General features: G+C 43.2%; 17 protein-coding genes and 2 long non-coding RNA genes across 46 annotated transcripts in view; 14 read left to right on the top strand and 5 right to left on the bottom strand.

Moving 5' to 3' along the window:
• The first annotated feature begins 9907 nt into the window (after positions 1 to 9907).
• LOC107279116 (uncharacterized) lies at positions 9908 to 10849 on the top strand. The gene is made up of 3 exons (XR_003239086.2): positions 9908 to 10070; positions 10144 to 10206; positions 10315 to 10849. It is a non-coding gene; the product is annotated as an uncharacterized lncRNA (long non-coding RNA).
• A 15159-nt stretch (positions 10850 to 26008) lies between these two features.
• LOC4349306 (vesicle-associated protein 2-1) lies at positions 26009 to 28962 on the top strand. Its single transcript, XM_015758470.3, has 9 exons — positions 26009 to 26175; positions 26249 to 26311; positions 26399 to 26469; positions 26544 to 26625; positions 26745 to 26860; positions 26976 to 27113; positions 27200 to 27226; positions 27782 to 27856; positions 28437 to 28962. The coding sequence occupies exons 2-9, from the start codon at positions 26257 to 26259 to the stop codon at positions 28572 to 28574; spliced, it is 702 nt and encodes a 233-aa protein (XP_015613956.1). The 5' UTR covers positions 26009 to 26175; positions 26249 to 26256; the 3' UTR covers positions 28575 to 28962.
• A 496-nt stretch (positions 28963 to 29458) lies between these two features.
• LOC4349304 (UDP-N-acetylmuramoyl-L-alanyl-D-glutamate--2,6-diaminopimelate ligase MurE homolog, chloroplastic-like) lies at positions 29459 to 33062 on the top strand. The gene is made up of 5 exons (XM_015758561.3): positions 29459 to 31338; positions 31448 to 31564; positions 31663 to 31838; positions 32369 to 32514; positions 32833 to 33062. The coding sequence occupies exons 1-5, from the start codon at positions 29523 to 29525 to the stop codon at positions 32849 to 32851; spliced, it is 2274 nt and encodes a 757-aa protein (XP_015614047.1). The 5' UTR covers positions 29459 to 29522; the 3' UTR covers positions 32852 to 33062.
• Positions 33063 to 33696: 634 nt separating this feature from the next.
• Positions 33697 to 36558, top strand: LOC9269569 (U-box domain-containing protein 36). Its single transcript, XM_015758570.2, has 8 exons — positions 33697 to 33954; positions 34213 to 34334; positions 34762 to 34883; positions 34987 to 35091; positions 35181 to 35301; positions 35393 to 35533; positions 35638 to 36042; positions 36179 to 36558. The coding sequence occupies exons 1-8, from the start codon at positions 33786 to 33788 to the stop codon at positions 36374 to 36376; spliced, it is 1383 nt and encodes a 460-aa protein (XP_015614056.2). The 5' UTR covers positions 33697 to 33785; the 3' UTR covers positions 36377 to 36558.
• Positions 36559 to 38557: 1999 nt separating this feature from the next.
• LOC4349303 (translocase of chloroplast 132, chloroplastic) lies at positions 38558 to 42198 on the top strand. The gene is made up of 2 exons (XM_015758559.3): positions 38558 to 38679; positions 38864 to 42198. The coding sequence occupies exon 2, from the start codon at positions 38887 to 38889 to the stop codon at positions 41911 to 41913; it is 3027 nt and encodes a 1008-aa protein (XP_015614045.1). The 5' UTR covers positions 38558 to 38679; positions 38864 to 38886; the 3' UTR covers positions 41914 to 42198.
• An 834-nt stretch (positions 42199 to 43032) lies between these two features.
• Positions 43033 to 48193, top strand: LOC4349302 (U-box domain-containing protein 33). Of its 2 annotated transcripts, NM_001404321.1 has the most exons (9): positions 43033 to 43391; positions 44213 to 44334; positions 44417 to 44538; positions 44622 to 44726; positions 44901 to 45312; positions 45388 to 45528; positions 45602 to 46150; positions 46237 to 47001; positions 47706 to 48193. In NM_001404321.1, exons 1-9 carry the CDS (start codon positions 43109 to 43111, stop codon positions 47904 to 47906), a joined length of 2700 nt encoding a protein of 899 aa, NP_001391250.1. In that variant the 5' UTR covers positions 43033 to 43108; the 3' UTR covers positions 47907 to 48193. The 2 variants fall into 2 exon arrangements, with proteins under 2 accessions (NP_001391250.1, NP_001391251.1); NM_001404322.1 differs by lacking the exon at positions 43033 to 43391 and having other exon boundaries at positions 43641 to 44334.
• Positions 48194 to 48953: 760 nt separating this feature from the next.
• LOC4349301 (expansin-B9-like) lies at positions 48954 to 50792 on the bottom strand. Its single transcript, NM_001404323.1, has 3 exons — positions 50540 to 50792; positions 50147 to 50256; positions 48954 to 49768 (listed from the first exon to the last, which is right to left on the bottom strand). The coding sequence occupies exons 1-3, from the start codon at positions 50724 to 50726 to the stop codon at positions 49256 to 49258; spliced, it is 810 nt and encodes a 269-aa protein (NP_001391252.1). The 5' UTR covers positions 50727 to 50792; the 3' UTR covers positions 48954 to 49255.
• Positions 50793 to 55142: 4350 nt separating this feature from the next.
• Positions 55143 to 55868, bottom strand: LOC4349300 (mediator of RNA polymerase II transcription subunit 32). Its single transcript, XM_015758573.3, has one exon. The coding sequence runs from the start codon at positions 55776 to 55778 to the stop codon at positions 55296 to 55298; it is 483 nt and encodes a 160-aa protein (XP_015614059.1). The 5' UTR covers positions 55779 to 55868; the 3' UTR covers positions 55143 to 55295.
• A 188-nt stretch (positions 55869 to 56056) lies between these two features.
• LOC4349299 (U-box domain-containing protein 70-like) lies at positions 56057 to 61785 on the top strand. 8 transcript variants are annotated; one of them, XM_015758566.2, is made up of 8 exons: positions 56057 to 56236; positions 57252 to 57304; positions 58193 to 58314; positions 58419 to 58523; positions 59198 to 59303; positions 59613 to 60182; positions 60305 to 61072; positions 61285 to 61785. In XM_015758566.2, exons 2-8 carry the CDS (start codon positions 57260 to 57262, stop codon positions 61504 to 61506), a joined length of 1938 nt encoding a protein of 645 aa, XP_015614052.1. In that variant the 5' UTR covers positions 56057 to 56236; positions 57252 to 57259; the 3' UTR covers positions 61507 to 61785. The 8 variants fall into 8 exon arrangements, with proteins under 8 accessions (XP_015614052.1, XP_015614055.1, XP_015614050.1 ...); XM_015758569.3 differs by having other exon boundaries at positions 57231 to 57304; XM_015758564.3 differs by having other exon boundaries at positions 57212 to 57304.
• Positions 61786 to 62212: 427 nt separating this feature from the next.
• Positions 62213 to 69747, top strand: LOC4349298 (tetratricopeptide repeat protein SKI3). Of its 2 annotated transcripts, XM_015759053.3 has the most exons (22): positions 62213 to 62328; positions 62414 to 62494; positions 62590 to 62832; positions 62932 to 63054; positions 63967 to 64050; positions 64154 to 64204; positions 64295 to 64387; positions 64552 to 64692; positions 64764 to 64844; positions 64922 to 65169; positions 65263 to 65434; positions 65754 to 65875; positions 65969 to 66026; positions 66138 to 66203; positions 66583 to 66801; positions 66970 to 67021; positions 67165 to 67538; positions 67647 to 67741; positions 67837 to 68076; positions 68328 to 68971; positions 69134 to 69337; positions 69418 to 69747. In XM_015759053.3, the coding sequence occupies exons 1-22, from the start codon at positions 62317 to 62319 to the stop codon at positions 69603 to 69605; spliced, it is 3591 nt and encodes a 1196-aa protein (XP_015614539.2). In that variant the 5' UTR covers positions 62213 to 62316; the 3' UTR covers positions 69606 to 69747. The 2 variants fall into 2 exon arrangements, with proteins under 2 accessions (XP_015614539.2, XP_066160834.1); XM_066304737.1 differs by lacking the exons at positions 62213 to 62328; positions 62414 to 62494; positions 62590 to 62832; positions 62932 to 63054 and having other exon boundaries at positions 64282 to 64387.
• Positions 69748 to 70313: 566 nt separating this feature from the next.
• Positions 70314 to 71470, top strand: LOC136353650 (uncharacterized). The gene has a single exon (XM_066304747.1). The coding sequence runs from the start codon at positions 70447 to 70449 to the stop codon at positions 71278 to 71280; it is 834 nt and encodes a 277-aa protein (XP_066160844.1). The 5' UTR covers positions 70314 to 70446; the 3' UTR covers positions 71281 to 71470.
• A 588-nt stretch (positions 71471 to 72058) lies between these two features.
• On the top strand, positions 72059 to 75577 carry LOC4349296 (short-chain dehydrogenase TIC 32, chloroplastic). Of its 10 annotated transcripts, none has more exons than XM_066304741.1 (11): positions 72059 to 72285; positions 72542 to 72601; positions 73004 to 73084; positions 73285 to 73432; positions 73529 to 73760; positions 73839 to 73918; positions 74003 to 74156; positions 74584 to 74662; positions 74779 to 74863; positions 75092 to 75138; positions 75244 to 75577. In XM_066304741.1, exons 4-11 carry the CDS (start codon positions 73321 to 73323, stop codon positions 75412 to 75414), a joined length of 960 nt encoding a protein of 319 aa, XP_066160838.1. In that variant the 5' UTR covers positions 72059 to 72285; positions 72542 to 72601; positions 73004 to 73084; positions 73285 to 73320; the 3' UTR covers positions 75415 to 75577. The 10 variants fall into 10 exon arrangements, with proteins under 10 accessions (XP_066160838.1, XP_066160836.1, XP_066160840.1 ...); XM_066304739.1 differs by having other exon boundaries at positions 72765 to 73084; XM_066304743.1 differs by having other exon boundaries at positions 72524 to 72601.
• Positions 75578 to 76422: 845 nt separating this feature from the next.
• LOC9269206 (short-chain dehydrogenase TIC 32, chloroplastic) lies at positions 76423 to 80649 on the top strand. 7 transcript variants are annotated; one of them, XM_066304736.1, is made up of 12 exons: positions 76423 to 76609; positions 76685 to 76870; positions 76974 to 77080; positions 77451 to 77569; positions 77651 to 77870; positions 78224 to 78455; positions 78886 to 78965; positions 79107 to 79260; positions 79614 to 79692; positions 79791 to 79875; positions 80076 to 80122; positions 80210 to 80649. In XM_066304736.1, exons 5-12 carry the CDS (start codon positions 77765 to 77767, stop codon positions 80369 to 80371), a joined length of 945 nt encoding a protein of 314 aa, XP_066160833.1. In that variant the 5' UTR covers positions 76423 to 76609; positions 76685 to 76870; positions 76974 to 77080; positions 77451 to 77569; positions 77651 to 77764; the 3' UTR covers positions 80372 to 80649. The 7 variants fall into 7 exon arrangements, with proteins under 7 accessions (XP_066160833.1, XP_015614699.1, XP_066160831.1 ...); XM_015759213.3 differs by having other exon boundaries at positions 77275 to 77569; positions 77672 to 77870; positions 78127 to 78455; XM_066304734.1 differs by having other exon boundaries at positions 76423 to 76870; positions 77672 to 77870.
• A 3202-nt stretch (positions 80650 to 83851) lies between these two features.
• On the top strand, positions 83852 to 91590 carry LOC107279115 (short-chain dehydrogenase TIC 32, chloroplastic-like). Of its 2 annotated transcripts, none has more exons than XM_066304733.1 (8): positions 83852 to 84085; positions 87392 to 87623; positions 88202 to 88281; positions 88427 to 88580; positions 90748 to 90832; positions 90959 to 91043; positions 91127 to 91173; positions 91278 to 91590. In XM_066304733.1, exons 1-8 carry the CDS (start codon positions 83980 to 83982, stop codon positions 91434 to 91436), a joined length of 948 nt encoding a protein of 315 aa, XP_066160830.1. In that variant the 5' UTR covers positions 83852 to 83979; the 3' UTR covers positions 91437 to 91590. The 2 variants fall into 2 exon arrangements, with proteins under 2 accessions (XP_066160830.1, XP_025876506.1); XM_026020721.2 differs by having other exon boundaries at positions 90953 to 91043.
• LOC136353649 (uncharacterized) lies at positions 87207 to 90281 on the bottom strand. The gene is made up of 2 exons (XR_010737010.1): positions 89811 to 90281; positions 87207 to 87603 (listed from the first exon to the last, which is right to left on the bottom strand). It is a non-coding gene; the product is annotated as an uncharacterized lncRNA (long non-coding RNA).
• A 4376-nt stretch (positions 91591 to 95966) lies between the features above and the next one.
• On the bottom strand, positions 95967 to 98508 carry LOC4349293 (silicon efflux transporter LSI3-like). Its single transcript, XM_015759498.3, has 3 exons — positions 97447 to 98508; positions 97129 to 97318; positions 95967 to 96772 (listed from the first exon to the last, which is right to left on the bottom strand). The coding sequence occupies exons 1-3, from the start codon at positions 98437 to 98439 to the stop codon at positions 96498 to 96500; spliced, it is 1458 nt and encodes a 485-aa protein (XP_015614984.1). The 5' UTR covers positions 98440 to 98508; the 3' UTR covers positions 95967 to 96497.
• Positions 98509 to 107760: 9252 nt separating this feature from the next.
• On the top strand, positions 107761 to 108905 carry LOC4349292 (uncharacterized protein At1g08160). Its single transcript, XM_015757964.3, has one exon. It carries the CDS (start codon positions 107847 to 107849, stop codon positions 108573 to 108575), a length of 729 nt encoding a protein of 242 aa, XP_015613450.1. The 5' UTR covers positions 107761 to 107846; the 3' UTR covers positions 108576 to 108905.
• A 7104-nt stretch (positions 108906 to 116009) lies between these two features.
• Positions 116010 to 125981, top strand: LOC4349291 (uncharacterized). 3 transcript variants are annotated; one of them, XR_010737087.1, is made up of 10 exons: positions 116010 to 116356; positions 117121 to 117318; positions 117408 to 117530; positions 118175 to 118212; positions 118449 to 118569; positions 119313 to 121244; positions 121329 to 123146; positions 123267 to 123400; positions 124615 to 124866; positions 125507 to 125981. XR_010737087.1 is itself a non-coding variant. In XM_026020848.2 (8 exons), exons 1-8 carry the CDS (start codon positions 116270 to 116272, stop codon positions 124814 to 124816), a joined length of 4737 nt encoding a protein of 1578 aa, XP_025876633.1. In that variant the 5' UTR covers positions 116010 to 116269; the 3' UTR covers positions 124817 to 124867. The 3 variants fall into 3 exon arrangements, 1 of the variants encoding a protein (XP_025876633.1); XR_003238982.2 differs by having other exon boundaries at positions 119313 to 123146; XM_026020848.2 differs by lacking the exon at positions 125507 to 125981 and having other exon boundaries at positions 119313 to 123146; positions 124615 to 124867.
• Positions 125982 to 128112: 2131 nt separating this feature from the next.
• LOC107277090 (probable E3 ubiquitin-protein ligase ATL45) overlaps positions 128113 to 128137 on the bottom strand; it is a 1075-nt gene continuing 1050 nt past the window's right edge. Inside the window, exon 1 of the mRNA XM_015757693.3 lies at positions 128113 to 128137. This exon is cut by the window's right edge and continues 1050 nt beyond it. The gene's annotated coding sequence lies outside the window, so the exon portion shown is untranslated.

The following is a 128137-nucleotide window of genomic DNA, read 5'->3' as shown; positions in this document are numbered from 1 at the left end:
ATGCGGCCACCACTAGCGGTGGCAAAGTCCCGACCAAGGCGAGGAAATTCTCGTCTGTACTCGGACATTGCCGCAAGGCAGCGACCCCCCTCGGTATCATCTTGTCGTCAGATCGTGCAGCAAGGAGGGTTTCTTCTTACTCTGTATTGATTGTCTTTCAGGCTTCAGACGCATCCCCTCCACCTCCACGACGACAGCGCATTGTAACGATCGGCGAGAAGTAAGTAAATAGATTCTTGGATTCTCGTGCTTTTCGTTCAAATGGTGTTTGATTCGTGGTTGTCCGTAGGGAGGCGCGGGCGAAGGCTGCACGGGCCAAGTCCGGGGGAGCTTCTAGCGCATCACCTGCCACGGCCTCGACAGATGTCGTGCCCATGACCGGGAGCCGGGAGGCGACGCCTAGTGGCCCCATCAACAATCCCGCTGCGGGTCGTGGTCTGCCAGCGGCCGTTCTCACCTGGGAGGAGCTCCAAGTCGAGATGGGGCGTCTTCTCGAAGCTGGTGCTCGCGGCATCGGCAGCGAGATCTCGGAGGCGAGGTCGGAAGCGGCGACGGCGAATGCGCGTGCTGAGAGATTGGTGCGCGAGCTAGCTGAAGCCCGTGAGGACCTCACGAAGATGAGGGAGTTGGTGGCCGGCAACGAGCATCAACGGAAGGGGCTCGAGGACTGAATGTCGGAACTCGGGAACAATCTCTCCGAGATCCATGGCTCGTTGCGGGTCACCTACACTGGCCTCCATCAGCTCGCCGAGGAGTGCGGCGTCAAGTCCACGATCCCGGCGAATCCCGACGAGTTTTTGCTGACTTCCTCTCTTGCGGAACTGGCGACGGCGATGGGGAAAATCCCCTCCAAGCATGCGGCCAGGATCGCGGAGGAGACGTCGAACGGCATCTACACCGGAGCGTGTCACGTCCTCGCGTGTGTAAGATTGTCGCGTCCTGAACTCGATCTGCGCGAGATCTTGGATCAGGGGGCGGCAAGCGACACGCGTAAGGAGGTGATGGAAGAAGTCAGTGATCTGGGGGAGTCTGTTCTGCCCCTTTTTGAAGAGTAGGACTTCTTGTATTTGTTATATATTGTGTAAATCTTGAACTCTGGCCGCCTTCGTTCGTGCGATTACCACCCTTGTCCAATTTTGTATGTTGATCTCGGGAGTTTTTGTCCATTATAGAGATGTTGATGATGAGGATGTCCAGCAGCGCGGGCAGCCTGAGTCACTGGCGATGATTCCGGTACTCGATTTTGAACCACATGTTTCGTCTGACAATGTGGATCAAACTCTTGATGCGAAGGCCGGGATGGCAACGGCCACCTCAAGTGAGTAGCCTTTTCACCTCTTAGTGACCTCTTGATTAGGTTATTTATGTTGTAAAGGAGGTATCCAACTTGTCTTAGTGGTCATCACATTTAGCAGATCTCGAGGGTGCCCTTGCAAATCAAGATCGTCGTATCCAATACTGGAAGACGAAATTTGAAGTGGCGGAACTTGAGAGAACCATGCTGGCCGTGAAGAAAGAGCAGGTTGTGGAGACGCTCCGAGGTCGCGAGGTGTGGTTCAACTCTTACTTGAGGAGTTGCTGTGCCTCCATGGCCAGAGTATGCAGGGAACTTCGAGTAGTCCGCGATGATCCCGAGGAGTCGGCGGCTGGGTACATCTCTTGGCTAAACGGGGCCTGTGCCCAACTTGATGGCATCGGCAAGCATATCGACGAGGCCTTGAAGCAAGAGTGTCGTCGAGTGAGCCGATACGCCGGAGTGCACATGCTGGCTTGCCTACGAGATCACCGCCCGCGCTTGGACCTCGAGTTTCTCCGCCATGGTTTTGCTCGTTCTCGGAGAACTCCGGCGGAGATAGACCATCTGGCGAGGTCGATGTCGCCGCTGGCCGAGAAGATCTTCCAGTCTATGGACTAGCGTTGGCCTTCTTGGTAGTACTCATGCCCTGTCACAGATATCTTAGGGAAAGATGTAATGTAGTGGAAAATTTATGTAAAAACTGTAAGAATTATTTTGTGAATAAAGAAATATTCCTTAAACAAATGTATCTTACTCTAGATGTCGTGTGTAAGAGTGTGTTCTCAGTTAATGACTTTGGTCAGCCGTTTGAGTCGTACACTCTCCCTAGCCCCCAGCCTTGTCGTCGGAGGAATTTTCTCGGAGGATAAGGCTCTTGGACCATTGACCTGCCTTGGTTGAATAAGCTCTGATCCTAGCCCCCAGCCGTGAGTTTGGAAAATTGATTTCCGATTTCACGGCTTGGTTAATACGCACGGTGAGAACTCTTACACGACCAGATCTTACATGGTCTTTTGTCTCTACAGGATCTGACAAGGCCTTATCGGCTCTGGGCATCCCCAGCCGAAGATCCCTTAGGTTCCTCGGAGGCCTTGTCGAGACGGCGTAAAGGGACATAAGGACAGGTTTCAACGCTAGGTGTCATCAGAGTAAGGGATCATCGGGTGAAAACACTTTGATTGTGATATGGGACCTAGAAATAGGCTTTATTGATACTATAAGGGTACTTACAGGTACAGTGGTATTGACTCATACATAGAATTTACGTAGTTGGTCAATGTTCCAAGAATTTGCTAATTCGCGACCATCACCGTCTGCGATTTTGAATGCGCCTGGCCGCAAGACTTGTGTGATTGTGTAAGGTCCTTCCCATTTTGGTGAGAGTTTGTTTTGCCCTGCTTGGGTTTGAACTCGTCGGAGGACATAGTCGCCGATCGAAAGTATGCGTGCTCGGATGCGCTTCTCGTGATAACGGCGGAGGGACTGTTGATAGCTGGCTGCTCGGACGGCAACTCGCTCATGATGCTCCTCGAGAAGATTTACATCGATGTCTCACTGTTCCTCCTGGTTCTCGTTGGAATACTTCTGTACTCGTGTACTCTGATGTCGTAGCTCGCCGGGGAGCATGGCCTCGGAGCCGTACACGAGGAAGAAGGGTGTTTCCTTATTGGACGTTGTCGGTGTGGTGCGTACGGCCCATAGTACTGATGGGAGTTCTTCAACCCACTTTTTGTCTTGTGACATGAGCCTGTCGTAGACGCGGGTTTTCATCCCTTGTAGTACTATGTCGTTTGCCCTTTCGACTTATTCGTTGCTTTGAGGGTGAGAGACCGAGGCGAAACATATTTTGACTCCCAACCCGATGCAGTAATCTTGGAAGTCGGTGCTGATGAATTGGGAGCCGTTGTCGGTTATGATGCGGTGCAGTAGTCCGTATCTGCAGAATATCCCTCTGATGAATTTGATGGCGTTGTCGGCCTTGATTTCCCCCGTGGGCACTGCTTCTATCCATTTGGTGAATTTGTCGATCGCCACGAATAGGAATCTGTAGCCGCCCTGTCCTCGTGGGAATGGCCCAAGTATATCTAGCCCCCAGCACGAGAACGGCCAAGTCAGAGGGATAGTCTGGAGCGCTTGCGCGGGTAGCTTTGTGTGTTTACTGTGGAATTGACAGGCTTCACATCGCTGGACCATGTCGAATGCATCTTTAAGGGCGGTTGGCCAGAAAAAGACTTGTCGAAAAGCTTTGCCGACCAATGTCCGACCGGCGGCGTGTGACCCACATATGCCTTCATGTATGTCGAGGAGGAGGTGTCTGTCGTCGTCAGTAGAGACGCATTTGAGAAGTACCCCGTTTAGCGCTTTTTTGTATAAATCGTTACCGACCATACAGTAGATCTTTGCTTTACGGGTTATTTTCTCGGCCTCTGTATCGTCCTCGGGCAACTCCTCGCTGCTGATGAATTTGATTAATGGGATGCGCCAGTCGTCTGTGGTTTCGATGTCAGCAACGGCGCGTTCTGCCTCGGTGACCTCCGAGCTGATGTCGGGGGTGTTCGGGCTAACTTCGCCGCTAACTTCTTTCACCGATGGCTTCGTCAGGATATCGAGAAAGGTGCCGGGTTCGAGTGGTTCTCGTCTGGCTCGACGTTGTCCTTGCGATAGACGTGTCGGACCTCGATCCCATCGAACCTCTTCTCTAGCTTCCTGACTTCTACGAGATACTTGGATAACTCGGGGTTAGAGCATTTATAGTCTTTGTGCACCTGGTTCGCGACTAGCTCGGAGTCCCCTTTGACGATTAGTCGCTTGGCGCCAAGTGCGGCTGCAGCTCGTATCCTGGCGAGTAGTCCTTCGTATTCTGCAGTGTTATTGGTCGCCCTGAAGTTGAGGTGGATTGCGTGCTTGAATTGATCTCCGGAAGGAGACGTCAAGATAAATCCTGCCCCTGCTCCTTGGCTGTTGAGTGCGCCATCGAACGCCATTGTCCATGTTTCGTTGTCGCCTTGGTTGTCTGATTTGTTGTCCGGCATAGTCCAATCGGCAACGAAGTCGGCGAGTACCTGGGATTTGATGGCTATTCGCGGCAGAAAGTGGACATCAAATTGGCTTAGCTCGACTACCCATTTCGCAATGCGGCCGACAACGTCTTTGTTTCTCACAACTTCTCCAAGGGGGAAGGAGGATACAACTGTGACTCTGTGAGCTTGAAAGTAGTGGCGCAGCTTCCTTGATGTCATGATGACTGCGTAAAGCATTTTTTGGATATGTGGGTATCTTGTCTTTGCGTCATGGAGAGCTTCGCTGATGTAATAAACTGGTCGCTGTACTTTCTCTCTCTCGACAACAATGACAGTGCTAACGGAATATGGCGTGGCGGCAATATAGAGGAATAATTCTTCATTAGGTTGGGGAGCAACAAGTACAGGGGGGTTTGATAGGTAGCGCTTGAGTGCAATAAATGCCTCTTTGGCTTTCTGTGTCCATATAAATTTGTCTTGTTTCTTCAATAGAGCGAAGGTTGTGCTCGTTCTCCCATCCTAGCGACGAATCTGCTTAGTGCTTCCATGCATCCAGTTAGCTTTTGTACCTCCTTGAGTCTCGTGGGCGACTTCATGTTCTCGATTGCTTTGATCTTCTCGGGATTTGCCTCTATTCCTCTGCCAGAGACAAGGAATCCGAGTAGCTTGCCCGACGGTACTCCGAACGTGCACTTCTCAGGATTGAGCATGAGGCGATATCGTCGGAGGTTGTCGAACATTTCCCGCAGATCGTCAATCAATGAGTCGCTTGTCTTGGTTTTGACAACGATGTTGTCAACGTAAGCCTCAACATTGTTGCCAAGCTGGTTGCTAAGTGCGCCCTGGACCGTGCGCTGGAAAGTATTCCCGACGGTTATCAGTCCGAACGGCATCTTAACATAGCAAAATACCCCGAACGGCATGATGAATGCTGTCTTCTCTTCGTCCTCTATTGCCATGCTGATTTGGTGGTAGCCAAAGTAAGCGTCGAGGAAGCTCAATAGCTTGCAACCGGCTGTTGAATCCACCAATTGATCTATTCGAGGGAGAGGAAAGTGATCCTTGGGACACGCCTTGTTGAGGTCGGTGAAGTCGACACACATTCTCCATTTTCCATTGGCCTTCCGCACCATGACTGGATTGGCTAGCCACTCTGGATGAAGTACTTCTCTGATGAAGCCAGCTTTGAGAAGTTTGTCGAGCTCTTCTCGTATGGCTTGTTTCCGGTCTGGTGCAAATCTCCGCAGTCTTTGCTTTACTGACTTGGCATCGGGTCGCACCATTAGTTTGTGCTCAATCACCTCCCTAGGGACCCCCGGCATGTCGGACGGTTGCCAAACGAACATGCAGGCATTATCGCGGAGGAAGGTGATGAGCGCGAGTTCCTATTTCTCGTTTAGTGTCGCCCCGATCTTGACAGTCTTGTCGGGATTGGCACTGGAGAGTGGAACGATCTTGATGGCGCCGTCCGGCTTCGGCGTCTTATTTGTCTTGCTCACTTTCTTGGGTGGCTCAGTTGTGGCGGGTGGGCTGGGCGTTTGCTCGACTATGTCGAGGCTCCGCTTGTCGCACTGCACTGCCAGCTTTGTGTTCCCCTGAATAGTGATTGTTCCCTTCGGTCCCGGCATCTTGAGCACTTGATACGCGTAGTGAGATATGGCCATGAACTTCGCAAGTGCAGTTCTCCCGATGATGGCGTTGTAAGCTGTATCAAATTCAACGACATCGAAGGTGATCTGCTCTGTTCGGAAGTTGTTGGCTTGGCCGAAAGTCACAGGCAACGTAATCTTGCCAAAAGGTCTGGATGATGATTGGGGAGTAATTCCATGGAAGGGTTGATCAGTTGGTGTCAACTCACTTTGCGGAATTCCCATTGCGTCTAGAGTACTAGCGAAAAGAAGATTGATCGAGCTGCCACCGTCGATGAGAACTCGCGCTACTTTGATGTTCCGAATAATGGGTTCGACCACGATCGGATATCGTCCTGGGATAACGGCGGTCTTGGGGTGGTCTTCTTTCGAGAACTCTATTTTCTGCTTAGACCACTTCATCTTGGGTGCAGCCCCCCGCCATGTCGAACAGACTTCACGTTCCACTTTCTTGTATTCTCACTTGGAGGAGTACGTTGTGGAGCCGCCGAAAATGTGTGAGATGTGGAGGTCGGAGTCTGGATACGCATAATCCGATTCGTGAGGAGCCGTCTCTTCGTTCTTCTCGACAATGCGTACTCGCTTGCCTTTTTCAAACGCCATGTGCTTCTCGAGCGACTTTTTGAAAACAAGGCAATCTTCCAGAGAATGTCTGTCCGTCTTGTGTATGGGGCACCAAGATTTCTTTGTGTCGCTGCCTTGTGGGTCTGGGCGCTTGGGAGGGTTCGCGTATTCTGCTGCGAGGACTTCCGCTTGAGCTTTCCTTTTCCCATTTTTGCGATTTTTCTTCTTGCTTGACTCAGATGCGTCTGTGGCTGATTTCTTCTCTCCCCCGGTCTTCGGCTTGTCGTTCTTGCGTCTTAGCGCATCGTCCACATGGGCACATCGCTCAACGATCTCGAATAACCTCCGAGTGGTTGTGATGCGTCTTGTCGCCAATTCCTGGGTAGTGTAGCGATCTCTGACACCGGATTTGAAGGCGCGGATTACAGAAGCGTCGGTGATTTCAGGAATTGTGTTTCTGCATTCGTTGAAGCGTCGAACATATTCCCTCAATGATTCACCTGAGTTCTGTGTCAACGCGTGTAGGTTGTCTTCGATCGCGTGGCGCTTGTACGTTCCTTGGAAATTGGCAACGAATTGTTGCCACAGGTCTGCCCACGAAGAGATTGAGTAGGGAGGAAGATGCATCAGCCATGAACGTGCAGAACCCTTCAACGCGGTTGATAAATAGTTCGCTAGCGCGTTGTCGTCTGCTCCGGCAGCATAGAGTACTGTGGAGTAGACTTGAAGGAATTCTTCTGGGTTGGTGCTCCCATCATACTTTTCAATTGCTCCGGGTCGGAATCTCTCAGGCCATCGGACATCACGTAGGGAACGACCGAAAGCCCTGCACCCAGCGTTGGGGGCGGTGGGTTGTCAGCGGTCGTGTGTCCTTCGTGGATGTCTGTCTGACGATGAGGAGGACGCAGATGATGATGATGACGATGGGTCACTTGGTTCCGGCGTACGATTACGAGTATGACGGCCTGGATCTCGGGAATCCTATCGTTGTCTCTCGCTGTTGTCTCGGCGCCGATCTCCATTATTGTCGTCGTTACGGCGGCGGCCATGACCAGTATTGTCTGGCCCCCGTCATTCGCGATCGTTGCGATTGCGGTGGTTGTCGTGATCCCGGTCCTCGTTTGAGCGGTCTCCTCGATTTCCGTTATCATGGCGCCGTGAAGAGACATGACGCCGAGAGCGATTTACATTGTCTCGTGTGCGTCGTGCTTCTCGGCGGCCGTTGATTTGATCTCGGAGATCGCCAGCGCCGCGAGGTGGAGGAGTGGCTCGTTGAGGTGATTCCCTCCGTTCCGGATCTTCACCATTGGCGTCGCTAGTTGGCGGCTGATCTTGGTGCGCTGCGGTAGCGACTTCTTCAAACGCGTTGCTAAGGTTGGTCACCGATTCCCGTAGTCGTTCTGTCAACGCTCGAGGTCATCATTCAGAACGGGATCGTAAGGAGTTTCCCTTAGTAAGGCTTGAACGGCCCTGATGTGTTGGGCTGGAGTAGTCGATTGATTCGCCGCTTCTGCGTTGGCTTGCGTTGACGTGCCAACGTCATCGATAGCCAATACCTCCTGCGGCACGCTCATTGTCGATGACCCATAGTCTTCGAGAAGATGTAAGACCGGTGGTTCATGAGGATCGATATCGATTACCTCAACGAATCGATCTGAGGCTGGAGTCGCTCCTTGTTCCTTGCCGTTATCCCTGACGGGGACGTATGACTCAGGAGACGGAGCTTTCATGGCGCCGAGGAAGACTTTGTAGCTCGAGAGGTTGTGATTCTTTGTCTTGTGAATAGGACAATAGACATCCCGAGTTGGAGAAGTACGCTGAATTCCACGTTCTTTGCATGCGCGAATTTCAGCATGGACGTTGAGGAAAACCCAGCAATCTTGCAGGGTGTGTTTCTTGGTTTTGTGGATAGGACACCAAGACCTTGTGGCTTCGGAAGTCATCTTTGCCGGCTCGTGGTTCATGTCAGAAGGGCAAGGTTTGGCCGTATCAGAATCCTTCCCGAGCTTGGATGTCGTCGATGATCCGTTCTCCGTTTCGACAGGTGGATTTTTCGACATGAAGTCGCCTTGGTTTGTAGCCACTGCGTTCTCGTTTCCGGTCATTGGAGGACCGGTTGAGATCAGCGTCGTGGTGTAAAACGGGAAGACGATTTCGCCGACTTGAGTCCATACCAGCATTGTTGAAGCAGGGAGCGCTTGGCTGAGGCTGGTGTTGACGTTGTTGTCGACGAAGCTGGATGACATAGTAGTAGAACCTTGAGTACCAAATCCCCCTACCTGGCGCGCCACTGTCGACGGGTGATACCCGTAGACCGGATATAAAGGGTATTGGGGTACGTTGGTACAAGGATCTACGTAGTACGACATCGAACAATCAAAATACAAGAATTATACTGGTTCAGGCCCCTTGGTAGGTAATAGCCCTAATCCAGTTGATATGGGATTATATGGTGGAAAACACAGGTTACAAAGGGAACGATGGAACTTGTCGGATCCGGCGAGATCGTAGTCGAGTGGATTCGACTAGCTCTCGATGACTTGGCTCCTCGCAGACTTCGGCTTTGTAGGCTGTGTGCGTTGTGTTGGCTCTGAGATTCGATGATCTATGCCCTCCCCGGGGGGGTCCCTTTTATATCACAGATCTGGAGGTCTCCAAGTAGGACTCGGAGATATCAGACCCAATACGATACGTCGACGACCTAGTTCTGTCCGAGAAGGACTCTTCCCATCAGTAGATTTCGTGAAAGGTTTCCTTAGGATATGTAGAAAACATCCGCGTGCGCGTGGGTATGCCATGTCGATATGTAACGTATATCGAAGGGTAGAGGGTATGCCTGACCCATAACCCTGACAACATGTCCTTTGTTTTAGACTAGGGCAGTGTTTTGCCACTTAGGACAAGTGACTTTGAGTCCTAGTTAATTAGTGTCTACTAGGTGTCATTGTCAATCTGTGTTTGCACAACTTCTGCTAAATATGTTGGTTTTTATGATGTGTAGAACTTGAGATATCTTATATCTTGTTGTATGCATTGCATGTCACTAGTTAAACTCAGTTTTACCAAGAAGAAGCTTCATTCTCTAGTGCATATTGCTGGCTTGATTTAGTTGTGTCGACGTTGTTCAGGTGGTCTCAACTCTCAACCTTTTTCTTGGTTTATGCTTTCCATGCCCTGAACAGTAAGTAGTAACATAAATCATCAGCCACCAATTAACTGAAAAAAGCTTTGTTGTTCACTCGAAAAAAATATGGCAAAAAGGGATCAGCCACGTGCCCAGGAAGTGAGTGTTGCCCCGTCATTGTCGCCAGAAAGCGAAGAAAAGCAAAGCAAATCTAATCGTTTCTCTTCACTCCAAAAATAGCAAAGCAAACACATCCGTCTCTCTCTCTCTCTCTCTCTCCCCTACTACTATCTCCTCCTGCCCTTCCAATTTATGTTACAAACAAATCGTTGGTTCCTCTTTTTTCTTCAGTTTGTTTCAGTGCAACTCAGTTCTTGGAAAGAAAGGTTGGATTTTTACTCTGAACAAAGCGAAAGGTAAAACCATCTCTTTTGTAATGCAGCAATTTATGTATATTTTGGCGTCCTTTCAGTTATTTTGTTTGATCAGGTGTGGCAATGGGCGGCAGCGGAACGCTGATCTCCATTTACCCTGAGGATCTCACTTTCCTATGTAAGTTCAGAGGACTTCTTGAGATTATCTAATGTTGTTAACATTTACGGATGGTTAGCCTTAACCCACTTGTGTGGGTTCTTCACTCCATTAAATTCTCGTGTGTAGTTGAGCTGGATAAGCGGTGCTATTGCAATCTCAAGGTGGTGAACAACAGCGAGCATCATGCTGCATTCAAGGTCCATGGCCTTCCATTTCATGACCAATATTTTCTAAAACTTGGCGAGAAGGCTTGATGAAAGTTTGTTTCATGTCAAGACGACATTACCGAGGAAGTATTTTGTCCGGCCGAACACGAGCATTGTCCAGCCATGGGATTCTTGCACAATAACAAGTAAATAGTACCTTCGCCGCATAATAAGTTAATCTAATACGAGATGTGACATATCCCAGTACTTGTCCAAATTCATAGTACTAGTATATATCACATCTTGTATTAGATTAATTTATTCTGGGACGGAGGGAATACATGTTCCTAATTTGGCCATTTTATGGTATGCCAAGCCATGGCTCTCTTCAGGCTCCTTGTTTGGTCTTGATATTTGGATATCTGCATTGTTCTTGGGTGATGTAGTTACGCTCCAGGCACATAAATAGTGCCCACCAAATATGCAATGCAAGGATAAATTCTTGATCCAGAGCACCAAGCTAGTAGCTACCAGTACTGACATGGATGAGATTCCCCCCAATACTGTGAGCATAAAATGCAAATAGATGATTTGCAAGCTTTATTAGTGATGCATTATTGTTACAATGACATGACTACTGACCCACCAACTATATGCCATTTTTGTATCGGTCCAGTTCAACAAGGAAGTCGATAAGGTGATTGAGGAAATGAAGCTTAAGGTTGTTTATACAGTTCCCAGTGGAAGTTTTGATGATTCTAGTATTACATCTTGTCGAAACTAGATTTCGGCAATAATAAAAGGGGGTGGCTATCAAGCTGGAAAAGTGTATGGGTTTGGAGACAAAGGATTTATACAGGTTCAGGCCTTCTTATTGAAGAAGTAATACCCTACTCCTGTCCGGGGATGAATCCGCCGAATGTCTTATTGATTATATGATTTGGAGAAAATCAACATCTGCCGCTAGAGGCACCCGGACCCCCCTTATATATGGGAAGAAGTCCGTGTTACAAAAGATAATCTATATCCCTAACGGAATATGCAGATACAGATAAAATACAGTCGTAGCCGACTAAGTCTCAAGGTATTTCCTTGATGTACAAGTTGAGAAACAAACCCGAGACACAAATAAGATATTCTATCTATATTTGGTATCCTGTATTCAGTCCAAATACCATCGCCGTGTAGATATGGGATATCCATAATCTCCACAGTAGCCCCCACGACCTTTGCAGTCAACCATCATAGCCTTCTCAAAGATAATGATCCGAGTGCTTCAAACATTTCATGCCAAGATCTGCCGAGTAGCGAAGACAAAGACTGTAAAGGGCGAAAAGATAAAGAATATGGTGCATCGAATAGATGCACCTAATTAGGTGTAGCCCCCAACTATGTGATTAGTTAACAAACTAAACATATAGTTGAGAACAAAATAATAGCACAATCATGCATCATATGACAAAAGCATACGCGACGCCCAAAGAGGCATTCTAGCCGACTGCTTTTTAGCCATAATAAAAAGAATCCGAGTGGTTAACACTCTAAAAGGTTCACGAATGAACACACTTGACGGGCATCCGAATAGAAAATTCTAAGATTACCCACCAAAAATTATAAAAATTATGGTAATGAATAAGTCTAATAGCCTAGGCTATGACTATTTACCATAATGAGAACAGGCATATAACATACCAAAGAAACGACTATGGTAAAAAACAAGTCATTCCAAGTTAACCCAGACAGCTTTTGTAGCCTAAAAAAGCTTACAAAAACAGCATAACACCTTTCTGTCGGGCACCTTTTAATTTGCATTGCAATAATTCCAAAGAATTATATGACCACGTAAAAAGGATTTTATCAGCATTGGGCAACACTATTATGCGCATAGATTGCCAAAGCAAAAAATGCCTAAGTCCCTAAGGAGCACAATGGGCCACGCTGTCAAAAATACTGGGCTGAGGTACTGTTCAGGCCTAAGCCCATTTGCACCTCCGATACCCTTAACAAGAAATCCCGAGATCCAAGCGTCACTTCGTCTTCCCCGCCGGAACTCTCGCCATTTTCCCCACTCCCTGCTACAGTACAGAGCTGCGCCGGCAAACTAGGGTTCACCATTCCACTCGAATCCACCTTCAAAAAGTTCATCAAAATCCTTCCCGTGATCCGCCGCCTCAATCCCTCACCTCTCCCTAGCCATCCCTCGAATCAAATCAGCGCATTCGGGTAAAATCGATGGCGGAAGAGAAAGAAAGCTTTGAAGGCCAATGGGCGCCATCCGACGTGACGGAGGAGAACCTGAAGGAGATGGTGGCGCACGGCGTTCTTCCTGCCAAGGAGATCATCGGGTGGCGGCCAGCGTGCGGTGAGGCTTTTCCGTCCCCCGATACACACGAGGTTGTGGTCTTCTCTCATTTCTTCTATGGCGGCTTCGCTCTTCCGACCTCGAAATTTTTCCGCGGGATATTAAGCTTCTATGGAATCAGCTTGCATCACCTAAACCCGAATTCCATAGTCCACATCGCCAATTTCGTCCATGTTTGTGAAGCCTTCTTGGGAATTAAACCCCACTTCGCTCTGTTTCGCCGAATCTTCTTTCTCAAACCCCAACCGAACAAGAGTAAGCCATGTGTAGTCGGAGGGGCCGGATTTCAGCTGAGAGGAACTCTGAGCCAGAAGTACTTCTCAATGCCCATCAAGACTTCAAACAAAGGGTGGCATGCGAACTGGTTTTATATTCAGAATCCTGAGCCCGCTCTTCCTGAGTACTCTTGTCTTCCTCCGGTGTACCAAGATACCTGGAACTCTCTTCCTATTGGGGATGAAGCAGCCCAAGCCTTGGAATTGATGGATCGCATGCTAAAACTCAAAGAACAAGGCTTACAAGGAGAGCAGATTACTCGGCACTTCATCAAATGCCGATTGGCACCAATTAAAGAAAGATCCCGTACGGCATTCGAGTTTGACGGCAAGCATGATCCTAATCGTGAAGAACCAGACTCTCTGGATTTTAAAATCATGAAGGAGAGAATGTATAAAATCTTCTCAAATGCTATTGTCGTCAGCTACTCACATCAGCTGCCAGTTGTGCCATATAATGCATTCAATTCGCCTCCGCAGGTATGTATCTGAAACCTTCAACCCATGACCAAAACATAATCTTGTCTTCATGTTGAGTTAACTAACCATGGAGGCATCTCATTCAGGAATATGTATTGATGAAATCTGACCCCCCAATTACTCAGCGCCGGTCTCCTCGCCAGCACACCGTTAAGGGAGGTGGAGGGCCGACAATCAGATCGGACTCGCAACCTCAAACCTCCAATCCGACTGGGCAAACAGGTTCTCGCAAGAGAAAGCTGATGCTTAACGATGACGAAGGCGACGACGGCAACAAATCTGGGAACAAAAGCCTACCCAATAAACTCCCAAAGCATACCACTCCCAGGAAAAAACTGGCTGGCCGTCCAACGCCAAAGATCAGAACATCTTCCAGGCATAAACCTCTTGGTACCATTTCGCTCCGGTATGCTTCTCTCATGAAAATAATACTGAATATTGAAAGGACACTTTGCAGGAAACCATCCGACATAGATCCAACTGGAAAAGATCCTGATCCGGTTGTGACAGAGCCAAGTTCATCCAAGGATTCTGAGCCGACTGCCGAGAACCAGCCGACTGGCGCTCATACTTCAGGTGATACAGCCGATCCGAGTGACCAGCCTCCGACTGGAGACCAGTCGGCAGCAACTGAAACTACAACAACCCAAGAGCCCCCGACTGGAAACCAGTCGGACGTAGGTCCAGACCAAGAAATTCCCGAAGTTGAAGCGCAGACGACGACTTCTCAAGGACCAGAGGCTGGTAACGACGCTATGATTGGGTCTTCAAATAAAGAACAAGAATCGCCTCACGCTCAGCTAGGAACATCCTCGGGTAACTCATCTTCTCAAGTGATGCCGATTTGAATAACTCCAGCTTATTCGTCTAATATCTTGGAAATACATCAGGACCACCAGGCGATGACGAAGAAGAAATCCCTCGCATAAAGGCGGCTGACGACTCTCGTCCTCCTATCTTGCTCAAATGGTGGGACGAGAACTCACAAGCTGCCGGCATCGTCATAAATCGTCAAAAAGAAGATGAGGAAGTGTGCCAGCTGAAGAAGGCACTTGGAGAAGCCACTCGCATTGTGAATGTAAATCCTCTGGGTGACTGCCTTTGATGACTTTGTTTTCTCTTTAGCAGAACTAAACCATGAACCATCATGCAGAGAATCCATCTTCGCAATGAGGCCAAGACAGCAACTTTAGAAAAGCTGGTTCCTCATTTGGGAACTCTTGAAGCAGTCAGGGACCAGCTACACGAGGCCAAGGAGCTTGCCAAAAAGACAGAGAAGGAATTAAGGGACCGAATTGCCCAGCTCCAGGATTCAAACTTCGAGCTGAGTGGTTCATCAAAAGGTAATCTTCTAGATCTGTCCCATTAATTTATGTTGTCATAACTGTATCCTCAAACATTTGGATTTCAAACAGCGCAAGCCACCAGGATGGCTCAGATGGAGAAACAAATTGAAGTCTTGAAAAGAGACAAAGTAGAATTGGCTGCGCAAAGGGACTCGGCCTTGAAGGAGGTTGAAGGTACCGCCAGCTGACAATCTGAACTTCTCTCTTTTTAAGGCAGTAGATTTTGATCATAAACGTGTTTTGTAGACCGCAAAATCAAATCTCAAGCTCAATTTGACGTCCTGGTTGGTAAGATCAAAAAGCTTGAAGGAGCAAGAGATGAAGTCGCTAATGTCGCTACACCACTTGTCCAAGCTATGTTCCTCAATAACAGTGGTCCGAGTGCACTCGACGCAACCGAAATCTTCGACAAGCTGAGAGTTGCTCCAGATGTATATTTCAAGAATATCAAGAAAGCTGGAAGTATGGGAGCTAGCATGGCATTGGCGATGACCAAATCCTTGTACCCAAGGATTGAAATTGACGCCATTGATGGCTTTGCAGACGGGACAAGCGAAGAAGCTGCTCTTGATCTTATCAGCAATGCTCAAAACGCGGCTGACAAGATTGCAAGTGACGTTGTAGAGCAATTCCGCAATACCGACCTTCAGCCGAGTAGTAATAACTCTGATGATGAAAAAACTGATTCTGACTGAGTATGAATGTAACAAATGGAGGTTCAACTTGTACAATACTGGTGTATTTATGCTGTGTTTGATAATTCTAGCCAAGTCTTTGATTTCTTAAAAGCTTTTATCAAGCTTTGTTGAGCCTAGAACCCAAAGAAGCTATTAAAAACTTTCAGTCCTCGCAGACGAAGTAGAAAAACCAAACAAGGCAATGATAGACCAAGTAAGCAAATTAAATTGATAAAAAATCACACTCCATTATTATGATGATAGCCCCCGACTGACAACGTCAAGAAGAAAACTTGATGTTGACAGTCAAGATAGGGAAGTACAATGATAAGTTTAAGCGTAGAAACGACGAAGATGTTCAATGTTCCAAGAGTTGTCAACGAGTGTACCGTCTTCGCGCTTGAGTCGATAGGAACCTGGTCGGGTGACGTCAGAGATGATAAATGGCCCTTCCCATAGAGGAGATAACTTGTGCCGATCTCGTGTAGTTTGAATTTTCCTCAAAACCAGGTCGCCGACTAGAAAGGCACGGGATCGAACATTGCGATTATGATAACGTCGCAGCCCTTGTAAGTATCGAGCCGACTGAATCAAAGCTGCTTCGCGGACTTCTTCTAATCGGTGCAAGTCATCCACTCGGTCCTCTTCGTAGCGTTCTTCACGGTAATTTCGAAAGCGCAAAGACTCGAATTCAACTTCACTCGGCAACATTGCTTCTGCCCCATAGACAAGGAAAAAAGGTGACTGGCCTGTGGCCCGACTGGGTGTAGTTCGCAAAGACCAAAGTACTGATGGCAGCTGTTTCACCCATTTGCCGGCATAGGGTTTTAGCCGGTCAAAAACACGCGCTTTAATCCCTTGAAGTATCATGCCATTGGCTCGCTCCACCTGTCCATTGCTCATGGGATGTGCCACTGAGGCATAGCAAATCTTGATTCCAAAGTCTTCACAAAAGTCTTTAAAAACTCCGCCGGTGAATTGTCTGCCATTGTCAGTGATGATCCGATTGGGCACTCCAAATCTATGCACAATGTTGATGAAGAAGTCTCGAGCGTTATCTGCTGTGATTGTGACAACCGGTTTAGCTTCAATCCACTTGGAGAATTTGTCAATGGCCACAAAAAGGTGCGTGTAACCGCCGACTGCCTTTTTAAACGGGCCAACCATGTCGAGCCCCCAAACCGCAAACGGCCAAGACAGTGGGATGGTCTGCAACTCTTGAGCTGGTAGATGAATTTGTCTGGCGAAAAATTGGCAACCTTCGCACGTGCGCACAATTTTGTCGGCGTCGGACACTGCGGTGGGCCAGAAAAAACCCTGCCGGTAAGCTTTGCCGACAATGGTGCGTGCGGCAGCATGGTTTCCGCATATCCCAGAATGTATGTCTTTCAGCAATTGCCTCCCTTCCTCTAAAGATACGCAGCGTTGCAGAATCCCTGAAGGGCTTTTCTTGTACAACTCAGCTTCATGCATAACGTAAAGTTTGCTCCGCCTTGAAATCCGCTCGGCTTCATCTTTGTCTTGTGGGAGTTCTTGAGAAGTCAAAAATCGTATGAGGGGCTCTCGCCAATCGGCTTCAACCAGAGCTACGTCATGAGTGCCCGCAATTTGAGTAGTATCCTTGTGAGGTACGGTCGGCGTATAAAGGTGTTCGACGAAAACATCAGAGGGCGCCACCTCGCGCTTGGATCCAAAGTTGGCAAGTCTGTCGGCGGCTTCATTGTTGTGTCGAAGAACGTGACTAAGCTCGAGTCCATCGAACTTGTCTTCCAATTTGCGTACCTCTTGTCGATATGCCATCATATTGTCGTCAAGGCAGGACCACTCTTTCATAACCTGGTTGACAACCAGCTGTGAATCGCCTCGAACTATTAGACGCTTTATTCCTAGGGAAATTGCAATCCGCAGTCCATGAAGGAGCGCCTCATACTCGGCGACGTTGTGGGATGCCGAAAAATGTATCCAAAGCACATAGCTTAATCTTTCTCCAGTTGGGGAAATCAAGACCACTCCTGCTCCAGTGCCCGAAAGTCGTTTTGATCCGTCAAAATGCATGGTCCAGTGCTCCATCTTCTCCGCGGGGGTATCCTCCTGGCACTCGGTCCATTCGGCGACAAAATCAGCTAACGCTTGGGACTTAATTGAAATTCGGGGCTTGAATGATATGTCCAAAGACATCAACTCCAAAGCCCACTTAGCAATCCGCCCGTTTGCTTCGCGGTTATGCAGTATATCACCGAGTGAAAATGATGTGACCACCGTTACCGAGTGACTTTGAAAGTAGTGAGATAGCTTCCTGGTAGTAATTAGAATACCATATAACAGCTTCTGAACCTGAGGGTACCTCGTTTTGGAGTCGGCTAGGACTTCGCTGACAAAGTAAATCGGTCGTTGGACTTTCTGGACATGGCCTTCTTCCTCGCGCTCAACGACCAAGACTGTGCTCACAACCTGGGAGGCGGCTGCTATATACAACAACAACGGCTCCTGCGGGTGTGGTGAGGCTAAGACCGGTGGCTCGGTGAGGAGTTTCTTGAAATCTTCGAAGGCCTTCTGTGCATCGGGTCCCCACTGGAAGTCGTCTGTTTTCTTTAGTAGCTTAAAGAAGGGCATCCCCCGCTCGCCAAGTCTTGAAACAAATCGGCTGAGCGCCGCCATGCATCCAGTCAGCTTCTGAACATCTTTCTGGGTACTTGGCGGTTTCATGTTGAGGATAGCAGTAATTTTCTCCGGGTTGGCTTGGATGCCCCTATGAGACACCATAAAACCAAGCAGCTTCCCTGACGGTACTCCGAAGGTGCACTTTTCAGGGTTTAATTTCATCCTGAAAGCGCGGATGCTCGCGAAGGTTTCTTCTAGATCCGAGATCAAATCATCCTTTTGCTTGGTCTTGACAACTACATCATCCACATAGGCTTCAACGTTGCGGCCGATCTGCGTTGAGAAGCATCTCTGGATCATACGTTGATAAGTTGCTCCTGCGTTTTTTAGTCCAAACGGCATGGTGACATAGCAGTATGCTCCAAAGGGCGTGATGAATGAAGTCTTCAAGCAGTCGGATTCCTTCAGTCGGATCTGATGATACCCCAAGTAGCAGTCCAAAAAACTGAGAAGCTCACAGCCGGCGGTCGAGTCGACTACCTGGTCAATGCGAGGCAACCCAAAAGGATCTTTAGGGCAAGATATGTTGAGGTCAGTATAATCAACACACATGCGCCATTGCCCCGTTTTCTTCCGAACTAGAACCGGGTTTGCCAGCCAGTCGGGATGAAGGACTTCTTTAATGAAGCCTGCTGCTAACAGCTTGGTTAATTCCTCCTTGATCGCGTCTTTTCTGTCTTGTGCGAATCGGCGGAGTCGTTGTTTGATAGGCTTGGCATCTTCTTTGACATATAAGGAGTGCTCAATCACCTCTCTAGGAATACCGGGCATATCAGATGGTTTCCACGCAAAGATATCTTTATTGTTCTGAAGAAAGGTGATGAGCGCGCTTTCCTATTTACAATCTAACTCGGCGCCTATTACAGCAGTTTTAGTAGAATCAGAAGGATCTAAGGGAATCTTTTTAGTCTTGGCTTCGCTTTCTCCACTTTTTGAAATCTTGGTAGCGGGCACTTCTCCTTCGCTCGCCGTGGCTGCAGCCAGTCGGATATCCTCTCGGGCTGACGCCATCTCGCGGGTTTGGGCCATGTCGCAACTCTCCTTGTCGCATGTGACGGCTTGCTTGATGTCGCTCCGTAGGGATAGGACTCCTCGGGGACCAGGCATCTTCATCATCATGTAAGTGTAGTGCGGGACGGCCATAAACTTGGCTAACGCCGGGCGTCCGAGTATGGCATGGTATGCTGTCTCGAAATCGTCGACTTCAAAGCTGATATTCTCTGTGCGGAAGTTTTCCCGAGTGCCAAAAGTGACCGGGAGGGTGATCTGGCCGAGTGGAGTTGCGGATAATCCTGGAATTACTCCGTGAAAAGGCGCATTGCTTGGTTTTAGCTCGGAGCGAGGAATCTGCATATCATCCAAGGTCTTGGCGAAGAGGATATTGAGTGCACTGCCGCCGTCGATGAGGGTTCTGCGAAGCTTGACATTACGGACCACTGGGTCTAGTACCAGGGGGTACCGCCCCGGGTGGACCACTCGGTCAGGATGATCCGAGCGGTCAAACTTGATTGCAATTTCTGACCATCGAAGATACTGGGGCGTGTCGGGCTGAACAGCATTGATCTCCCGTTCAGTCAACTTTTGCTTCCTTTTAGACTCATAAGCCAGGGGGCCGCCGAAGATATGGTTGAGCTCCTTGCGGTGGTCTTGAAATCCTGCCGGGGTGTCGCCGTCGTCCTTCTTCCTCGACGTACTTTGTTCTTCGTCGGAGTTCTTCCGTGTAGTCTTGGTGTATTGCTCCGCAAACTGCCTGTAGACGAAACAATCTTTGGCCACGTGGTTGGAGTTAGGATGGTGCGGGCATTGGGAGTTCATGATCTTGTCGAACGTGTTGACGCGCGAATGCTGTCGAGAAGAGTGAGTGGCGGTTGCAACAAGTTCCTCAGGCTTACGCTTGCGGTCCTTATGATTGTTACTTCCACCTCCTCCCTTAGCCGGCGTACCCTTGTTTGGCTTCCAACTGGGACCTGACTGCTTTGATGCGGTGACGGCGTCTTCGGCCTTGGCGTACTCGTTGGCTTTTTCGAACATAAGCTTGACTGTCTTGGGAGGCTTACGCCCGAACTTGCCGACCAATTCTTCGTGGCGAATCCCTTTGGTGAATGCGGCGATGATAACGTCGTCGGTGATGTCGGAGATCTTGTTACGTTGTTCGGAAAATCGTCGGATGTAATCTCGAAGGGATTCTCCAGATTTCTGAATAACGTTGTAGAGGTCGTATTGTGTGCCGGGATGCTCGAAGGTGCCTTGAAAGTTGGCGATGAAGTGGTCGCGTAATTCAGCCCAAGATCCAATTGTACCACGGGGCAATCCATGGAGCCAAGATCGGGCGGAATCCGCTAAAGCCACTGGTAAATAGTTCGCCATGGCCTTGCTGTCTCCTCCTGCTGCGCGGATTGCGAGACCGTAGATGGTAAGCCACGATTCTGGGTTAGTGGTACCGTCATACTTCTCTATTCCAGTCGGCTTGAAGCCGGCTGGCCAATCCACTCGACGCAGGTCGTCGGTGAAGGCTGCTACTCCGTCAAGGTCGTCGTCGTGGCGGTCCGGCGAATGATGATGGCCTCGAGCTGCTCGGCGCTGTATGATTGTGTCGCGAAGATCGACGGGGCGGCGACGAGGTGGTGAGCGAGGCCGTTCCACTCGGCGCTCCCTATGATGGTCGGGAGGTGAGTGAACGGACCGCTCGTCGTGACCCCTGCTCCTGCGATTGGATCCTGCGCCGGTGATGCTGAGGCTTGGATGACGGTAGTCATGAGATCGGAAGTGGGGGACTCGGCTGCCAGTCGGCGTGTGGACGCTTTCGGAGTTAACTGGGACCGAAGCCGCAATCATGGTCTTCGTCTGGTTCAAGATGTTGACGACGTGATCAGATTGATTGAGCTCGTTTTCCTTGAGGAGGGTGTCGAGGAGGGTGATCGCGGCAACCGCATTCTGTTGAGGGGTGCGGAAAACCGGTGTCCCTTCAACATCTTGTTGGCCGATGAGATCACGCGCTCGGCGCCCTACTTCCAAAGCTCGCTGCCGTCGATCCTCAGCCTCCTTCGCGGTCCGCTCACACTCCTGCTGCTCACGCCGTAGCCGTTCTTGTTCTTGTGCTTGATGCTCCTCCTCCAGTCGGCGACGTTCAGTCTCGCGACGTGCTTCGGTCTCCCGGGCTTGGCGTTGCTCCTCCGTCTCGTTATCAGCCATGAAGACGCCGAAGTAGAGAGGGGTGTAGTTGTCATCTAGGCTTCCGTCGAAGTCGTCGAGATCCGGGTCGTTGTAGCGAGAGCTAAACTCGTCGTACTCCACGATGTCGGTGGGGCGCGAGTCGACGGTGGGAGAACTGTAGTAGCCATCCAGCTGATCCGTCGAAACCGTGCCGAGTGGTAAGAGGATGACGCCGACTTCCCTGAAGCTAGGCGAAGTCGGTGTTGAAGCCGACTTCCGCCTAGGCCTACGGGATGGAGACGCTGTCGTGATGGAGACGGCCGCCAAATCGTCGGGGAGCTTCATCAGGATCGGTGGGTAAGCCCCATCATCTTGATCTGGTGACGTTGGAGAAGGTGCGATCTCACCCGAGTGGTTTGAAGCCAACTCGATTGAGATGGTCTTGAAGTAACTTTCAGCCGCGTTTGGGAGTCCAAACGGGGCTGAAATCCGGTTCTCTCCCGACTGGTCTGACACCGAGTCAAGGAGAGAGATCTTGCCGTTGTTGTTGGTGACGAAGTCGAGGCTGCCGAACCGAAACGTCTGCCCGGGTGGGAAGACGAGGTCGTCGATGCCGAAGACGGAACCCATTGCACTGATCGGCGAAAAGCTTGACGCAGCCCCTACCTGGCGTGCCAACTGTCGAAACTAGATTTCGGCAATAATAAAAGGGGGTGGCTATCAAGCTGGAAAAGTGTATGGGTTTGGAGACAAAGGATTTATACAGGTTCAGGCCTTCTTATTGAAGAAGTAATACCCTACTCCTGTCCGGGGATGAATCCGCCGAATGTCTTATTGATTATATGATTTGGAGAAAATCAACATCTGCCGCTAGAGGCACCCGGACCCCCCTTATATATGGGAAGAAGTCCGTGTTACAAAAGATAATCTATATCCCTAACAGAATATGCAGATACAGATAAAATACAGTCGTAGCCGACTAAGTCTCAAGGTATTTCCTTGATGTACAAGTTGAGAAACAAACCCGAGACACAAATAAGATATTCTATCTATATTTGGTATCCTGTATTCAGTCCAAATACCATCGCCGTGTAGATATGGGATATCCATAATCTCCACACATCTTTAGGAAGCATGAGCTTCAAATTGGGGTCTGACGATCTCACGGTGAGAATACTATGCTGGAATCTTGTGTAATGTTGAGCAAACTTCTGTGCAAGGGGACTCACGTTTTGCACTACAACTATATGCAGATGTTGAGGAATGCAAGCATTGAAGAGGTAATGCGATTGATCCTAAAGGCATTTATCATTTTATTGGGAAACTACACCTAGATAATAGTATGACAATAAATCTCTCATGAATTCTGACAAGAAATTATCATGCCATTTCGGGCATTACCATGATAATGCTTTTCTAGTGAGAGGAGTAATGATTCATCTAAAATTACTCCATAAGAGTTCTTTTATTTTATTCACACCGTTTTCTGGCAGGTGGGGCCCGCGCACCTTCGCACTCTCTGTTGTTCGTGGTTGCCGCCGTGCCGCTGGTATCGAAAGGGGAAAAAAGAAGTGGTGGCTTGAAGAATAGGCTAACTTAGCTTTGGCTTTGGCTAGCTCGCTTTCGCCACGTCGGATGGCAATTCTTTTTTGTTTTTTTCTTGGATATGATTTATTTCTCTCTCTGTTTTTTTTTTGTTTTAGGATTTCTAAGTACTGCTTCCTCTATTCCAAAATGTAGCTATTTATAGCACAGTAGCTTGTCCTAAAATGAAACTATTTTTTTTCATCTACCTCCTTCAACCAATCACAACCATTTTTCATTTATTTATTTCATCAACTTTCTATTCTTAACCAATCACAACCTTCCTTTAATCATTTCTATCAACTTTCTTGATACACATGCCCATCTTAAAAATGCCTACAATTTAGGATAGAGATGTGCTAGTGGTTCTTTTGTTATTGACACGTCACCTCACTCTTGGCGTTGTCATATGGTCAATTTCAGCGACATATCTGTTGAAGTCACAAAAATATATACTCCCTCTATTCCAAAATATAAAGGATTTTGGATAGATGTGATGCATTTTAGTACTATGAATCTGGTCAAGAAGGAATATAAGAACTTTTAGTGTTGGACACGATTATTAAAAAAGTAGGTAGAAGTGAGTGGTAGAGGGTTGTGATTGGATGAGTAGTGGAGGTAGGTGTGAAAAGTGAATGGTTAAGGGTTGTGATTAGTTGGGAAGAGAATGTTGGTGGAGAAGTTGTTATATTTTGGGACAAATCCCGAGGGCTAAAAGTTGTTATATTTTGGGACGAAGGGATTATATTTTAGGACGGTGAGGTATATAAGAAGATGATGTGATACATAGGACAATCAAACAAATATTATAAATTGATATTAAAACATAATGCATTGGGGGTGTTCAGTCTTTCCTGCAAGCTGCAATTGCCACCGTGAACTACTAGCGAATACCCCCATTGACTAACGTTGTGGCTGATTGTCTGTCCTCATTTGTCTAACGTGTGATATCAGTCTATGTGTAATGCTCTTGACACAAACATCACAACGTTTGCAATGCTCTATCAGTAGACACAAATAGTCAAATAGGTATAAGAGAAGCGTATGCTAATTATGGGAAGAATGCTTGATGTGTCTATAGACATAAGTTGAAGTATCCTGGAGCACGATTGCTTGATTTCTAAAACAATATTTTCAACAACCACAGGTGCTAGCTTGCAACATATGGATTTTCCCACAACGGCGTTTGGATTGAATTGTTTTTAGCTATAGGATTGAATTGTTTTCAGCTAGGGTGCCCATTATGTTTTCAGCTATTTGATGATCTCCTTTTCATGAACGTGCAAAAGGATTACACGTCAATACATTAGAAGAAGCATATTTTTTTAAAAAAAAAGAAAATACACGTCACAATGGCTGAAGGCCATTGTCAAGGAACAAAAGGAAAAAAAAGGCTTTTCTTGGCTCTTCTTGCATTATGCTCTATCAATATACTTGCAACATATGTTCTTTTCCACGACAACGTTTGGATTGAATGCTTTTAGGTATTGGTTTGAATTGTTTTCAGCTATTTGATGCTCTTCTTTTCACGAACGTACAAAAGGATTGTACGTCAATATATTAGAAGCAGAGTTTTTCAAAAATATGCATGACGCAACAACTGGATGCCATTGTCAAGAGGAACGGGAGAAAAAAAAGGCTTTTCTCCAGGGACATTGCGCAAAAGAATAAATTTGATGCTCTCATGTTCTATCAATATATAAGGCAATCTTCTTGTTTTCTTTTCAAATTTTTTTTCCAAACTCAAACTCGTGTCTCCACTGCTATCCAATAGAGGTCTTTCTCTAGTGCTAGCCAAGTGTTGTCCATTAAAATTTCAACTACTTAATCAGCACGCACAGACCTATATCAGTCCCTAGTATTGGTTCCAACCGATCGAGTGATGTGCTCTCATCCATTCATTGCCAGATTGTCCGTGCAATTGTTTATTTTCATTGTCAAATATATGAAACTTAAGTGATAAAAATGTTTTTTTTGTTTGTGTCAATCGCATTGTTTCTTGGTTAATTCTCTAAAAGTGATAAAAGTTTTTTTTTTTTGAAAGTGCAACCTAATGAAATACTAGATTTTGACATGCATCTTGTGTTTCTCGTGACTGCAAGAATATCAACCTGTCACTAGAGAAGGAGAATAGAGAAGATTAAAAAGATATGCAAAATGAGGTGTACCATTAGCGTATGATAAATTGAGTATTAATCATTTTAAACCTGAAAAATGGATTAATATGATTTTTAAAACAACTTTCCTATAGATTTTTTCTTAAAAAACACACCGTTTAGCAGTTTGGAAAGCGTACACATGATAAACGAGGATATTTTCTTTTCAATGTGCTTGAAACGACCAAGGATTGTTGACATGTCCTTTGTTTTAGACTGGGCAGTGTTTTGCCACTAAGGACAAGTGGCTTTGAGTACTAAAGTTAACTAGATGATGTTAGATATTGTGAAATGGTTAAATGATTTGGGTTGAAATATTATGAAAATGATTTGAGAATGATGATTTAGTATGTGTATGTTTAGTTTTAGAATGAAATAAATTGTAGATATAATTAGTATATGCTTACATGTTGAGCCTTGTGTGTTTAGTGTGTTGATGTGATATGCTTGCATGTTAGATTTTAGGAGTGCTAATAAATACTATGCTTGTATGTTGAGCTTTAGGTATTTAATGGGTATTAGCTTTATAGAAAGAATAAGGGATTAGTGTCTACTAGGTGTCATTGTCAATCTGTCATTGCACAACTTCTGCTAAATATGCTAGTTTTTATAATGTGTAGAACTTGAGATATCTTGTTCTATGCATTGCATATCACTAGTTAAACTCAGTTTTACCAAGAAGAAGCATCGTTCTCTAGTGCATATTGCTGGCTTGATTTAGTTGTCTCGACGTTGTTCAGGTGGTCTCAACCTTTTTCTTGGTTTATTAGTCATGCCCTAAACAATAAACAGTAACATAGATCATCAGCCACCAATTAATTAAAAACAGCTTTGTTGTTCACTCGAAAAAATATAGGGGAAAGGAAACTGCCACGTGCCCAAGAAGTGAGTGTTGCCCCGTCATTGTCGCCAGAAAGCCAAGAAAAGAAAAGCAAACACATTTGTTTCTCTCTCTTTCTCTTCACTCCAAAAATAGCAAAGCAAACACATTCGTTTCTCTCTTTCTCTTCCCTGCTACTCGCTCCTCCTGTCCTACCAATTTATCCTCGAAAGAAATCGTTGATTCCTCTTTTTTCTTCAATTTGTTTACGTGCAATTCAGTTCTTGGAAATAAAAGGTTGGATTTTTACTCTGAACAAAGCGAAAGGTAAAACCATCTCTTTTGTAATGCAGCAATTTATGTATATTTTGGCATCCTTTCAGTTAATTTGTTTGATTAGGTGTGGCAATGGGTGCCAGCGGAAGGCTGATCTCCATTTACCCAGAGGATCTCACTTTCCTATGTAAGTTCATAGGACTTTTTAAAAATATCTAAAGTTATTAACATTTACAAATGGTTAGCCTTAACTCCGTTAAATTTTCCTGTGTAGTTGAGCTAGATAAGCCATGCTATTGCAATCTCAAGGTGGTGAACAACAGCGAGCATCATGTTGCATTTAAGGTCCATGGCCTTCCATTTCATGACCAATATTTTCTGAAACTTGGCAAGAAGGTTTGATGAAATTTTTTTTTCAGGTCAAGACGACATCACCGAGGAAGTATTTTGTCCGGCCGAACGCGAGCATCATCCAGCCATGGGATTCTTGCACAATAACAAGTAAATACATGTTTCCAGTTTGGCTATTTTATGGCGTGCCAAGCCATGGCTCTCTTTAGGCTCATTATTTGGTCTTGATGTTTGGATATATATATCTGCATTGTTGTTCGGTGATGTAGTTACGCTCCAGGCGCAGAAAGAGTACCCACCAGATATGCAATGCAAGGATAAATTCTTGATCCAGAGCACCAAGGTAGCTGCCAGTACTGACATGGACGAGATCCCCCCTAACACGGTGAGCATACAATGCAAATATAGATGATTTGCAAGCTTTATTAGTAATGTATTATTGTTACAATGACATTGACTACTGATGCACCAACTATATTCCATGCATTTTTGTGGTTCAGTTCAACAAGGAAGTCGATAAGGTGATTGAGGAAATGAAGCTTAAGGTTGTTTATACAGTTCCCAGTGGAAGTTCTGACGACTCTGGTATTACATCTTTAGGCAGCAGGAGCTTCAAATTGGGGTCTGACGATCTCACGGTGAGAATACTATGCTGAAAACTTGTGTCACGCTGATCAAACTTCTGTGCAAGGGGACTCATGTTTTGCACTGCAACTATATGCAGATGCTGAAGAATGCAAGCATTGAAAAGGTAATGCAATTGATCCTAAAGGCAGTACCATTTTATTGGGAAACTACACCAAAATAATATGACAGTAAATATCTCTCTAATGAATTCTGACAAGAAATTATCATGATTCATGGCTTCCTAATATCATCTTATGCATGGATACTCTGCTGCCTCTACATGTGTATAATGCTTTTCTAGTGAGAAAAGTAATGATCATCTGAAATTTCTCCATAAGAGTTCAAATGCAAGACACGCTTGTGAAGTGATATTGAGATGCTGGCATTGATTAGAAAGTTCATGTCTGAGAATTAGGAAGATAATGAAGCAACGATATAGATGGTTGAAATGATCATAAAGTAGTTTCCTTTATCTTGACTGACATATTCCAAATAAGCAATTTGGATAAATTTTTTGTTTCCTAAATCTGGATAAAGAGTTTGCCTTATTAAATGTGCCTTGTCTTATGGCAATTCTCTACAATTTTAACCAAGCTTGTCTGAGCAAAGAAACATCTTTTGTGATATGTTCTGTTATCCTTTTTGTTTCTTACTTAGTTCCTTGTTTTCTTCTATCCAGATACAGACAATACAACGCCTAAAAGACGAACGAGACACCACCCTGCAGCAAAATCAGCAAATGCAACGTGAATTGGTCAGCCTTTTTTTTTTCTTTTTTGCACTTCATTTTGTTTTGTGATCATCACTTTATTTCATTGTAGCTTTTATGTTTCTCAATATTGACACCTGAACTGTGAACCTTATACTGCTCTTGCTCATTTGTTATCATTTGAATTCGCGATGAAAAATGTTTAGCATGGAGAAAAAACAATTGGTTTTGATTAAATATATATGTCTGACTTTGAGAAAAATGCAAAAGAAATTATTGGTCCTTGGTGGATAACAATTTTTATATTTCTACAATTGTGATCGATCAACTTTTCATTCATAATGCAACTTTAGTTTGCTCAACATTTATTTCTTTAATGGGTCGCTGAAACAAATGTGTCAAGGGAAACAAAAGCAAATCAATAAACGTTTCCTACTATTTTACAGTTGAAACTGAATAATTGTAGGAATGCAGATGTGAAAAAAATCCCATTGCTCCAAGCATTTCATGGATGTAAAATATCCTTGTTAGCAGTAAAGAATTCAAGATGAATCGTTTGTGTACCCCCTTTCTCCCTTATATTGTATTTTCTATTTATTATTTGCATTATATATATTTTTTTCAGGATGTGATCAGGAGGCGTAGAAGCCGCAAAAGCGATGCGGGTTTCTCCTTAACGTTTGCTGCTTTTGCTGGGCTCATAGGTGTCCTGATTGGGCTCTTGATGAGCCTCATCTTCCCTCGCCCACAGGCTGCTGCTTAATAAAATGCCAATTTCACAACCAAGTGATACATGTTCAGCTTAATGCCCAACAATGTGGCCATTATCGATCAAACAATCATAGCTAGGTTAATAATCGAGTCAGCTGCTCTGGGGAGGAAAAATATATGGAAAATTCTACTTTAGTCTCAATTATTCTTTTGTTCTTTGCATTGTAGTTAATATGCGTCACATCAGAAAAGGGTCACAATGTTTCATCAACCCAACTCCCCCTTCCTTTTTTTATTAAAAAAATTGTATTTTCCCTTCTTATGTAATCTTTTTGTACAATTTAGTTTGACATAAACATATATCAGGGAGAAGCTGTATGCATTCACCGATTGGATATAAGGTCATGCTCAGTGAAGGACAACTTCATGAGCTCTCCTCATGTCCCTATATGTTCGATTCGATAAACTAGGATAGGTTTGTACGTGTTCGATATGATAAACTGGTCCTCTCATGAAAAAATATTCTCTAGAAGAGTGGTAAGAGGGCTGCCTGGGCCACCATCGTTAGCACGGACCGGCGATCATTTGCCACGTCAAAAAAAAGATCTCTTGGAACCCAAGGATGAGGGTTATAAATCTGTAATGCTCCTATAGTTTCTTCTGTACATAATCAGCCGTTGCCAAGATTTGAGTTTTAAAACTTATTTAAAGTTGATTTGAAAGTTTTTATCCGAAGTTTATTTTTCAGCAATGGCACTTAAATAGTTAAGAATAAATATATAAAAATTTGATTGACAAATTATTAATTTAGCCAAATATTAACAATGCGCCAAATGACATATTAGCAACAACAATAATAATAAAATACTTTTGTAAATATGAAAAAAATAAATGTAAAATTTAAAAAAAGTTCCCCTCATCCCCTCCCCCCCTCTCCCTTCCCCAATCCAAAACCTCCCACCGAACAGCGGCAGCGACACCCCCCCTCCTCCCGCCTCCCATGGCGACGGCCCCGCTCGCCTTCCACCTCCCATTCCCCTTCCCCTCCGCCTCCCGCCCGCCGCCTAGACTTCTACCCCCCTCACGCCGCCCTCCCGCCGCCCGCCTCGCCGCCACGCGCCGCTTCCGCCCGCCCACCGCCGACGACGAGCCCCCCGAGGCGGCGGAGGACTCCTCCCACGGCCTCAACCGCTACGACCAGCTCACCCGCCACGTCGAGCGCGCCCGCCGGCGCCAGCAGGCCGAGCAGCCGGAGATCACCCCCGACCACCCGCTCTTCTCGTCCCCTCCTTCCTCCGGGGAGGCCGGCAGCTACGACCCCGACGACGAGTTCTTCGATGAGATCGACCGCGCGATTGCCGAGAAGCGGGAGGAGTTCACGCGGCGTGGGCTGATCAAGCCGTCCGCCCCGGCGCCCTCGCAGCCCGAGGAGGAGGACGGCCTCGCCGACGAGCTCTCCCCCGAAGAGGTCATCGACCTCGACGAGATTCGGAGGCTGCAGGGACTCAGTGTCGTGTCCCTGGCCGACGAGGAGGACGAGGAGGCGAACGGCGGCGGTGGCGGGGTGGATTACGGCGACGACGGGGTGCCCCTCGACGACGACGGCGAGGTGTTCGATGTGGCCGATGAGGTCGGCCTCGAGGGGGCGAGGGTGCGGTACCCGGCCTTCCGCATGACGCTGGCCGAGCTCCTGGACGAGAGCAAGCTCGTGCCCGTGGCGGTGACCGGCGACCAGGATGTCGCGCTCGCCGGGGTGCAGCGTGACGCCAGCCTCGTCGCGGCGGGGGACCTCTACGTGTGCGTTGGGGAGGAAGGGCTTGCTGGGCTCACCGAAGCTGACAAGCGCGGGGCGGTCGCCGTCGTCGCCGACCAGACCGTCGACATCGAGGGCACCCTTGCTTGCCGCGCGCTGGTCATCGTCGATGACATCACGGCAGCTCTCCGCATGCTCCCCGCCTGCCTCTACAGGCGGCCTTCGAAAGACATGGCGGTGATCGGTGTCGCTGGCACGGATGGGGTCACCACCACGGCGCACCTCGTCAGGGCAATGTATGAAGCCATGGGTGTGAGGACTGGCATGGTAGGCGTTCTCGGGGCCTATGCGTTTGGCAACAACAAACTGGACGCACAACCTGATGCCTCTGGTGACCCCATTGCCGTGCAGAGGCTGATGGCGACGATGTTGTACAATGGCGCTGAGGCGGCTTTGTTGGAGGCAACCACCGATGGTATGCCGTCATCTGGTGTGGACAGCGAGATAGATTATGACATTGCTGTGCTGACTAATGTTAGGCATGCCGGCGATGAGGCTGGCATGACCTACGAGGAGTACATGAACAGCATGGCCTCTCTGTTTTCTAGAATGGTTGACCCTGAGCGCCATCGTAAGGTGGTGAACATTGATGATCCAAGTGCTCCATTCTTTGCTGCACAGGGAGGGCAAGATGTTCCTGTGGTGACATATTCATTTGAGAACAAGAAGGCTGATGTGCACACTCTGAAGTATCAGCTTTCCCTGTTTGAAACGGAGGTCCTGGTACAGACACCACATGGGATCCTCGAGATTTCGTCAGGCCTTCTTGGGAGGGACAACATCTATAACATCCTTGCATCTGTAGCAGTTGGTGTTGCTGTCGGTGCACCACTGGAAGACATAGTGAAGGGCATCGAAGAGGTGGATGCAATTCCAGGCCGGTGTGAGCTAATTGATGAGGAGCAAGCATTTGGGGTGATCGTTGATCATGCAAGGACTCCAGAGTCTCTTTCGAGGCTTTTGGATGGTGTAAAGGAACTGGGCCCACGTCGAATTGTCACAGGTATTGTACTTTCGTCCATAGCTTCATTAAGATTGTGAATATGTTGGACATCTTCTCTATTTTGTTGTAGTATTACGCATTGAAGTTCCTGCTATGATGTTTGATGTAGTTATTGGATGTTGTGGTGAGCGAGAAAGAGGGAAGAGGCCAGTGATGACAAAAGTTGCAGCTGAGAAAAGTGATGTTGTTATGTTGACATCCGACAACCCAGCAAATGAAGATCCATGTACGGTTCTTTCTATTTGATTATGATATCATATTGTGATGTAAATGCATTGGGGGAGCTGAAGTTTTACACAAATTCTGTGTCCTATTTCTTAGCAGTGGATATCCTGGATGATATGCTGGCGGGAGTAGGGTGGACCATGGAAGAATACTTGAAGCATGGCACAAATGATTATTACCCACCACTGCCGAATGGACATAGGATATTCCTACATGATATTAGAAGAGTTGCTGTACGAGCTGCTGTCGCGATGGGTGAACAAGGAGATGTAGTTGTAAGTTTTCTATGAAGTTCTTATTGTCAAGTAACCTTCTTACAATCTTACTATATATAACCCTGTAGATTGATGAAACATGCTACACTTGAGTCACCATGCATATACTCCTGTATAGAAATGCTTAATAGAGGCTGGACTTAAAATTTCAAGAATGAAGTAGTTCAAGTACCTAATCCCATTAGATGAGGAATAAAAACTTGCAAAATAGGCTATTGTGTTGCAATCTATCTGTTTTTGGGCAATTCTATCTAGTAATAAGCTGCTCTAGTTTTTGTATATTTGCACTCTCTTTCCATTGGAATTGCTAGTTAAGAGTGAGTTGGTAGCATTGATCTTCTGAGATAACAGGCTTGGTAGTTGAAGTAATTAATTATATGGTTTTAGCATTCACCATCTGCCCCGCTCTCCAGTTGGGAAGTAAGGGTTGGAGAAGGGCAAATGCTCATTCTTCAAACCAACATTTAAGATCAAAGAGACAGGTGGAGCACTTCTTGTTCATCATGCTGACAGTTCTGCTTCTCCTTCAGGTTATCACTGGGAAAGGGAATGATACTTATCAGATTGAAGTCGATAAAAAGGAGTTCTTTGATGATAGGGAAGAATGCCGAGAAGCCTTACAATATGTTGATCAATTGCATCGAGCTGGAATAGACACCTCAGAATTTCCATGGAGGTGTGTTTCCTTTTAAACCGCTAATTGTTAGGGCTTGTTCACTTTCTAATACTTTAGGCTTTGCCTTTGTTTTACCAAAAGAAATCCAGAAAATTTTCCAGACAATCACCACCTTTTCATCTAATGCACACTTTGTGTTTTAGTTTAGCATAATTTCTTGTTTTTAAGAAAAAGTTTGGTATAACTTGCTCAGAGTTCTTTTATGAAAAAGTTTACTTCAAACCAGACCCTCTGTTATACTGATTCCGTCGCTCGATTTCTTTTGTTTCATGTGAAAACCACCAAATCGCTTATTTTGCTTCGTTGTGATTTCCACAGGTTACCTGAAAGCCACTGATTCTGATGTATTCAATATAGCCGGGCTTCTTCTTTGCTTGCTCAAGGAGCAGCATTTTAGATTCTCCCTTTTTGCTATGGTAGGATGTACTTCAGACCAGCGGGTGCTCAAGGTTGACTACTTGACCCCCAGTACTAACTGCTAACTTCTCAGTGATACTCAGTAGGTACAAAATATATGCAATGCAGCTTCCCCTTAATTTCTGCTGCCATTTTCTATGTTCTTTAGTCTAAGTTTTTCATGTCCCATAGTCACAATCCAGTAACTCACACACAAATACGTACAATGAAATCCTGATTGTGGAATATGTGCCAAACATCATTCAACTAATTCTGATTCATCAGAATGGAAGATTGGCAGGACATACCGAGGAAAGCGAATACTTGTATGGATAAACTAAAGGTGCAAAACGTCATGATCAGAACCAGAGGCCCCATTGGCATTTATCAATCACCATATTATAGTCCAGCACCAAAAGGTCACCTGGGGGATCAGGCATTTGGATATGCAAGATGCCAAATCCCTTATCTTATTCTTCTCTTACAACAGCCAAATTCAGAGATCACATAAATTTTAATATCCACTTGAGCGGTCAGCACACAAAGACATTGAACTTGGCTGTAACTGGATCCTCTACATGATTTTTAATATAAACAGGGGCATCTTTTTAATCCAAAGAAAAAGGCAGAGAGACATGGTATGAATGATTATGAAATTGCCCACGTTTTGGTCTGATTCTGAATTTCCTGATAGGATTGCGACAAGTTCAGAATTCCGGAGGAAAGTCGCCTCCTTCGTGTCCCACTTTGTCCATGTATATCACTGTTCCCCGTGTTGCTGCTGCTGCCTGGGGCTTCAATTCCTCTCTCTCTCTCCCCTCCCATGGCGTCACTGTCGCCTTCTCCTACGCGAATTGAGAGGACAGCTTAGCTCGATGGATCCGGCGACGCGGGCGGCGGCGGCGGCGGTGGAGAAGGTGTTCGTGGCGCTGCCGGCTGAGAAGGGGAAGACGACGCTGTCGTGGGCGCTCGGACATTTCCGCGGCAGCGGAGCCAAGCTCGTCGTCACGCATGTGCATGTGCCGCCGCAGACGATCCCCGTCCGTACGTGCCCGGCCCCCCCCCCCCCCCCCCCCTTGATCGTCATTAGATGTTTAACTGTTCGGTTTAAGAATGTGTCGTCTAATGATCCTCCATGGCTGCCTGTCCTATCAAGGAAGCTCGTGTACATCGTGAAAGATTCGTGGACTGTGACTCTTTTGTTCCTTGGGGAAAGACAGCAGTAGGATGTTCATGTTGTCCTCTTTTGCAAAATACATTCTCTAAATATTAACTAAGATTATCTTCTTCTTTTAATCTCAGTGGGAGTTCAGTTTCATGTTAGTAACGTGAGTCCGGAGCAAGTAAGCTTGTTCAGAAGAACTGAGCGTGAAAGGGTGAATAAGCTTTTAGACGAATACGTCCATCAATGCTGGAAAATGAAGGTGCTATCCATTTTCCCCATCTTCCTCCATTTCTCCTGCAGTTTCATGCACCTGGCATCAGATTTTTGTGCAGTAGTTATCATTAAGATGACCTTTTGGTTGGTTGCTGCCACATTAGTAGTAGTACTTTTTTTTTTCGCGAACACGCAAAGGATTGCACGTCAATATATTAAAAGAATAGAGTTTTTGTTACACGACGCACTCAGCCAGACCGGCCTATGCCAAGGAAGGAAGAAAACAAAGATAAAAAACAAGGAGGAAAAGGAAAAAAAACTCGATACGACGGTAACTCTACTCCAAACAGCGGGAGGGAGCAGAAGTAGTAGTACTAATTACATTAACCGTTGAAACTTTGCACAGAATCAAAATGTTTTCGAAGGTGAAGATTCATGCTTAACCTTGATTTACAATGGTTCGTATATTTCAGGTCAAATGTGAGAAACTAGTCATTGAGAAAGAAGATGTTGTAGCTGGTCTTCTTGAACTTATTGCCTCTCATGGCATCACCAAGTTAGTAATTGCAGCTGCTGCAGACAAGCACTACTCAAGGTACATCTAGCATTACAAAATTGTTTCGGTGTAAAGATTCAATTGTGCTATGTATTTGGTAGAATTAGGAAGTTCAGATTATATTTATCCTTCTCGGTTTCAGAAAGATGGACAAACCAAAGTCCAAGATAGCAACAGAAATCATGCAGAGAGCTGACGCATCATGCCAGATTTGGTTTGTGTGTAAGGAACAGCTAATCTGTACCAGGTATAATCTGATGTGTTGCACACTTTTCGATTTCTGATGACTATTGAACATCGAACCCTCAGAATCTCTGATTCAGTTCTCCATGACAGGGACAAGAAAGTAGAAACCACACAATCAGTTACACCTCTCAGCCAACTTTTCAAGATTGATACTCCTCCCAGCCCTGATATTGGTCAGACCATTCTGCAACCGTCAGCTGAACAGGAACAGGTTTCATCAGATTATGCAGTAGATATTCTGATTTTTAAAATTGTATCTTCAAAGCATGAGTATAACATGATAGCGGTGCTTTTGTTTTCAGAATGACAATGAGATGGAATTGGGGTTTTCTGATGAGCTCAATGATGCACGCGTAGCAGCTGAGAACTTGATGGAGAGAGCTTTAAGCGAATCTTTGAGGCGCCAGAGAGCAGATGAACAAGTGGTTTCATCTCTTCAGAAAGTAATTATGCTACCCATTTGACTGATTTCTTCATAAATGCTAAACTAAAAGTTGGCAATACTATTTATTTTAAAAGATTTTGATAATAACTCTGAACCTCCCAGGTCAAACAATTCGAGGAGTTGTACTTGGAGGAGGTGAAAAGGAGGAAAGAATTGGAAGGAGCTCTTGTCAAAGCAAACTTAGAACTTACACGGTTAAAACAAGAAATGGACATACCTAGGAATCACCAGAGCACAATCTTGGGGGATCGACAAGAAGTGATTACCGATAAATTTATCTTGAGACAACAAACTGTCGACATGAAGAGTGATTTCGGAGCCACAGGACAACTAATCAAGCCACAGCAGGAGTATCTTCAGTTACATCCTGACCATGACAATGGTGTCAGACAACCGGAAACGTTGCTACACCGAAGGAGCCTGACTGCATTTTCTCCAGCATCAACTGTACCATCACAGTTTGATAAAGACTCCATTCCTTCCCACTTCATCTGCCCGATTTCTCAGGTTTTCATATCCTCAGACAAACAAAATCTCAAAATTCTGTACTTTTCTTTACAGTAATATAAATACTTTTGACAAATTATGTTGCTTCAGAAGAGACGTTTGAGTTGACCATGTTTTGATTTGCATGTAATTGCAGGAGATCATGAGGGAACCCTGCATTGCAGCAGACGGGTTCACCTATGAAGCTGAAGCGATCATCAATTGGTTTGATGAAGGGCACGAAGTGTCTCCCATGACCAAGCAGCCTCTTGTGCACCGCGACCTGATCCCAAACTTTGCTCTTCGTTCTGTAATCCAAGATTATACAAGGAGAAAACAGTATTCATTTTCCTGATGCTATTTGCTCCTTTTCCCCTTCTCTGACTCACTCAATTTTTTTTGTGAATATTGTTGTGGGTGACATCGCACTGACAAATGGATTCAGCTGAAAGCAACAGCATTTTTAAACAGTTGTCATGTGTTGTTTGTTTTGAGCTGTCAGCTAGTGCAGCAACAGAGATGCTGTGTTGATGACCTTTTTTTGCCTCTTTGATTTATAACCAATCAGGTCAGACAAGATTATGTGCTGGCATAAATCATAATATCCCTGAATGTCACATTTTGCACGATGAAGCCTAAACAATCACATGAAAACATGATGGAAATGCAGCCCATCGTTGATGGCAAATATAGTGGAAAGCTGATACTTTCTCTCCATCGTTGCCAGAGCACAGGAAGATATTTGAAATAATAATAATAATAATAATAATAATTAAAAATCAGATTGAGAATTGTAGAATCAGTTGATGGTTCAGAAAGGAACACAACAATTTCAAGGCAGCGAAACAACTCTGTTAGCATACGTGGCACCTCATTAGCCAAGAAATACAGCTCTTAATGCTGAACCTAGAAGGTCAATTTCCATGTTTGTTGACAAACTTAATACCCAAATTGTTGTATCTGAGACGCTAATTTATATCAGAATTATTCAACCAAATCAGAGTACTCTCACAAGCATTTCAGCGCACTAAATTAAGGGCCTGTTTGATTCAGCTTAAGATTATTATAATCTGGATTATTATGAGCAAGCTGAAACAAACAAATAACTTATTATAATAGATTATTATAATCTATAAGCCAGATTACTATAATCTGGTAATCCACTCTAAAGATGTTTTTTTTAATTATTGGGTGGCTAACAACTAATAATCCAGAGAATCAAACAGGTAACAGCTTATTTTTTATTGGCTTATTATAATTCAGTTTATAGTAATCTAATTTAATAATTTATATTATATAATTATCTTAAGCTGAAACAAATAGATCGTAAGGTCTCTACGGGAAGAAATGGAGGAAACGAATTTTTGGGAAGACCAAACATGTGTTCCTCCCTACATGGCCATGATCATGAGACTCCAATACAAGTTCTCTTCCTCTTCGTTGCTCCCTCTTTTCTGCTTACACGTAGGCCGTGTCATTGAGTTATGTGCTTGCGATCACCTCGATTGAAGGAGAGGAATGGATGGGTGCTTTGTTCTGTACTCCATGCCTCAGCCTCTTCTTTTCCTCCTTGTTGTTTTCTCCTTTTGCTTTGGTTCTTCTTTTGTTCCTTTCTCTTTTTCTCTCATGTAAATCTTGATGACAGGTATCAGAGGATGCCTTTGTGTCGTTTCTCTTAATTTATTTCGTGTAAACCTTCTGCTGGTTTACCTTCTGATTTTCTGAATGAGAAAATACACCCACTGAAATAGTGAGTGATTTCATGCACTGAATAAGCTTATCACTTAAAAGAAAACTTTAATTTTGGAACCTAACTGTGGAGTTTCTTTTTGTCATACTCTGTTTTTCAGCTTTAGCTTTTAAACCGTAAATAATATAGATATAAAAGATTTACTTATAAGCTATTTTTATTATTTCATTTATGTTTTCATGACTTATCAACTAAAGCTCAAACGATCAAAGCCTAAAGGCACAACAAATCACTTCAGCTTGGCCGCGTTCTTTTCAGTGGTTGGGTTTGGACGATTAGCCAAATGTAAAACGAGAAACACGAATAACATATAATTAGTTAAGTATTAATTATTAAAAAAATTAAAAAATAAGTTTATTTGTTCTTTAAAACATCTTTTATAAAAAAAGTTTCGCACAAAATACACCGTTTAGTAATTTGAAAAACGTGCTAACGAAAAACGAGAAATATCTAAGCGGAACTAGCTGTTTAGAATGTGGACCCTTTTTATATCACGTGTCGTTTGTCAATGGCACGTATTTCTCATGTGATTACACAGCTCCAACCTTTCACAGCGATGATATAAAACTTTCACTCACTGACAGCATATATATTTGTAGTCATTGTTTTTTTGAGCGGTATATTTTTAGTCATTAGCCAATAAGAAAAACAACTTTTATCCTGGAGTAAATAGTAATTAGCTGGTAATCACATGGGCAAAGTTGTAAAATTACCTAACAGCGGGCCCCATAGGTCAGGCCCCATCCCATCAGGGGTTTAATCCAGCCGAAACGGCGAGTAGTTCTCGTTCCCCTGAGGCCTGATCACCACCCTCTCTCCTCCCCTTTCCCTGACCCCGCGACCGCGCCGCGCGAGGCGAACTCGCCACTCCGATCTCTCTCTCCGGCGACGCCGCCGCCGCCGCACAGGTTGGTAGTCACCGGAGCCCTCCCTTCCGATCAACCCTTGCGCGCAATCTACCCATGCATGTTCATGGACATGACCTGCTGCGTTTGTTTTTCACTGTTCATTCTGATGTCTCTCTCTTTTTTTTTAATTTAATTTTATTTATGTTGTTTGATCCGTTTTTGTTTGTGATGGTTGGGGAGTTAGGGTTTTGCTCTCTCTCGCGCGGAATGGAGAGCGGCGGGGTCGACGGCGAGAGGCCCCTGCTGCGCGAGGCGGGGGATTTGGGTGGCGAGGACGGCGGCGCAGGCGGAGTCCCCGAGGAGGGGGATGCGAAGGGCGATGTGATGGCGGCGGCGGCGGCGCAGGGGGGCGATGGCGATGAGGGTGTGGAGGCGGTAGATGGGGACGGGAGTAACGAGGAGGAGGAGGTTGTGCAGACGCCCGATGTGAAGCAGACGCCCGGCGCCGCGGCCGCGGCGGCCTGGCGGGAGGCGGCGTGGGAGGAGGCTGACGGCGAGGAGTTCGTGGATGTCTTGGAAGGGGACGTGGATGAGAAGCGTGAGGATGGATCGGCCTTGGAGAATGGGGAGGATTTGTTGGCCTCCCGTTCTCTCGCTGTCGAGGGTGACGAAGAAGGGTATGGTTCTTGTGCTGATATTGGTATAGAAGAAGACGCTGAGGGTGATGCGAGTCGGGAGCGCTTGGAGGAGGAAGCCATGACGGAATCAATCAGGGAGTATGTGACAGAAGCTGTTTTGGCTGACCATATCCAGGAGCAACCGGACAAATCGAAGAGTGAATCTGAACATGTGAAGGTTGCTCAGCACAAGTCGCAGATTGCGAAGAGCAGGGAAGAGGGACCCAAACAATCTGGAGGCGAACCGTCCGTTGTTGTCGAGGAATTGAATGGATCAAGCTCGTCTGATGATGAGAGTAAAGCTACCTCCGCTCCTCCTGCACGATCCATTAGTGGTGCTGCAGGTCGTTCTAATGGCCCCTCTTTGCCATCTCGTCCTGCTGGGCTTGGAGCATCGACTTCCTTGTCGCAGCCCTCAGCTCGACCTGTTCAGCAGACCCGCGCTAATGGTCCAGTCGCTGTGGACAGAGAAACTCGGCAGGATGTTGAATCTCCTGAGGATGGAGACGAAAATGATGAAATCCGTGAGAAACTCCAGATGATCCGGGTTAAGTTTCTGCGTCTTGCTAACAGGTTTGGGCAAACACCTAATAATATGGTGGTTTCTCAGGTTCTTTACCGACTTGGGCTGGCAGAACAGCTTAGAAGAAATACAGGCCAGGGTGTTTTTAGTTTTGACCGGGCACAAGATATGGCAGAACGTCTTGAAGCTGCTGGAAACGAGCCCCTTGATTTTTCTTGCACCATCTTGGTTCTTGGTAAAACTGGGGTTGGCAAGAGTGCTACCATCAATTCTATTTTTGATGATGTCCGGTTGGAAACAAATGCTTTTGATACCAGCACTAGAAAGGTTCAAGAAGTAGTTGGTGCAGTTGAGGGAATCAAAGTAAAAGTTATCGATACTCCTGGCCTGTCATGCTCATCTTCAGACCAGCACCACAACCAGAAGATTCTCAATTCTGTCAAGCGACTTATCAGCAGAAACCCTCCTGATATTGTTCTTTATTTTGATAGACTGGATATGCAGACCAGGGACTATGGTGATGTGCCTCTTCTGCAAACCATTACAAGAGTCTTTGGAGCATCAATCTGGTTCAATGCCATAGTTGTGCTAACTCATGCTGCATCTGCACCACCTGATGGTCTGAATGGAATTCCCCTGAGCTATGAGATGTTTGTAACCCAAAGGTCTCATGTAGTCCAGCAAGCTATAAGGCAAGCCGCTGGTGATGTCCGTCTTATGAATCCAGTGTCCCTGGTTGAAAACCACTCAGCGTGCAGGACCAATAGGGCAGGCCAGAGGGTGTTGCCAAATGGGCATGTCTGGAAACCACAGTTGCTATTGCTTTGTTTTGCCTCAAAGGTTTTAGCAGAGGCCAACGCGCTTCTCAAGCTGCAGGACAATCCTGCTGGTAAACCTCGTATGAGGATTCCTCCACTTCCTTTCCTATTGTCTTCGCTTCTTCAGTCTCGAGCCCCACTGAAGTTACCAGAGGAGCAGTTTGGTGATGATGATGATATTGAAGACGATTTGGCTGATGATTCGGATTCAGATGATGGTTCAGACTATGATGACTTGCCTCCTTTTAAACGCCTCACAAAAGCTCAGCTTGCAAAGCTAAACCATGCTCAGAGGAAGGCATATCTTGAGGAGCTGGATTACAGAGAGAAGTTATTCTACAAAAAACAGCTAAAGGAGGAAAGGATGCGCCGTAAAATAATGAAGAAAATGGCAGCAGAGGCCAGTGCAAGAACAGATGACTTCAGTAACAGCAATCTTGAAGATGATGGCAGTGCTCCAACAAATGTTGCAGTGCCTATGCCCGACATGGTATTGCCCTCATCGTTTGATTCTGACCATCCTAGCCATCGCTATCGTTTCCTGGACACACCAAGTGAATGGCTTGTCAGGCCAGTGCTGGAGACCCAGGGATGGGATCATGATGTTGGTTATGAAGGTCTAAATGTTGAAAGGTTGTTTGCTGTGAAAGGTAAAGTTCCTTTATCAGTGTCTGGTCAACTTTCAAAAGACAAGAAGGATTGCTCCCTCCAAATGGAGGTCGCAAGTTCACTTAAGCACGGTGAGGGGAAAACCACTTCACTGGGGCTTGATTTGCAGTCTGTTGGCAAGGACATGGCATACACTCTTCGTGGCGAGTCGAGGTTTAAAAACTTCAGGCGCAATAACACGGCTGCTGGGATATCCGCCACACTCCTTGGAGATTCTGTATCCGCTGGTGTGAAGGTTGAAGACAAGCTTGTTGTGAACAAGCAGCTCAGGGTTCTGGTTAGTGGAGGCGCTATGAGCGGGAGGGGAGATGTGGCTTACGGAGGGCGGCTTGAAGCAACATTGAAAGACAAAGATTACCCAATTGGCCGCATGCTTTCTACCATAGCGCTCTCTGTTGTTGATTGGCATGGGGATCTTGCTGTTGGCTGCAACATCCAGTCTCAGATTCCTGCTGGAAGAGCTAGCAATTTGATTGGTCATGCGAATCTAAGCAACAAGGGAACTGGTCAAGTTGGCATTCGCCTCAACAGCTCGGAGCATCTTGAGATCGCCCTTATTGCCCTCGTGCCAATATACCAAAACATCAAGAAGTTATTGCAGAGTTAATCCGTATCAACCAGTATTTATGTAAGCGAGAAAAGGCAGCAAGATAAATCCATTAGAGTTAATGCAAGCATAAATTAGAACTAGAGTTAATGCAAGCATAAATTAGAACTATCTATTTATTTTCTTCTTCCCTTACCTACACGTAATAGTGTTTTCTTCCAAGTTTTTTTTTTTTTGATGAAGTTGGATTTGCAGAACACATCCTTTTCAGGATTTTTGTTGTTATCCTTGTACTCTCAATAGCTGATAAGAAAAAAAAATGCACTGCTGTTTTGAAGGCTGCAACCGCCGAGTATCAGATCGTTTTGCTATATTTGTTAAGATCGTTTTGCTATATTTGTTACTCATATTAAATTGTATAACCATATATTCTTGTCCCAATCGACTTGGAAAATACTAATACTCCACATTCTATTGTGTATAGATATTGTTTGGTCTTATGATTCTTGTGTTGTCATTATTGCCTCTAGTGGAATGGTTTTCAAGAGTGATGTGATAAGTTACAAGAATAATTTGTCTTCAGTCAGCTTGACTGCTTCAAGTGTGAAAGCAATGAATTAGCCCCATCATTTAGCAGTTTGGTTGTTTGAAGGCAAAGGCAAAACAACATATTTACAATAAAAAATAATTTATAAATAAAACTTTTATATACGTGTTCTCGACGATCTAGAAATAAAGATTAAAAAACAAACAACAATGAAAAAAACTCTAAAATTAACTCTAAATTAATATTAAAAATTTAAATTTTAGCTGATAAATATAAACGAAAAGAGATGGTGCCAAATATGTATATTTTCACAAGTCTTCCCATACAAAACCAATTAACGTCTCAATTGGGTCCCACTGCCTTAGGCAGTTGACTACTTGACTTTGATTCCCGCCAAGTCTTCGAGGGCCCCACCTGTCAGCCGTGGACCCGCGCTTCTCCCCCGAACAAAATGAAAACGACTAATCTTTATAACGAGCAGAGTAGCATCATATCTCCAGTTTGTTAGACAAGTTAGGATCCTTAAATAACGTCCTAAACTAACCCAATCTGCGACATAATCTCGTTTAGTTCGTGGACTTAATCCGCGTCTCCGTTGGTTAATATAGTTACAGCTCTAGCTCTGGATCATCGCGAGGGAGTTAGTTTAGTTAGTTAATCAGTTGGGAACACACACGTCGGCCGTCTCGTCTCGCGCCATTTTTTTTGATGGGCTCGAGGGGCGGCGACGCCGACGCGTGGGAGACGGCGAGCGCGCGGAGCGGCGTCTCCTCCTCCTCCTCCGGCCGCGCGACGGCCGCGGCGGCGGCGCCGGCGCCGGAGAACAAGGTGTTCGTGGCTCTCCCGGCGCAGCACAAGAGCGGCAGGTCCACGCTCGCGTGGGCGCTCCGGCACGTCGCCGAACTGGCTCCGGCGGCGATCGGCGGCGGCGGCGAGGTGGTGGTGGTGGCGGCGCACGTCCACTCGCCGGCGCAGATGATTCCGATGAGCAGTACGTGTGTCCTCCCGCTTCTTCGCCTTCTCTCGTCGTCGCTCTGCAAACCCCCACGCCACAAGCTGCAGGGCTTATATCAGCCGTTCGATTAGCTATGTACGGTCAGGATTCAGACGGCCCTGATTGGCTGATGCATTTTTTGTGAGGAAGCCCCTGTAGTTTTTACGTATTCCATTCTGATGCATTTTTGTGAGGAAGCCCCTGTATTTTTTTCGTATTCTATTCTGAACTCCTTTTTAGTTCACTACTGAGTCCCAGTCCTGAATCCCCCAATGCGGCGCCCCCTGCCTCGCCGGGGACGGCGGCGAGGGGTGTCGCGACGGGAGCTCACTCCGGCGACGGCGAGCATCTTCGCGCGCACAATTATCCCGAGGATGTGGCTGGGCTAGGATCGTGCAGAGATTCCCGCTTCCTTTTGGTCCAAATGCGACTGGGTTTTAGCCTTTTAGGGCAAAGGGGAAGTATTATTTCCTACTGAGTTGTTCATCGATTCGCTTGTCTGAATTGCCAAAATTGTTTAGTGTCTAGGTGATTGTATTCGGTTTTTTTTTTCAAACTCTTAATGCGAACTGATAATTTCTAGTATTGGTGCCCATGGATGCACGCTGAGTCAGTTCAGAATAGAACTGAAGTAGTGGTCAGTCTCAGTCCACAGTTCACAGTAAATATTCATTTTAGAAGAACAAATCGCGTGAAGGTTGATTAGATGTTGACCTCATGTGTTAAATTTCAGCTAAATCTGCTATTGCAACTTCAAATGACATACTTTGTTCGCGTGGTGTACTAATTACTAAACAACTCATCTAATTACATGGTAGTGGGAGGCAAGTTCCATGCAAGTAAATTGAGACCGGAACAGGTCAGTACTTACAGAAAATATGAAAGGGAGCAGGTGGAGAAGAATTTGGATGAATACCTCGAGCAATGCACAAAAATGAAGGTTCAGGCAATCTTCTCATTCATTCTTAGTAATGAAGTCTGAATTGCTATGGGGAACAAGTTAAGTGTATTATATTTTTCAGGTCAAATGTGAGAAAATTGTTATTGAGAATGAAGACATTGCTAATGGGATTACAGAGCTTATTTTGCTGCATGGGGTAAGTAAACTCGTCATGGGAGCAGCTGCTGACAAGCAATACTCCAGGTGTGTCTTCATTTCTGCTACCGATTTGTACTTTTGTTGCATCATATATCTAGCTAAGTGATGCCTCAAAACTCTAATTTCAGGAAAATGAAATTGCCCAAGTCCAAAACAGCACTCTCAGTCACGGTTAAAGCAAATCCTTCATGCAAGATTTGGTTTGTTTGCAAGGAGCATCTGATATACACTAGGTATTAAGAATATGATCATGAGCAGTATGCATGCCATACCTCTGGACCGACCAGTCATCTGTATATTCATTTCATACCGACTTCATATATTGTTTCCTAGATACTAGCCATTCTGTTAGTGTTCTCCCTTTTCCAAAATCATTTTGAGTAATTCTCTCTTTAAACTGTGTTCAGAGATTTTGTTGCTCCTATTTCTCCAAATTCACAATCACCTGACACTATCAGAGGCTCAATATCCAATCTAGCTGCACGGGGAGGAACTACAAACCAATATGCAAACAATGCAGTTAACGGTTACGTACAGAGGTCCATGTCTGAAATGGTTGTCCCTGCATCTAGCAGGGTATCATTGCAACTGCATTCTCGATCATCGTTACAGGAGTCCCTTAGCAGGCTAAACATGGAGGGCACCTCTGTTGATTCCTGGGATAGCTTCCGCAGAGGAAGCTTTCCAAGTTCATACCGAGCTTCTTCTACTGTGACTGAAGAAGTGTTGAGCGATTCTAGTTCATCTGGAATACCTAGAGATGGCATCTCAACACTTGCAGGTTGTGACTTTCCAAACTCAGCACTGCACCATGAACAGGTAAGCTCTAATACCAAATTTAAGCTTTGGATGATTAGCTAGGAATCTTATTCCATTACATGGTGCTGTATCCAGGGTGACGCAGGTTCAAATGCTAACCTATTTGATAAACTTGAAGAAGCCTTCGCAGAGGCTGAGAAGTATAGGAAGCAAGCATATGATGAGTCACTGAGAAGACAAAAGACAGAAGAAGAATTGATTTCATATCACCAAAAGGTAAACCCTTCACTAAGTTAGCATAAAAAATTGCAGGTTTTTTTACACAAAGATCTAATGGACCTGGTTACAGGCCAGGAAATCTGAGGATTTGTTCTTAAATGAGGCCAAGCAAAGGAAAGAGGTTGAGGAAACCCTAGCAAAGGCAAATGTGGAGATACAATTATTGAAGGAAGAAATGGATGCACTGAAACACAACCGAGATGACCTCAGCAGTAAGCTTTCCGACGTGAGTGAACAGAAAGTGACACTAGAGCAACAGGCCGTGGAATATGGAAGCATTATCATTGATCTCAAGGATACAGTTGCAGCAAGCCAAGCCCTCATTGATTCAATGCAAATGGAGTTTGAACAATTGAAGCATGAAAGAGACAATGCACTCAAACATGCAGAAGAGCTGCACAGAGAGAAACAAAACATGGTATCGAGCTCAGACTTGGAATGGAGCACTGAATTCTCTTTGTTGGAGCTGCAGCAGGCAACACAAAATTTCAGTGATGCAATGAAAATTGGAGAAGGTGGGTTTGGGTGTGTCTACAGGGGTCAGCTTCGTAACACCACTGTTGCAATTAAGATGCTTCGCTCTCAGAACTTGCAAGGGCAGTCACAGTTTCAGCAAGAGGTAATAGATTAATAGCAACTCTGAAACCATAATTGCAAATTGATTTTGTATTGCTTTAGTTGTACTAAACTAATGTTACTGGGCAGGTTGCTGTTCTTAGTAGAGTAAGGCATCCAAACCTTGTAACTCTTGTAGGTTATTGCTCAGAAGCTTCAGGTCTTGTGTATGAATTCTTACCAAATGGAAGCCTTGAAGACCATCTAGCCTGTGAAAGCAACACGTCTCCGCTTACATGGCAGATCCGTACACGGATCATCGGTGAGATATGTTCGGCGCTCATCTTCCTTCACTCTGACAAGCCTCACGCAGTCATCCATGGTGATCTCAAGCCAGCAAACATTCTTCTTGATGCAAATTTGGTCAGTAAGCTTGGTGACTTTGGAATCTCTCGCCTCCTAAATAGGTCTAGCACAGTGTCCACGAGCTTCTACCAAACAACAAATCCAAGGGGAACTTTTGCTTACATGGACCCTGAATTTCTTACAACTGGGGAACTAACAGCACGGTCTGACATATACTCATTTGGCATTATCATACTGCGACTGGTGACTGGGAAGCCAGCTTTAGGCATTGCAAGGGAGGTGGAGGTTGCACTTGATAAGGGTGAGTTGGAGTTGCTTGTTGACCGATCTGCTGGAGACTGGCCGTTTGTGCAGGCTGAGAAGCTGATGCTTCTTGGCCTGCAGTGTGCAGAGCTTAGCAGAAGGAAGCGCCCTGATCGTATGAATCATGTGTGGAGCGTGGTCGAACCCCTTGTAAAGTCTGCTTCGCTGCCAGTAGAACCAGAATCCATTGGACATTGGGTGAATAAGAACCGCACGCCATTCTACTTCATATGCCCAATTTCTCAGGTATGCATGTCCAACCTCTCCGCGGTGCAGTAAATAACATGTCATAGACTCATAGTTGCATTCACGATAACTGGGATTACAAATGTGGTAAGCAAAAGCTGTGGATGTTTTGCTTCTTTATTGCAATCGAGTATGATGGAAGCACAACACCATCCATGTTTCTCAGTACTTGGCTGTGAACATCCGTTTGGATGTAGAGGCCGGTTTAATCCATTATCTAAAAGCAAATGTTTCTCAGAACTATCCAAAAGTTATTGTGTTGGCGGTTCTGTGTATAGTACGACTGAATTTAACTTTGATATTTTTAGACTTATGGCATGTTAGTTTAGAAATACAGCATCTCGTGCTTAAAAATCACCCATGTTCAAGGCTTAAAGATACTAGGAGCTATCTCTGTTCTAAAACAAGTTCTGGTTTTACCGAGAGTTGCTTCCTTGAGAACTGTTGCCACACTTAATGAGGGACAGAGATCGGAACTTCTTTCTGAGGGAAAATATGAATGTTAACAAGTGTGCATGCTTTGATCTCTCAGATTTTATTGTTGTTCTGGAACTATTTTTTTTTTCTGATATAACTTTCTGAATAATTATATTATGCTTGCTGAAGTAGAATATTAAAGTTCCTTGCAGCATTTTTTGGTGGGGAATAATAATATGCTACTAACAGTCTAACAGCTGCTGAGCTTGGTTGAAACAATATTGTAGGAGGTCATGAGGGATCCTCACATTGCAGCAGATGGGTTCAGTTACGAAGAGGAGGCCATCAAAGGATGGCTCGGCAGCGGGCACAACACCTCCCCGATGACAAAATCAACTCTGGAACATCTTCAGCTGATCCCGAATCTCGCTCTTCGTTCTGCCATTGAGGAATTTATGCAGCAGAAGCAGCAGCAGATTCCATCATAGTAATTAGTTCAGTGAACTTGATTATTCTTAGCTTCATAAGTTGTAAAGTTGATAGCTCATTCTTTGTTCAGAAGTCTGCTCGTGTAGTGTAGCTGTTTTGTTTTGTGAGCAGCAACTTACAATAAATCGTGCATGCTCATATGAGCAGGTGATGATCAGCTAGCAAATGTTTGATGTCAGATTGTGCTTGAACATAATTGTTTCAGGCCACTTAGAATCATGGGACTTATCAGTTTACTGTTGTTGGAAATTGGTAAAAATGAATATGGAGATGATTTTTTCCCCCTCGAGGTGATGTCTCCTAGTGGGAAGTATCCGGTGCAATCACCCAATTCGGTGCAAATATGCAACTCTCATCCTACACCGTTGGATCAAGAAATGGACGTCCGAGATTCGTCCACGTCACCATGAGTTAAAATATAACTCGCAAATTCACTCATGAGTTAAAATTTACTGAGAGTTAAATTTTAACTTATGGTGACGTGGACGAATCTCGGACGCCCATTTCTCAATCCAACGGTGTAGGACGAGAGATGCATAGTTGCACCGAATTGGGTGATTGCACCGGATACTTCCCCGTCTCCTAGTGAGAATATTTTTAGCAAGTGCATCTAGGGTATGCATGTGGTATAAATAGTTAAATAAAAATATAAAATAAAATTAGCAAGATATATTGTGATAATATAATTTGGTACACAAACATGCAACTACAAATTCGATCTTCAAGTAAATAAAAATAACAAGTTGTGTTTGTATTTTTTTGTTCAAATTTTGTTATTTTTGTTTCTCAAAGGAGATCATATTTAACTATACATGTATATATACTTCTAGCATCACATCAATCTAAACCTTTTTTTAAAAAAAAATGCACGACTATTTAGATGACATGCAAACGTTTGCATAGGTGCGATTCCACCTAGCTAGGAGTAGAAAATCCATGTCCGTCTTCTCTTAGCGTACGTGTAATATTATAGGAACAAATATTACCGTATAATATTTTTTTCAACTTGTATGTATTGAATTTGAGTTTTCGCAAAGTGACACATATTTATCAAAACTTTTCATAAGTATTAGGATAGCATACAATAAACAAGGGGACACACATAGTAAATCAAACTGTTGTTTATCATAGTAAATCTTCCCGGAGAATCAGATGCTCAGAATTCATAGTGTTCTTCAGCATCTTACAACTTACAAGATGGCGCAGATATACAAGCGCAACTATCTTAAAGTAAGCTGTAGGAGGAAATGGAACCATTTCTAACAACGGGAAAAATATAGGTTATAGAAGGAAACCATTTGAACAAATTAATAGGGAAATAAATTAGGAGGATCGTTTCCGTCCGATCTCAATAGAACTGGACGTTTGATACGTAGATGGCGTCTGGCATCCAGTTGACCGGGATGACGTCTTTGGCGATGAGGCTCTTGCCGGACTCGGTGGTGACGCGAATGGAGAAGGGTGCCTTGAGTGGCGTGGCGGTGTCCATCCTCCAGATGGCGCCCCACGACAGCTTCATGGGCCTCCACGCTGGCAATCCGGCCTCCTGGAGGTCCATCTGGATGACGTCACCGTCGTCGGCGACGAACTTGACGAGCACGGCGAGGTAGTTGGGGTTGGAGCCCTTCTCGACGTGGAAGGTGACCTTCTGGCCGCCGGGGTACTTGCAGCGCACCCTCCTGAACTGCATGTCGATGATGCCGGCCTTGCGGAGCTCGGTCTCCTTCCCCGGGCAAGCCATGGCGCCGAACGCCTTGCCGGAGAAGTCGAAGTGGTACGCCGAGATGGGCTCGTAGTTCATGTCCGTGATGAACACCGTCACCGGCTGCTTCGAGCACGCCGCCGGCTGCTCACACTTCACCTGTACTCAAAATGTACTCGGCCAAATTAATGCCCAAATCAAAATGTACCTAACGTAAATCGATGTCCATTAATTTAGCAAAATTCCATATATATATTGCATTGAATGTTTGTGAAATATAAACTGCCAAAAATGTTTGTGAAATAGCAATGTATTAAACATTGACTTGTTGATAAGATCAGGCCGCCTTAATTTGAAACACAAGAGTTTTACTGGATATATTTTCATTATATAATCACTATAGTTCTAAATTAACCCTTATGAAATTCTAAAATGAAATTCCTTTGTTTCGAAGGAGATGTACGAATGCATGTCCTCGGGACAATGATTGGGAGAGTACGAGACGATGAGGTTGTGTTAATTAATTGGTGAGGTTACCTCGTAGCATGAGCCGCATCCCCTGCCGTCCTTGAAGATTGGGACGTTGCCGCAGGAGATCATGCCGTTGTAGGGAGGCAGGTTGACGTTCTTGATCCCGCACGCGCCACCTGGAAAAAAACAAAACTCAACCAATTAATCGATCGATCGCCATAGATCATGGATGAGCTTCACAGTTACTCCATCGCCATGGATTTAGACACTGTTCAGATTCGTTATTCTATCGTACTATCTTGAGACAAAGATAGTAACACTACATGATGAGCCAGTAAACTAATATTTTGAAGAGGAGATAGTAACATTACACGATAAGATAGTAACTTTACCGTTGTCGGCGGAACTAATATTTTGAGGCGGAGAGAATAACATTACACGATAAGATAGTAACATTACCATTGTCGGTGGAGCCGGAGCCGTAGGGCTGGCCGTACCAGGTGGCCCTGGCGGGGAGCCACGGGGCGTTGTAGTTGGTCGTGATGTTCGGGCCGGGTGGCACCTTGGGCGGGCCGCACGACCCGCCGCCGACCAGCGCTGCCACCACGGCGACGGCGAGGACGATGTTGGTGGTGAGCGATCCCATTGTCGCTTTTATTTGGCTTGGTGTGTTTTGTTTTTTTTTCCTTTTTTTTTTGGTGGTGAGATGGATGACAAGATCAAGCAGATGCCTACGTATTTATAGTCGGCGAGGTGAGGGCGCGGGTGGACGGCCGGTGTCGCCGGCGTCGCGCGCGATCGTGTCGTGGGGTTGGGCGTGCGTGCGTGCGTTCGTACGTGCGCGCCGCCGCCGCGCGCGGGAGCGATTCTTCTCCGGTGGTTTTGATTTGGTCATGCGTTTTGTACGTAATTTGTGCCTGTGCGCGCGCCGAGTTGACATGTACGATGGGTGGCTGAGAAAGCTAGCCTGAGATGGAAGGCCAGTGTGCGACGGTGAGACGACAGTTAAGCTGGCTGCTGCGTTTATGCGTACACTGTCAGTGTGTACAGTGATCAAGATGGAGAGATATATATTCTGCTGGAGAAGGCGAAATATTTGGTGATTAATGTTGAGTCTTTTCCAGTCCCGTATTTCTTATTGCTTTCCAGTTTTGTAGATTTGCTCATGAAATCAATACTATATAGTATGTAGTACTGGTATAAGTAATGACAAGGTTACTTCCTAATGGATGAACACGCTTACACGCCCGCATGCAGGCTGTCATGCATATATGCAGCGCAATTAGTAAGATTTTGCATGCGGCAGATACGATCTTGCATTAATTCTTTCATGATCCTGCATCCATCCATCGTAGGTACTTCGTCCATTTCACAATTCACAATGTAAGTCATTCTAGCATTTCCTACATTCATATTGATGTTAATGAATCTAAATAGATATATATGTCTATATTCATTAACATCAATATGAATGTGGAAAATAGTAGAATGATTTACATTGTGAAACGGAGAGAGTAGTAGCTATCTATCCCGATGTATCGCGTGCAAGGCGGTGCAAACGCAGAGCCGGGTCGGCGGCGGCGGCGTGCTCGCTTCCGGCGGAAGCTACGGCGGCACGGCCACCGGCCGCCGCCTTGCGGGAAGCCGAATCAAACCGCGGGTGCTACGCGAACGCGGCCGATCCTGCTGAGTGATCTGGAGATCTGGACCGTCCAAACACATGCGACATGGGCCTTATGTCCTCCCTTCCCAATCATGCTCCGGAATAAGTTCATCTGAGGTCCCTTAACTTTACACCGAATCCGATTTTCGTCCCTCGATCGGAAAACCAGACACAACGGGTCCCTCAACTATCAAAACCGGTGCAGATCAGGTCCCTCGGTGGTTTTGAGGGCGGTTTTGGCTGACGTGGCGCCTAGGTGGCTAATTTGACTCGGTCTTCGTCCAACGTGGCATTGACGTGGCGCTTTACGTGTCAATTCGACCCGGAAAAATAATAAAAACCTAGGGACCCACATGTCAGTCTCACATAGAAGATAATAAAAAATTGTGGGACCCACGTGGGCCCCACATGTCAGTCAAACTCACCCTTCCTCTTCTTCCTCCTCTCTCCCCATCTCCCTCTCTTCATCTTTCTCCCCTCTCCTCTCCTCTTCCAGCGAGAGTGGCGAGCTGGAGGGGGCGGCGAGACCGGCGTCCGCCGGCGAGAGTAGCGAGCTGGAGGAGGAAGCTGGGGCGATAAAAGGGGATCAGCGACGGCGATGGGCAGAACAGATCGACACGGGCGGCGGCAGGTCCCCCCGGAGCAGCGCCGGCAATTGAGATCCAGTAGTGGCGGGCAGGAGAAGGGCGGTGGCCGGCAGGGAGAAAGGGCGGCGTGCAGCGATGGCCGCCGGAGGAGGAGGAGGAGATGCAGCCATGCGGGGAGGCGTGGCGGTGGCAGCTGGAGGAGGAGGACGTCCGCCGTGCGCTGCTCCCCTCGGTAGTGGCGGCGGCACAGGGGCCCTAGGAGTCGCCGAGGATGCCGAGGTCGACGTCGACGTCGTCCGCGGCCACGGCCATGGCTTCCCCGTCCGCATCCGGCGTGCACCACAGAAGCGGTGGCATGGGGAGCGGCGCCGCAGCTACGGTGGCGGCGGCGTCAATGGGGGGAAGGGGAAGCGGAAGCTCCTCGCTCCGGTGGGCTGCCGCTGACGAGCTCGGTGGTGGTGAAACGCGACGGATCGAGCACCATCATGGTGGCTGGGGGCCCTCCTCCGACCTCTGCTCCAGACCACCGCCTTCGTCCTCTTCACCCATCGCCGGCTGTCGTCCTCCTCGCTCCGGTGGGCGGTCGCTGACGAGCTCGGTGGTGGAGTCAAATTAGTCACGTAGGCGCCACGTCAGCCAAAACCGCTCTCAGAACCGCCGAGGGACCTAATCTGCACCGGTTTTAATAGTTGAGGGACCTGTTGTGTCTGGTTTTCCGATCGAGGGACGAAAATCGGATTCGGTGTAAAGTTAAGGGACCTCAGATGAACTTATTCCATCGTGCTCCTGCTACCTATAATGGGCCGCACCCCCGTTCTGGCCCAGCTAATTATGGGCCGCATTTTGCTCGCTGTCACGTTCCGGGCCGAAAATACGTGCTCGGACAGAAAAGCCGGCCCATCAAGATCGTTTTTCATGAAAAATTCTCTAACATTTTTTGCCTGCACAGAACGTTGTTCGACTGATCTCTGAGTTTTGGATGGCCATCGCACTTCGCAACGGAATGGAGGATACACATTTGCCTCTTACTACCATTTTACGTGTTGTAACCCAAGCGAATAATGCTATGCCTGCATTTAAACTTCTTCAGAAAGAGGCTGACAAACTCGCGACATAAAGATCTGAAAACTACACTCATCTTTTGCACTGAACAAAAGTCGGTATGAATTTGGCTAGTTCTGAATAAAAGTCAGTATGAATTTGACTAGTTCTGAAGAAAAATCTGTATGAATTCGGCTAGTTCTGAAGAAAAGTGATCATATGGATATGCTGTGTTTACTGTTTCCTGTTTTTGTGCTCAATTTCTTTTCTTTTGTCCGTACCTTGGAATGATCAGTAGATGTTGAATGTTAAATGGACAATAACATGCTTTGGGGGTAGATGCTTGGCCACGGGATGCTGTCATGCATTTTGGGAAACTTCAAACCATGCTTGGAGAATTTTCCTCCGTGTAGCGGCCATCAACAGACCTCTTAACCAAACTCGCTTGAGAGAAGTTCAGAGAAGAAGAAAGAAAAACTGACTCCTATCTTGTCCTCCCCTATTACTATCAGATTCTCTTAAGAAAACATGAAAGATGCTTTTTCAGATAGATAGTTCCTTTCTCAGTTTTTCCTGGCTTCTAGCCTGCTATGTTTTTGCTATGTTTAGCTCAGTAAACAACTGGTTTAGCTAAATTGAAGCTAGTGTTTAGTTGTCTTGCCAGGAAAAGCTGGTCTAGCTCAGCATGCTCTACAAGACAGAGTGATTTGCTAATTGCTACTAGAAAATCACCCATTCAATAGGACCATTTCCTGTGAACTACTGATCAAAGTGGACCTAAAATAACTGCTGTTTCTATCAGTGAGCAGCTCATTTAGCTCATAATAACACAATATGGTATTATAGTCATTTATATTTCTGATGCTATGTCCTATGAGGCTATGATGATGGATCAAATCCATCTCTGATACAGTCAGCTTCAGGTGTGTAGAGCTGCTCGTGTTTGGATCGTTGCGCCTTACAAAATCATGCATAAGGAAACACCATTTTCTCACAGATTGAGGTGAATTAATGCAGCAGCTTCAGTTGATCATTTCCAAAATTTCTTGTTATCTCCTTACATCTCTTCATATTCCATTTGAGGAAACTTTGCTGCTAATGCTTGTGATAGAGTATGAGTGCTCAGAGCAATTTTGGTATAGAGCAGTGAATTACTACTATGATATCGACAATAAAAGAAGAGCATATGCTACAAACATTGAATTGTTTGGCCAAAATTGGCAGCTAATTCTAAAGGCGCAAAAATGTACGATAGAGAATTATATGAGGAAACTAGTAGCTAATAACCAATATCACTTTCCAGTATAACTGGGTTTCACAAACCATGAGCAATCTCCCAGAGTTTATTATCACAAATTGTGCCTTTTGTGGCTGCTTAGTTATTCTTCAATAAAATGTTGTTCATTAAAAAATCAGAAGGAAAAGCATTCACATTGTGGCGGACGCAAGATTAGCAAAACATCCAGAGTAGGTACTTGAAAGTTGAAGGAACTTATACAGTTATATGCTAGTTGAGTAGTATATATGAAATTGTTCATTTTTTCCTGGGACCTCAGGTTTACTACCTTACCTTAGTACGATGCACGAACATTATGTGAGCGAGCTACAAATCAGAACTAAAACCTACTGGAAGGAAGTCCGTTACACAATTAGTCACTTAACAAAAGCAATAGGACAAAATTAAATCAGTTACTAAGCGTGATCTGGCCACGACACTAAGAAAACGGTTAATTTCTCCCAAATTTTAACATCAGTAGGCATAAAGTAACAATGCTGAGAAAATCACAAGCTCAATTTTTTTTAGAATATCGATCACAAGCTCTAATGCTTCAATTCTTAGACGATTACACAGAGATACCACCAGTAATTTGTTTTCTTTGGAAGAAAATACTACTAGTACAAGATAATTGAGCAAAATAAATACCTACTGGGCGCCGTCCTCGGGGAAGCGCGTGTCGACCCCGCCGTGGCCGTGCTGCCCCGCAACGCCGGAAGCCGCAGCCGCGGCGCCGCCCCCGCCGCCGGGACCCGCGGCGGAGGCACCTCCGGCGCCGTGCTGGAGCTCGATGACGAGCCAGCGGACGGCCTTGCTCATCTGCTCGAGGCGGACGGCGCTGATGGGCTTGATGCCGGGGGCGGCCAGCGCCGCGGAGGAGGAGGAGGAGGCGCCGGTGGCCTCGTCGACGAGGCACTCGGAACCGATTCGCTGGCGGATCGACTCGACGAGCTCCTCCGCGTGGTCGCAGGCGACGCGGAAGAGCTCCCACCGCTGCTTGAACGCCTCGAGCGCCGCGTCCGTGGCCGCGTTCTTCTCTCCCCCCGACTGCCCCCGCGCCTCCACCACCGCCGCCGCCGCCGCCACGAACTCCTGGTACGCCTCGCTCAGCTCGTCCACCGTCGCCTCCATCTCCCCTCGCCGCCGGCGGCTTCTCCCCGACACGCTCCACCGCCTCCGCCGCCTAGATTCCCCACCAACTTGACCTCTACTCGTCACAGTGTCAAACTCCCAAACCAGTAGCGTCAAAAAAAAAAAAATTCCTCGTGGGCCGCAGATTCGCGGCCCACTTTAAAATGGGCCGTCTCGTGCTGTATCTTCTTACTGGGCCGCACGTTAAAACTTGGGCTGGGACGCGAGGCGAGGGTTTTTCTCGAGGGATAAATATGGGCCTCGCCGCTCGCCGGAGCGGCGGTGGCTTCCCCCTCGCCGACGGCGAGGCGGGCGACCCCGGTGGGATCCTGTGAGCCGGCGACGGCTTCCCCCAACTCCCGCCTCGCCGCGCGCCGATGTTGCCGTCTCCCTGCGCGATTCCGCCGCCGCCGCGATGTATTTATTCGGTGTTCGCCATTTCTAGTCAATCGTCAAAGGTGATTTGACTGTACCACGATGATTTAATTTCATATGCAGTACTGGTGATGATGAGATGTTTGCTTGTTGTCAATTTTGTTCGCCTCAAATTTCATATGCTATTATTGCTGAATCGTCACTACCCGTAGGTTGTTTCTCCCGTTCATATGGAGTAACTGAAATATGAGGCCGAGATCTTTAGATTAGATCACCAGATAGACTGATGGCTCTATCACTGGCACACAATCGATGCACTACATCTTTTTTTTATTAGAAATGAAAGGCAGGGAATTTGTGGTGAGCAATGGGGGTGAAGGATGTGAGAAAGGTAGAGTCTTACATTAATTCATAACATGTCCCTGTTCCCAGCAAATTTTGCCGTGTTGTACTGGCATGGCATGACAGCGTACCAAATGACTTTCCTCAGATAATCCATTCACTGCGACTTGGTAGTTGAGTGTTGCGTTGTCTTCCGATAGTCTCAGTCAAGAGTCAACCTTTTTACCTGGTTAAACTGGAATCTTATTCTTTAATGCTAATACGCAGTGTGTTCCCTCTTTTAGTTGTCCAAAGTGGGAAACGCAAACTGGTAGATAGAAGTATCTCTTAGTTCCATCTTCAAGGCCTTACCAGTTGCATGCATGAGTATGATGCTCAGGCAGAAAACTCTGTTTAGAGACAAGGTTTATGTTGCTCTCCCTGAGCAACCCACCGATGGCAAGTCCATACTGTCTTGGGTTATCGATCATGCATCCAGTAGCACGGAGATCATCATCATCCACATAATTACTACATCGAACTTTGGTTAGTTATGTGCAGTGGCTTTATCTAAAGTTATTTTTCTCGATGTCAATAAAGGAGGTGATATAGTCATATAGCTATCTTATGATGTTTGTACCATAATCTTTAGCTTCTGGCTTTCTGCCATATTCTGGTTTATTTCCTCTAACCATTACTTCTTGTTTCTATTGTGTTTTCGGTTGCATAATCCTTAGCAAAGTTCTATTGTCTTAGTTGATTCCTTTTTTGCTGAAGAAAGCCGGATGCAAAATGTGGACAACTATCTGGACCAGTGCTCAAGAAAAAAGGTGCAAGATAATGATATTTTATTTTGTTTTCTGAAAAGTTCATGTAAAAAATATTTTTATTCACTCTCCCCACAAAGACTTCTATGAGTAAATAACTAATTATAGAACATAAGGAAAAAAAAAGTAACACCAAGCAAGAGTGAAAATGGTTATTTTTTTACTTGATATGTCCAAATACTGATTGTTCATATATTATAACTGAAGATAGTTCTTATAGTAGTATTATCATTGCACAACCAAAGCCACGTCCAGGTATTTTTTTTCGTCTAAACAAAAACAGTTGGTATTGAAGTAGAATTATTTTACAAAGGTACAAAAATCCACTCCGTGCTAATGAAGGTTGGGGACATCTCTTCCATAAAGACCATTCGTAGGAAATTTATACAGGGTATCTTGTTTTGGGTAGAAGCAAGTTTTGGAAGAACTAGGGGGATTTTCTATTTTATTTTATTTTATTTTATTTTTGCTGAAGCTTTCACCATATCTATTTTTGCATTGATTTTTTTTTTCTGAATACTATAATGAACCCTCTGGTTCCATTTTTTTATGTGACAAAACTGTAAAAAATCCATATTTCAAACCCTGGTTAGGTAATAATCCAAAATTTTGTTTTAAACTGATCGAGATTAACAGGGCATCAAGGCTTTCTGCCACTTGTATGCTGAATCATATGAATCACTGAGGTTTACATATTGAAGTCAACTTGTTTGACTATCTATGGATGCATGTTCTGCAATTCTGTTCTATCTATTTTATCCATGATGTTGAAAACAAAAAATCGATTGCAATAAGTTAACATATTTTGTAAAGAAAGTTTAGGGGGAAAATTAATGCAAAAAGTAATATTTACTTCATCAGAGGGCAAATTTCTTATTCTTCCTTGACCAGGTTAAAGCTGAGAAAGAAGTGTTCTTTTTTACCAAAATTGACGAAGGACTTCTTCATCTGATAGAAATATATGGGGTCACTAAACTTGTTATGGGTGCTGCATCAGACAGACACTACAAAAGGTTTCTCTCTCTTCTCTTTCTCTGAGTTCTAACAATCGTGGTACAGTTTCACGTTATCAGTTCTTATTGATTGTGACAAAAATATGACTATTTTTGTTGCCCAGAAAAATGAAAGCACCACAATCACAAACAGCAATAAGTGTGATGCAAAGAGCACATTCATACTGCAATATATGGTTTATTTGCAACGGGAAGCTAACATGTGTCAGGTAGGGCTTCAACTACCAAATGGGACTCTTATATAAATCTGACTTTATTTTATTGTATTTATCTTAAGCCCCAGTTTTGGCATTATTTCACAGCAAGGAATCTCAACATAACAGTACAATATGCAGCTTAAAATAATCACATGTAAATCTTTCAGTATAGGGCCTATAGGCAGCCATATGATTGATACTTCAGTTTTGAAACTCCAAGGCACCGAATCGGTATTAATTGGACAAATAACAGAAGGGATCACAATCTTGACTGTTTACCAAGCATGCTGTATGTAACTGAAGGACGAATAGTTTTCCAGAATCAAAGATCACAAGCCTATTGCAGCAGATAAATTCTGGCAGAACTTCACATATTTAGAATGAGTAGAACTGAGAAAAAAACATGTGTACATTTATTTTTGCCTTGTATATTCTTTCTTTGCGAATACTTTGTCCTGTATATGTTATTAGGACAGTCTAGGTTATGGTCGAGTTTGTACCATATTTAGCTGATCTACAATTCGACATGCCTTATCTTATAACTATCTGCATTTTGTCATGTAAAGTATCTGTTATTTTTCCATAAGAGAATGATTATCACAAGTTTATTGAAGCCTAAATAATTCTTAATTTTTCACTACTTTGAATTTTTCTTCCACTAAACGTCTCTGTTTCTTTTCGCCTAGGGAGGCCAGTTGTTGCCCTGTAAAAAGGTCAAAATCAGCACGCCTACCTTCTTCTGTAGACAGTTGCAAGGTGGATCTTCAAAGTTTGCTTGAGCCTAATATAGAGGTAAATACCACTTTGTACTACAATTAACATGAGCTTTTCTAGCGCGGCTTAGTAGATGTTCACACAGGAAGACCATTAAGCATGTACTTCAGAGATACCAAGAGGTCTCTAAAACTGTTCTGAAGTTAGGAATGTGGAAATGCTATAATAAACTCGAAACAAAATGAAACAAGGTAGTCTTGGCTCAGCAGGAAGAAGTTAAAATAGTTTTACTCTGTGTTTCAGATCCTTTGCGCTTGGTATGCCGTATTATATAATATCCAAACTTTTACAGTATTTTCTGTTAACAATCGCTGATTGCATTTGCAGGCTAAAAGATTGGGATGCATGTATATTAATGAAATGGAACTAAGGAAAGAGACAGAGGCAAAACTCTCACAAGAAAAGGAAGAGTCAGAATCTCTCAAACATGCCACTATGGTGCTCCAAAATGACCTGGACTGGCTCAAATATCAGTTGAATGAGAAAGCCAATAGATTACAAGATCTAAACCAACAGAAGCACCTCCTTGAACACCGCATCTCAGAGTCAGACTCAGTTGCCACTTATCTAGAAGAGAGCATGAAGGTTACGGAATCTCGTGTCCAGTCACTGAAGTTAGAGTACAGTAAAATGAAGCGAGAGCGAGATGATGCAGTTAAAGAGGCAAGGAGCATGCGTATAGAGAAGGAGCTGACGAATTCTTGTGCCTATGGAGCAATAAGCTCTGAGTTCTCCTTGATGGAGTTGGAGCAGGCAACTCAGAATTTCAGCAATGCACTTAACATCGGTCAAGGTGGATTTGGATCTGTATACAAAGGTTCTCTGCGCAATACGACAGTAGCTATAAAGATGCTTAGTACTGACAGCTTGCATGGCCAATCTCAGTTCCATCAAGAGGTACTATTCAAAGGCCTATCATCCATTTGTATAATATTGCATTGAAAAAACGGAACTAAGATAAGCTAATCATTATTAAAAGTTAAGCTAATGCATTCTGCCGTTCCAATTTGTTTTCACAGGTTGCTATACTCAGTAGAGTAAGGCATCCAAACTTAGTCACCCTTATTGGAGCCTGCACTGAAGCTTCAGCGCTTGTTTATGAGCTCTTACCAAATGGAAGCCTGGAGGACCGACTCAACTGTGTTGACAACACCCCGCCACTCACTTGGCAAGTGCGCATCCAGATCATCACGGAGATTTGCTCTGCACTTATCTTCCTTCACAAGCACCGGCCTCACCCAGTGGTGCATGGGGACCTCAAGCCAGGCAACATCCTTCTTGATGCGAATTTGCAGAGCAAACTCAGTGATTTTGGGATTTCACGCCTCCTTCTGGAGTCCAGTGTCACTGGAAGCGACGCACACTACACCTCCAGGCCTATGGGAACACCGGCATACATGGACCCAGAGTTCTTCGCCACAGGGGAGCTGACGCCACAGTCTGATACTTACTCTTTTGGTGTTACCATCATGCGTCTCTTGACCGGACGGGCACCTCTACGCCTGATTAGGACAGTGCGGGAGGCGCTGAACGACTATGACCTGCAGTCAGTGTTGGACCATTCTGCAGGTGACTGGCCATTGGTGCATGTGGAGCAGCTCGCACACATTGCGCTGCAGTGCACAGAGCTCAGCAAGCAGAGGCGCCCTGATCTTGAGCATGATGTGTGGGAGGTGATTGAACCTATGAAGAAGGAAGCTCATTCGCCATTGTCCCAGTCTTTTCGATCTATCTGTAGTGCCATTGAAACTGCCACCCCGTCCTACTTCCTTTGCCCAATCTCTCAGGTACTACAAGTTAGAAAGGTACTCCCTCTGTCCCAAAATATAGCTACTTTTAGCTTACAAATTCATAAGCTAAAGGTAGCTAAATTCTAGGATGGAGGGAGTAGAATTTATAAGTTGCTGCCGTTGTTTCGTTAGAAACTGTTACCGATGCTTCCAGCATTGCTTCTCGTCTGAAACTCTAATAACGATTTACTGCAATTGCATATCTTCAGGTGACCATGAGAGATCCTCAGATGGCAGCGGATGGCTTCACCTATGAAGCTGATGCTATAAGAGATTGGCTGGATAAGGGACATGACAGGTCTCCAGTGACTAACCAAACACTTGCTAACTGTGACACTATCCCCAATATCGCACTGCGTTCGGCCATTCAAGAATATCTCAAGCAGAACAACATGAACAAGTCATTTGCACTATATGAACAGCAGCATTAGTGGCCTGTATTGAGTTTCATCTGTGCTTCGACTGTAATAGATCGTTTCTGTGCCAGTAAGAAACTAAGGAGGTAGTGTTAGAATAGTGTTTTTCTTTTTTCAGTTGAGCTGTAAACCTAAGTTAAAACTTAGGAACCAATTCTTTTCATTTTACCTGAGTTTTTGAAAATTAAGGGTTGGGTCTTCTTTGAACTAATTCATGTGGAAATCCTACAAAACTGTGTGTTAAATTCCAGCATTCTAAATGAGATCTTAATGGATATACTGAGTTCATGTTCATCTTTCCTTCTGGATTTCTGATAATGGAATGATGAAATCATGTATCATACCCATTTCATTAGTTAAACAGAAAAAAACGAACTATTTCAAGATACAGCAGAAATGATTTTTCTCTATCAACTTTTATTTGTTTCTGAATTGAGTATTGCTATAGATATGACCCATTTGTACAACTAAACACATGCTACCAAAATTGCTATGCATACGACTCAGCTGTCCGACTCATGTATGAATGAATTTGATCGTACGTGAGTCGGACAGTTCACGTACAGTTAGGTCGTATGTGTAGCAATTTTCTTTTAATCGCGTTCATGGAGGAACATAAAGGGTTTAACAGACTGACATGTGGGTCCCACCACATGTAGTGGTAGGGTCGATCCAATCTGCTCTACCTGGAATTGGAAGGGCTAAATCGCAAAACCTCCCTGCCGCTTCGTTTCCTTTCCCCACACTTCATCCCCCCCACTTCCACCACGCCGCCGTCGTCGCCGCCGCCGCCGCCGCCGGCGGTCGCCCGACCTCGCCGGCGATATGCCTGAAAAGGTATCCCACTCTGTCCATCTCTCACTTCTCCATCTCTCTCCTCACTTCCTCTGGCGCTCACCCTTTTTGGTTTTCTCCTCTTCAGGCGGCGGAGGCCAACCTCCGCAAGCAGCTGGAGCAAACCCTCGCCGGCGAGCCATCCAGCCCGCTCCACCACTACAACCTCGTAACCTTCGTCATCCCGTTGCACGAATCCTCGCCGTGGCTGCGGCTCTCGCTCCTCCATTGCGGGCTTATCACGCGGTAGTCGTGTGCGTGCAGGGCGTCTTCCTATGGGACCGCGCGGAGGCGGCGGCGAGGGAGGAGGGCGAGGAGGAGGAGGAGGTGAGGCGGCTCCGTGCGGCGGCGGCCGAGCGCTTCCTCGCGGCGGCCAAGCTGGACCCCAACGACGGCGTCCCCTTCCGCTTCCTCGGCCACCATTATGCGCTTGCCGGCGACGCGCAGCGAGCGGCCAAGTGCTATCAGCGGGCGGCGACGCTCAACCCTGATGATGCCGAGGCTGGGGTGGGTTGGAATGCATATGAGCGTGTGCCTCGAAGGTGTTTGTTCTTTTGCCTGTGAGGGTGTTTTGGTATGATATGCTGTTTGTGTGGTTTGGTGCAGGAGGCGGTCTGTGATTTGCTAGATTTGGAGGGCAAGGAAAGCTTGGAGATCGCTTTGTGCAAGGAGGCAGCTGGCAAGTCACCCCGGGCATTTTGGGCGTTCCGGAGGTTGGGGTACTTACAGGTATCTATCTATCCTTGGTTGGAGTTGCTTGACAGCTTGAGTATATTGTTGATTGAAGTAATCATGTCCGTAATACTTGTGATCAACTCTGGCTCCACCTAAAGGGGCAAATTTGCAAAATATTATGGCTTCATTCGATGGAATAGATCCATATGGACTGGTTTTCAATCACACCATCTCAGACACACCCAAACAAAGCCTACAGGTATTAGTTACTGTGATCCCAAGTCCCAACACTGTTGAGATAATTAAATTCTGACCCAATCTAGGGCTAGTCCAAGCTTAAGTCCCCATATGCATGCCTTTCGATTTACCAAAATGTAATACCATTCATATGCCATTAATATATCCAGTGCCAGTTTCTTTCACGCCATGACCACCAGGGTATTCACCTTCCTTCACGTCCTTTAGCCTCATACTAGCAGATAGTATTGGCGTATTGGCATGTTCCTGTCATTTTGGATTAGTTGATAGAGAATATGTGGAAATCTATAGGACAACATGGCTAGTTTAGGCTTGACATTTCGCATCTCTGCAATACCTAGTTTTGGAGCCTTATCTCTAATCAAAGCTGTGACTATATCAGCCTGTCAGGCCTGCTTTGATAGGGAGAATAGGATCCAAATCCTTAGGATTTGTATCATCCCAAAGGAAAAAGAACACCCCGTTCTTCTTCAAAACAAACCCTAAATTAACAATGTCCATTGCCCAGCTATAATCTCCAACTTTTGCTTGCTTAGGAAAATGTAGGTTTTTTCCTGGAGCAAGGAACAAGTAGACTATGTGCTTTGCTTAAAGCTAAAGTTATGCGGTTAACATCTCTAGATTTTTCTTCATAGTTTTCTTGTTTATGCATGCTAAATTATGCACTGATGTATTTTCAATAAGTATTGACAATTATGGGGCATTTAGGTTCATCAGAAGAAATGGTCAGAGGCTATACAGAGCCTTCAGTATGCAATACGAGGTTACCCAACATGTGCAGATTTATGGGAAGTGGGTATTTTTTCCCCTTGTTTCCTTTATTTTGTTAATGCTGGTGAAATCTAAGTCAGGCATGCTATTTGTATGTAATTAATATTCCATATTATGGTATTAGGCACTCGGTCTGGCATACCACCGTTTGGGCATGTTTACTGCAGCAGTAAAGGTGTGTTACTTTTTTTTAGCATCATTAGTGAATGCTGCAGTATACTATATTGAGGCTTCTGAATATGCTTAATTCAGTTTATGCTGGCAGTCGTATGGGCGAGCTGTTGAACTGGATGGTTCCAAGGTCTTTGCGTTGATAGAAAGTGGAAACATCCAGCTAATGCTTGGTTATTTTAGAAAGGTAGGAATTTTTTTCACTTAATGGAACTATTATATTACTAGATATACACAATTTTATCAGCACTATGTATAATTTACCATTGCAAATTCTATGCCAGCCCTTTACTGCTGCTACCGCTAATAATTTCCATGATCTTATACGTGTTGGGAAATACGCAATGCCAGGGTGTTGAACAGTTCCGCTCTGCCTTGGAGATGGCTCCTCAAAATCATTCCGCGTACTTTGGTCTTGCTTCTGCATTGCTTGCTTGGGCAAGGCAGTGTGTAATGACTGGGGCCTTTGGCTGGGCAGCTAGTCTGTTGAAGGTATTTGGACACTAGTCTTGGTTTCAATTGAAACATATCCTGCTATATTGTCTCAGTGTAGTTTGTTCTAGGAAGCATGCAAAGCTGCCAAAGTTTGTACTTCTTTGACTGGAAACCTTTCCTGTGTTTGGAAACTGCATGGAGATGCTCAGGTATTCTCTATTTTACTGTTAATTAATCATTTAAATTTCAGTATCCTATAATTTTAAGCTTTCTTGCTTTATGTCAGCTCGCACTTGCAAGATGCTTTCCATGGGGTGATGGTAATATCAAGGGGGGTATGGATGATGGTACTTTCAGGACTACTGTACTTGAGTGGAGAAATACATGTTTGTTGGCTGCAAATGGTGCAAAATTCTCATACCAACGAGCTTTGCATCTCACTCCCTGGGAAGCTAATATTCACAATGACACTGCTATATGTCTTGATCTCATTTATACCATTGAGGAGAATAATAGTCTAGATCCCATAACTTGGTAAGTCTTTTATTCCACATTAATAGCTTAGTAGCATGTGGCATCTGTTCTTAACAAGCGTACATGATAAAATTTTATTTCTGTGTACAACAGGGAACTGCCAGAGAAAATGTCGTTGGGTGGGTTGATACTGGAACCAGTCAATAAGGATTTTTGGGTTACATTGGGCTCGGTGTCAAGTAATCAAGCTTTAAAACAGCATTCTTTTATCAGAGCACTGCATCTTGATATGTCTCTCTCTGAAGCTTGGGCATACCTTGGAAAGGTAGTACTCCCCCCGGACACAAAAACATGTCGTTTTAGTCATTGACATGAATACATCTTTGGCTGCTAATTTTGGTTGCGAAACATTTGACAAACCCCCCAAAATATATAATATTGTGAAATTACTTTTCGAGGTAAATCTACACACATGATTTTCACACATGGAATACAAATATTAAAAATAATGTTTAAAGTTTTTTTAAGTTTAACTTAAAAAAAAATCCAAAATGACATGTTTCCATAACCGGTGTTAGTACTATTTATGCGGCAGCTGACTGTTCTTCTATTAATTGAGAGGTAAGTGATAGTTCGACCTTCAGATTTACAGGCATTCAGGTGATAAGCAGTTGGCAAGACAAGCATTTGATCGAGCTCGAAGCATTGATCCTTCACTGGCCTTGCCATGGGCAGGAATGTCAGCTGAAAATTACCACCAGCCTGGGTATTTCTCCCATAGAATTTCATAGAAGATTTCATATATTGTTACAGATAATTTCTTATTAAGCTGATTATACGCTTTGGCATGATCTTCAAGGGATGGGCCAGTAAATGAATGTTTTGAAAGCTGCTTGCGGGCTGTGCAGATACTTCCTGTAAGATAGTTCATTTGTATCATACTTGTTGTCAGTATAACATTAATGATTTGGTTAGTTTTTCTCCTTCAAGTTTGTTTTGATTTCATTATAGCGATGTTTTTGTATTAGCTTCCAGAGTTCCAGATTGGTCTTGGAACAATTGCTGCTCGTTCTGGTGAACTTCTATCACCTCAGGTATGCTTTCAAACTCCCCCCTCCCCTGCAAAAAAGAACAAAAACATTTTAAAAAAAGAAGGTACTTCATGGTTGAAATAAGTCCTTTCTTTCCCGCAGCGGTGTGCTTTAGTGGCAATTATCACATGCTCTATTATCATTAATGTTCTAATTGCTGATGCTAAATGCTACTGTTATGGTCCCAGACCACAATAGCTACATATTGCTTCATTATGGTGTCATGTATGCGAAGTGTTACTAGCTGTCCGTGCATTGTCTGCTACTTTAGATTGCTCAGTTTTTTTGGATATTTTAGAGTACCAGACTACATGGTTGACACTTGTTTCCTGTTCTTTTCCCTGTAACACATAATCCCCTTATACTTAGTCCTATTATTTAGGTATTGATGGCTGTAAGGCAAGCTGTTCAACGGGCACCTCATTACCCTGAGTCGCACAACATAAATGGCTTGGTTTCTGAAGTGCGATCAGACTTCCAATCTGCAATTGCATCGTACCGACAAGCAAAATTTGCTTTAGATATGATGCGCAACTCCAAAACAGACTGCAGATGTCATATTGCTGATATTTCCGTGAATCTTGCCCGGTCACTATGTAAGGTAAGAGTATTATCATCCGCTTTGATGACAACAAAAAAAAATCCATATCAGGCAGCTGAAAGATCATGTTACTTCAAATGTTTTATGCGCAATAAGTTTGCATTTTCTGTCACATTATTTACAAATGTTTATGGAACAGTTATCCTTTAACCGTTGCTTTGACTGTAGACTGGTCTTGCAACTGAGGCAGTGCGGGAGTGCGAAGAATTGAAAAGACAAGGTTTTTTTTTTATTTCATGTAGCAATGGAAGGATCTTTTTTTCCTATTTTCTCCTGAATTGCCATGCATGGCAAATAAATTCCTTTAAGTTATTTTCTTATGCTATCCAACACACAGGCTAACAAGTTATCTCAAATTTCTAGGATTTCTGAATGATGACGGATTGCAGATATATGCTCTTTCATTATGGAAACTTGGTCGGCATGATGAAGCTCTTTCAGTATCAAGAAACTTGGCTGAAAACTTATCGAGTATGAAGCAGGAGAGTGCAACTGCAGCTTTAGGATTCATATGCACGTTGACATACAACATCTCTGGGAAGGACTCTGCAGCTGCGGTCATTCATAAACTGCCTGGTCAACTCAATTACAGCACACAGCTGAAATTTATTATCTCTGCATTAGATGCTTTACAGCCAAACAAGCGTTTTCAGTTACCCCAGCTGAGTATGCCTCCTAGGCTTACATCGTATGAAGTCATGAGTGAAGTCCACTCAAATATTGCTCTTGGAAATGCTGTAAGTATGGTTTTCTAAAATTCTTGGCATTCTATGTGAAAAAATGCTTCTTTTGGGAATGTGCTAGAGCATAAATGTGCTGATATAGATTAAAAATAATCCTTGTAGATTGGTGGGGAATCAGACAAGTTTTTAAGGGTTGATGGTGGCCTGTCTTACCTGAAAAAGGTTCTACACATGTATCCCGACTGCAGTTTAGTAAGGTAATGATCTTGCATGCACTGGTAATATCTAGGTTCTAGACTTGTGGCTTCAATCGAAATGTTGTGCACTATATTTCCTTCGTTGCATGCTGTAGAAACCAACTTGGATCTCTGCTACTGTCAAGTGAAGATTGGATGGCTTCTCATAAAGCAGTAAGGGTTACTTCATTGTCCCGGGGATATACATCCAATAGGGGCTTAAGATCTCCACACCAAATTCAAGCATGTGCAGCAGTTTCTTGCTATGCTACCTGCACTTCTTACCCAAAGTTCTCTTTTCCAACATGTGAAGATCAATACCTAAGCGGATACAATGCAATATGCCGCCTGCAAAGGTACATCTTCTCTTACTATATTTACCATGTATCTAATATTCTTGTGTGTGACTTGACCTTAAGCTTGCGGTTTGACTGTAACAATCTTGCACATATTTTCCAAAGAACAATCTATCCAACTAAACAAGCTCTTATGCTTATTCCCACAGGAGATGTAACAACCATTCATGCTTTGTATTTCTAAACCTTCCATTAATAAATAAAATGGCATGAGTCTTAAAAAAGAACTAAGTGTGTGACTTTCTTTGCAGGTGGGTTCATCTAGAACCGTGGAACCAAGATGCACGTCGCCTCCTTGTACTTACCCTTTTCCAAAAAGCACGTGAAGAAAAGTATCCGAAACATATCTGCACCATTTTGAAGAGGCTGATTTTGCAAGTTCTCTCCAGTGGTAGCAATTCACAAGACAATAAGGTGGTTCAGTATGGGAACTACTTGTTACTTCTTGTGGCTTCAGAGGTTAGTTTGCAATCTGGTGACCATGGCAACTGTATTGCTCAAGCTACTGAAGCTCTTGGAGTAACTTCTTCGAGCGTGGATTCTTTCTTTGCACACTTGCAACTGTGTCGGGCCTATGTGATGCAAGGCAATCTTTTGAACTCTAGGAGTGAGTACATGAAATGCCTGCAAAACCGTACAGATACTGAAATTGGCTGGGTAATACTTAAGCAACTTGCATCTATATGTTCACTGGAGGGTACCCCTGATGAAATAGAGATACATCTCGGAGGATGCGTTGAAAGGAAAGGTAGCAATGCATCCAAATGGATGTCTCTTTTTTATCTAGCATGCGCTCAGTGTTCAGTATGGAATGAGGACTTTGCAAGTGCTGAAAAAGCTATTGCTCAGGCATGTGCTGAAGGGGATCCTGACAGCTGTGTCTTATTTCTCAACGGTAATTGGCATGCTACTTATTTACTATAATGACTAACTAAATTGGGATGTTTTATTGTTATTTTTCTTAGTAGTTTACTCTACACTAGCCCGGAATAAATTCTAACTAACAATCTTGATGTTTATTTTTGACAATGTGCTGACTGAAACATTACCCTTGTAGGCGCAATTTGTATGGACATTGCTTGGAGGTTCGCGGCCCCTCAATTTATAGCCCGTGCAGCTTCCAGCCTCAGAAAGGCACAGCAGAAATCACTTGCTTCTTTACCTATTGTGTCCCTCTTACTGGCCCAAGCAGAAGGCAGCCTTGGCTCCAAAGCCAAGTGGGAGAAAAACCTTCGTCTAGAGTGGTTCTCATGGCCCCCAGGTCTGAGCATGGCTTCATACAAAGCACACTGTTCTTGAAATTTCACCATTTAATTTACCTTTTTCCGATTCGTCGTGCAGAATTGAGGCCTGCTGAGCTCTATTTCCAGATGCATCTTCTGGCAACGCAGTCAAGTGCAGCAACTTCCCAGCAGAACCAGCTAGTGGAAACCATGCAAACCCCAGAGAAGTGGCTTCTCAGGGCGATACACCTGAACCCGTCGTGCTCTAGGTACTGGACGGCTCTGATGCAACTCGTGTACGTGTAACCCTTCGAAATTGGAAGCACTGATCTTTGGTGAAACCAACCACAATGTAGCGCATTTCTTGACTCAGCTGTAAGCATATGGATTGGCTGGATGAACTGCCGACCTGTCTGTGATAAGTGAAAAACCTGCATATGCTTGCTTACCGTGTTGAGGGCTGAGACGTGAGATGTTTCCGGAATTACCTTTTCCCTGATAGACTGCAGGCATATTGTCTTCTTGTAAACTCTTCTCACAAACCAACCCCCCCCCCCCCCTTCTCAGTTTGTGTTGTAAACCAATTGGTGACCTTTCAATTAGCAGCAAGCAAGTCGTAACTAACAAAAAAAAAAGCTAAGGAATGTGAGGCCTAAGCCTGTCTATCGGTGAACCCAAAAGCACCCAACTCAGCAGCCTAATGGAGATTCTCAAACAAGTGTCTAGAACCTTGTTCTCCTACCCATCCTCAACACGTACCGTTTTAACCACCTTTTCCTGTCAGATTTTTTTCCATTGATTTTGTGCCCATCGTTTGACAACAAACACAGCCAAGGACGCCACCACGTCACGGCGGCGTCGCGCCGGGAGCCGAGCTCCTGCCACCTCCTCCACGCTCGTAAAATAAACCCAAAGCGCGACACGCGGCGCCGCTCAGAGCGCGACGCGCCCAGAGCGCGCCACGCCGCGCGGCACCTGTCGCCTTAAACCTCGCACTTGTTGTCCTTACGCTTCATCACCCGCGCTCACTTTACTCCCGCTCCGACCAAGCCAACCAACGCGACGTCGCAGCCAGAGCGCGAAGGAATCCGCACCGGGCGCGCGGCGCGCCACCGCTTTGATCACTCTCGTCGCGCGCGGGGCGGCCATGTCAGGCGGCGTAGGGCCGACGTGCGGGGGCGGCATCACGCTGCCGTCGACGGGCGCGCCGCTCCCCCCGCTGCACCCGACGCCGACGTCGCCGACGGCGCGGCCTCACCACCACTACTACCTCTTCTCCATCAAGCAGCTCAACTCGTTCGGCGCCGCGGCCGTGCTCGCCTTCTCCACCACCGTGCCACTCTCCGACATCGCCTTCGCCCTCCTCGTCATCCCTTACCTCGTCGTCCTCTCCGTCCTCGCCTTCCCGCAGAGGCCCGGCAAGCCCAACCCGGGCGCGCCGGTCTTCCTCGGCCGCGGCCGCTTCCTCCTCAGGGCCCACGACGCGCTCGGCTTCCTCGTCGGCGCCGCGCTCCCGGCGCTCTACATCCTCGACGGCCTCCGCTCGGGCGACACGGCGGGCGTCGCCGCGGCGTCCCCGCACGCGTTCCTCCTCGCCGCGCAGATCTTTACCGAGGGCCTCGCCGCGGCGTGGCCCGGGAGGTTCTCCCTCCCCGTGCGTGCCGCCGTGGTGGTGATGTACGGCGCGCGGAGGATGTTCGCGGCGTCGGAGTGGCTCCGCCAGGAGATGGAGAAGCGGGACCAGTTCGGCGGCGGCGTCGGCGGCGCGCCCGCCGTGGCGCGCCGCAGGGTGGTGGCGGGGAGGGTGCTGGCGGTGGCGAACCTCGCCTACTGGGGGATCAACCTCTTCGCCTTCCTGCTGCCGTTCTACCTGCCCAAGGCGTTCAACAGGTACTACTGCGGCAGCGACAGCAAGGAGGACGACGCCACCGCCGCCGCCGGCGCCATTGACGCCGACGACGCCAAGAAGAAGGATTCCTAGAGTGTGTTTGATCGTTCGTCGCTGCTTTCTCACTCGCGTTTGTGCAGCTTGGTGTATTAGCTCTTCTTCTTAATTTTTTTTTTCTTTTGAAAAATTCACGCATGTATTAGCTCTTTTTTTTCTCGAAAATTTCACGCATGTATTAGCTCAACTTGCGTTTCGTTTGGTGAAGACAAACTTTTGAGTTTGAGGGTGTTCGGTGTAAAGAGATTTTTCTTTAAAAACAGTAAATTTTATAGAACCATATATCCTTTAACCAAGCTATCACAAAACTTAAACAAAATATTTAAGCGTTTATTAGAAAACTACAGATTTGACAGTATCACAAAACTACTGATCATTATCTTTAGAAAAATCACAAAACGACTGATTCTACTGATTTTTGAGGAGAATTGTGCAGAGTTCAATTCTCTGTTTTACCGTTATGTTGGAGATGTAGTTTTGTGATTAAAATTGTCACTAAACTTACCATTTTGTGATAAATTTGCTACTTAGTTTTATGATAAATTCGATGCTAAATTTGAAGATCTGGTCTTAATAAATACTAGTATATAGTTCTGCAATAGTTTGTTCAGTTTTACTGAGCTAAATTGTGCATCAAATCCTTGGGCCTAATTTGAATGGGCCTTAGTTCTGGGCCAATCCACTTGTATATGCCCGGAAAACTGAACTAGAAGGCCGACCCATTCACGTAGATGGGCCGGAATGAAGGCCCATACAAACGAGGCATGCTCTGTTTGCTCTTAGATACGGCCCATATATGCAGAATCGTTTCTCCGCGAGTCCGACACGGCGACACAATGAGTGACGCCATGACGGCGACAACAGGATTAGCGAGCTCCACAAGCGAAGAGAGTCAAGAAACTACTATCCCTTTGCGTGGATCTTTTGCAGGAGATGTTGGAAGAAGAAGAGGAAGTGGTTGCGCCGACGACGAGGTGAGCGGGTTGACGGAGGAGGAGGCAGCGCGCGCCGGCTTCGGGTGTCGTTGTCCCTGCTCGCCAGGTGCTCGGTACAATGCCCCACTGTGCGCTTTGTTTCTTCAGAATATTAGTAGAACTCTTTGAAAGAAGTTAGAAGTTAGTACCTTGTTCTCTTCGGAATGTTTGTTTTCCTATGTTCTTAGGGTGCATGGCATCATTTGTGATGCTGTTAGAAATGGTCAAACCACTTAAATCACCAATTGGCATTGGCACACTTGGAATTAACTTGGAAGTGATTTGTTCATGCATATTGATATCAGCGTCTCCATCGCCTGCAGTTGCTCCTCCAGACTGCAGCTAGCGTGACGAGAAACATCTTCTTGAGACGATATCAGAAGGTTTTCTCTACAAGCTTCCCTTCGATCGTGTAGCCAGCATCTGTAGGCTATAGCTCGTTAGCTGTAAAACTTGTGCTAGCTCGTTTATTGGTTCTTTCATTTGTTTCCTGTTAGTCAGTTTCTCCTCCCCCAGTTTTTTAGCTTGTTCTCTTCTGTTTTCCAGTCGAGTGCATGACTGCGATTTGCTCGGTCGTGCACATGTCGAGCTTGACGTGCGCTTAGTCCGCACGGAGCGCGTCGCGCGGCTTGATCCCACGTTTTTACTTTCTGTACTGAATAAAAGGAAGAAAAAACAGAGAAAATGCTGGAACGTTTCTACGCAGCGCCAAAACACACCTGAGTTCATCGTGTTCTTGTGTTCATTCTCTCTCGCGTTCTCTGCTCGAGTGACTGTGGTTGCAGGTTGTCGCTGACATACTGCTGAGCAGAAAACCAGCACCCATCGGCTTAGTACCTGTCTGCTCTGCTGTCTCAGCCTCTCAGGTCAGCTGTCTTTATCTTACTAAATAAATTATTCTGCGAATTTTTGAAGAAAAATCAAACTTTTAGTACTTTGGAAGAGTAGCAAACTAGATTGCTTTGGCCACATCACATGCTATCACTGTCAGAGCCATACCTTAGCAACAGCATTTAGCCTGTATATGTATATATCATCGGAGTAATCTATGCCGAACTTTACTCAGGTTGCAAACCCCATATCCCAGAGCTCGACGCCACCCATGTGGTTTTTCAACTTCAACCGAAATGGCCCCTCTGGCTTCTCCGGCGCCTCCACCGCCGAGGAGGTCACCGCCGGCGTCGACGCCCGGGGCTTGGCCGCCGTCGTCACAGGTACAATCATTCAACCAATGTTGCTGCCATGCCATTTAATTAAGCTCGCAACCTTGGTCAGAGAGATTCAGAGTGAACTTGACGACCTGGCTGCAGGCGCGTCGAGCGGCATCGGGCTGGAGACGACGCGCGTGTTGGCGCTGCGCGGCGTGCGCGTCGTCATGGCCGTGCGCAACGTCGCCGCCGGGCACAAGGCCCGCGAGGCGATCCGGGCGGAGATCCACGGCGCCATAGTCCATGTGCTGGAGATGGACCTCAGCTCCATGGATTCGGTGAGGAGGTTTGCCTCCGAGTTTGACTCTCTGAACCTACCTCTCAACATACTCATGTAAGAACAGAAACACGGGTCAACTCGAACAGCGAATTTAACCTGTGCTATACTGATTCAAACTTACTTTTACGACAGCAATAACGCTGGAATCCTGTCCAAGGACTGCATACGCTCCATTGACGGCCTAGAATTGCATTTTGCAACTAATCACATTGGTATGCGAAATTGCATATGGCATTCCTCGTGCATCTCGATATTGCTTAATTGTGGATTGATTGCTTTTATGACTTGAATGACAGGCCATTTTCTTCTAACGAATCTTTTACTGGAGAACATGAAGAGCACAAGTAGGACAACTGGTGTCGAAGGAAGGATCATAAATGTGTCGTCTTCGGGGCACATTTTGACCTATCCTGAAGGGATATGTTTCGATAGTGTAAAAGATCTTTCGAGGTAATTAATAAATTCCGAGACTCTAAAAATTAGGACTAACTAGCTAGGCCATTTTTGCATTTCAAGGAGCATAGATATGATGTCGATTCTAACAATATAACTCTGTTTTACATTATTCTTAACAATATAACTCTGTTTTACATTACAGACACAAGGAGGTAATTTCCTGTCATCCATTAGAGAATTGGATGACCAAAATCATTCTTCTTTTACATTTAAGAATCAATACATTCAGGAGGGCCATCTCGGCCATCCTTGAGTTAAAAGAAAATATTTCTTCCAGCGGTTTATGTTAATCTGTTCCTTTTATTTATTGGTTAATGTAAGAACTTTAGCTTTTGTCATTCTAATGTTAACATGAGGAATTAAGGGGCCTCCAATTAGTAAAGATAAATATATTTATTGTGCACTTGATTTATCTTACCAGATTCTCCACTTATATTGCTTACGGCCAGTCCAAGCTTGCCAACATTTTGCACTCTACCGAGCTTGCACGAATTCTGAAGGTAGTGTTCTTATTTGCTAAGCATGCCTATGAGTAAATTTTGTATGTTGTCTCTGTTTGCATATGATTATAGCCAAATCTATGAATCATAAGTTGGAAACCGTTAAGTATGAATAGGGAGATGGTGTGAACATTTCAGCAAATGCGATCCATCCCGGTTTTGTTGGAACCAACCTATTCAAGAACTGGACTATGGCTAATGGTAATCCCTAGACCTTTCAATGCAAAATTGTTGAAGATATTTTTGGAATAAATTAGTAGTACTTGAAGAAGCATACTCTTCAAAATATTAATTTGGGATGATTCCCAAACATTTTGATCCTTGCTGTCTGGCGTGGAAAGGTTGCATCTCCTAAACACATGATGCTATTTGTGAATGCATCTCCTTTTATACCATTATACCATTTTCAATTGTTCTTCTCCATTACAGCTGTGGTGAACACCATTGGAAGAATCGTATGTAAAACTGTAGAACAGGTGAACTTTTTTTAAAAAAAATGAAAAATCTCGTCTTTTATATATGTTGTTATGTTGTAGTGTGGAACATCTAGGCGACTCTAACCTCGTGATATTATTTTTTAGGGTGCTGCAACGACATGTTATGTGGCATTACATCCTCAAGTTACTGGAATAAGTGGGAAGTACTTCAGCAACTGCAATTTAGAGACCCCAAGCTCACAGGCTTCAAATGCAGAGTTGGCCAAGAAACTATGGGAATTTAGCTCCAACATTGTGTCGGCTGCCAAACTGTAGTTTGAGTTATTCATATATGCATGCGCTACATTTTATTTCGTGTAAGCCGAACATAAAATTTTCATAGAAAGTCTACAAATAAAGAGAGTGTAGTTCCTCCCAAGAATCTTCTCTGTTATACTCCATTAAAAAAAGAAGTCTGTTTTGACTTTGAGTTGCCTAACTTCGCATAAAAATTGTATTTTACCAATAATATCTTATACATCATTTACTCTGGGTCAAAACCGATGAGTATCCGTGATGGAGGGAGTATATTGCCTAGTTAGTGTGGAGATTCATCCCACCTCACCACGCACTCCATCTGTTCTAAAATATAACGTATTCTGATAATCTGATTGGACAGAACATACTTTAGGCTGCGTTTGGCAAGACTAGTTGAGAACCCACTTTATTTTTCCCGCGTGACCGCTTTTCAAACTGTTAAGCGGTGCGTATTTTTGAAAATTCAAACTGTTAAGCAGTGTGCTTTTTTAAAAAAATTTCTATACGAAAGTTGTTTAAAAAAACAGTTTTAAAAAATCACATTGATCCATTTTTCAAAAAAAAACTAATACTTAATTAATCATGCGCTAATGAATCGCTCCTTTTTTATGTGGGAGAGATTAGTTCCCATCCCTTACCACCGAACGCACTCTTAGTGTTCAAATTCGTAATACTAGAATATAGCACCGTCCAAATTCATAGTACTATGTCTCATCTTATCAAAATACCTTATATTTTAGGTTGGATGGAGGAAGTCCGGTCACTTCATGGGCCGACATCGAGGCTGTTATACCGAGGTCAAACAAGATTTTGACCCAACCAGATGAGCAGCCCCATAGTTTGAAATAAGTCAAATATCATATTTGTAAATAAAAATAATTTATAAATAAAACTTTTACGTACGTGTTCTAAATGATCTAAATCTAAAGACTAGAAAATAAACTATGATAAAAAAACCCTCTAAAATTAACTCTTAATTTAAGGTGAAAAATTTAAATTTTGATTGATAAGGATAAGTGAAAAGACGAGGGCGAGACGTTTGAAGAAGGCGAGGCACACGTCTCGGCGTTTTCCTCCGTTCGGCAGCACAACCAGAACCGTCTCCGGTCTCTCCTTCCCGGCGATGCCCATGGCGACGACGAAGGGTGCTCGCGACGGAAGAGAGGGTTCGTAGGATCAGCGAACTCCTCAGGCGAAAAGAGAGAAGAAAATAGTACTATCACTCAGCCTCGACGCGTCGAGGACCACCATCTGTTAACCTGTTGGTGGGGTGGGTGGCTCTTTGCAGGAGACGTTGGAACTTGGAAGTCCACGGCACCGTCGACGGCGAGGCGATCGGGCGGACGGAGGAGGAGGCGCGCCGCTGCGCCGGGCTCCGGCTTCAGAGCGTATGACCCGCCGGATCCGTTGTGTTGTCTGTCCGTGCCCGCCAGGTGTTCGATACAATGCCCCAGTGCGCTTTGCTTCCCTTCTGGTAAGAAAAAAAGTTTGCGACCTAAGACAAATGGGTACGTCATTTATAATGCTGTTTCAAAGGTTTAGGCAACTCAAATCACCAAATAGATGATTGGATGTAGAGTGAAGAAGAAGAATTGTTATAAAGGGTGATGCTTTTGGAAGCCAGTACATACTTCTGAGTTAGTATACCCGTTTTCTTCAGAAATGAAATTCCACTTCGTCAACGGTAAGCTCTTATATCTACTCAATACTAGAATGTACTAGTATTTCGTTTTGGATTTGGATTCTAGTAATTGGATTACTCACAAGAAATGATGGGACACCAGATATATACTACTACTATATGACTTTGAAGAAAAAAAATGATAATTTGATATACTTTGTCCACCGGTTGACATTGGCACACCTGGAACTTGGAAGTGGTTTGTGATTTGACAATCAATATCAGCATCTCCATTGCCATCGGCTACAGTTGTAACTTGGAAGCGGTTTCTAGTTTGTCAATGCATATCAGCATCTCCATCGCCATCGGCTGCAGTTTTTCCTCCATACTGTCGTCTGTAGCATGCTGAAGAGCATTATTCTTTTGCACCCAGCCACCCACAGAGCTGTAGCTGAACAGAAAACCAGCACCCCACCTCGGCTTTACTTCTCTGCTCTGCTCATCGGCTGTGTGAGGTGTTCTTATCTTATTGAAGTCTTCTGGGAATTTATGGTATAAAAACAATATCTTTAGTACTTTGGTAGAGTAACAAGCTGAAACTGCTGTGGCCACATCACATTCTCTCACTGTCAGAGTCTAACCATATAATTTCAGGCCATCTGGTGCCGAAGCTGAACTCAGCTTGCAAACACCAGTACGCCACTATTCCCTGAGCTCGACGTACGCCAGCTTGGTACGGAGTCGGCGATGTGCTGGTTCAACCGCAAAGGCCCCTCCGGCTTCTCCGGCGCCTCCACCGCCGAGGAGGTCACCGCCGGCGTCGACGCTCGGGGCTTGGTCGCCGTCATCACAGGTACGGATATGATTTTTTTTTGAACGACTCGCGCAAAGATGGTGCGAAGTTCTATTATCACAGGCAGGGGCGGAGCTAGAACAAAATGAAAGGGGTTCCACTCGCTTGCTTTACTCTGGTTTGAATCAAATTTAGCTTGATATGAGTGAAACTGACGGGGTATATATATGGTGAAAATAAATAAGCTATAGTTAAATTTTTTTTAACCAGTTCCTGGGCACCCCCTTAGCTATACTAGCTCCGCCCCTGATCACAGGTACGAATATGATGCTGCTGCTGGTCTGCTGCCATGCCATTTAGCTCACGGTTTCGACGTTGGCCAGAAAAATTCAGAGTGGGCTGATGAGCTGCAGGTGCGTCGAGCGGCATCGGGCTGGAGACGGCGCGCGTCATGGCGCTGCGCGGCGTGCGCGTCGTCATGGCCGTGCGCAACGTCGCCGCCGGGCACAGGGCCAGCGAGGCGATCCGGGCTGAGATCCCCGGCGCCGGTATCCATGTGCTGGAGATGGACCTCAGCTCCATGGATTCGGTGAGGAGATTTGCCACCGAGTTTGAGGCTCTGAACCTACCTCTCAACATACTCATGTAAGAGCAAGAATCTGAACGCTTCTTCTATATGTACTCCCTCCTCCGTTTGTTTTAGCAGATGATGCCGTTTACATTTGACATGACGCTTGACTATTTATCTATTTAAAATACCATTTATTTTGTTATAACTTGTTTTACCATCAAAATAATTTTTTTAGGGAAAACAACACTAGATTGTGTCTTTTCATTGAGTATAGCAGAAGAAAAAACAATCCTTAGAAGCAAGAAAAGTGAAAAACTTTGTACACTTTAAAATAACTTTTAAGGATTGACTCATATTTTTTATATTTGTACTAAAATTTTTTCAATAAGATGAACAAAGTCAAATGTCATGTCAAAATTTAACACCATCATCTATTAAAAGCCGGATGGAGTATTATTATTTTGTCAACTTAAATAATAAATTTTTAACTGTGGTTATAAACAGTAATAATGCTGGAATCATGACAAGGAACTGCACACGCTCCATTGACGGCCTGGAATTGCAATTTGCAACAAATCACATCGGTACGAGAAATTACACAGCATTTCTTCATGCATCTCAATCTTATTAACGGATTAGCTGCTTGAGTGATTTGGTTAATTCTTGAGACTTTCTGGGTTGTGAGAGGATGCTCATAGTGCACTAACTGTTGACTTGAATGACAGGCCACTTTCTTCTAACAAATCTCTTGCTGGAGAACATGAAGAGGACAAGTAGCAAAACTGGTGTTGAAGGAAGGATCGTAAATGTGTCGTCTTCAGCACATTTTGTGACCTATCCTAAAGGGATATGTTTCGATAAGGTGAAGGAGCCTTCAAGGTAATTAATTCTGAGATTCTAAAAATTAGGACTGGACACCCCATTTTCGTATATGACACATACTAGATATCATATGGATAATAACAAAAACAACCCAATTTTACATTAGTGGGTAGTGCACAAGGAGATGATTTCCTGCTGTCTGTGGGAGAACTGGATGATCTATTCTTTTTCTTTGAATTAATGTTAAATTTTTGACTGTTTAATATAAGAATTTTTGGCTTTTTATCATCCAAAAATTAGCGTAAGGTCCCCTTATCAAGGGAGCTCCAATTAGTAAAGATAAGTATATTTATTACGCAGTATGCACTCAACTTATTAGATAATATTAAGCACTTAACTTTTCTTACCAGATTCATCAGTCTTATTGCTTATGGCCAGTCTAAGCTTGCCAACATTTTGCACTCAACTGAGCTGTCACGAGTTCTGAAGGTAGTAGCTTATGCCTAAATTTCGTATGTAATCTCTGATCATATATATTATATGTCAAATCAATGGAGAATAACCGGGAAACCGTTGAGTATGAACAGGAAGATGGTGTGAACATTTCGGCTAATGCAGTCCATCCTGGTGTTGTTACAACCAACCTGTTCAGGCACAGGACTATTATAAATGGTAATTCCCAAACCATTCAGAACAAAATTTTGGAGTGTAATTAGAATTTTGGAACAATTAGTACTTGAAGAAGCACATACTCCATAATGCCAATTTAGGATGATCCCCAACCATTTTGATTACTGGTAAACACAACGAACAATGCTGCTTATAAATATAATATTTCTTAACTGTTCTTGTGCATTGGTTCTCTCTTGCAGCTCTAGTGAAGTCCATTGGAAGATTCGTACACAAAACTGTAGAACAGGTGACTTTTTTTAAAAAAAGTATATGTTCGTGCGTTGTAGGTGTGGAACATATTATGTGTTTCTAACCTCATGGTTTTATTGTATAGGGTGCTGCAACGACATGTTATGTGGCACTACATTCTCAATTCACCGGGATAAGTGGGAAGTACTTCAGCAACTGCAATTTAGATACCCCAAGCTCACAGGCTTCAAATGCAGAGTTGGCAAATAAACTATGGGAATTTAGCTCCAAGATTGTGTCCTCTTGATGTGGCTATCAAATTATAGTTTGTGTTATGCATCATGTGCTACAGTCTATTTTCTGCAAGTTTGAACATAAAATTTTCACATAAACAAACAAAGAGATCCGTGCAATTCCTCCAAGACTAGTTAGAACAATCTGAATTGTAATATATCCGCCTCAGTTTAGTTTAGAAGTTCTTCCTATAATCATGGGCTGGCTCTGGCTATGTATTTCTTAAACTAATGTTTGGACTTTGGAGGCCCACCTCACCTCTTTATGTAAGCCTTACGCTTCATGGACCAACACTCCAGTGCTTCTACTTTCCTAAAATTTACATAAACACTGAGTAGATGTAACGTGCTTGTGCTGAGGTATTGGACTAGAGATATTCTTTTGAGGTGCCATTGCTAGTATAGTGCTAGGTGTGTCATGTGTGTGGATTCAATCCTAGGATCTCATGTTTGACTCACATTCACATGTCTTATTGATTAATTGACAGATAATTTTATCATTCTTAACCATTCACAAGGTACAGGAGATATCATATTTTCTAGTGTAAAATTTAATATCTCTAGATACTAGGTATTTTAATGTGTAAAATCTTAATACTCTATGTACTTTCTGAAGTACCATAAAATTTCTTTTAATCGACACCAAGCTTCTCCTCTTGTGTCCAACTTGTTTTTAAAATATTATTTTACTTAAAATGGGCGGTGAATAGTGATTGCTTGCCCCTTCCCTTGCTTCAGAATTTGTGAAGCTCAGGTTGGAGCAACCTAACCTTAATTGTGTGCATCACCATTCCCTAAGTCAAACTAGTTTGCCTGCAAATTCATTCAGACAATTATTTTACCAATCTTGGTGCTAATTACCCTTGACATAAGAACTTTCCATCCATAGAAGTTAAATTAATCTATTGCTATGACGCACGTGCTTTGTTACGGATATATGGAAGAATCTATATCTACATCCATCTATCTATACCTAATTAAAAAATACGTAAGACTTCCGGAATTATTTTGTCCATCGTCATCGTCATCTGCACACTAATTGATTTTTTTTAAGCAAAAGTGTTTGCTTGTTTAGGGTAGGGCTCGATTCCGAGCTCGATACGAAGCGGATTTGCTTCGATTCTTAGGAAAATGGAAAAAGAATGAGATAAGGATCGGAATTCCCTCAATCGGATTTCATGGAGGAGACGGCTTCCGGCGGTGTCAAGTAGCTGAGAGACTCTGAACGAAGGTAAGGGATAACACTTTAGCAATGGGCCCACGCGACAATGAGAGGAGGAAAAGGGGATACCGATTAGACTTTCAGTTGTTTGTTGGGCCGGATGCATGCTTGTGAGCCAAGGCGGAGGGAAGGAGAAGGGAGGAAAGCAGGCTAGCTTGGCTGCGGGCTGAGAAAGAAAATGGGCTGAAAATAACCCAGAGATAAAGAATGGTTTTTTATTTATATTTTTATTTAAATAAATGTTGAAATGATATTTGTATTAATAAAATTAGCACTTGAGCTCTAAAAATTCTAATAAAATTTCAGATAGTGTAATTAATCACGAATAATTTAATCAAAATTAAATCCAGCCATGTCATTTTATTTCTCACACTTACTTTACTTGTAAATTAATTTTATTCTACACCTACCTAATTAAAAAATACCTAAGTATTCCAGAAAATTTGTATTTTAGTTAATTACATAATCTAAATCTTTCTCAACTTTTGCTCAATTTTCTCGTCTTTTCTTCCCGTTGCAACACATTGGCACATTTTCTACTATATATTAAATATTATATAAATGATAGGTGGAATTGAGCTAAAATGCTATGAAAATAATGTGAGTAATGATGATTCAGAATGCTTATATGTTAAGTTTTAGATTTAATATGCTATATTTCCATATTAAACTTTAAGCACTTAGTGGGTTGGTGTGGTATGCTTGTAAATTAGGCTTTAGGATGTACATATAATTACTATGCTTTTATATGTTGAGTTTTAGGCGCTTAGCAGATTGTAAGAAGGTAAAATTTGGTAATTTGACTTTTTCAAAAACTTATTATAAAAATGAACCATGCCAAAAAGAAATCAGGACCTTAACATCATCGGGTTCGACGCGGAGATCCAACATCTTAGCGCCACTAATTTTGACGCTAACATCTCATCCGAGAGGTGACACATATTTGCTATATTTATCATAGGTTAGCGCCATCCCTACTAGCGCTAGCCTCTATCATGTTAAATTGTTGTGCAACTTTCAGCCTAGATGATGTTCAACCTTTATCTAACTCATTTTTTGAATAAGTTTTTTAGCGCAGTTGACTCTTATAATGAGTTTTTAAGAAGGGCCGGATTGTCAAATTTTCGGTACATATTGGCGTCTCCATCGCCTGCAGTTGCTCATCCATACTGCAAACATCATTATTAATTTCTGAGATAACGTCGACTGCTATTCTTCTTGGTGACCCATACCTGCAGCTTAGCTGTAGCTAAACAGAAGCACCCTTACGGAAAAAAAAACGAATTCCAAATACCTTGGGCAAATCCAGAGAGAAAAAAAATCCGGCTTTAAAAAGCATTCTGCAAGCGAATTTTTGGAAGCAAAATGGAATCATTCCTCCCTCCATCTAAAAAAGATAACCTAATACATACACTACGATAAATCTAGATATAAAATATGTCCAAATTTATTATATTAGAATATATCACATCTTAAGATGATGCTATTTTTTTTAATGGAGGGAGGTACGGTATCGAACTAGAGCTTATTCGGAATGGAGAAGAAACACAGGAAAAATAAAAGATTTTGGTTCCTATGGATTACTTTACTGTGACGTCATTCGGATCACAGGAAAACGTTCGTAGAAAATACATAGGGAAAATTCCTGCGCTAGCCATATCAGTGGAAGATCACAGGAAAAAAAAATCCACGCTGACCTCTTTTTTCTCTCCCTCCGCGTGGGAACGAGGCAAATCATGCCATCAAGCAACTAAAGCATACTATTAGGTTGATTAATGTTGTTTAATTTACTAGTAGCATGTGATAATTTTGTAATAGTGCACCTTTTCTTAAAGATTCCTATGTTTTTACTTTACTCCATCCAAACACATATTCACATGAAATTCCTATGTTTTCAAATCCTCTGTTTTATACTTACATTTTTATCATATTCTAATGTTTTTCCTATTCCTATATTTTTTCAATCTGCATTCCGAAGGAGCCTACTGTTGGCCGGTCGTTGTACTACATCATATGCTATGAATGTGACTGTCAGAGGCTCAGAGGCATGCATTAACATTAGTAGTATTTTTAGCCCCAACTTGGATTGCAAACGCCTGATTCCAAGAGCTCGCCGGAACCGCGGATGTGGTGGTAGCTGAACAGAAAACCAGCACCCCCCTCGGCTTTACTTCTCTGCTCTGTTCATCGGCTGTGTGTGGTGTTCTTATCTTATTGAAGTCTTCTGGGAATTTTTGGCATAAAAACAATATCTTTAGTACTTTGGTAGAGTAACAAGCTGAAACTGCTGTGGCCACATCACATGGTATCACTGTCAGAGTCTGACCATATAATTTCAGGCCATCTGGTGCCGAAGCTGAACTCAGCTTGCAAACACCAGTACGCCATACGGAGTCGGCGATGTGGCGGTTCAACCGCAAAGGGCCCTCCGGCTTCTCCGGCGCCTCCACCGCCGAGGAGGTCACCGCCGGGATCGATGCCCGGGGATTGGTCGCCGTCATCACAGGTACGATCGATCATATGATGCTGCCGTTTAGCCTCAGTGCGTGTTTCAAACAGCTAATTGATATATCGATTAGTGCCATGCTTTTAAGCTAATACGGTTTAAGTAACTTTTTTCTAGCCTTTTTTTTTTTCTGAACTACAGTGTTTGTTAGCTGTATGATTTTTAGTTTAGCCATACAGCATTTCTTAGGGACTCAACTTCAAAAACCGAATATAACTCACCCTCAACTTCTAAAACCGCTCAATTTACATCGCTAATTCCAGAATGAGAATGAGGTGGTTTTCATCTGACTGACGATATGGTGGCAATCTAGTCATCAAAGTAAAAATAAAAATAAAAAAATGTCATGTTCATTGTGAGTAGCCTCTCCCTTTCTTTTCGGTCTCTCCACTGCATACTTCTTGAGAGAATAAGTCAAATGGTATATTTATATAAAAAATTAATTTGTGAATAAAACGTTTATGTACGTTTTCTTAGTGACCTAAAATCAAATGTTGAAAAATAAATTTTCATGAAAAATATTTTAAAATCAACTTTAAATTTAAAGTTTAAAGTTTGGTTGATAAGTATAAGTGAAAAGATGAGGTTGCACCTCTCTTGAGCCGCCGACTACCGCGCCTCTCTACTCGTCGGAGGTTGGCCACCGCCGCGCCTCTTCTTGACCTCTCTACGCACATGAATTTTCCCCTAAATTCTCCCACCGCCCGCTTCGCAGGAGAGGGCGCATGCCGCGAAGACGCCAGAACAGACAAGAAAACGAACAGGAGAAGGGCGAAAAAAAATTGAAATCAGATCACACGAAGATCACAAGAACAGGTAAGAACACGGACAGGTTCATCTCAACCGATATTTCGTCGCAAGTGGGAATCAGAGAGGAAAAGTAAAAAAAGAAACACACACACGGCCACGCGGCCACTCGGGATCCCTCCCCATCTCGATCTCTGCCATCTACCGGAGAATTGCTATTAAAGACCGTAGAATTGCTCATACTATTACTCTCAACGTGATCGGCCGCCGTCGCTCCGGTAGATGGCAGAGATCGAGATGGGGAGGGATCCCGCGTGGCCGTGTGTGTGTTTCTAGGTACCAATAGGTACCAAATTTACAATAAAAAAATGGTACCTCGTGGTACCTCCTCAAGGACCGTAAAATTGCTCTTAATAGTATAGTCAACTACTAGCTCCAAATCATCTATAGCCAATATAATAGCTAATTCATATAATAGCTGCTTATTATACTACTAATATCTGGTCCCACCTATCATACACACATTATGTCTTAGAGTCAGTGCTGCAGCTAGCTACAGATTTATAGCCTGATGCTCTTCTCTTTCTTTCTTTATCTCTTTAAAATATGTTTACATCTGACTTATAACTTGCTATTGTACCTGCTCTGGGAGAGGGGCCGGCTGAGGACAAGCCGGCAAAGGATATCTCCCAATATGTGACCACGTGGTCAAAACCACTCTCATCTCATCGCCACATAAGTTAAAACCACCTCGATCTTATACATAAGGTAGCTAGAGATCGTCCCACAATTTCTTATTCTTTATTTCATTATTGAGTGACTCATTGGTTGTTTGTTTTATGGAAAATAATAGCAAAATACTCATAGTCTGTTATGATAAAATGTACATACTCATGTGTGTGTGTATATATATATATATTGTTCACTTGATTTAAATAAATATTAGATTATTACATAGTATTAGAATATATCAAGAACTAACTTGTAAGGTGGTGGATTGGTGGTAGATATCAGTTAAATGCCTATATGTTCCAACGGGAATTAATAAAGACTTTAAAACCTCAAACACTAAAATAAAATTATCCCCATTGTAAACCATCTATAATATTTTTCACCATTTTGTATCTCACTTTAAAATAAATTTTCCTTGTTTGATGGCTTCTGGTTAAGGAAGGGATAAAAGCCTACCTATCTCACTATTCGGGGGACCAACATGGTAATGATGGTGGGTAGTGACATATTCAGATATAAATATAGATATAGATATATATAATGCATTTCTATTACTAAAAGTTTCAAGCATATTTTTCTGTCATAATAATATATCTAATCGTCGAGTTAGAGTGTTTCCTTGCTCATCTATATCTATACCTATTATAAAAATTCAATGTGTTTTTGCATGAAAATTTGATACATCATCTATGTTAGAATCGGTTTTAATTAAATATGTTTCCGTATCAGAATGTTTGTTTTATCTGTATTTTGGTTTTTTTCCCCTTGGCATAAAAGGGGTGAAAAAAACGTCCGTAAAAAAAGAAAAAAAAAGAGCGAAAAAGGTCCCAAAAGAAAAGTCCGATTCCCTGCGAAAAAAGTCGTTCGTAAAAAAAATAAAAGAAAGCAAAAATAAGATCTGATTCTATGCAACGAAAAAAAGAAAAAAAAGAAAAATACGTAAAAAAAAGCGAAAAAAAGGCCGTGAAAAAAATTATATCCAAAAGGATAAAAAAGGCTAAAAAAACAAGAAAAATAATAAGAAAGGCAAAAAAATATGCCTTTCAAAAAAGAACAAAACATTTCCATCATAATCTTTACCTATTATATAAATTAAAGATAATTTCATACTCATCGTATTTTCGGCCGTTGTCCTTTCATTTTAACGAACCGTCCTATTCCGATTTATATATGTTTTTAGCGTTGTGATAATATTCACGTTTTGCTTTTTATCTCCACATCCAATATGTTTCTGCACATATGGGCCTAAAATTGTAAAAGGGTCCAAAATATTGCCCATCTGTTGACGCGAGGCTGTCTCGGTGAAAAATATTGCCCATCTTCTAAGCATATGTCACATACTATTTATTTCAGATTTGTTTGTGTTTATTTTAATAATTTTGCACACATGCAAATGCAAAGCATACTAAATTTTGTATGGGCGGCTTTCATGCATGTCCGTTTATTTTGTAAAAGATTCATCTACGCATGATTCTTTTCAACATTATTTTTTCAACATATGATTTCGTACGGCTATTTAGGATTAAGTGATTTATTATTAAAACTGAAGTTGTTTCCGCCGGTAGTTTTGGTACGTTGTGTGTATTTAAGTTGGTTTTAAAATTCGTTCGCTTTTAAAAATGCAATGGTTTAAACTTGGATATCAATCTCAAAATAAAAATCACATATACTTTTTTAGAAAAAAAAATATATCTAACAATAATACGATTAAAATTAGTCTTCATCCGTTGTAACGCACGAGCTTTTTTTTCTAGTAAAAGAAAAAGAAAAAGGACGGTTGCAACGTTGATCAGAGCGAGAGCTAATTAATTAACGAGAAGCGCGCAGGTGCGTCGAGTGGCATCGGGCTGGAGACGGCGCGCGTCCTGGCGCTGCGCGGCGTGCACGTCGTCATGGCCGTGCGCAACGTCGCCGCCGGGCGAAATGCCAGCGAGGCGATCCGGGCGGAGATCCCCGGCGCCATAGTCCATGTGCTGGAGATGGACCTCAGCTCCATGGATTCGGTGAGGAGGTTTGCCTCCGAGTTTGATTCTCTGAACCTGCCGCTCAACATACTCATGTAAGAACAGAAATACTCCCTCCGTACTTATAAAGAAAGTCATTTAAGAAAACGACACGGTCTTCAAAACACAACTTTGATTTATTATTTCTATAAAAATATTTATTAAAAAATGATATATGTATACTTTTATAAAAGTATTTTTCAAGACAAATATATTCATATAATTTTTACATTTTCAAACTTAACAACTTGAGAGTTATTCATGATTTATATTCTCAAGGTTTGATTTAAACATTGTCCTAAACGACTTCCTTTACGAGTACGGAGGGGTATACTCCATATTAAAGTATTAATTGTTACTGCCCCTGGGCATAAATTCTTCGGCGTTTAAGACCTAATTGTGTATCAATAACTTCTCAAATGCCTCATTGTAAAAAAAAAGAATGTGTGTTGTTTTGCCTCAAAGTATTATCATAGATAATGAATTTTGTTGTAAAATTGATGGTTAGAGTTTTAAAAGTTTGACTTGATTTTTTCGCATATGTGAGAATATTTATGGCCGTAGAAAGTATTATGATTGTGTCAACTCTAACGGCAAACATTTTACTCTGTTTCCAAACTTCCTGTGACGACAGTAACAACGCTGGAATCAAGGCATGGGGCTGCACACGGTCCGTTGACGGCCTGGAATTGCATTTTGCAACTAACTACATTGGTATGCGAAATTACAATGCATTAATTCTTCATGCATCTCAATCTTGTTTGCCTACTAAGTTTCCTGTGTGATGTGGTTAATTAGTTCTTGAGATTTAAGGGTTGATTATGAGTTATATGCTCATAGTGCAGTACTTTAATGTCAGGCCATTTTCTACTGACAAATCTCTTGATGGAGAACATGAAGAGCACAAGTAGTGAAAGCGGTGTTGAAGGAAGGATCGTAAATGTGTCGTCTTGGTGGCACTTTGCTATTTATCCTGAAGGGATATGTTTCGATAAAGTGAAGAATCCTTCGAGGTAATTTATAAATATATACTACAAATTAGGTCTTATTTGTTTCAGCTTAAGATTATTAAATATAATCTAGATTATTGAGCCAGATTACTATAAGTTAGATTATGATAAGCTAAGTTGTTAGCTATTTGTTTTTTTATTAATAGTTGTTAGCCACCAAATAATCTAAAAAAAACAACTTTAGAGTGTATTACCATATTACAGTAATCTGACTTATAGATTATAATAATCTATCATAATAAACTATCTGTTTGTTTCAGCCCACTTCTAACGATTCAGGTTATAATAATAATAAACTGAATCATACAAGGCCTTAAATACCTCCCTCCATTTCCCAACGAAAAATAATAATAATCTTCCATGCCCTTATTTGTTCTTAACAGTATAAGTGGCGTCCCAATTCTAACAAAAATAACCCCTTCTACATTAGTCACCACCCAAGTGTTTCACGTACTACTGCTGTTGCTATTATAAATACTTCTTTTGAAAAAAAAATATTGGCAATTTTTCAAATTATAATCACTTAAACTAAAGGAAGACATACTCCGCACGTTAGTTACAACTTGCAAACTATTCATTTTATATTTTGGAATTAAAATAGTATAATATAAAATCGAGGGTCCATTATATTTATAACTACATATTTAATTTGAATTTTAAATTATTAATTTTATAAAACTAAAACTAAAGAGATAATGGTATTTCTCTATGCATGTTTTATTTCACATGAACTCTGAAAACAATTTATGATTTTGGAGATCTTAATTTTAATATGGATGCTCTCTCATAGTGCTCAAATAATATAAAATAATATAGATATAGAGATGAAAAATATTTTGAATTGTTTCATATATCCCGCAGCAAAGCGTAGAGCTTCATCTAGGATACTCCATTCGTTTTACACTATAAATCGTTTTAACTTTGGTCAAAATCAAAATGCTCTAAGTTTGACCAAGTTTGTAGAAAAAAATATTGACATTTTAACCCTAATACAAATATATTATGAAAATATGTTCCATTATAGATTTAATGAAACTTATTTTCAATGACTCTTTTTTCCCAACGTGTAAGCATGTGTTTGGTTTGGGGACAAAGTGGGATGTGTTAGACCTATCCTTGTTTTGTGGGATGGGATGATTTCAGTAGTTTGTTTGGTTTACGGTATGTGATGGTTATAGTTTTTATTTGGTAGAAGGGATTGAGGTGGGATTGGATGAACGAATTTGTACTGACCGTTAATGCCGTTTGGGGGTGGAGGAGCTCGGCGGCGCGAGCAGAGGAGAGGTGGTGGCGGGTGCGGACGAGCAACGGCAGTCGAGGAGGCGAGGCGGCTCCTGGATCTGAGAGGAGCGGCGGCGGTCGCGGAGGTGGCGGCGGTCGCAGACGAGCGGTAGCGGTCGCGGTCGCGGAGGTGGCGAAGGACGTGAACGAGGCGGCAGCGCTCACGGACGAGCGACGGTGCTTGCGAAGGTGGCGAAAAGCGCGAACTAGGCGGTGGCGCTCGAGGACGAGGTGGCGGTTGTGGACGAGCGGCCGTGGTCGCGGACGAGGCGGGGGAGGGTGCGGACGAGGCGGCGGCGCTCGCGGAGATGGCGGATGGCACAGTGACGCCGTTCGCTCGTCCCAGGTGGGACGAGTTCGTCCGCGAGATTTTTACGGATCGGTTGGTCCCGGATCTGAGAGAAATATTTCTCTCCAGAGACTAACCCATCCCACTCACTTCTAAACCAAACATTCCTAAAAATAGGTTCACTCCATCTCATCCAATCCTTCATTGCAACCAAACACTACCTATCCTAATGGTTCACTTATGGTCAACTGCAATATTTTGACCATCCAAATTTTCTTTGTTTGATTTGGCGTCCGGCGTATGTGTAGTTGTGCCTACATAGAAAAGGAGATGCTTTCTTGCAATCGTTTAGAGAATTGGATGACCAAAATACTTTTGTTTTAGCCTTTGAGATCTAATATATGGGCCATTTCGGCTATCAGGAGTTAAAAAAAAATCATGGTCTTTCACTTGTTAATGATGAAATTTGTAACTGTATTTTTATTTTGAGTGTAATGCAGGAATTTTAACTTTTTACCATTGTAGTATTAACGTGAGGACTTTAAGGGGCCTCCAATTAGTAAAGATAAATATATTTATTGTGCTGATTTATCTTACCAGATTCAGCGGTATTTTTGCTTACCCTCAGTCCAAGCTTGCCAGTATTTTGCACTCCACTGAGTTGCAATTGGCACGAATTCTAAAGGTACTAGTGTTGTTATTTGCTTGGCGTGCTTATGCCTAAATTTCATATGTAATCTCTATTCGTATATGATTATATGTCAAATCAATGAATGCTAAGTTTGAAATGGTTAACTACAAATAGGGAGAGGGAGACGGTGTTAACATTTCGGCAAATGCAATAAATCCCGGTGTTGTTGAAACCAAAATGTTGACGCACAACAATATTGCTAATGGTACTTCGCATAACTTATAATATACCTATGTTTATACCATTATATTATTTTTAAACTGTTCTTATGCATCGGTTCTCTTGCAGCTCTAGTGTTCCCCATTGGAAGAATCGTACGTAAAACTATAGAGCAGGTGACTCTTTAAGAAGAAAATATTATGTCGTTTTTTATGTTCTTGCGTTATGTGTGTGTGTGGGGAACATATTATGTGCTTAACCTCATGGAATTATTGTTTAGGGTGCTGCAACGACATGTTATGTCGCACTACATCCTCAAGTCAAGGGGATAAGCGGAAAGTACTTCAGCAATTGCAATTTAGATAGCCCAAGCTCACATGCTTCAAATGCAGAGTTGGCAAAGAAACTATGGGAATTTAGCTCTAAGGTTGTGTCCTAATGTGGTTATTAAAGTATAGTTTGAGTTACACATATGAATACATATGCTATTTTATTTCATGTAAATTGAACACATAATTTTCACATACATTCTAAAAGCAAAACGAGTGTGGTTCCTCCAAAATACATCCAAATTAAATGTTTTAACTATAATATATACATCTGCCTCTAATTAGTCTAGAAGTTGGGTAAATAGACTTCAAGCAAAGTTCAGGTTCAAAAGTAGATTTTATAATCCATTTTTGAAGTCAACCTTTGCTCGAAGTCTATTTTTCACCCTGAATTTATGAAGGCGGTTTTTTGCGCATAGTACTCTTATGGTATATATTTTGTTAATGATGATCACCTAAGACCCCACTCAGTGTAGATGGACCAATAGGTTATTGATACGGAATATTTTCCCCATGTTTAAGAAAATAAAATTTGTCCAAAAACTTTATGCATTAACATTGCTTAGACCACTTGTTCTGAGTTATTTGTCTGTAAATAAGTAGATCATCCATTTAATAGCCTTCATCATATTTTATCTAATTAATCACTATCATATGTTAGTGAAAAATCACTATCATATCAATCTAAACTACCATGAAAAATAGTTTATAGTGTGGTTTGTCCTTTCTAAAATTGGAGATGAAAAATAACCGGTATTGTACTTCGACCAAAGATTAAGGGCGACATATGGATTTTACACTTACGAGTTATTCCTAGAGATGTAATATGCTTCATTCTTTAGTAATGTGGAGGCCCACCTCTTCTAAGCCTGATCACTTCATTGGCCGACATTTGAGTGAGTCTTCATTAAGTTATGGCCTCCATCGTTTCCTCTATACAAAATCAGCCGCTACCAAAAATTTAAATTTTGAAAGTTAATTTTCAAGTTGATATTAATTTTTTTTCATCGAAGTTTATCTTTTAGCATTAACATTTAAATCGCTAAGAACACATATATTATAAAAGTTTTACATACAATTTTTTTTGTTAATATGTCTGTCAGTGTTACATATAAGACATATTAGCAAATACAAGACCACCCGGGAGGATAGGCCAAGACAATCCAACATACGCCAACACAGATCTAAACAACTCCAATAATACAAGACAACTCCAATCTCACCGAGTTCATATTCGAGGAAATCGATTGTCGCTCGCCGTCAACCACATGTGAGGGCTTTATGACGCAAGGCTGACAGAGACTAGATTAGATCATCCTCAATATTGTAATCGTATGATATTGATATATAATGGCAATATTAGCTTTGGCCCGTAAGAAGGGGTCCGAACCTGTATAAAAAAATTCTCGTCTCTCGTCTCTTTTATCATATTCTCGTGTATGCCTTGGTATCAACGATGCACATACTATCAAATACCGTAAGTAGGAATAGCCCATCAACAATATCGTACAACGTATTTTTAGCATTTGGCCAAAAGATGAGGGCCTACACAAATTTGGGGTGAGTGCCCTTTTTACCTGACCCACTTGTGTACATCACCATTAATTCTTTCACGTCAAACTAGTTTGCTCGTGTCACTGCACTGATCATTCAGATAATTGTTTTACATATCTAGCTTGGGGTTAACCCGGCCTTTACATGAGAACTTTCCACTAGTAGAAGTAACATTTATTTATTACAGGAAAGATCATGTATACCAGACATGAAACTAACTTCTGGAGTGTGGATGTTTCAAGAGATGCATGCAGTGCCATGTAAAGTTAGCTAGCTACCCTCAAGTTAAATAGCTTTATTGTGGTGTAGTTAGCATACATGTCTAGTGATAAAAAGTGAGCATCAACAGCCAAAGCCCAAAAGCATTGCCTAGCTAGATGGAAAATTTGTTGTCACAATGCCATTGTGCAACCAATGGCAAAATGTCTTGTCAGGCAATTAAAAAACGGATTGATGGATGGCCATTGGACTGGCCAATACTATATCATCCTCAGCACATAGTGCAAGAGAATGATAATTGAAAATGAAGGGGAGAACCCTACACATTTGTTTTATTCAGAATATGATATAAATCTCGCTTTTCTCAACACCTTTTTCCTTAAAGTACGACATGAGATATATAGGGCATGTAATCAAAGATATTTCCTTTCCTTGCTTTTTGTTTTAAAGGAAGATTTTTTTTTCTTTGTTGAGATCATTGGTAAATTAGCTCAATGCACTTATTTTTGTGTAAGGAAAATCGAGCAATTTATTAATTTGTTTTGTGGCCGAGTTGCCACAAGTTCAGATGTATATCTTTCTTTTGAGAAGGTTGACAAATTGAGTTAAAAGTTAGATACTACTTGACTGAAAAATAAGGACAAATGGATTAAAGCAAGCACGATCTTTTTTTAAGAACACAAGAAAGATCTTATCACCGGCATATATGCTTGTAGTCCTCATTGCACATTCTATACTAAGATACCTGTGTATATGCATGCTTTTTGTAAAGGCTTAAATTGCCCCCAGTAGTTACTCTAAAATGATTACATTATTTCAAGTAGCAGATTCCCTACAATTTTCCTATGATACATCCGAATGCAATTTTTTTTTTTTTAGAATTCGTGAGGTTTAGCTTCCCATAGGATTGGAGTCTATAGCTATTTCTATTCCTCCTTTTTTTCTATTTCTATGGATGAAATTTTCTTCAAAATGAATAGCCCTTAGTATTTAGTATTTGCAATTTTTGGGAAAAAAGATGAACGGTTAATGTTTTAAAATGAATAGTGTCCAGCGTCAGTTATTTGAAAAATGGAGGGAATATTTAAGTTTCAGACTGGTCGAGCTTACCAGCTGGAACCGATGCAATTCCAATTAATCCTCTAATTGATTAAGATTCCTACCTAAATCCTCCATTTCAACAGCAGAGACTTATCAATTTATCACTTTCTTTATGTCACCTCACACATACCCTGCCATGGTTAAGCAAAACTACAACCGTACAAGGTCAAAATATCTAGTCTATATATCATTACTACCTGACTACATGAAGATCATTATATACATTAACAGCGATGTGTATACTATGGTTTGACAAGTACATTGCTAACAGGACGAATGTTGGACCAACACACTAGCTAGATGATGATCTTGACAAGTTTTTTTTTCTAAATTAAAGTTGTTTTTCAGTTATAAGAAAAATGCCAACTTTTTTATCGTTTCAACGCGGTTACATTGATCAAAGTAGCTAGCAGACAAGTATTGTCAATTTGTCATGGTTAGTGTACCGTACGGCTGTCAAAATTCCACCATCTTGATCTATCTATCCGACTAGGACACCACCAGGCACCAGCCATGGCTGCACCAGCAGGATAAGTTTTTCTGAACTGTACTGAGTGGCCAAGCGACTTGTTGGACACACATATTTGTAATGTTTTTATTTCTTTCACTTAGCATAAGAGTAATTACACAGTAAAGCTAAGCCACACAGCCACGCAATGTGCCAAGAACCTAACATATTTTGCCCAAACATATAAATATTCTTCACTGCATATACATCTTAGTTTGTTACTCGAATGAGTGTTCTTCTCCCTTTCCTTTCCTTTTTCCAGGGAATAGATTCTAAACTCTCCAGAGAAGATGTGCCCTCGTTTTCTTATACCATCCAAATAGTTATATTTCTTTTTTTTTTTTGAAAAAAATAACACAACAGATTCTATCTAGATTCGTAGTTCTATGTGGTGTCTAATTCAGTACTAGATTGTTATATTTTAAAACAGAGGAATATGTAATATATCACTCCACAAACATATAAATTTAAATTTGACCGCTACAATTAAGTTGTAAAAAAAGAACAAACTAAATTATTGCTAGTATGCGTATATTCACATTTATATTTATTTTGTTTTTTTTACTTGTAGAAATCAAATTTAAGCTTCCATGCATGTTTGTGGAGTGATGTATCATGTATTAATCTATTTTTTAATTTTTTTCATAACTATTTAGATGACATATAAGAAACAAGAGGACATCCTCTTAAGGGATTAAAATAGTATGCCCCTTTTTTCACCACCTTTTGTTTTAATTTCAATATATAAGGTGAGTACTTTTGTACTATAAAGAGCAGTAAGTACATTTACTTTTCAATTCCATATAACATTTGCTTTTCAATTTCATATGCTAATTGTCTAGCTAGTGTGTATATATAACTACATGGAGAAATATATAGGGAGTGGAATCAAGAGGGGACCAATGCACAACACTCTAGCTAGATAGTATAAGTCGCCATCTTTGATATATCTTTCTTATTCGTACAAGTGGCCAGCATAGGAGGTAGAGAGCTGTTACGTTGGTGTGACCCTGATTTAATCTGATCAATCTATCTCCACTGAGTGCACGCATGCATCATTAATCTCACTAAGATTAATTAGGAGACGTAATATGCGAATGAATTAACAAACGTACGGTCGGCAGAGGCCGAAGATGTAACCCATTTTCGTAACCATTGAAAGAAAATAATGTTAGAGAACAACATGCCTAGCTAACTTAAATGTGCAATCTAGCTACGTACGCACTAGGCAAGATCGGTTAAACAAAGAGGGAGCAAATTGACAAGTGCACAAAGCCAAATTAACTTTATTAAAAGTTCAAAACTGATTGCAAGTTTGGAGCAATGAGGTAATCCGGCATGCGTACTTGAGTCACTAGCTCATTCGCTAGTGCTAGCTTTGTTGCTATCAACTTCATTCAAACAGAGACCAGCTGGCAACAGGGATACAGTACATATATACATGCATTCTGCTGTTCATTTGCCTTATTACCATGCACCAATATAATGCATCCTCCTCTCTAGCTTATCATAAGTACTAATTAACTAATTATCCCAGAGCATGGCACCAATATAATTGATCCACTTGAGACCAAGCATAGTGTACACTTGAACACATGCATGCATTGGCATGCACATAGTACGGCTTGATCACAAACTTAATCATCATACTAGCTTCCTTGGATTAATATGATCATATCACATCCCTTGTAATTTGCATGAATTCTTGCATGCTCGATCATTCTGCCTTCTTCTGATCGTTGTAGATAGTAGCTAGCCGGATTATATTAATTAATTAATTTAATGAATACTAGATGTTGATCTTGCCGATGAGAGGGATGCCGATGGCGGTGACGACGAGGGTGGATGGGAGTCCGAAGATGACGTGGTTCCAGAAGGTGAGGTCGTAGGCGTTGCGCGTCGCCCGCCTCGCCTGCTCGCACACGATCAGGTTCGCCGCCGACCCCAGCAGCGACAGGTTCCCCGCCACCGTGCTCACCCACGCCAGCAGCAGCCACGACCGCGTCACCGCCGCCGGTGATATCGTCGCCGCCGCCGCCGCCACCTCATCCCCCATCAACAACACTACACCCACATATATAAATTAATTTACAATTACCACTCAAATAACATGTAAAAAATGAGTTGTTCTTTTTTAATTATGAGAGACAAAAAAAATTTTTTTCTTTTAATAATCATTCATCTTATTAAAAAATATAATTACATTTATTTTATTTTGACTTGATTTATTGTCTGATTTAATCTTTTTATATTTACAAAAGAAATTGAATAAGATCCATTCATCGATAAAAAAAAGTCAGATATCATGTATTAAAAGAAACTGATGTACTGTACAGTACAAATGTTAGTGCTGGGTGAGTCGGGACACATTGGGTACTAGCAATAGCATGGTGCGAGAAAGGTTGTGAGTAAGTACGTACCGGTGGGGACGTTGGAGGCGAGGTTGGAGAGGAGGAGGATGATGACGGAGAGGACGGTGACGCCGGTGACGTGGTTGATCTTTGAGTAGGGCGCCATCACGTTCCAGATGGCCCCGGGTAGCCCCGTCTTGTTGAACCCGCTCACCGTCACGAACATCCCCGAGAAGAACACCAGCAGCGAGTACGACACCTGCATCATCCATTCACATCCACGCACACGTGGCACCCAGTTCACATATTGCTTCTTGTCCGCATGGCCGCCACGTGTACTTGCTCGTGTGGCCTAGAGTTATAGTGATTTGGACGGATATGGGTTACCTTGTCGAGGCATGGCTCGGCGTCGCGGAAGTCGACGACGACGAGGGCGATGGCGGTCGTGATGGCGGTCCACGACATGTTGAGGCCGAGCATGTAGGCGACGAGCATGCCGACGGTGACCACGTACGCGAAGCTCTTGAGGAACAGCTTCCGCCGGTGCTCCGAGCACTGCATGAACCACCGGTGCTTCGTCGAGATGTTCTCCGACATCATCGACTCGGCGTCGCCGCCGTCGTCGTCCTCCGGCGATGCGGGGGTGGCGGCGTCGCCGTCGTCTTTCTTGTTGTTGTTGAGCGCCGTGCGGCGGCCCTCCTCGATGGCCTCCATCTGCTTGCCGGCGGCGACCTCGTCGGGGCTGCAGGCGCCGCCGTCGAGCTCCTTCCAGTACATGCAGAGCAGCATGAGCATGTTGATCCCCATGCCGGCGAGCATGGCGGGGAGGATGCCGAGGAGGAAGGAAATAAAGGAGATCTTGCTGTTGAAGGCGATGACCAGGTTCTGCGGGTTGCCGATGGGCGTCGCGCTGGAGCCGATGTTGGCGCTGGTGGCGAGCGCGAGCAGGAACGGCTTCGCCGGGAGGTTGCGCTCGGCGGCGAGCTCGAGCACGAACTCGGTGAGGACGACGCAGCAGGTGTCGTTGGTGAAGAGCGCGCTGGCGAGCGCGGTGACGACGCAGACGCGGCACATGAGGTCGCGCCCGCCCTGGCTCCGCCACGCCAGCAGCCGGCCCAGGTGCCTGAACATGCCGGCGTTCTTGAGGTAGCCGCCGACGACCATGGTGGCGAAGAGGAGGCCCAGGATGGGGAGGTCGATGGAGGCGTAGGCGTCGTCGGCGCTGATCACGTGGAACACGATCATCAGCACCGCGCCCAGCAGCGCCCCCGCCGTCCGCCCGATCGGCAGGAACGGCACCGACGGGAACACCGCCAGCATCCAGAACACACCGAACGCCACCGACCCCATCACCACCTTCGGCAGCGACGCCAGCGCCATGGCCGCCTCTCTCTCTCACTACAATGCAGCTAGCGTCTTGGAGTGGGAGGTGGTGGTGGCGATGAGAGTGAGGAAGAGAGGCGACTCCCCGTGGGCTTAAGTACTCCCAGCCAGGACGAACAGCTGGCATCAGTTGCAGCTGATGTCAGTGTCCAGCTAGGTAGGCAGATGATTACGATCCAGAGGCAAGGGCACGTACATCTAAGCACTTAATTTACATGCCATTCTTTTGCTAATTTTTTCCTTTTTATCTTCCAGATGGTAATCTTGTAACTTTTTCTACTATATCTATATAAACTTCTACTCCCTCCATAAAAAAAAGGCAAACCCTAAGTTTTCGTGTCCAATTTTAACTGTCCGTCTTATATGAAATTTTTTTATAATTCGTATTTTTATTGTTGTTAGATGATAAAACATGATTAATATTTTATGCGTGACTTATCTTTTTAATTTTTTTCATAATTTTTTTAAATAAGACGGACGGTTAAATGTTAGACACGAAAACCAACGTTTGTCTTTTTTGGTACGAAGGGAGTAGATTGTAATCTTATAATTTTTTTCTGCTATATCTATATAAACTTCGCCTGTATGGTGCGAGTAGTTAGTTTTTTACCTAATTGTTATAATGATGACATTAATTAGTGATAATGTTAATTATTATCTAATACTGTATTAAGTAAACTACAAAACAACATAATAGTATGCTGTTTGACTACTACTGCTACTCCATACTCCTTTTAAAGGAAATCGTCTTGGGAATAAGGGAGTACATTCATGTGCAGCAGCAATTCCGTAACATTTATGTGATACTACTAGCTACTATTCCGTACTACACATCTACACAGATGCATGTGTAACACATCATCTATGTAGGGTGGACACGTGTACGTGCAGGATTCATCCTTAGCCACGACTGGAGCTAAGCATCGATATGGGTCCATGGGTCAACGTGTCAGTGTCATCAAATGTTCCTGTCCGGTTCGTGTCTGCGAAGAGAATGTACTGTACGAAAAATGGCGGAGCACATGCACGCAGTGATCTCTCTCTTACCCGTTGCGAGTGCTAATTTCAGGTTAAGCCTTATCTAAATAATAAACAATACTGCCGTATAAATTAATTAGTTAAAAGTATTAACCAACTTGCTAAGCAAATTGTCCTTTATTTTACTTTATATAGGAGAGCATATCAACGTCGTCAGACAAGTTTTAGAGGGATTTATTTACCCGACTATATGTATTTAAATAAGGAGAAGAAGATAAATTTATGGCTTAAGAAAATACCTCAAGCTATTTGCTCCGTTCATTTTAATTATAAGTCGATTTGACTCTTGTCAAAGTCAAACTATAAGTTTGACTAATTTTGTAGACAAATATAATAATATTTACAACACCAAATTAAGTTTATTAAATCTATAATTAAATATATTTTCATAATATATTTGTCTTAAGATAAAATATAACTATTTTTTTTATAAATTTGGTCAAATTTAAAACAGCTTAACTTTGACTAAAGTCAAAACGACTTCTAATCTGAAACGGATGGGGTAGTAACCAAGGTTTACATAAAAAAATATACCTCCTAATACTTTCTTAAATATGATAAAATTAAAGTAGAATGCATGGAGAAAAAAGCCGTTGCTAGCTTAAGCGTGCACCGCCATGAGGCCATTAGGATGAACAAGTGATGATCATCTGATCAAAAGGTGGCAAATGCTTATTACATTTTAATTACTAGGGATATGTCATAAAGCATGATTAATTAGCTAGCTAGCTTCCTGTTCGATTAAACATGAAAGCCATACACCTATATGCTTTCGTAGCGGCGACCTGGTTGGATCGATGGATCTAGCCTTCACGACTAGAAAAAGCATTTTCGCCGATGTTGGGTATTAATTTTCACAAGTGGATATGATCCTTAGAATCAAATAGCCACCTACAAAAATATAAATTAGGGTGAAGTTCACTGTCTATTTTCGCAAACGGACCACTTAAGCCGTGCCTGCAAAAATGATTTTCGCAGGCGGACCACATGAGATGTGCCTGTGAAAATTAGCGTGGTATATATACAGTGACACATCGGCTGATATTTTTCTAAGTGTCATTTCTCCCCTCACTCACCTCTCCTCTCCCCTCCCCTTCACCTCCCCGACCGCCGGCGGAAGGGGCAGACGTGCACGGGACGGCCAGCGGCTGGCGGCGGCTCCCCTCCCCCCTCCCTCCCAGATCTAGCCAGAGGAGGGACGGGGGAGGCCGGCGGGGGCAACGGCGGCGACTACGGCACGGGGCGGCGGCGGCGACGACGGCGCAGGGCGGTGGCGGCTCCCCTCTCCCCCTCCCTCCTAGATCTATCCAGAGGAGGGAGGGGGGAGGCCAGCGGGGGCAGTGGCGGCGACTACGGCGCGGGGCAGCGGTGACTATGGCGCGGGGCGGCGGCGGCGACGACGACGTGCGGGGCCACGGCGGCAGCTCCCCTCCCCCCTTCCTCCAGATCTGGCCGGAGGAGGGAGGGGGGAGGCCGGCGGGGGCAGCGGCGGCAACTACGGCGCGGGGCGGCGGCGGCAACGACGGCGCAGGGCAGCGGCGGCGGCTCCCCTCCTCCATCCCTCCCAGATCTGGCCGGAGGAGGGAGGGGAGAGGCTAGCGAGGGCGCGACGGTGACTACGGCGCGAGGCAGCGGCGGTGACGACGACGACGGCGCGGGGCAGCGGCGACGGCGACGCCCGGCGCGGCTCCCCTCCCCTCCCCTCCCAGATCCGGTCGGGGGAGGGCGGCGGCGGCGGCAAGGCGCGGCCGCGTTTTTTTTTTTTCGTTCAATGGATTTTCGTAGGCGGGCCATTATCCCGACTGCGAAAATCGTTGGACTGCAGACGGTCCAACCCCCGCGTAAAAAAATCACTTTTGGTCGCCTGAAAAAAAATACTTTTTCTACTATTGCTTATGGCCAGATCCGGTGACCTCGCGTAGTAAGCAAGACGGTAACGGCGCGCGCAAAACAACGTCAGGCTTGTTGCCGGTGCCGAAGATCATGAGGCGCGACGTTGGATCTAAGGTCTAAGAGCCTCTTATTTTCTTTTGTTATTCCTCGGTTAAGTCTAAGTGTTTGCTACAACCTTTAGCTGTTTTATATCCACATATAGATCTAGACGCTGGATTTCTATCCATTTCTTTTTATAAAATACACCTGTGCGCTGCTGGGACAGCTTCAGACCATAGCTACCATTCCATGATCAACACGTATATATAAGAGCAGGATAAATTAGGTCACAGCCCTGTAAATTAATTAATTAATCTGCTCATTTTGCAGCCCTGTAAATTAATTAATTAATTTGCTCATTTTGCAGGATGCTTTGCTTTGTGATAAGTATATTATTATGTAAAAAATAAGTTGTCCAAGAGATCTTGTGGTTACACGTTCCTTTCTCGCGGCCTTTTGACTTAATGAAATTAAATTTCTAAGATCTTCTGGTCGATCACCGTTTCGTTCGTGTATGCATAGCTTAAGCAAAATTTCCACTTCAGTTTTACAGTCTGTTAGTTCTTGATGGCAACTTGCATTGTCATTGTTAATTTACACTGCTGGAAGACCAGCAGGTAAGTGTGTTGGTTCAAATAAAGTCTGGTGGAAAATGAACTTAAAACTGTATATTATTCATATCTATTACTCCCTCTATTTTAAAATGTACGACGCCGTTTGATTTTTTTATAACGTTTGATCAAAGGTCTGATTAAGAAAAAAATTAATATCATTTAACATGTTTATATTATAAATTTTTAATAAGATGAATGATCAAATGTTATAGAAAAACAATAACATTTTCAAAAGGAGGTTAGTACTAATAATTAACTTGATATATGTATATCAGCTATGTCTTAGATGGTGCCGCGAGATCGTGAGACTCACCACGGTCTCGCGGACCGAGGGTGCAAGGCCGCGACTTCACATCCGAACTAGTGCGATTAATCATTAATAGATTAATTAGCATCATTAGCAATTAATTAATTTATTGTTATTTCTTTAATTAGCATTATTAGTAATCAATTATTCACTAATCATGATAACGAATTACAATCATTAATCATTTCCAAAGGGGTGTCACTGTCATCGTTTGACCCTGTTGAGGTCTTGTTCGGTTACACAAGGATTCGTTCTGGGTCAGAAATGATATGTATAACAAGAAATTTATAATAGGTACAACAAGAGACCGAGATTTATTCCAGGTTAGGAATCAATTTAATCGTATTAGGTATAACAAAACATCCGGATTAGTTCCACACTTCTTGACTAGTGGATTGATTCCCGGTCTCTTATTCTCCCTATCATGAATAAATTGGTTCCTGGCCTGGAATAAATCCCAGTCTCTTCTCGTTGTATCTATCATAAATTTCTTACTATACTTGTCATTCCTAGCCCAGATCGAATCCTTGTGTAACCGAACAAGGCCTGAGACTGCTCGAACCGCAACACGTCGTCGTTTTTCTTAACGGTTCAGTGATATCGGGTCAATTTTACACTCCCATACAGCGACGGCAGTATATTTGTGAAAAAAAAATGTATCCCGGATATTTCTGAGAAAAAATAAACAGTATATTTTTAAATTTAATTCTTTTCTTGGCGGGTATTACTATGATCACAACCAATGTACGTGCTATTATAGTTGATAGATATAGATTGATCGTAGTGGTTTCGCGTTGTTACTTGAGGTAGGCACCGCTAATGGATGTCAATTTGCTCTTGAAAATCTGGATGCTAGTATCGATCAAATCTTTTCATTGAGCTGATCATATATACTGATCCAATCATATCTCGGCTAAGAAATATAATGCATGCTTGGTCATCCCTAAGGTTGGAGATATTTTATACAAGTCGGCACACATCAAGCTAGTCACTTCGGAAATGAACACAAAGGCTTCGTTCCGAACATGAGAATTCCATCATATACGATGAGAGGATTATAATTGTAGAGCATGATTCAAAAAGACGCTAGACGCTAATTAGACGACTAGCTAGGTGACACCTAGGCCAGACCAACAAGTTAAATTTAAGATATTAAGAACCATATCACATATATAATAACAACTAAACTATATATATAGCACGAAAATAGCAACGAAATATCAACAAAGGCAGTTTAGCCGTCTAATGCATCATCTAATGCCTAATTGTGTGGCTACCCGATGCCTAGCTAGCACCAACTTTTAAAACATTGTTGTAGAGAGCTTGTTTCAAGATCTACAAAATAATCCATGATTTTTTTATGGGCACAAACCACCAAGGATATAGCATCAAAGCCATCAAGTAATATATTTTGTCAGCCAACCGAGTAATACCCGCCAAGTCTAAAGAGCAAGGAAAATTTTATTTTCTTGACGGCTAACCATTATTTATGCCCAACTCTTATAGATGTCATGTGTCGATCTACGAAAAATGGTTAAACTTGTGCAAGCATGTATAATAGTCCTTGTCCCATAATATAGTTATCTTTATGTTTTTATATTGGGACTAAGAAAGTGTTTGGAATAAGGAGAACTATGTAAAAAAATAAATGAGATGATCGTGATTTATCGAAATGATCGAGAGAGTATACAAAGAAGTAACTGTTGTATTTTGAAACGAAAGAAGTAGGTGATAACTAGCCTTCCAATTTCCAACATAAAAGCTTGGGTGTGCAAATCCGTATTATCCTTAGCACTTTCCAGGGAAAAATGTTTTGTGTGTATATGTATAAAGGAGGGATTTACCCCAGGCCCCCAAAAAGCCTAATAAAACAAGATTCAAGGCCGAAAAGAACAGCACGCGTTGACGTATATGGTGCAAAAATTAGGTGAAAAACCTTAGCAACCAATTACATGTGTAGAACTGTATATGCGCTGATGTAGATAGATGGCAAAGAGAGCAGTGATGTGAAACAAACAAAAAATGATATGGCAAGGAGAGTGCTAGCTTTCCCATGCATGCTGCAAAGCTAGCTTATGTACGGTATATTAGTATGAGTGTGTGCACCATGCATGTATCCTATCTTTTGGGCGATTCTGTTTTGCCCCACTTGAGAAACCAGTGTAAAAGTAGCTAGTAAGCTATAGCTTCCACTTTCTGCACACCGATATATAATGCACTGTAGTCTATTCTATTGCTAGCTAGATAGGAGTTGATTAAGTGCTAGAAACATTATCTTGTTTGAGCTAGCTAGTGTGTGTGCATGTGTCATTTTCAAGTTTTCTCTTTCTGTCTTCTGGTCACTTTACAAGCACTGTATAATAATGCATTTTTTTCTATTACAAAAGTACAATATAGCAGTGAAAGAAAAATAAATAGCATTGGAAACATGTCTCTTTCTATATATGAAGGATACTCTTCCTATTTTTTAAGAGGAAACTAGTATGTTCTCACATGTATGGTATCCATCATTCATCAATTGAAGGATACACAAACTATCTTTGGTCGGTCGACCCAAATCCATAATAGTCCCGGTTCCATTAAAAACCGGGACTAAAAATGATTTTTAGTCCCGGTTAATAAGAGGAAGATCTTTAGTCCCGGTTGTTGTTACCAACCGGGACTAAAAATCATCTTTAGTCCCGGTTGGTAAGTTCATTTTTAGTCCCGGTTGATTCCATGTCAGGCCGTGTCAGGGCCCTAGGATCTTTAGTCCCGGTTTAATAACACCAACCGGGACTAAAAACCTATTTTTAGTCCCGGTTGGTGATACTAACCGGGAATAAAAATCAAAACACACTATATAATCCATAGTACCGATCCTCTTTTCCCGTCCACACAACAAACTCCTCCCTCTATCTCTTTTTTTTCCTCTCTAACTTCTTATCTCTAACTCCCCACCTCTCCTTCCTTTTTTCCTTCACCCACAGTGCAGAAGCGTGCGGCGCCGCGGCGGCAGCGGCGGGTGGCCGGCACGGAGGCGGCCTGCGCGGCGGCGGCGGCGGGCGGGCCGGCGCGCCGGCGCGGGGGGCTGCGCGGCGGCGCCGGGGGACGCGCGGAGGCGGCCTGCGCGGCGGCGGGGGCGGCAGCGCGGCGCCGGCCGGCCAGCGCGGAGGGGAGGCGGCAGTGGCCGCCGGCCGGATTTTTTTTCTTTTTTTTTTGAGATGTGAATATGTGATGCATTTTTGTGTGAGATGTGAATCTGTGATGAATTTTTTAGAACCCTGTGATGTAATTTTTTTAAGAGTTTGTGATGTGTTTGGAGATGATTTGTTTGAGGATTTGAGGATTTGGAGATGTTCTGTGATATGTGATGATTTGGATATGGGAGGGGATGGTGTGAAATCAATATTCAATATTAAAAACAGAAAAAAAAAAGAAAAAATATCTTTAGTCCCGGTTGGTGTTGCCCCATATTTAGTAGATCGATTTTTAGTCCCGGTTATTTGAACCGGGACTAAAGATAGTGATCTTTAGTCCCGGATTCGTAGTCCCGGTTGGAAAACCGGGACTACAGGGGGGTTACGAACCGGGATTAAAAAGCACTTCTCCACCAGTGACAGTATGCACGCATGTTGTAAAGGATGTTCCATAGGGGATGTTTGGTTGCTAGTTACAATTTATCACGTGCACGATTAGATAAGTTTGATAAACTTGATAGTTGTTCGTTTGTAGCTGCAGTTGTAACAAGATTTTTTTCCCAATACTAGCAAAATACCCATAATTCACTATGGGTAAAAGAAAATATATTATAATATATCATACACAAAATATATTTTTTATCAGATATGTTAGCATCACTTGTTTGCTTATTTAAATATATGGTATTCACTTATTTGAAACAAATATTAGAGTATTCCATAAAATTAATGAATATCATAAGCTAATTTATAAAAACTATGAAAGAAGTGGTGGGTTTTGGTAGTGGCAAATTCACCGCCGCCACCACTAGTGCCTTAAAGGATAATAGAAATTGGGTCTCATACATCAATAACTCTTCAAGAGTAAAGTGTACAGGCGATCCTTAAACTTGTAGAGGTGTGTCATCTAGATCCCTAAACTCTCAAAATGCATATCCAAATCCTAGAACTTGTCATAGTGTGTCATCTAGGTCTCAAATCGCCACAACCCCTTCAGAATCCTACGTGGCGCTGGTGTGGCATGCCACATGGACATGACGTGGCATAATGTTGATTGACAAATGGGACCCATTTAACTTTTTTCCTTTTTCTTTTTTCTTCTCTTTTTTTCCCTTTCTTCTTCTTTCTCTGTGACCCGAGCAGAAGAAAGGAAAAAAAGAAGAATGAGAAGAAAATGAAAAAGAAAAAGAAAAAGAAAAGAAGAAGAAAAAAGAAAATGACACGTCATATCCATGTGGTATACCACATCAGTACCACTTAGGATTCTAGAGGGGATATGCCGATTTGGGACATAGATGATACGCTTTGACAAGTTCTAGGACCTAGATATGCATTTTGAGAGTTTAGGGACCTATATGACACAGCCCTATAAATTTAAGGACTGCCAATGCACTTTACTCCTCAAAAAAAGTACAACAAGATTTCCTTAGATTTGCTATGGTGTAGTAAAAAATTTGACAGTCTCAACTTAAATAAACGTGGTAATTTTTATTGGTAAGTGGTGGTGAAGTGGGTGAGAAACTATCTTCTGTTCCTCATTTGGAACGGAGGATTCCTAGAAATTTTGGAAGAAATAAACTAGTTCATGTGAAAATCCTATAAATTACTGTATTTCAAAGAACCCTTAATTGACTGTAGCGGCCAATGTAGAAACACAAATAATGATAGATGAACCCAGACTTATCAAATATATAAAGTTGTAGCTTTTTATCAAATCGTATATTATTATTGCAATTAGTTAAAATATTAGTTAAAATTGTAGCAAAATTGATAGTTTTGATAAAATAATCGTAGATTTTTTAAATAAACCATATACGCATTTGTTCGACCGATGTAAGACTAAAACGACAGAATGACGCAATATGTGAAGCGTGAGATGGCAGTATGACTTGGTCCTGTATATATAGTCATTGACATCACACACACATTACGGTCATCCTATAATTAATCGGACGTGTTGGTCGTGTGTATAATATTTTCCTTTTGAAATTTACTCTTTAAAATATAGAATAATCTAGGTTGGCATAAGCCCATTAATTAAACAGTGTATTTTCTGAACAATGTGATCGATGCGATGCACAGTCCAGCCAGCGTGCACGAGAGCAGTCTAGCACACGAAAGCTTCTCAAACATATTCCTTCAGTGCGGAGAGCGAAGTCGAATCCCTCCCGCCAGAATCAAAGCACAAACCGAAAGCAAAAGAAGAGCACGACTTTTCCCGCCAAAAAAAAAAGAAGCCAACGACGCGGCCTCTCTAGTAGAGTAGTAGTCTCTACAAAGCAGAGCATGCAGTAGTAGCCGTCATAGCATCGATCGCCAGTTCGCCACAGCACAATGCCGACGAGGAGGCGAGGGATCGCGGAGGGGGGGCACGCCACCCGGGCGGCCGTGGTCCGGTGCATCGTCGCCGCGATACTCGCCGCCATCGTCGTCGCCGGCCTCGTCGCGCTCGTGTTCTGGCTCGTCGTCCGCCCCAAGCCCATCGAGTACACCGTCACCAGCGCCGCCGTGCGCCACCTCAACGTCACGCCGCGCGACCGCGGCCCGGGCTGCAGCGCCCCCACCGTCAACGCCACCTTCTACCTCAACGTCACGCCGCGCGACCGCCGCCCGGGCTGCAGCGGCCCCACCGTCAACGCCACCTTCTACCTCGCCCTCGCCATCGACAACCCCAACCGCCGCGTCTCCATGCGCTACGAAGACAGCGTCGCGCTCCGCGTGCTCTACGGCGGCTCCGAGCTGGAGCTCGCCGCCGGCTACGTCGTGCCGGGGTTCCACCAGCCCCACCGCAACGAGACGACGCTGCCGGTGCGCGCCGTGGCGCGCTCGGCGCCGTTCCCGGTCCCGGTCACGGACCTGGTCGCCTGGGAGCTGGAGCACGACCTCGCCGCCGGCGAGCTGAGCGTGGACGTTGAGGTGACCACGGGCGTCCGGTTCATAGTCGGCGGCGTCGCCTCCAGGTACTACCAAGTCAATGTGACCTGCTCGCCGGTGAACATCGGCTTGTCGCCGTCGGCGGCGCGGTCCTTCAACAGCGTGCCGTGCGACGTCGAGATCTCGTGAGGCAACCAAATGCATGCATGTTTCCGTGTCCGACCAAAGTGATCGTTTAGTTTGGATTGGATTTGTTTATATTTTACAGCACACGATCTACTATACTTTTGATACGTACTACCTCCGTTCCAGGTTATAAGACTTTCTAATATTATCCACATTCATATATATGTTAATGAATCTAGGCATATATATGTGGGTAATGCTAAAAAGTCTTATAATATGAAACGGATGAAGTATTTGCGAGGTTGTAAATTTAGCTCTAGTTGGAGTGGCCTTCTTTTCTTCATCATCTCTTTTAGGGGATTATTTATTTATTTATTACGCGATATGCCATTATATTGTGCTGTGATTTTACATGTTTGACACATATAACCTCTATTTTTTTTTCATATATGACACAATTGATTTTTTTCTCGAACTTTGATCAATAATATTTATTTATTTAGTTGCGTACGGGTTCCAATACTAACATTGCCTAGAGATGCCATAGCTTTTCTTTTTAAGATTGCCTAAAGTTAGATAGTCAAATTTGATACCACACTTTTGCTAGCAAACTACAATCTTTTTTTTAGACAATGAGGTGCGGATTTAAGACGTTGAAAAGAAAATATTGTCATAAATGTGACAATAAATCAAACGTATGGATAACTTAGTCAAAACTACGTAAGTTAAGATACGTCAAAGTGTAACCATATACCACATGTAAATTGGAAAAGGGTATGACTAGATCTTTTATCGAAAGTATTTTAAACATATTTAATATGTTTGTCCATTTGTACAAAAACTTTTAGAAAAATACGAATAGTTAAATAAATTAGAAAAATTCAAGTACATTGTGTATTAAAAAAAAGGAGGTGGTATATATACTGTCATGCTCGTTTGCTGAGAGTGGCGCTCCCATTTGGGAGAGTTGATCCTCCTATTCAATGCCTTATCCCAAAAAATGGCATTTTTTACATATATTTATTCAGATCAAACTCATCTCCTTTTGTTTTTGCTTCTACTATATTGAAGGTATTGCGCCTTTTTTTTTTGTCAATTTGTTCTGGACTTCTAGCTAGCCATTGTCCTTGGTCAGCTGACCTTACAGCTACATATATTCTTTGAGTGTGGCTTTCATTTCCTAATTCCTCAAGTGAACAGAATATATAGAGTAATAGCTAGTAGCTCTTTCTAATCCTTTCCACTTTATTACCTTATTACCTTTGTCTTTTTGGTCTTTTTCATTGAACACAGTGACCACCATGCTAGCTAGCTCGTCAGTGGGGGCAAAAACAAGTAGCCTCTCTTCTTCATCCAGAATGTCCTGCAGGTAGCCGTTGATTCAGGGAGACATTTGATGTAATGCCACTAACTAATTATTACCACAATAAATTATCATTGCTTGAGTATCGTAATTAACTTCTACTTTGGACATGTGGACACAGCAAAACGTACATAGATACTCTGTCTGCTGAACTACGTACACAGATGGAAGCTTCTAGTATGCGATCATGCTAATTAATCAACTGATCACTTTGCTTTGTGTGAAGAAGGGAGAGTCCATCAGATTATGCAAACTGATGAACTGATGTAATAATCTTCCTCGACCACATGATACATGGTCCGTTTGACATTTTGCAGCTAGCATTGTGATGAATATCATCTCTGAATCTTCAATGGGTTCTTACGCACACGGCACTGATGCAGAGTTAACATAACTAGCTAGCTAGTTCCATCATGCTGGAGAGTGTGTCAGCACTAACGTTTCCTTCTCTGACCGGCTTTCTTTCTTTCTTCTCTGTCAACTAATTTCTCTCTTGCAAGATAGGATTATATCGCGCCGTCAGTTCAGATTTCAGAGGTCAGTCTATCTTCCATTATGCTTCCAAGAGACTCGAATTTCTTTCTCGCAAGTTGAAAATGAAATAAAGGGCGACAAGTTGTCCTGAAGTTAGAATAATGGTCACGGCCTATATGAAGTCTAGTGGTATATCGGTGAAGTCTGAACTCTGAAGACTTTCAGAAGCTACAGGTAATGATGCACATGGAGCCTGAAGATGTTGGAATGTGGCCTGGATAGATGATGGCAATCGTAACTTTGTTTGGATTACGCGATGTGTGGGTTGAGATGACAGTAAAGTAGTGCGATGCGGTGTGGTGCGTTTCAGTGCCCATTCGTTCAGTTTGAAATGATGAGATGAACTGACGACCATAGAGAAACATGAAGGCGTTATGCTTGCTTTCAGTCTCCACTATGCGTTTTTGGCAAAAGGAGAGTTTTTGATTCTATACACCGATACGTTGTTCAATGTGCTAAATTAATCTTTATAATTATGCATTTGTGGAGCGAATTCTTCTGAAGTAGTGAATGAGACGACTCTCCTCTCCACACATTGTGCACATACCTTTGGATGTTTGCTTGTATTGCTAATATAAATTCTGGGACATTCTCAGATCAGTGCAGCTTTCTGAGGAGCCTGACTCGCTGACATAGAGATGGGAGTCCTCAGCGGAGTATTCTCTCTGTCAGGGGAGTTCTCAGATCAGTGTCTTGTTCTTGGGAAGAATTCGCTTCTAGCACAAGCCAATTTGAAAGTCTTTGATGTCTCCTAGGTGCCGCTACTTTCTATGGTTGGTCGCTCTGAATAGGTGCTGGATGGCAGACCATCTTCGGAGCCACGGCCTGTCGCACCCTGATTGTTGTGTTCTCTATGATCAATGCGAGAAGACTATCGATCATCTTTTGGTCGCATGTGCAGAGTCTCATCAGCTGTGGTGGATTGCTCTTAGAGCGATTGGGCATTCAGACTGCTTGCTGATCAATGAATCCTCCTTTCACCTGTGGCTTTGCGACAGCCGGAGAAAGATGATCAAGGAACTCCATCAGGGGTTCGATACCATTGCAACCTTGGTAGCGTGGACAGTTTGGAAGAAAATAAACAATAGAGTCTTTAATCAGCAGAGCAGAACTTGGGCGGAGGTTGTAAGGGCCATGGCAGGCGAATCAGAACTCTGGCGTTTGGCCAAAGCAGTAATTCCTCCATTGATAGTTCCAACGGATGGAGCGGGGTCGCCAAATTTATCTAGAGAATAGGCTTTTGATCTTTGGTTTTCTTTATGTACTCTACCTCCCTGTTGTTTTCTTTTTTCGGTCTGCTTTGTACATAAACTTTATTCCTTCTTAATAAAATGGCACGCTCCTTACGTATTCCAAAAATTAAATTGCTAATATAAATTCAGTCTACATTTCACACGGAACAAAATCTGTCCCTTAATTAAAAGATTGCCTCCATTTCTTCAGGTCAGATGATGCAATCTTTAGATGTGATTTTAAAGTTCGGTTTGAATCAAAATCTCCATGATCTCTCCTAGTATATCTACCTACAGCTACTTCCTCAAGAGTCAAGCCACGACCAGAGATCGTGCATACGTTGATAGCTATATCTGACAGGGTTGAATCTAAGAGGATATAGATATAGATGAAGGTCGAACAGGTGGAGATGGAGGTGTTATCGCAGGATTGGCCGATTGGGTTACTGATGGATGTGACGGCGAGCACAGCCCGGCCCGGCCGGGTCGCCGTCGCCGGTCGTCACAGGTGGTTCAATTCTCCCCTGTCGCCTACTCTCTCCGTGTAAAAAAAAAAAAAAGACAAACCCCTTCCGTGTTCAACATTTGACCGTCCCTCTTATTTAAAAAAATATAAAAAAGTAAAAAGACAAGTCACGCATAAAGTATTAATCATGTTTTATCATCTAATAATAATGAAAATACTAATTATAAAAAAACTCATATAAGACGGACAGTCAAACGTTGGACACAAAAATTTAGGGTTTGTTTTTTTTTTTTTATAGAATGGAGGGAGTACGAGGCGAGGCTACGGATGATGACGCAGCGCGCGTGGCGCAGTGGGAGCGATTGCGGCGGTCACCCGGTGCGCCCCAACGCCCGACACTCGGCGCGTCGCTGAGATAGTATGATCTTGGCGTGTCATCGCCGGGGATCTGCCCTACCTAGCTCGCTTTGCCGATATGGCAAGTGTGGGATGTAACTAATAACTACCCAATTGTTTCCTAGCTAGCAGAAGTTACTGGCTAAATGCAGATAATGTTTTTGTGTTTTGGTTACTTCTAGATGTAAGATATTTTTGTCTGATAAAGTAGTACATGTTCTCTTATTTTCACTGTTTGTCCTAATAAAATATAAAACGTGTTTTTTTTACACAGTGCAGGGAGTAAATAAAGCACAACATATCGAGTTATTTGATTGTTTTTCTGGCCCATCCGTCTCCAGAAAAAAAAATCCCATTTTATAAGAAAGACAACTCGTCCACGTATATATAATCCATTAAGTGATAAAATAAACCTGACCTCTGCATCAACTAAACATATATTCAAAGGAAAAAGAAAGGGAAGAAACATAAGATAATATGAATGTATCACGCCCTGAAACAACGCCTTCAATAAGGATCCAAAGTTTGTTCGCTGATATTGTTCGAACCTACCAGAACAATTGGTATTGAATTTTTATCTAGTGACATATCTAGAATAACGGCTTCAACAAATAATTGACAAACGCTTACATTGTCAAAGCTAGATATATAAACCAGATAAGGGATTGATCACCTCGAAGATTCTTGCCAATGGATCACGATGCAACCTACCGCAAAATACTCCCTCCATCCTAAATATTTAACGCCGTTGATTTTTTTAAACATGTTTGACCATTCGTCTTATTCAAAAAATTTAAGTAATTATTAATTTTTTTCTATCATTTGATTAATTGTTATATATACTTTTATGTATACATATAGTTTTACATATTTCACAAAAGTTTTTGAATAAGACGAATGGTCAAACATATTTAAAAAAGTTAATGACGTCAAACATTTAGAGAAGAAGGAAGTATATAGCAATTGGTCACAACATATGCCCATCGTCTTCTGCCCACCAAAATATAACCAGAGAAGGACCACACTTGTGATCAGTCACAATTGCCAAGCCACCTTGAACCATCCTCGACCGATCTTCTCGATCGCAACGAATGTCATCCCCCGTGTGACTACCTTCGAATGATTGTCATTAGCTTATAGTAGGATTGGAGTTGAGTCATCCATCTAGAGAGGCACCATCCCTTCACTAACCTGTCACAATTGGATATATGCATGAGGCATGTCGTTAATAACTACTCATCCCTTTCATATTATAAGTCTGTCAGAGTTATGAATACCACATATCAAATAGTAGTTGACTAAATTTCGGCAGGACCCACCACATATCATATCTTATATGAAAACAACCTTCGGATATAGAAGGAGTTCCACATAAGGAAAGATAAATAGAGTTCTACATGGAAACGACAAGGATTACTCAGATTGTATCCATATTGGTTTCCCTAGTTCTACTTGGAAAAGGGAACACATATGGGTATAAATACAAGACCCTCTAGGAGGAGAGGGGGACGGAACAATAGATCAAGACACGAAACAATAAATCAACATACAAGCCAACATATGCCAAGACAAGACGCCGGATATCGACTTCAGAGATAAGCATGGCTAGTCCCCTACGGTGTCTATGGATATTGATAGGAGAGACATAGTGTTGTCTTTGATCTTGCCGGATGCGGATTCGAGGAGGAAGGCTACCCTGTTGTCGACTACGAGTCAGCACTTCAGACCGCCAAGTCGACAACAATTAAATAGGCTACCCCAAATATTGTGCTGGCGTGATTATGATGAATAAGAGCAACGACCGGCCTCGGCCAACAGGAGTAGGGTTATTACCTGACAATTCAGGGGTCCGAACCTATATAAAAATCCTCATCCCCATATTTTTTATTACAATCTCGCATATATCCTAGTACCAACGATCCCCATACTATGCAAATACCGGAATCGCGACATCAAACGTCGACAGTGGCGCGCCAGGTAGAAAAATAACAACACTTATAACACCAAATTAGTCTCATTACATCTAACATTGAACATATTTTGACAGTTTTCTTATTATGTGATAAAAATATTACTATGTTTTTCTATAAATTTAGTCAAACCTAATGAAATTTGAACAATATTGTAGATTGTTTGAAGTAGGGAGCAGATCATAGCGGCTAGGCTAAAAAATGCCTTTCTTTCAACAAACTAGATCCACTAACGTCAAGTAGGTGTAGAAAAAAAAAGGCCATATCACGAATAATGCCTGATGCATGTTATTTAAAACGGGAATGCTAGAGGACGGGATATCATCCCCCAACGGAATAGCTCTTCTCCAGAACGCGATTCTTATCCATACACTCACTCGCCGCCGTCGCCGTCCCCCGCCGCTGCCGCGCCCGTCCCCTGTCGCCTTCGCAGCCGCTGCCACCGCCACCGCCGCTGTGCCCGTCCCCCGTCGACGCCGCCACCGCCGCCGCGCCCATCCCCCACCGCCGCGGCGTCCGTCCCCCATCGACGCCGCCGCTGCCGCCGTGCCCATCCCCTATCGCCGCCGCACCCGTCCCCCGCTACCGCCGCCGTCGCCGCGCCCGTCCTCTGCCGCCGTTGTCGCCATCCTCGTTTGCAGGGGGCGACCGCGCGTGTCGGGGTGCTCCTCCCCCAACGGGATGCCCAGCTATATCCAGTAGGAATCACCTGATACCTGGTAGGTATCATCCGTTACCTTGCAAGTATCATGTGATACATGGTAGAAATCATCTGATACCTCGCGAGTATCACGCGATACGTGGTAGAAATCGTCTGATAAATGACAGGTATACCTCGTGAGTATCACGTGATACGTGGTTGAAATCATCTGATACCTAACAGGTTTCACATGATATCGAGATCATCTTGTTGTGTAGAATCGTCTGATACCTGATAGGTATCACACCTGATACCTACTCGAGATCAACCCGTTCGAAAACGGGATTCCGTTATATAGCAGCCCCCTATTTAAAAAGGAGAGAATTATGCACACAAATGTAAAACGAATTGTGTTTAGAGTCAACGGGAGTGATTATAACCTTTGCTCATTTTCTTTTGGCTAAGTAGTAGGACCTGTAAAAAGTACTCGTAACAAAAGCTGTAACGCGTGTCACCTAGCGTTGGGTAGAAAGTTGCAAACTTGCAAATGCACTGAGACGTTGTCGATGAGCAAAGGATCCGAATATTCGATCACTGCGCGATATGTGTAAAGAGCCAAAGATCAAATTAAGAGTAGCACTTCATAGTTCAGGTAATGGAATCCAAGTCCTTTCCTAAAGTTTCTCATTGCAATTTGAAAAGCAGAGGAGTGGCAAATGCAGTGGTAGTAGTACATGCCAAATAAACTGGATAAGGCAATATCGCCGAAGTGAACAAACACAAACAAAACTAACTACCAAAAAAAATCAAAATAAAAAAAACAAATGTTAATATTGGAGGAGAGAGAGAGGGGGGAAAATACTGCCCAAAAATGGGGAAGCGAAAACGAGGAGTTCGCGGCTCATTTGCTAAAAAAAGATGCCAACATCCTCACCGCCTCCTACGATTTCCTCGCCTCGGCGCCCCAATTCAATCCTCGGCTCCGCCTCGTCTCCGCATTCGCAGCTTGGCGGCCATGAATCGATGATCCGCACCGCACCGCGCCGCCGCGCGCGCGGAGGAGGGCGATCCGGGCGGCCCCGCTTTGGGGACGGGGGGTGATTCGGTGTCCGTTTGGGCGCGAATAGGTTTGGGGAATTGAGAGAGGGAGGGCGAGATGTCGACGGAGCTCGATCGTCGCGGCTCATCGGATCGGCTCCGCGAGCGGGTCAAGTTCAGGTTCTCCGGCTTCCGCGCCGTTCAGGTCAAATGTTTTTTTCTCTTTTCTTTTTTTTCCGCATTGAGCAGCGCTGCATTGTTGAGCGATTCGTAGGAGATCAGTCTATCCGGGGAATAGCGATGAATGTACGACCCTATGTCGTGGTCTGTTGCGAGATTGAGCATTTTACTATCGATAATGGTCAATTGTTGTGTGAAATTTACTAGAAAAAAATCAATGTTGTGACTGGTGCTAATGCGTTGAACAGTTTTATTACAACACGCATTGCTTGTAAGTAAAAGAAATGTATATGGAATACTTTCCCTCCTTAGCCATGCTGTTTTGTTTTGATTCGGCAAGAGAATGCGACGATATTTGTTTTAGATGAAAGGTCAGTGTAATGATGATCGTGGAAAGTTGGGATGGACCTTTAATCTGATTATGCATCATGGGGTGTTCTCAAGAAAATATGTATCGCGAGGTTGTGGGAGGTTAAATTAGTACGATGTGGGAGGCAAGTTACTTTATGAGCATTTTTTGCAGGCTCCAAATATGTAAGGTCATCTTTGGTAAGTGGTGACAATTCTTTTCTCAAATATGATATTCCTAATGTAACTATGATAGTTTGAATAGAAAAGGGACATCCAGGTTTCAACATTTCTGCTAAGTTCATGTAACTATTTTTCTAGTAGCAATTTCATCGAGTGTGACTTGGTGTGCACAACAATGAGTGTACTTGAGTACCGGTGCAAAATGGAAGACATATGTTTCTTTCCCGATGACATTTCTTATTCCCGATTTGTCAGCAGGTTCCAGTAGTATCAGACAGGCTGATGCTTTCAATAGTTGCAGTGGACACTGGAAAAACAATTGCCAAGTCCACTAAAGCCGCTGCACTTAGTGGAGCCTGTCAATGGCCTGATTCCATCCTGGAATCAATTTGGTTTTCCCAAGATCAAGTGTCTGAAGAATTTCAGGAGTGTCAGTGCAGGTTTGTTGTTTCCATGGTATGGCTATTGTTCGCATGAACTTGCCTTCCCGATTTGCATTTATGCACTGTACTGTTGTTTTACTAATAACAAATCTTATGTTATAGGGATCAACAAACAGTGGTATCCTCGGGGAAGTTTTCCTAAATCTGACTAACTATCTTAGTTCATTAGAATCTACTGCTATCTCTTTGCCACTGAAGAGATGCGATTCTGGAACAATTCTACAGGTAGATTTTAGTTAACCATACTTGTTTTCTTCTAGATATTTCTAATTACATCTTTCCCCATATGATTATTTTGTTTTATTCCTAGTAGTAACATAATGCCAGCTCATTTGGATTTTCCCAAAAGAGAAGTTTTTCACATGATCCTCTCTTTCAGATATGCTTTTTAGTCCATCTAACTGTAATTCAAACTAAACCATGTGAAGTTCCCTACAGTTGATAGTTCTCTAATAAAGCTCCTTTCATGTTCTGTACTTCTGTTTGTTGACCTAGCATATAAGCTATTTGGTTGTTGGATTTTCAAAAATGGGACTGCTATTGGGCAGTCGTGTATGTGTTGTACATACCTGTGAGTTTTCTTCTTTTGTTTCTAACAAGAAAGTTGCAATGCAAAACATTTTGGCTTTTGAGATGCTCACTTCATGTGCTAGCTGACTGGTATGAACCACCTATTGTTATATGAGATGCCACAAGTTCTACTGCCATCGGGGTGCTGGGTTTGAGGGACTTTCTAATGGCAGCTTATATACTATATTTCGTTTCTTGCTTGAATCACCCACCCACAACCAACCCCCCAAAAGGTGGTTGACAAGTAATTTTCCCCATGTGTACCACTTATGATGATCTCCAATGTTTCTCATGTGCAGCTTAACATTCAATGTCTTGGAGCAAAGTCTAAAACAAGGTAACTGAATCTCTTTTATATTCTTTTAGGGGATGTTAGTAATGCCTTTTATTACTCCAGTTGATTCAGCAAACATCTGTATCTTAGGTCTTTAGTGGTCACTAAGTTGATAGCCTTAACTGTCACTATTTCTTGTTTATTGACAGCTCATAAAACTTGTTTTTCTGTTTCATCTTGGCATTATATGGCAATGTGAAATAATGGAATGAACTATCTCCTCGTTTTGATGATTGTAGTCGAACCAATGATGATACAGAGTGCACATCAGATGGCTTTGACAGCATGCTGAATAGGACTACTCATTCTTTGTCAGGAAATGACTTAGGTGGTTCTTATCAAGATGAAGCTGGAAATAGGGTATAATTCCCTTACTCAAAACTCATTAATGCCAATTCTTTTTAAGCAATATTATGTTGGGGGACAACTAAAGCTTACATGTTTTGTGTGAGTTAGTCCAGATATACTAGAAACTAGAAGAGCCACAAAATGTAGTGATAATGTTTGGATGAGACTCTACATAGCACAGATTGCAGGAGCTCCCGGTGTGGTGCTCAACAGCCCGCATTTGATTCTCTCCAAAGTCCAAACTAAGTCTTTATACACCAAATCAATACCCTTCTTAAAAAAGCCATCGACACTAAGTCCCTCCTTAATGTCCCACTTTTTATACACTGTTTAGATGCCCTAAAAATATATTATTTTTTTGCTTGAACAGTCATATCCATTGATGAGCAGCAGGTTTGACCAAAATAGTTTTTTTTTATAAGCTGAAAATAAGAGCTAGTCTTGTTATAGCTAATATGCTGCTCTTTATCTGTCCCATCTTCGAATGCGGATAGAAAGGATCTATTACAAAATTTGCATCCATAATCTTCTTACATCTTACATTTTCAAAGCACACTTTCATTAGACTTAGTGATAGCTTCGATTGTCAGCTATCTTGTTATTGGATTTCAGTGCCTGCCTGCCGCTATGCTTTCCATATTATCTTTATAATGTAACTACTTCCGTATGTTCAAAAGAGCCTATTGTGTTTTGTACTCTTCTTTCTTACGTACTATGTGTAAATGGCTAAATGTGGACTGCATACATGATTTCAGGATGCAAGTTTGTCAGCATCAAGGTCTTATTCTGGAGATAGTACCACTGATAGAACAAACATGCCTCCTAGTGACAACTTGAATGATGAATTGAATACGCAGAGGCATAATTTTGCTAGTCCAGATGCCATCCATGTTAGTGCAGATCATGTTGACGAGGCCAGTAGATCAAACAATTCATCATTCAGTTCTCAAACTCCATCTCGAAACATGCTGCAGGGTAATAATGCACAACCATCTGCAAGTGATCTTTCTCAGTTATCATCAGGGGTATCTCATGCATCCAAAGATGTCCTTGAAAATGCTGAAGAGACAATTGATGAACTACGTGGTGAGGCAAAAATGTGGCAGAGGAAAACTCGCAAACTCAAACAAGGTCTAGAGACATTGAAGAAAGTAAGTACTGACAAATCTAAGCAACGTTCTGAGCAAGATCTGGAAAAAATGTGGCAGAGAAAAACTCGCAAACTGAAACAAGGTCTAGAGACATTGAAGAAAGAATGTGCTGACAAATCTAAGCAACAGTCTGAGCTAGAGCTGGAACTTTCTATTTCAATTTCTGAGCGAGATTCCCTAAGGCAAGAAATTGAAGAACTGAAACGTTCTTTGGAAGAGGTAACTGCACGCCAAACTATTTCACGAAGTCCCAGATCTGGGGATGCGATTGAGCTCCAGAAAGAAGTGGAAGATGATGTGCAGTTTCTGAAAGAATCGAATGCAAGCTTAGCAACCCAACTGAATAAGGCCCAAGAGGCCAACATAGAGCTTGTTTCTATCCTTCAAGAATTGGAAGAAACAATAGAAGTTCAGAGAGCGGAGATTTCTAACCTTTCTCATACAAGTGATTTGATAGATCATGAGGTCTCCCCAAATAATCTGTTAATTCAAGAAGATGTGGAATGGGCTAGAAAAGTGTCACTAAAAGAAGATGAAATTCTGATGTTGAGGGAAAAAATAGATCGTATGCTTCATGTAGAAAATCCAAACGGTGAAGGTTCTGGTGCTATTTATCTTGAATTGGAAAAGGAAAATGATTTCTTGAAGGTCAAAATACAAGAACTCGAGAAGGACTGTTCTGAATTAACTGATGAAAATCTGGAGCTTATATACAAGTTGAAAGAAGTAAGTGAAGTAGCCAAAGGAGAGGATCCTTCTGTTCCTAACAGTGAGGAAGTGTCCAGTGAGGGTGATCTTTCTGACAGATTGACATCTAAGGTAAAATATCTAGAGACAAAATGTGCTGATCTTGAGTTGAAGTTGATTAGTTTTAGGTCTGAGTCGAGTGAACTAGAAGAAAAGCTCCAAAAAAGCCAAGAGGAGCTAAAAGACAGAATTCTTGAACTATCTGATCTGAGAGATAAGCTTAGTGGTTTTCACGCCTTGGAGATGGAGGAAGGAGACACTGATAGTGCAAAATCTTACAAATTGAAAAGTGAAAAACTCGATGAAAATGATAACAAAACCGAATTAGATGCTCTGAGGAGTACAGTTCTACTAAAAGAACAGGAAATAGAGAGCTTGCAGCATTCTAAAAAGGAAATGGAGAGCTTCATATCTGAAATTATGAACGAGAAGAATAAATTGGAGGAACTTTTAGAAGAATCACTTAAAGAATGTAGCATCACTGCAGCTTGCTTGGATGAAATGCGAGAAGAACTCCTCCTTCTCACCAGCAGCATAGATTCCCATGTTTCCACCAACAACGTTCTCGAAACAAAGATTACGGAGCTTGAAAGCTGCAAAGTTAATCTAGAGTTGCATATATCAAAGCTGGAACATGAAAATGTAGAGCTGTCAGAGTTCATATCTGGACTAGAGTCTCAGTTGACCTATCTGGCAAATGAAAAGGAGTTAAGCATGCTACAAATGGATGAGTCTAGATCACTTATCACAAACCTTAAAGATGAACTAGAACAAGTGGAAGCTCAAAAGGTGGAACTGAAGCTACAAATGGATGAGTCTAGATCACTTATCACAAACCTTAAAGACGAACTAGAACAAGTGGAAGCTCAAAAGGTGGAACTGAAGCTACAAATGGATGAGTCTAGATCACTTATCACAAACCTTAAAGATGAACTAGAACAAGTGGAAGCTCAAAAGGTGGAATTGAAGGAAAACCAGCTAGAATCACACAGAAGGTTGTCAGAAGTACAAGAGGATTCAGAGGCCCTAAGAAGGTCAAATGCAAAACTGCAGGCTACAGTTGATCATGTTGTTGAAGAATGCAAATCTCTGCAGACTCTGACAGCTGATCTAAAGAAGCAGAAGCTGGAAGTGCATGGGTATGCTTCACATCTGGAGCAGGAATTGGAGCAGTCAAAAAGAAAGACCATGGATTTCTGCAAAACGTTGGAGTCCCTAGAGGCAAAACTTTCTTCACTTCAGGAAGACATATCTTTGAAAGAGCAATCGTTGCTTTCAGAGCTGGAGAATATATTCCAAGAGCACAAGGAGCATGAAGAAAGGATAGATCGTGTACATTTACTTTTAAACAAGATTGAGAAAGAAAAGACTGTTGAATTAAGCAATCTTGAGAGGGAGGTTATTAGTCTTACTGCACAGTTATCTTCAACAGAAGAGGAGCGAGAAAGTTCCACATTGGATACCATCCGTGAGGTTTCCATCCTTCGAGCAGACAAGGCTAAACTTGAGGCTAATCTTGAAGATGTCAATGCACAGATGATACATTACGAGTCTCAATTGGAAGATCTGCGGGAGTCTAAAACCAAGATTAAAGACCTAGTTGACTCACTTAATGCATCCAAACAGAATGAGGAAATGCTCACTACAGATGTTGACAATATGAGAAGATCGATAGAAGCTGCTAGATCCAATGAAGATAACTTAAGGAAAACTTTGTGTGAACTAGAATTGAAATCCAAATCCAGTGATTATGAGAAACAGCAGATAATTGAAGAAATTTCTGTACTGAAAATCCAGGTCCACAAAATAGCAGGCCTCCAAGATGAAGTTCTTACATTACAAAGTTCTCTTGATGAAGCTAAGTTTGAGAAAGGGAAGTTGGAAGGGCTGATTCAATCATTGTCTGAAGAATGTGAAGAACTAAAGGCACAAAAGGGGATGTTAACAGACAAGGTCTCATGTATGCAGGACACTTTGAATGCTGCCAATGAAGGAAAACAAATTGAAATCTCTGCACAAACAAAGCTTGTGATGCTAGGAGATGAACCACCAGTTAAGGAAACATCAGATGTACTTGAAGCTGAGCTAAAAAGTGAACTAAGTATTATCAGGGGAGCTAACAGTGAATACCAACAAAAAATATATTCTCTTCAAGAGGAAAATGAGGATCTCACAAGGAGAAATCAGCTTATGGAGAAGGAGCTTGACCTGAAGACAAGCCAAAACAAAGATGAAAATACCAATAAACAGGTGAGCCTCCAAGATGAAGTTCTTATGTTACAAAGTTCTCTTGATGAAGCTAAGTTTGAAAACGGGAAGTTGGAAGGGCTACTTCAATCATTATCTGAAGAATGTGAAGAACTAAAGGCACAAAAGGGGATGTTAACAGACAAGGTCTCATGTATGCAGGACACTTTGAATGCTGCCAATGAAGGAAAACAAATTGAAATCTCTGCACAAACAAAGCTTGTGATGCTAGGAGATGAACCACCAGTTAAGGAAACATCAGATGTACTTGAAGCTGAGCTAAAAAGTGAACTAAGTATTATCAGGGGAGCTAACAGTGAATACCAACAAAAAATACATTCTCTTCAAAAGGAAAATGAGGATCTCACAAGGAGAAATCAGCTTATGGAGAAGGAGCTTGACCTGAAGACAAGCCAAAACAAAGATGAAAATACCAATAAACAGGTGAGCCATTTAAATATAATCAACTGTGGAAATCTCTATGCCTGTAGAGAACCAGTTTTAAAACAGGGTAAAGTACATCAAATGTGATAAACTCAATCAGCTGTTTTCTTATTGTTTTAGGGTAATGATGCTAATGAAAATGGAGATTCTCCAGTTAATGAGGTCCCAGAGCTTCAGTCAAAGATCCAATTACTGGAAACTAGGCTTGCTGAGGCACTGGAGGAAAATAAATTGTATAGAGGACAACTGAAGAGGTACAGTGATTCATCATATCTACACGCCTTGTCCTTCTGACAATTTTTACTAGCAAAATGCGTTGTCCACCAGATATCATTTGCTATCCCTTGCATACCAAAGTCCTGTTTAGGCCCCAGGTTCTGACTCATCAGAGCTATGGGCTGTCGTCCTTAATAATAACAGCAATGATACTTTATGGAGTAGTATGTGTCATACAAACTAAGGACTATGTCAACAAATAGTTTTTGGATCTGAAGTCAGTATGGATCAGTAAACACTGGCGGATAAGTCATATCTAAATCTTTGGCTAGAATAAATAAAGAAGTACTGTCGAGAAGATAAACTAATTAGTGCTAAGCAACAGCTCTAAAGAAATTGAAGCTTTACTCTTGTGAAAAAAGAAGATACATTTTTCTCAGCATCATGATTTAACAAGTCCATGTATGAACTTGAAACATAACCTTTATGATCCGTAAGCATAGCTGAAACAATGTGTGTAGCTATATTTTTTAGAAGACCAGAAGAACTCTCTCCGTTCCATTAAGGTTGTGTGCAACAATATATGCAATTATATTCTTTAGAAGTGGGGGCAGGATTACTCCCTCCATTCCATTAAGGTTGTGTGCAACTATATGTGTACAACATCACATGAGCAAAATTACACGTGAACTATACGTGCTTTTTTTTTTTGGTTTCATGATGATTCATAATCTGGCTCATGTGTTATTATACTTGCTGTAAGTATCTTTTCGAGTTCAGGCAATATAGAACATAGCCATGACATGCTGTAGAATTGAATTGTGAGCACGTGCTGAAATGATAGTACTTATTGTTGACCACGAATGACCATCCAATCCGTGAAGATCTTTTTGGGGGACTAATTCTAATGCCTAATTACTCCTGTATTGTTCTACCCCTAGTAACAAATTCTTATAGCTCACCAAAATGAATTATTTTAATTGATTCTTAAGAACAACAGATGGAGATTTCGTAATAAGCTGAGAGCTGCTTCAATCTTTTACAGAAACTCTTGTTTGTTGTAATCTTGTTTTCAATCTGCTATGCACAGACTTGATTTAATAAGATTATGGCTTTGTGCATCTTTTGATGCAGAGCCTGTGAGATTTTCTTCTATATCTAAATAATATCTCACCAAAATGTTTCAATGACCCGATTAGTGATATTGCGACCTTCCAAAGGATCATTTTCTCTTTTTCTTTATCATCTACAGTCCAATGCCAGAGGGGAAATCTGCTAGTAAGGATGGCAAAGAGAATGATGATGACAAGATATCACAACTAGAGTCAGAGCTGAAAGATATGCAAGAACGGTTACTCAACGTGAGCTTGCAGTATGCAGAAGTAGAGGCGCAGCGTGAAGAATTAGTAATGGAGCTCAAAACAGCAAATGCAAAAAAGGGACGGTGGTTCTAGTGAGATAGGGAACTACTGCGTGCCATAATCGTAAGGCCCACACAGTACAGGTACTCCATGTATTCTCTAGCTTCTCACTTCTCAGAAATCTGAATATGTGCAATTACAATTTGGAAAGATAGCATTAACATGAATGTTCAATGTAAGTTTATGACTGATGAATATTTTCCACCATTTAACATGTACCTTATATTGTGCTATCAAACATATCTCAGCAGATGCAGTATTTGAAGGATAGCATCAATGTGGGTGCATGATACAGTGTTGATACAATTTAAACATAATTTTGCAAAGATGTATTATGCATCACCTAAAATGAGCCAAGTCATTATCAGGATTTGCAGGCCGGCTTACAACTTATTCATGAACTGTATGTCTGTACATGAGGAAGTTACCCCTACAAATTACTCTTGTAGCATAGCACTATGAATATATGGACCCATAATTTAGTGATTCATCCCATATTATTATGTTGACCTTGGAAAGCTAGTAGATTTTCTCAAATAATTCGTAGCCATAGATTTACACCATTAATCAGCTCAACAATATCATGAATGCTGGTGGTAAGGAAATCCCTTGTCCATGCAGGAAACACTGTTAATTCTGTACTTATCCACCCAAATAGGTGAGTACTGCAAGACAGTATTATGTGACCCTGTCCATTTAACAACACGGTTGTGTAATTTTCAGGAAGAATGAAATCAATTTGGCGGCTACAAATTGCAAGAAGCTGAATAATTGCAAGCAAGTGCAGAACTAAATGATGTCCCCTGACTGTACTAAAGGCTCTACCCCAAAGAGTAGAGGACTGTAAATTTGGCTGAGGCCCTGGTGAACAGTGGAGATTCTCACTGCAAGGTTAAGAAATAACTCATTTTTGACCAATCACTGTAAGTTAGAGTAAAATTATTGGTTCATATGACCACTGGAATCACCCTGGCCTTTATGCAGGTCCAACCTAATATCCTAATTGTTGATAAGTGTAGCTTTTTTTTGGGTGAATTATGTGTAAGAAGTAGGTAGCATATAGTTCATCTCACTCTACACTTTGTAGGCTATTGTTTTTTTCACGTATATATACACACTCGATTCTTTGTTCCAGCAATTACTGATCTTCTGGCCAAGGATATAGCGACTGAATAAAAGCTACCAATTTTCTTGTTCTTGTGCTCAAGTAAAGCATGGTTCATCCGTTATTGGAGAGCATGAATAATCAGTCTCATGTGCGCCTGGGTTTTTTCTAAACCGTTGTTTAAACGCAGGAATTTTACATGAATATAGTATGAAGTTTACATATAATATCTAGTTCCTGCAAGAATTTTACCTCTCATGGTAATTTTAGACAAAGCAGTTCAATCATTGTATAGCCCAAACTACGATTTTTATTATTGTTATCATCATTTGTGATGCCAAACAACGACAGTTGTGGATGTTGCCATGTTGAGAACATCGCAATCTGCAGAAGGAATCGAATGCTCTGTATTTGCCTGGACTGGATGTCACCTGGTTTGCTTGCAGAAAATATCGACCGTGCTGGGAGAAAAGGATTGTCTTTTGTCTTTGGTTTATTATGCTAGTACTAGTACTATTTCTCAATTTTGTCAGTGATGGCCGTGACGGCGATCGTTGTCGCCTGGCCCTTCTTGGCATTGTGCATTCCTGCTCCTGTCAACGGCTGACCATGTGGTGCCTGATCCATTTGAAGTACAAAGGATGTGGGAATTTGTCATTCGTGCAAATATGTAGCAGTAATGAACACAAATTGAGTTTGTTGGTTAGAATTCTGAAAGTCTGCCTCAATTTCAATATACATTTGATGACATTTAACGGTTGTATGGACCTTAAATGCACATGGATGTTTTGCCTCCTTTTGCATATCAACATTGAACAGCAACATGACGAGCAAGGTAGGGAACGGTGGTTTGTTGGTAGGTCGTGTCATCGTGCCTAGTACGCTAAACTCCAGCCTCCAGGCTGTAGGTAGGCTCATTTAAGCAACCGAAACAATTTGTGGGTAAAACTTACTCTAAAATTATGTTTCAAAATTTGAATTTTGGCTACAGCTGATAAGCCAATAATCAGATGATAAAAGCCTTGATACTTTGCCCACTGCTACATTTTGCAATGAAATAGTGGAGCCTCTAGCATTGATCTTGCAAAAGCTTGACGTTTAACAGATGGTGGTTATAATACACAAATCATTTTTGACGGAGACAGGAAATACATGAAACTGAAGATGAATCGGTCGTGTAAGTGACGAAAGATGAAATAAGATGGCTCAAATTGGGTTTGCTTCCTTTTTTTTGCGAACGCGCAAAAGAATTGCACGTCAATATATTATCAGGAAAAGAGTTTTTGTTGCACAAAGCAATCAGCCAGACTGGCTTATGCCTAAAGGGGGTGGGGAACTTGAAGCTAGGAACTACTACGACGGTTAAAAACGCAACTCCAAATAGCGGGACGGGGCAGAGCCACGCTACACTCCCAAGAAATCCCAAAAAAAGTAACGCCGGCTAAAGACCACAGCTGGCCCTCCGAGCGGATGGACTCCAGAACCACTGCGATCAAAGCGAGCGCGGAGTTGAAAATCCTGGAGTTCCGTTCCTTCCACAGCTGCCAGGAGACTAGGAGTACCAAGGAGTCGAAGCCGCTGCGGAGGTGCTCAGGTAAACATACCCTGGAGGATGACCACCAATCCTAGAGCCAGCTGCCACGAGGGGGAGAGAGGGCAGCCCAGAAATTGGGTTTGCTTCCATTGGAGCTGTCACTGTCCACCATCTTGAATATTTTGCAAATGACAAATTGGCAAATCCTATAACTGGACTTGTGATGTTATGGAAATGTAGTAATCCAATCAACCACCAAACCCTCTATCCAATTAACTTGACAATTTGATTATATTATAATCTGGAGGGGCAGGTGGGGAAGAAGGCAATGATTCTTGCCCCCTTTTGCCACCAGAGGAGGAGACTTCTTTCTCAATTTCAGGTTTGCTGTCTCTAACTGCATATTTGTGTCATATATATAGACAAATCCTAATGATGATGTACTTGGGAATAATACTTAGCTGGACTTATAATTTCTCCAGCTAAAGTTGGTGGTTGATTATATTCCCCCAGCTTGATTACAACGAAGTTTTAAATTTGATCCCTTTTTCTGATGCTTCCCTCTAATTTTGCCTCTTAACCTACCATGCTGGAATTAACAACGTGCAAGGCGTGTTTTAGAGAAATGAAATAACAAGATGCCTCGCAACCATTTCTTGATCAAAGAGCCAAGTTGTTCTTGCTGCAGAATTTTGATTATAAGGAGCATTTGGAT

This window comes from Oryza sativa, chromosome 10 (assembly GCF_034140825.1).
Source record: "Oryza sativa Japonica Group chromosome 10, ASM3414082v1".
NCBI lineage: Eukaryota > Viridiplantae > Streptophyta > Magnoliopsida > Poales > Poaceae > Oryza > Oryza sativa.
Note: the sequence above shows the minus strand (reverse complement) of the source record. Positions and strands in the feature narration are given on the sequence as shown.

What these genes read in the sequence shown, in the direction of transcription:
- LOC9269569 (XM_015758570.2), top strand. Translation starts at nt 33,786, where the DNA reads ATGGATCCGGCGACGCGGGCGGCGGCGGCGGCGGTGGAGAAGGTGTTC. An exon ending in GCAGACAAGCACTACTCAAG is followed by an intron (nt 34,884 to 34,986) that starts GTACATCTAGCA and finishes TCTCGGTTTCAG; the next exon opens with AAAGATGGACAAACCAAAGT. An exon ending in TCATCTGCCCGATTTCTCAG is followed by an intron (nt 36,043 to 36,178) that starts GTTTTCATATCC and finishes ATGTAATTGCAG; the next exon opens with GAGATCATGAGGGAACCCTG.
- LOC4349298 (XM_015759053.3), top strand. An exon ending in CTGTGTCTTATTTCTCAACG is followed by an intron (nt 68,972 to 69,133) that starts GTAATTGGCATG and finishes TTACCCTTGTAG; the next exon opens with GCGCAATTTGTATGGACATT. An exon ending in GTGGTTCTCATGGCCCCCAG is followed by an intron (nt 69,338 to 69,417) that starts GTCTGAGCATGG and finishes TTCGTCGTGCAG; the next exon opens with AATTGAGGCCTGCTGAGCTC.
- LOC4349292 (XM_015757964.3), top strand. Translation starts at nt 107,847, where the DNA reads ATGCCGACGAGGAGGCGAGGGATCGCGGAGGGGGGGCACGCCACCCGG.
- LOC4349296 (XM_066304740.1), top strand. Translation starts at nt 73,321, where the DNA reads ATGTGGTTTTTCAACTTCAACCGAAATGGCCCCTCTGGCTTCTCCGGC. An exon ending in AGCTTGCACGAATTCTGAAG is followed by an intron (nt 74,663 to 74,778) that starts GTAGTGTTCTTA and finishes AAGTATGAATAG; the next exon opens with GGAGATGGTGTGAACATTTC. An exon ending in GAACTGGACTATGGCTAATG is followed by an intron (nt 74,864 to 75,091) that starts GTAATCCCTAGA and finishes TCTCCATTACAG; the next exon opens with CTGTGGTGAACACCATTGGA.
- LOC4349291 (XM_026020848.2), top strand. Translation starts at nt 116,270, where the DNA reads ATGTCGACGGAGCTCGATCGTCGCGGCTCATCGGATCGGCTCCGCGAG. An exon ending in CCGGCTTCCGCGCCGTTCAG is followed by an intron (nt 116,357 to 117,120) that starts GTCAAATGTTTT and finishes ATTTGTCAGCAG; the next exon opens with GTTCCAGTAGTATCAGACAG. An exon ending in GGAGCAAAGTCTAAAACAAG is followed by an intron (nt 118,213 to 118,448) that starts GTAACTGAATCT and finishes TGATGATTGTAG; the next exon opens with TCGAACCAATGATGATACAG.
- LOC4349303 (XM_015758559.3), top strand. Translation starts at nt 38,887, where the DNA reads ATGGAGAGCGGCGGGGTCGACGGCGAGAGGCCCCTGCTGCGCGAGGCG.
- LOC107279115 (XM_026020721.2), top strand. Translation starts at nt 83,980, where the DNA reads ATGTGGCGGTTCAACCGCAAAGGGCCCTCCGGCTTCTCCGGCGCCTCC. An exon ending in ATTGGTCGCCGTCATCACAG is followed by an intron (nt 84,086 to 87,391) that starts GTACGATCGATC and finishes AGAAGCGCGCAG; the next exon opens with GTGCGTCGAGTGGCATCGGG. An exon ending in CTGCCGCTCAACATACTCAT is followed by an intron (nt 87,624 to 88,201) that starts GTAAGAACAGAA and finishes CTGTGACGACAG; the next exon opens with TAACAACGCTGGAATCAAGG.
- LOC4349306 (XM_015758470.3), top strand. Translation starts at nt 26,257, where the DNA reads ATGGGTGCCAGCGGAAGGCTGATCTCCATTTACCCAGAGGATCTCACT. An exon ending in AGAGGATCTCACTTTCCTAT is followed by an intron (nt 26,312 to 26,398) that starts GTAAGTTCATAG and finishes TTTCCTGTGTAG; the next exon opens with TTGAGCTAGATAAGCCATGC. An exon ending in AGAATGCAAGCATTGAAAAG is followed by an intron (nt 27,227 to 27,781) that starts GTAATGCAATTG and finishes TCTTCTATCCAG; the next exon opens with ATACAGACAATACAACGCCT.
- LOC4349301 (NM_001404323.1), bottom strand. Translation starts at nt 50,726, where the DNA reads ATGGGATCGCTCACCACCAACATCGTCCTCGCCGTCGCCGTGGTGGCA. An exon ending in CTCCGGCTCCACCGACAATG is followed by an intron (nt 50,257 to 50,539) that starts GTAATGTTACTA and finishes GTTTTTTTCCAG; the next exon opens with GTGGCGCGTGCGGGATCAAG. An exon ending in GATGCGGCTCATGCTACGAG is followed by an intron (nt 49,769 to 50,146) that starts GTAACCTCACCA and finishes TTTTGAGTACAG; the next exon opens with GTGAAGTGTGAGCAGCCGGC.
- LOC136353650 (XM_066304747.1), top strand. Translation starts at nt 70,447, where the DNA reads ATGTCAGGCGGCGTAGGGCCGACGTGCGGGGGCGGCATCACGCTGCCG.
- LOC4349302 (NM_001404321.1), top strand. Translation starts at nt 43,109, where the DNA reads ATGGGCTCGAGGGGCGGCGACGCCGACGCGTGGGAGACGGCGAGCGCG. An exon ending in GCAGATGATTCCGATGAGCA is followed by an intron (nt 43,392 to 44,212) that starts GTACGTGTGTCC and finishes ATTACATGGTAG; the next exon opens with TGGGAGGCAAGTTCCATGCA. An exon ending in AGCAATGCACAAAAATGAAG is followed by an intron (nt 44,335 to 44,416) that starts GTTCAGGCAATC and finishes TATATTTTTCAG; the next exon opens with GTCAAATGTGAGAAAATTGT.
- LOC4349299 (XM_015758562.3), top strand. Translation starts at nt 56,858, where the DNA reads ATGAGTATGATGCTCAGGCAGAAAACTCTGTTTAGAGACAAGGTTTAT. An exon ending in TCAGACAGACACTACAAAAG is followed by an intron (nt 58,315 to 58,418) that starts GTTTCTCTCTCT and finishes TTTGTTGCCCAG; the next exon opens with AAAAATGAAAGCACCACAAT. An exon ending in TCCTTTGCCCAATCTCTCAG is followed by an intron (nt 61,073 to 61,284) that starts GTACTACAAGTT and finishes GCATATCTTCAG; the next exon opens with GTGACCATGAGAGATCCTCA.
- LOC4349304 (XM_015758561.3), top strand. Translation starts at nt 29,523, where the DNA reads ATGGCGACGGCCCCGCTCGCCTTCCACCTCCCATTCCCCTTCCCCTCC. An exon ending in CCCACGTCGAATTGTCACAG is followed by an intron (nt 31,339 to 31,447) that starts GTATTGTACTTT and finishes TGTTTGATGTAG; the next exon opens with TTATTGGATGTTGTGGTGAG. An exon ending in CCCAGCAAATGAAGATCCAT is followed by an intron (nt 31,565 to 31,662) that starts GTACGGTTCTTT and finishes ATTTCTTAGCAG; the next exon opens with TGGATATCCTGGATGATATG.
- LOC9269206 (XM_066304736.1), top strand. Translation starts at nt 77,765, where the DNA reads ATGTGCTGGTTCAACCGCAAAGGCCCCTCCGGCTTCTCCGGCGCCTCC. An exon ending in AAGGTGAAGGAGCCTTCAAG is followed by an intron (nt 79,261 to 79,613) that starts GTAATTAATTCT and finishes TTTTCTTACCAG; the next exon opens with ATTCATCAGTCTTATTGCTT. An exon ending in TACACAAAACTGTAGAACAG is followed by an intron (nt 80,123 to 80,209) that starts GTGACTTTTTTT and finishes TTTATTGTATAG; the next exon opens with GGTGCTGCAACGACATGTTA.
- LOC4349300 (XM_015758573.3), bottom strand. Translation starts at nt 55,778, where the DNA reads ATGGAGGCGACGGTGGACGAGCTGAGCGAGGCGTACCAGGAGTTCGTG.
- LOC4349293 (XM_015759498.3), bottom strand. Translation starts at nt 98,439, where the DNA reads ATGGCGCTGGCGTCGCTGCCGAAGGTGGTGATGGGGTCGGTGGCGTTC. An exon ending in CCGAGCCATGCCTCGACAAG is followed by an intron (nt 97,319 to 97,446) that starts GTAACCCATATC and finishes TGGATGATGCAG; the next exon opens with GTGTCGTACTCGCTGCTGGT. An exon ending in CGCCTCCAACGTCCCCACCG is followed by an intron (nt 96,773 to 97,128) that starts GTACGTACTTAC and finishes ATGTGGGTGTAG; the next exon opens with TGTTGTTGATGGGGGATGAG.